The 141,623-nt window shown below is 52.4% G+C and overlaps 1 protein-coding gene across 8 annotated transcripts; it reads left to right on the forward strand.

Moving 5' to 3' along the window:
- Positions 1 to 11,824: 11,824 nt before the first annotated feature.
- TLE3 (TLE family member 3, transcriptional corepressor) lies at positions 11,825 to 60,446 on the forward strand. Of its 8 annotated transcripts, none has more exons than XM_060005689.1 (20): positions 11,825 to 12,889; positions 13,435 to 13,535; positions 14,051 to 14,114; positions 15,106 to 15,150; positions 33,385 to 33,447; positions 35,026 to 35,130; positions 42,747 to 42,951; positions 44,742 to 44,758; positions 48,335 to 48,454; positions 49,382 to 49,432; positions 50,083 to 50,235; positions 50,650 to 50,782; positions 51,351 to 51,550; positions 52,378 to 52,454; positions 53,220 to 53,469; positions 53,855 to 54,102; positions 54,928 to 55,075; positions 55,875 to 56,025; positions 57,138 to 57,214; positions 58,310 to 60,446. In XM_060005689.1, the coding sequence occupies exons 1-20, from the start codon at positions 12,866 to 12,868 to the stop codon at positions 58,415 to 58,417; spliced, it is 2,340 nt and encodes a 779-aa protein (XP_059861672.1). In that variant the 5' UTR covers positions 11,825 to 12,865; the 3' UTR covers positions 58,418 to 60,446. The 8 variants fall into 8 exon arrangements, with proteins under 8 accessions (XP_059861672.1, XP_059861675.1, XP_059861673.1 ...); XM_060005692.1 differs by having other exon boundaries at positions 51,351 to 51,535; XM_060005690.1 differs by having other exon boundaries at positions 35,026 to 35,100.
- The last annotated feature ends 81,177 nt before the right edge of the window (positions 60,447 to 141,623 follow it).

Raw genomic sequence — 141,623 nt, forward strand, 5'->3', positions numbered from 1 at the left:
GGCCTCTGAGTCTTCCCCTCTTTTCATGTCTCCCACTAATGTGAGACATATTTAAGTTCCGGGAGCAGAGGATCTAGCTCTAGTAGAAAAGCATCTAAGTTTGGATTCAGATAAAGAGGCTAAGGGGTCTGAACACATTGAGACAAAACAGTTGACGTGCCCTCATTCATTCAGAATCACTAACAGTCATTGAAAGCTTGATGCCAGCCCACGTTATCCCACTTAATGCTCACAACCACCCTGTCAGGAAGGCACCATTAATAGCCCCATTCTACAGATGAGGAAACTGTGGCTTAGCAAAAACAAGTGTTTTGCCCAAGGTTCCACAGCAAAAAAAAAAAAAAAAAGAAAAGCAGAAGAATCAGAATATCAACCCACATCTGTCTTCCAAGAGCACTTGGGCTCTGAATAGAAGAATGCACCTTCCACTAGGTTGCATAAATTCATCTGTTTATGCTCAGGCTTGATGGCCCTGAGTCATTGTTATTTTCAATATCATTATTCTTGTGAAACAGTTAAACAGCAAGGAGAGACAAAACACCCCAAAAGCCCAAGTCAGGCTGAGGTTGGCACAGTCAGGAGGTTGGCCGGAAGAAGTAGGAGGGTACCAGCCAGGAGTCGGGTGCGGGAAACAGAAGCCACTTTAGCGATGTGACACAGACAGCATTCAGTGGAAGGAATTGGTATCTGAGATACCACTGGAAGGGCTAGAGCAGAGGGCTGGGGCTGGGCCTCTGGGAATCATACCTAGAACTCCACAGAACTTGTCTGCCAGAGGGGCTGCCTCTTTTTTTTTTTTTTTTCAATTATGGTAAAAAGCACATGACATAAAATTTACCATCTTAACCATTTTTACGTGTACAGTTCAACAGTGTTAACTAAATGCTCATTGTTGTGCAATCCATCTCTAGAATTTTTTTCATCTTGCAAAACTGAAACTCAGTACCCATTTCCCCTCCCCCCAGCTCCTGGCAACCACCATTTTACTTTCTGTTTCTATGAATTTGACTACTTTACATACATTAAGTAAGTGGGATCATACAGTGTTTGTCTTTTCCTGACTGGATTGTTTCGTTCAGCATAATGTCCTCAAGTTTTACCCATACTGTAGCACACGACAGAATTTCTTTCTTTCTTTCTTTCTTAAAATTGAGTAATAGTCCATTGCATGCATATGTCACATTCTGTTTATCCGTTCATCCATAGATAGACACTTGGGTTGCTTCACCTCTTGGCTATCGTGAATAATGCTGCAATGAATACAGGTGTGCAAACACCTCTTCAAGATCCTGCTTTCAGTGGTTTTTAGGTGTATACCGAGAAGTGGAACTGCTGGATCCTATGGTAATTCTGTTTTTAACTTTTTGAAGAGCCTCCATACTATTTCCAATAGCGGCTACACCATCTAACACTCCCAACAGTGCGCAAGGGTTCAAATCTTACCACATCATAACTAACACTTGTTATTTTCTTTTTTTAATATAATGGTCATCCTAATGAGGTTGAGGTGCTATCTCATTGTGGTTTTGGTTTGTATTTCTCTAATGACTAGTGATGTTGAGCATCTTTTCCTGTGCTTGTTGGCCATCTGTGTATCTTCTTTGGAGAAATGCCTATTCAAGTCCTTCGCCCATTTTTTTTTTTTTGCGGTACGCGGGCCTCTCATTGTTGTGGCCTCTCCCGTTGCAGAGCACAGGCTCCAGACGCGCAGGCTCAGCGGCCATGGCTCACGGGCCCAGCCGCTCCGCGGCATGTGGGATCCTCCCAGACCGGGGCACAAACCCGTGTCCCCTGCATCGGCAGGAGGACTCTCAACCACTGCGCCACCAGGGAAGCCCCCTTTGCCCATTTTTAAATCCAGTTATCTATTTTTTTTGTTTGTTTACCTGTGGGAGTTCTTTATATAATCTGCATATTATCCCCTCATCAGATATATGATTTGCAAATATTTTCTGCCGCTCTGTAGGCTGCCTTTCACCCTGTTGATTGCTTCCTTTGACACACAGAAGTTTTAAGTTTGATATAGTCCCATTTGCCTACTTTTGTGTTTATTGCCTGTGCTTTTGGTGTCACATCCACTAAATCACTGCCAAATCCAATGTCATGAAGGATTTTTCCCCCATGCTTTCCTCTAGGAGCCTTGGTGGGAGGGCTGCCTGGCACAGTCAGGAGGATGGGGAAATAGATGGCCACCTCTAGCATCTCTGACTTGACGAATACCTGCTGTTACCAAGAGTCAGAGCTTAGAAAGCTGCCCTACCCATCACAACTTACCCTTGACACTTATGAAGCTAGCAATTAGATACTGGAACAGGGGTGCAGAAAAAACCACCCTCTTTACAAACACACCACCATTCGGAAACGATTGGGGTAGCCAGAGATGGTCTCTGCCGTACTGCTGCTTTCCTATCTTGCTTGAGAGCATCTAATTGTTGAACTGTCTTTTTGTTCAGGGCCCTTGCAAGGAAGGAGTGTAGAAGCGTGATGTTTAGCTGTCAGCCTCTGCAGTATAGGAAGGTGCCTAGTAAGGAAGTTGGAACGCATGATGAGTGTTGGGGGGCCAAGGTAACACATGAGATGATGTATCAGAAAGTGCTAGGGCCTTGCTTAGCAGACAGTGGAGCATTCGTTCACTGTGACTTTCCAAGCACAGAGGAATGGTGGGTCGATGAGGCAGGGTGGTACTGGGTAGAGCAGTTCAATGCTCATGAGCACTGACTCTGCAGCTGGACAGGGCTGGGGTGGAACCCCAGGTCTCCCACCCCTGAGCTGAGTGACTTGAGCAGATCCCTGGGTCTCCCTGGGTTTCCCTTCTGTCCTCTATAAAAGGGCAGGTGTGGGTGGTGGGGAGGGAGGTGGCCCAGACTTATCTACAGCTCTCCCCTTTGAGCCATCCAACCTACTCTGAGGGTTTAAGAGTGGCCCTCAGCCTCCCGGAGTCTCCCTTTCCTCTTAGGCCATTTCAGAAGCGCAAATGGGAAGCCAGATTAGCACTAAGGACTCCCTAGGTGTGAAGACAATGCAAGGCCTTGGGCTATGAGGCATCTGCAGTGCCCCTCCCGGAGCAGGGGGCTTCTAGAGCCCTTCTCACTAAGCGGGAGAAAATTCTGTAGTCACAGCCGAGAATGTCTGGACAGATATCAAGCAGTTTAGTGATTCTAAAACTTCTTATTTAGCTCCAGAACCTCTTCTTTATTTCCCCAAAGTATTTTGTAGAACCCAATGTATTAAACAGATAAAAAATTGGAGCGCTTCCAACGGAAGTGGGGGAGGGGATCCCTGTCTCCACCCTCTCCACTTCCCCATCTTCTTCCCACCCCATCAACTCCTGCAGATACAAGGACCGCCTTAGAGCACAGTTTAAAAACCTGACTGGGGCTTCCCTGGTGGCGCAGTGGTTGAGAGTCCGCCTGCCGAGTCAGGGGACACGGGTTCGTGTCCCGGTCCGGGAAGATCCCACATGCCACGGAGCGGCTGCGCCCGTGAGCCATGGCCGCTGAGCCTGCGCGTCCGGAGCCTGTGCTCCGCAACGGGAGAGGCCGCAACAGTGAGAGGCCCGCGTACCGCAAAAAAAAATAAAAATAAAAAAAATAACCTGACTGGGTTATTCCAACTCCAGAAGGCCTAATTCTGGTCAAACTCACCATTATCAACTTGTGCGGTGGTGTACAAACCACTTTCTCTCCTTGATCGTCAGTGTTTTCATCTATCAAATGGAGCTATTTCCCTGCTCTACACGCTGTGTGTTGCTTACGAGTCCATAGATATGACAGTGCTGTAAACTGAACACACGGCTTTCGTTTTGTTTGTACCTTGCCTCCTTCTTGCAGATGTTCTGCAGTGGGTTCGTGGTCAAACAGCAAGTTGGTCCTCCAGACTTTCAAAATGAGTCTTTTTTGCAATTCTCCTTCAGCATGAACATCTGAAATGGTATATCAGCCGTATTTCCTTCTTTTTTACATCAGAAGCCCCTCCCTCTTCTACTGCCCCCCCGTCTCTCCATGCTGCCAGAATTCCAGGTCCACCTGCAGCCTGGACCTTCACAGTCTCCGTCACTCTCTCCCCTCTGTACCCCCAGCCTTGCCCCAGCCCACCCTTCTCAAGTTGCCCCAGGCTCCCTCCTGCAGGACCTTCCTTCCAGCAAAGGCACCTCCAAAGAAGGCAAAGTGTACATATGCCATTCCTGGGCCACACCTCCCCCATCGAACTCTACACAACCTCACCCTATCTAGCCTTCCACCTGGATGTCTTTCAGAGCTGGGCCAACAGCTACTTTCCTGACTATTTCCCAGTGTAATACAGATGCCCAGAGGGGCCAGGTTTAATGTCCTCACTTGGAGGAGCTACCAGGAAATCCCAGCCAGCCCTTCATAGAGAGAATTTATTTGAACAACTACATAATTGCTAATTTGTAGGGCAACCTTTAAAATGCCTTAAAGTCTACACAAGGGAGGATGCCAGAGCTAGTTGGTTCTAATGACCTTCCGGTAGAGCTCTATTCTCTGAGAATAGAGAAAAGAGAAGAAAAGGGGTCTAAAGACCCTGATCCCGTGTTTGAAGATAGAGGGTCTGAGTTCAACAACCACTTCTTCACATCCTAGACGAGTGATACCTTTTTGTATCTCAGTTTGCTCATCTGCAAAATAGGAACGGAGAGAGATCCCCTGCTTGTTAAGGTTAGGTGAGACAGGTTTGTCAGGGCTCCTGGACCTCAGGGCTATGCACACCTGGGACTGGGTCATTCTTTGCTGTGGGGCTGTTCTGTGCACCGTAGGACGTCTAGAGGCATCTTTGGCCTGTACTCACTAGACGCCCGTAGCACCACAACCCACAATCGTGACAACCAAAAATGTCCCCAGATAGTGCCAACATCCCCTTAGGAACCAGATCCCTCCTGGTTGAGAACCACTAGTATAGGTGAGCACACTGGATGAACAAACTCTTCACTGTTATTGCCTGCATGCGACAAACAGACTTTTATTAATTCATTTACTAAAAGGATATAAAGCTGAGAGCAGATTTGGAAGTGAAAATCAAAGCTGTGAGGCAAATACAGATCCTTTCCTCTCTCCTCGCCCAACCCGCACCCACCATCAAAGACCAAGTGTGCTGGGTGACAGTCCCCCCTTAATCACCCAGCCTGACCCGGAGCACTCCCCTCTGCTTGCTGGCCTGGATAATTCTTGCGGCATGGGCCTCACCCTTGTGAAGTTGGATGCATTAATACCAGCAAAATATTTCTTAATCTCCTAAGCCTCCTTTTTGAATCCTTAAAAAGGAAAGAAAGAAATGGCACAAATCTCTTAATTAGGACGCCCAATCACTTCGATAAATATTTACCCGGTTCCGGCATGAGGCATAGAAACCCCGCGCCCTTAGTCAGTGGAGGTCAGCAAAGTGCGCCTTGGGAACGGCAGGATGCGGTGGGGCTCGGCTTCGGATGGAATGCTGGGAGAATGTTTCCAGACTTAAGCTTCTGCTAAAGACAGGTGAACAAACACATTCCATGCCTACTCGGCACAAAGTCCCAGGTAGACGTGAGGGGCTCATTAAATTACTGCCCGGCTTCCTTAGCTTTCCGGAGAGAGGTGGTGGCCTCCTCCGCCAGTTGGGCCACGAGGCAAGCAAACCATCCCCAGCATGCTCTAGAACGTCCCGGCTGGGCACCTTTGCCCCTGTCTGGAACTCTCCCCTTCCTCTCCACTTAGCCACACCGAGGGCCACCCTCTCTAGGCAGCTTCCCTGACTGTCAACCTCCACCCTTCTACCCAATACTGCTTCCCTGCATAGACTCTATTTGGTTCTTAGGGCCTACATACAGCCTGGAATTAGGGGTTGTCCTGCCTTGTGTATGTTCCAAAGGCAAAGGCTTCCCTTAGATTGTGGTACCTCCAAAGAGGTCTTACACAGAGCAGGCTTTCTGTACATTCTTGCCAGGTAAGCAATCATTCCCATTCTACAGATCTGGAAACCGAGACTCGGAGAGTTTCAGGGTCTTGCCCAGGATCTTGCAGATCCTCAGGCCTCCTGATGCCCAGGCTGGGGCTGCCACGCAGTACTAATGAGTGGATTCCTCTCTCCTGACCTTAGGAGACTTTAGAGCCAGATTTCACTGGAGTCTGAAACAGAAGTTGGGATGAGGGCAGGGGTCTTAAGGAAGGGAGCCAAAGCACGTTGTCGGGTGGCAAAACACAAAAAGGATCCAAGGAAGCCGAAAGCACCCTGGCGCAGGCTGAGGGGGAAAGGTTTCCGTTACAAGTCTTTGTTCAGCCTGGTCCCCTTTACCCACTGGCGCTTCTGTCCATCCTTCTTGACCGAGCTCAAGCTCCGCCCTTCCAGGGAGCCCTCAGAGAACGCCCCCTTCACAATTCCCGTTCTCCCTCAGAGCCAGACCACTTTATACTCATATACTTCATTGTTGTGGCTTGTCTTCTCTGAAATGCTATGGACGCCACTGCTGTTTAGTCGGACTTCTGTGCCTCCAGAACCCCTCACCCCTCCAAGGCTTAGCCTTGAACTGCCCCCTCTCTTCTGCCCTTCCCCTCCCACACACACCTCAAGGGTCCTTGGGCAGTATGGATGTCCAGGGTCATCTGAGGACCACGATAAAGAATGGGAATTCCAGAGAGGGAGGGGAAGGCCCCTGATGACCTCAGGAGGGGCTCCAGCGAGCTGGGTGTTCCCACCGGGGCTTGGCTACTGCCTGGATTATTCCCTGCAAGGGCTGGGACATTAGACCTTCCTCATCTCTGCAGGCACCCACAAAACGTGCATGGAGTTGAATCATCTGATGGTTCTGCATCATCATCATGACCAACATGGCTAACTGTTACTGATCACTTCATGTGCCAGGTTCTGTACTAAGTACATTGCATGCATTAACTCCATCAGTCCTCAAAACCATCCTCTGAGGTGGACAGGACTGTTATCTCCACTTTACAGATGAGGAAATGGAGGCTTAGCAAGATTAAATAAGTCCCCCAAGGTCACATAGCTGGGACCAGCCAGAGAATTGGAAGAGGGGTAAGGAGACCCTGGGAAGTTCCCCAGCCTCTCAGAACTCAGTTCCCTTCCCTGAAAAGAGGTGGTTGCAGGATGAGCTCCCTCTGGGTCTTCCCGGGGCCCCTCCAGTTTCCTGTGGTCTGTCCTGCAGCCCTGATCTCCATTCCCAGGAAAGCCAAGCTTGCACAGTGGAGTGTGGAGGCTGAAGACTCTGGAGCCAGATTGCCTGGGTTCAAGTCCATCAGCCACTGAAGTGACTCTGGGCAAGTCATTGTACCACTGCATGTCAATTGCCCCCTCTGTAAAATAGGGGTGATACTGATAGTACCCACTTCATTCACTGTGAGAGGATTAAGTGTGTTAATATTTGTCAAGTGCTTAGAACAGTGTCTGGGACAGAGTTAAGCACTATGTAAGAGTATGTTAAATAAATAAAAATTCCCTTTCCTTTCACTCTGTGGTGAGGTGCTCACTTGTGGAAGAAGGCTGGGGATGACTGAGTGGGGGGTGGGGGTGGGGTAGGGGTGTTGAAAGTTGGGGGACAGAACTGCCCCAGCAATGGAGTCAAGGGCCAACCATCAGAGGAGCCTTACAGAATCAACCAAAGGGGAGAGGGGAGAGAAAGATTTCTCTTCCCTTTGGGCAGTCCCAACAACAGACCTTTAGAAAATCAAAGCCAGTGGAGGCTGGGGGGCTGGGGGGGAGCGGGGGAGGGATGATAGAGAGCGATCTGAAACCCACACAAGGTACTGAGCTCTTCCTCAAATAGGAGGCCACAGCCCAGTGGCTGACCTCAGTCAGACCCTTTGATTGCTGGGAAAGGGAGAAAACATATATTAACACTTTATCTAAAGTGTTTGACAATTATTTTTTTAAAACCAGAAAAGCAGCTCTTGGAGCTGGCAAACTGCTACCCACCAACCACTCTGCACCTCAAATGAGGGGCTGGGGAACCTCCGCTCTGCAAATCCAGGCCGGACTTTCTGTCTCACCGGGTGACTTTTTTTTTTTTTTTTTTTTTAATGCCAGGAATTCCTCTCCCACGTGGGGTGGACTCCGAGGTACTCAATTAAGCAGCCAATGAAAAGTCAGCTCTCCGGTAGCAAATGACCCTGACACTTCTTGTAACATAAACAGTTGAAACGTTTCCAATTAGAACTGGAGACAGAGACGTTTGAACTCTCTCTCTCCACTCCCCTCCTTCTTTAAAAATAATTGTCAAGCGCTTTGGACGGGGTGTTGTATACATGTTTTTTCTTTTCTCTCTCGAGCATAAAAAAATTATTTTTCTCCTTGTTTTTCCTAATTTGTGGGGTGGCAAGGTGGGGGGTAGAGCGGTGGCGAGCTGAAAGGGGTGCTGGCCTGGTTGCCTACCTCTCCGTTCCTCTTGAGGCAGGAGGCCCAGACAGCCCTGCAGAGCTGGGAGTGATGCTGGGTGCAGAGCGAGTAGAAGCCAGGGGCTGGGGAGCTGGGCCTCTGACCTCATCGCCAGAACCTCAGAATGAATAAGTGAGTATGAATGAATGAATGCCTTTCCTTTTGCAAAAGCTCGCCCCCGTCCAGCTCGCGCTAGCAAAGGGGGCGCTGAAGTTGGCTGTTGAGCCCGCAGCCCTGGACTCTAATCCTGACACCTCTGCCCAGCTTGGGGCAAGTTACCGAACTTTCTCGGCTTCTCTTTTTTACTCTATAAAACGGACTACCAGCCAGGCCGCTTCCTTCAGGAGTGAGGTGAGGATGAAGAGAGTTCTCGCCTGGGTAGCAGTGTCCTGCCCTGTACACAGAAAGTGCTTGGGCGCCGTTATCATTTCGGTCTGGGTGGCGGAGTAATCCACTCGGGCCCTGCAGAGGAGGCGGCTCCCTGCAAAACAAGGTCGATCACACGCCCCGCGGGCTCCTCCAAGGTCTCAGGCCTTGGCGCTGGCCGTAGAGCTGTGGCTCACAGGTGAATTCGACGTGAGTCTGCTCTGCTCATGGGGTCCCTAGGAGAGTGGACGTCGGGGCAGGAGCGACGCCAAACCCGAGACGTCTCTTCTGGCCACGGTCTGCGTAGACCTGACCTAGGGCCCGGGCTCGTCGGCCGACTGCGGGCGGGCGCCGTCGGAGCCGGTCTCGAGTGAGAGCGGAGAGGGGGAAGGCCGGTACAGGGGCCGCGTCCCGGGCATCTTGAAGGCATTGTGTTTAATAAATCCGGGCGAGACGCACACTCGCTCTCCCCCTCTCTTCTCTCAGCTCCCAAATCGAGACCTGCTGCGGGAGCCCCAGTTTATGGGGTCTTAAACCCCCCCCTCCACTTTGATTAGCAGCTTCAAAGAGCTCCCTTTAAAGTTTGCCCCCTTCCCCGTCCCCACCTCCTTTTACATTGCCACCCCTCCCCCATCACTCTTTCTAGACTTCTGGACGACAACAGAACACTTAATGCAAGTTTAAAAGTGGGGGGAGTGTGGGGGGAAGCTTCAGGCTTCCTCCTGAACGTGGGCCGTAGAAATTACCTGTTTCAGGCTTGCACAGGAGTCGGAGAACCGTGGAGCTTGGCTTTTTTCCTTTTTCTTTCTTTTTTTCTTTTCTTTTTTTCTTTTCTTTGGTGTGTGTGTGTGTTTTTACCTTTTATTATTTAAATTGATACGTTTCATTACTAGGGAGAAAAATAAAATATTCCTTTGATACACAAAATCAAATTGATATTTAGCCTCTGCTTACTTTTTTATGCATGGCTCCTTTATACCACATGGTAGTGACAGATTGTTTGAGCTGGAAGGAAAAGCCATTCAAAGCTAATTAAGCAGCCATTCCAAGCACTATTTGCAAGCGGGAGGCTCAGAAGCCTCGGCATTTGTCAGCGCTCCCCCACCCCGCGTGGTTTTGACTGACAGCCTTGGTCTCGGACTGACAGCGCTCGGCAGCTTCACCAATCGGTAACAGAGACTCCCATCAGCCGTCTCTGATTGGCCTTTCGGGCCTTGATCGGGGGAGGGGTCGGCGACCCCCACGTGGGGACAGGGGCGAGAAAGGGGCGGGGCGGGTGGGAAGCGGGTGCGCCCACCCGTGACGTAGAGGGGAGGGCAGAGAAGGGGGAGGGGGAAGGAAGCTCCAAAGCGGAGCCATTTTGTGTCTAATGAATGCTGCGGCCAGATGCTCGCATCTGTTGAGCCGGGCTTCTCCTCCCCCGCCCTTCGGTGCGTGCCGCACACGATTTATGTTTTTATTTAGGAAAATAAATAAATGAAGAGAGGAGCACGGTTCGGGGCTGGCGGCCGGAACGGACGCGGGGAGGTTCAACTCCGAGGCGGGTGTTCACGTGTAACTCCCATCGCACCGGCCTCCGAGCGCCCGCTCGCTCTCAGCTCCTCATTAAGATGCAAAAGCGAACTCCAGCTCCTAATGAGGAGAAAATATAGATCCGGGGACCGCCGACGGCCCCGGGGTGCATGCGGGTTCGCGGAGATGCTGGAGGGGAGGGTCCGGGGGCCCACCTGGGCCCGCCCACCCGGCGGTGCCCGTGGGCTTTGGGACGCTGCCCTTCCAGCTTCCCAGCCTCTCGAGGGCCGCGTCCCCCAGGCCCGTCTGCCCTGACGTAACCCCGAGCACCAGAGGTGGAGGCTATCGCTGTGCGGGCAAACTGGCCCCCGTTGTCGAGCGGCCTGTTTGACCGCGCGGGGAGTCCCGGAGGCGCGGCGGCGGGGTAGGAGAGGAGTGCGCGGGGGCGGATGAGCGTCTTCGCCTCGCGGGGCGTCGAGGCTGGCGGCCGAGACGCCCACAGGCTCGCACACGCGCCGCTCCGCAGGTTTGCGCCGACGCGGTGACACTGCCGAGGGCAGGCTGAGGAAACCGGGTCGGAACTCGGAGCTCCCGGGCCGTGGTGAGGCCAGGCCGCCACCGCATTCCCGACTTCGCTTCCCTGGCCCCGGCTCTCAGTGAGCAGCTGCGGCGAGGGCGTAGCCGTCTCCACCGGGAAGGAGCCCCGTGTGGGGACAGCGTGGACTGAGCAGGGTGTCTGCGGGAGTCGGGCTCTTCCGTCTGCGGTGCCCGCCAAGCTAGAGTTCCTCCGACTTCTCGGGGGCAACCGCCGCACATCAAAGAGGCTGTTTATTTGGCTTTCTGAAAAGAAGGACATGAACAAAGAAGAAAAGCTGGGGGCCGTGGGGTCGGGGGTGGGCCGGAGAAGGCGTAAAGAAAGGGACACCCTCAGTTCCGAGCAAATTTTTTAAGGTGGGGGGCAACTTTGGGACCACCACTTTATCAGTCCGAAATCTTGTGAAAACATTAAAGTGACAAAGTGATTTTGTTTGTTTTATAGTATCTAATTGGGCTGCTTTGCAGACCTAATGGGATTAGAGGGAGGTATCGTTTGCCGCCACTGCAGAATAAACTGATACGTTACTACCAGCCACAGGTTTTGAGGACTGTACAGCTTTTTTTTTCTTTTATTATTCCTCTGTCTTCCCTCTTTCCCCCTCCCGCCAAATAATTATTTGCTAGTAGATCGTGGGAAAAAAAAAAAGAGAGGAGGGGAAAAAAACCCTAGCAGCCCAGGACTATAATATATATCTATTTATTATATGTCTTTCGGTTAATTCCTGATCTGAGGAGCGCTGTTTTTCACTCCCATGCGAAAGTCACCAGCGGGTAGGGCCTGATTGCTACTTTTCATGCATAGTTTTAGACACAAGAGGGCATTGTGACGTCGCGCCCGGCGGCGCCCAGTCGCAGGCCGAGTCTGGCAGCCCCACGTGGGGGCCCCGCGCTCCCATTGGCCAGCGCTGGGCGAAGCTGCCACATTATTTTGTTACTTTTCAGTCCCTATTTGGAACTGCTCTCGCGGCAGTTCAGACCTCGTGTTCGTCTCCCTCGCCTGTCTGTGTGTGGTATCCGCAGGTCCGGGGCACTTTTTTTGGTGCGAGTGTGTGTGTGTGTGTGTGCGTGTTTGGGGGGATTGTCGGGGCGCGAGAGGAGAGCCGAGCCGAGGGGAAGGAAGGAAGCCACAGAGCTCCCCGGTCTCGGGCTGCTTCTCCCTTCCAGCGCTCTCCTGCCTGCGCGCTCCGAGGCGGCGGTGGCGGCACCGAGCGCTCCTCGCTGGGGACTCGGCGCCCAAGCAGGGAGCAGCGAGGACCCCTTTGATGCGGCTTCCTGTGCCTGCTGGAGTTAGGATGCCAGGGTGGTTGATTCCCACCTGCTGAGCCCGGAGTTTCCTCCTCGGCCCTGGGAAGGGCTTGCAGCGGCGGCGGCAGTAACAGACAGAACAGCAGGCTCTCTTCTCCGGGGGGGGGGGGGGTCGAAGCGCCCGCGCCGGGCTCCCGCCCTCACCCTCCGGCACTCCTGCGGCCCCAAGCCGCCACCCCGGTGCCTGCCTCCTTCCTCTTCTCGCCGAGAGCCGCCCCTGGGATCGGACCCGCGCGCCCCGGATGCTGGGGCTGCCCCGGCGCACCTCCCTCCTGGCGCGACGCGCTGAGTGAACCGGAGGGCGCCCGCGCTTGCCCCAGGAGGGGCCCCCTAACCTCGGGACCCCGCGCCGGACCCGCCGGGTAGACGACGATGTCCGCTCAGCCCCCGGCTTTGACGCGCTCCACGCAGCGGGGGGAAGGCGGCCGGCCACAGCCCGCCGAGCCCTAGGTGCACAAAGCCCGCGCCCGCCGCCCGGCCTCGGCGCCCGCCGACGACTTTGCCGCCTGCTTCGCGGCTCTTTGTCTCCGCTTGGGGCGGGCGCCCGACTCTGGGATTTCGGTGTGAGAGCGGGCTGGGGGGGCCGGGGACGAGCTCTCGGTTTCCCGGCCGCCCCCCGCTCGGGCTTGGCTCCCCCCTCCCCCGCATCTCCCCTGCCCGGGCTCTCGGCGCTTCCACGCTCTCGGAATCACGACCCCTCCCTGCCATGTATCCGCAAGGCAGACATCCGGTGAGTAATTGCAATTCGGTTTATTTAAGCATCTATCATGGGAGGGTAAACGAGGCAGTTTATCTGGCACCTCCATTTTGCTTGTTGCTACCTTTATAGTGTGTGCGTGTGTGCGCGCGCGCGCTCACACAAAGGGGATGGGATGGGGGGGCGCCGTTACGAGAGGAGGTTAATTCCGCCCTAATGGCGTGGGGGGCTGCCAGTCGTCCTGGGGAACTGTTTTCACGCTGTCCTCCGCCCCCTCGCCTAAGTATCCCAACTCACTCGTTGTGTCTCCCCCGCCCCAGAAGGGAATGGGAGCCCCTTCGTGAAAGGGATGGGAGCCCCGCGGCCAATAGGGAGAGGTTAGCCCCCCGTCCCCCCCCCGCCCCGCCTGGGAGCTGAGAAACTTGCTGGAAAGGTGCTGGGCTGTGAGGGCGGCCCCTATGGTGGGTGGGTGGGGGAGGTGCGGGGGGAGAACGGGGAAAGCCAGTGAGGGGTCTGGGCAGCTTGGAGCCGGGTCTGACGCCCCCGCCCCTCCGCTGTCTTGTCCTCGCCGGCTTCAGGCTCCCCATCAACCCGGGCAGCCGGGATTTAAATTCACGGTGGCTGAGTCTTGTGACAGGATCAAAGACGAATTCCAGTTCCTGCAAGCTCAATATCACAGGTAAGGCCAGTGGGGGCCGCCCCGGGGCTGGCGGGGCGGGGGCGTCTCCGCCGCAGCTCCTGCCACCACCCCTAGGGGACCGAGCGGGCCCCCGACCCCGGGGCGGCGGGGCAGTCCGGGCCTCTTCCTTTTGTTTCCCCTTTCCGAGCGCGGCGCCTTAACCCTTTGCTGCCGGCAGAGCCTCCCGGCTCCCTGCGCCGCCCCCAGGGTGAGGGTTCGGGTCGCGAGCCGGCTCGCTCCGGGTTCTGGGGGTCGCGAGCGAGCGTCGGGGTCCCGCCCCCCCGCGGCTCGGATAAGTCCACTCTCTCGGCCGCGGGAAGTTTCAAGTTGTTTCACTCCATCTCCGCGTGTCGGGGACCCAAGTCCCCCTCCCCCAGAGGCTGCGGGATAAGGGGTTCCCCCCGGGGGTAGGGTGTCAGGAAAGTGACAGAGTGGCTCCCAGAGGCCCTTGGGTTGGGGCCTCGGAGGAGGCTGTGCAGGCGCCAAGTCTGAGCCGGCTCCTTCTGCCCTCGCAGCCTCAAAGTGGAATACGACAAGCTGGCGAACGAGAAGACGGAGATGCAGCGCCATTATGTGATGGTGAGAGGCCGGGGCGGCGTGGGCCTGGGGAGCCTGGAGCCGGGTCCCCTGACCGACCTCCGCCGGGCAGCCCCGGAGCGGGTGTAATCCGAGTGTGCCCTCTGACCCTTCACCAGCCTCCCATAGCCCGGCCACTTGGAGGAGGGTGGGTGAGAGGAGGAGCAGAAAGAGAAACCCAAACCCCAGGCCAAGCACTTGTGCACTTCCTTTGTGCCCCATTAATTTGTGTTTTGAAGGTTTCCCAGAGGGCTGGTTGTCTTATCTTGGCTAGTAAGATAGGATTGGATCAGCCTATGTCAGGGTTGGATAAAAATCTCTCTTAGAGATCTCCTGGGAGTGTTTGAAAACTTCACTGCTCTGCAGCCCTGGGATCTAGCCAGAGTGGGGCGTAAGGCCCCTCCGCCTACCCCCTTTCTCCGGGGGTTTCTGACAGTGGAGGAGCCTTTTACAGGCGTTTGCCTCCACTGTACACTCAGGGATCCCCCAACTGAGAACCTTAAAGGCCCTGGGACAGTGTGTAGACGTCCGCCCTTTTCCCAGTGTCTATTCCAGCAAGTTTAAATCTTCTGTTGGTGAGGAAGGCACCGGAGGTCCTTAAGTGAGGCTCCCTGCGCTGCTTTGCACATAAGAGGCCTTCGACACATTGCTAAATAACTCTCAGAGGACAAGAGGGTCCCAGTGTACACACGATTCCTTGTTGAACGAGAACCTTGTATAAACAGGATATATGGCACAGGCAGGGCTGGTGGGAGGGAGGGCCCCGCTCTTCATAATACTTTGCGTATAGGATGTTCTGTTGCAGTGAGAACAGCACTCATGAGCCGGTCTTCAGCTCTGCAGCCCCTTTATAGCCGGCTTTGGGCTTTGACTTAAACTTCTTTAGCAGATGTATCATAAAAGTATCATTTGGCCGAAAGCTTCCCCAAAGCTCACTGTGGAACACAAACAGACTTCGGTGTTGTGCATTAACGGCCGTTACTTTTACTTTTAGTACTACGAGATGTCCTATGGATTGAACATTGAAATGCACAAGCAGGTAAGTGCTTTACCGTTCATGTCTAGTTTTAAAATTTTTACCTAATCCACAGATGTTTAAAAATGGCTCCTCCTGTTTGAAAATGAGCCTCGTTCTTCTGTTCCTTCTCCTCCTCCTTGAAGAGTGAATGGATCCAGCCCTTGACAGGCAGGGTTTGAGGCTTGGCTGATTTCTTGGACACGTTGAGCTTCTAGTGTCCGAGCTTGTGAAGTTTGTCCTGGTGTTGGATCTTGGTGGAGGAGGAAGGAGCCAAAGGAAACTTGTTCCTTACAAACTCCTGAAACCCAGAGGTAGCTGGCTGCTACCTGTTTTAATGTAAAATTTTCAAGAGGAAAGGCAGGAGAGTTTGTGTGTATGTGTGTGTGTGTGTGTGTGTGTGTGTGTGTGTATGTGTGTACAAAAATATGTTCTGCCTTGATGAGATTAAACTTCAAGAGTCTTAAAAGCCAGGCTGAGCTGTCAAAATTTAAGGGAACAAGCCACCAACTGCTTAAAAATATAAAGCCAGAATGAAATACAGCCCAATGCCTTACATATATGAGGCAATTCTTTTATCTCCATCTTAATGTGAAGGCGGCCACAGCCTTTCCCATTTTTCGGGGAAGGAAGATGAAGCCGAGAGGTGAAGTAACGAGCCTGGGGCAGCCTGGCCAGGACTTCTGAGATGGCTGGGGGTTGAGCTCAGCTTTGAAATCCTGGTTTGAAGTCAAACCAGTTTAGCTAGTGTGCGATGGATATGTAAACTACCCCGTATTGTCACTCTTCTAATAACAGTATACCTCAGACCGGGCGAATACAAACACCTTTATCTTGCTGCATATCAGTAACTCATCCTGGGTGCCGGGCTGGGCTGTGGGAGAGGCCCGTTTGTGTATTTGTTTTCCGAGGAGAGGCCGCCTATAATTTGGCCTGGCCAGTGATTAGCATTGACTTGGCAAGGAGAAATGGCGCAGGCCGGTGGTGGTTCTCTGTAACAATTGGTGTTCTTGAAATCCCAGGAGACTGTTGACTTATTCTAGTCTTCGTTGACCGTGCTTTGAATGGACTTTCTGCTCTAAGTGAACAGTGGTTTACAAGGTTTAAACTTCGCTCTTTAAGGGGGCAGGACCCAGGGCAGGTGACCTCTGGAATGCTTGTGGATTCCTGTCTGCCCACTCCAGTGGCTTCGCACAGAGTCTTTGGAATCTAGTTTCCTTTCCCCTCCTGGAGGGAACCCCAGTGTTGGGTGAAGGGCAGCCAGAAAGGGACCTGAGTTTGTTGAGGAATCTGGGGAGGCACATGAAGGCTACCAGGTTTTTACTTCTTGACCCACAGGAACTGTAAACAGACACCACTTTGTAAGTAAAGCTGTCTCTCCTCGGGAGTCGGGGCTAGAGACTGCCCAACTTCAGGTGGGACTGACTGGGTCTGACTGGTCCAGTAAGAACGTGTGCAGTGCAACCGGGGTCCCAGGTGTTCAAGGGCCTTGGGCTCTTATGCAGGATGCAACCTCATCCCTTTCTCCACCCCCTCTTTTTTTGTTCTCAGCGCTTGGTATCTTGGGTGTGTTTAAATTGAACAGGGTAATTGCACCCAGGTTTAAAAGTTACAGCAGCCGTTCTTCTAAGAGCTTCGTGGTTAAGGTGTAATATGTCGTTGCACGTCGAGGTCTGCATGGGTGTTGTTCCCCGCGTCTGTGAGTGGCTGGTTCTTTGGCACAAAGAATCCACCTCGGCTGGTGGAGTGAAGCTGTCCCTGGAGTCCTGGGGACACTCTGAACCCAGGAAGAGTTATTCGCCTTCCTAGCACATTGAGTGGTGGGGTTTGCATAAGGAGCAGCTGTGTGCATCTGGGACTTCTGGCCAGTCCCCAAACCAGGTTCTTAGGGGGAGAATGCCTGAGGTTTGGCGACATGGTCTCATTTAATCCTGTCAGCTGCCAGAGGCAGATAGATGTATTCTTTGCCCTCTTTTTGTAGGCGAGGAAACTGAGGCTTCGGGGAGGCGAGGAGGGCAGACCTAGGACTCAAATCTGGGCCTCTGGCTTCTAAACAGGGCTTTACCCTGTTTGCCACTCACCTTTGCCTTCCAGCCTCAGCTCCCACTTGCTTCCCAGCGGGAGTGTTCCGTGCTCTGAGTTCAGTGCCTTTGCCGGTTTTATGGCAATCTCTGAGTTGGGTGCAATCGCCCGGTGGCTGTGTAGGAACAAAGAGGCAAGGAGGTGAAGAAACCCTGCACTGAGAAATGCAGCCCTGACCTCCTGGGGCTGGCCACTCCCTAGGCATGCAAGGGTTCTGCAGAAGAAAACCGGCCACTAATTGTAGTGTGGGTCTTGGGTGCATTTGGCGGATGGTGGTTAGGCCTGAGCAAACAAGTTTATCAGCTGACCTGTTTAGCGGTTGACTGGTGTTTTATCTGCACACACAATCAAGTGACTGGAGTGCTTGAATTATTCATGCAGTGTCCTGCCCTCTAGACTTGACTGTTCGTGTGATTACATCTGCCTGGAACAAACAGGCTGGATTCTTCATCTTGAAGCTGGGGGGGGGGGGGCGGGGGGGCGGGGACTGTCTGTACTTTTATATAATGGCTGCTCTCCAGAGCTAGCACCTTGGGGAGTGTGGCAGTCCTCAGCCTGCGTGCTCCCGCTCTTCCTCCCTCCCTCTCTCTCTCTCTCTCTCTCACACACACACACACACACACACACACACCTCTTACCAGCACCCCCACATATTTTCTTCAAAAGCCGTTTGCTGGCTCTGTGGGAAACGCCTATTAGTTGGGAACCTCAGGTTCTACCAGATGGGCCTGAGTATTGACAGAGGGCAGCTGATGAGGTGCGTCCAGCCCGTTTTTATTCTACCGAGAGGTTAAACTCACGGTGGCTGGCTCCTTTCCTAGCTGTTTCTCTGTCTCCCTCTCCGTTCTTTTTCCAAGCTGTCAGATCCCAGAGAAGCAGTAAATGGTTTCTCCTCCCCTCCCTCCCTCATTGTGGCAAAGCAGAGGTTACAGCATCATGGGCCTGGCCCGAGATTTCGAGAGGTCACCCACCTCCTCCAAGCCTCTACTTCCAGGCAGGATGTCAAGGGTGATTCAGCAAGGCCGGGGAGGTGATGATGGCTGGCCAGCTCGTCAGTTCCCATCTTGTTCCCGCAGAGGCTGAAGCTCTCGGGTGTCAGCCACAAATCGCCAGCGTAGAAACAAGCCCTCCAGAGCGATCGTAGTGCATTGGGTTTGAGGCACTGGTGCCCTGAGAAGCTGGGGCAGGCCTTCTTTTCACCCCTTGCTGGTGAGCGCTAAGGTTTTAGAAGAGCACCAGAGGCCTTTTGACTTGGGGACAGTGTCATGCCCCCACTTTTCTGTCACTGAGCAACACTTCTTCTAACTTTCTGTTCTAACTGGGAGAGCCCTTTGGCATCTCCTGCAGACCTTTCAAGTCACAGATGAGGAGACTGAGGCCCAGGCAGGGGAGCCGAGGTATCCAGCCCCATGTTAGCAGAGGAACTGCCGCTGCCACTTTTCCTCCTGACCCCAGGTCTCTTAGCAAAACTCAAGAAACGAGAGCACTTATTTACTAACTAATAGCACTCTGTGTCTTTAATTATTGTTGCTTCTTTCTGCGTTATCTCAGGAGGCTAAGGCCACAAACCTGGCAACGCCAAAGTCCCGCATTTCTGGTTCTATAACCATATCAGATGAATCATCTCTGCCCGCCCAGGGTGCTCTTCTGAACCGCTAGCTATTTGCACAACCAGTGATTCAGTGCGCCTAGTAATAAACGCAATGCATAACTAGCAATCCCAGAGGTAAGGGTCACAGGTAAGGTAAAGTGATAAAACCTGTGACTTTCATCTAAGGATGGGGGTGGCCATGAACGTGGCTGAAGATGGAGATGGGACATCTTCATTTGTCATTGCCCTTCTCTGGGTCCTCACACCTACATAAAAAGGGGCTTGGGCTGGAAGACCTCTAGGGATAACAGCTTGAAGTTTTGTGGCTGCTGTGAAGGTGTGGGTGGCCAGAGGGGGCCAGCAGGTGGTGAGGTTACCAGAACCCTGCCCAGGAATCAGGTCCGTCTTGGTGAGGAGAAGGTGGAGCACTGAAATTGAAGGGGACGTGGGTCTTCCTACTAGGGCGGTGCCTATTTGTGTGGCATCTGAGTCGAGCTAAGAAAAAAACCTTTGAGTATCATTTATTTTGGTCAGAATGCTCGCATCCGGGAACCGCTCTACGCCCTGATTTCCTTCTGACTTTCTTGCCTTGTCGCTTTTGTCCGGAACAGTCTCTCCTCTAGTCATGCTGGCCTGGGGTGCCTGCCTTGCTCCAGTTTGGGGTCCACCAAGCTCCAAGCTCCCTTCACCCTGTCCTGTCCACCTAGGAGGAGCCTGCCTCCCAGGCCCCCAAGACTGCATCTCACACCAGCCTTCTCGGGACCCCCTCTTCCTTCTTGCTGATGGAGTTGTCAGAGCGAGGGTCTGTGTGCTTTCCTTGCGCTTTTCCTTCTCGTCCATTTGATCACTGAAATGACCTGGGAGATGGGCACATGGTCCCTGTGTTTACCCTCCGATCAAGGAAACTGGTCCTAGATGGGGACCTGGCTCCTTACTGAAGACTCTCCGTGAATCCTGCTGGACCAGGAGCTCCTGGAGGGCACGGAGCTCTTCTTTCTGTCTGTGGCTTCCTCCTTCCCCAGCTCGGACAGGAAGGGTCTAGCCTAGGTCAGAGGCCCTTTGTTTCCTTTTTTGGTGTAGGAGTGAGTCAGCCAAGGGATGAATTCCCTTTTCCTTCCTGCGTGGGGGGAAAATGTTTTTCCATCCCGTTTGTACAAAATCCTGGGATGCCAGGGGCAAAAAGGTGATCAGGCTGGACCTCAGTGTGGTGCCCTGCTGCGATCTGCATGCCGGAGGTCCTCCTACACCCCCATAGCTGGGGGGCAAGCCCCTCTGCTCAGGACTCCTACGTGCACTTAGCACATATTGGGTGCTCAGTGAACACGTTGCTTCTCCTTTGCTCAGAATTACTGGGCAGTCAGAGGGTGTGAGTCGAGATGGGGGTTGTTCGTTGCGGGCTGGCCGCCGGCTCTGCAGGCTTCCTCCTACTGCTTCCTACCGCTCACCATCCAGTTTCTCCATCAGTCAGATGAGGGGGTTGGACTGATCCCCAAAATGATTATTAGGGGCCTGGGGTGTCCCGGGTGTGGTCTGGGGCTTGTTCCACAGACACCCTTCCCTCCACGGGGGAGTCGGGCATCTAAATAAGTCATTGCAATGCAGTGAAGTAAGTACTAACGGAGGAGCCCCCGGGACGGAAGGGCTCATCCTTCCTGGGAAAGGGGAGTCGGGTCAGAGAAGACTACACCGAAGGGCTGTTACTTGAACCTCGTCTTAAAGGGAGGGCCGCATTCGTTAGGCAGGAGCCGCCAGTGGAGGCTCCTCCGGGGGTGGCAGCAGCAGTGCTTGGAAAGGCAGCCAGGTGTGTCCCGGAAGCTACAAGTCCACAAGTCTTGGGAACGGGGCGGGGAGGGGCGACTCCACTTGGGACAGGAGGTGAGGTGGTGACATGTTGCAGCAAAGCGATCTCCAAGGCCTCTCTGCTCTCACACTCGCCGCTCCGTGGCTCTTCGGTCCCCAGATGGCTCTCCAGGGCTGGCCCAGGTCCATCTGCCGGGCCGGGCCGGGGGGCCACTTGCTGCAGTCTGTGGCCTGCTTCCCCACCGTCATCTGCTGGTTTGAACTTTACTCCCCAAAGTGGCATTGTCTTCCTGCTCATATTGGTAATTCTGTAATGACTGGTTATGACCCGCCCCCTCCCCCATATTTAATTCTCATCAGCCCAGCTCTCCACTTTGCTATTAATGATAGCAGCCGGCAAAATAGCTTTCAACATGCCATTGACAGTCTGGTTTAAGAGAGCACTTGAAGTAGTGCTAGACAGCTGAAAGCACCCATAATTGTGTACCAGAGTGAGAACTGCGCACTCAAGGGCCTTGTTTTTATATGCTTAAAGGGACAATATCTTGTTTTCAAGATCACAGCCAAGATGCTTTCTCTCCCCTTCTCTCTTTGCTTTTCTCCCTTGGCTTTTGCTTTTCTCTTGCCTTTCAAAAGAAATGTTCCTTCTCAGGTTGAGGCTAAGGGGAAACTTAGGGAAGGGGAGGAATTTCCTGCTGCCACAGAAGTAAGGTTTGGTGCCGCCCCCGAGGGTCTTCTGGAGGAGATAATGGGGGCGTTGCAGTTCTCCCCAGCAGTGATGTTGAGTTCTTTTGTTTGCTAGGGCTGTTGCACTGGTGAGCATGTGGGTGGAGCGAGCAGGCTTCCAAACTGTCACCTTGTCACCGTGGATGTGCAGGCAGAGGCCATCTGACGGGGGAGGGGTCAGCCTTTGGGGAGTCAGATCAGGGGCCTCGAAGTCCCTCAAATCAGATTCCAGGAGGCCGTTCTTCTGCAGAGGCCCCTCCGGAAATCGTGAGGATGGGGAGGTCAGGGACTTGCCTTCTTCAGGGGAGGTTCATCCCAGCTTGGGATGAGCCAGGGGACCCATGTACTCAGCCCTGAAGATTCTGCTTGAGAACAAAGACCTCCCTCCCCTTCACCCCAGTGATGTCATGACTTTGAAGGTTCAACAACCTTTTAGGAAGAGGCTCCCTTCGCTTGCTGTCACCAGAACTTCCCCTGACCAATTGCGTGCTTTGAAGGGTGAAGGAAGAACCAAGTTCCCAGGAGTGGGGCTGAGATTCCAGGGGAGCCCCTTTGGGGTTGGGTCTGGCTGTGCCCGTTGCCCTGTCCTCTCAGAGGCGCCCCGTTTCATTCACCTGCCACGTGAGTGACACAGGCGGGGTGCTGGGGCAGCTGCCGCCATCTCCAGATAATCCCAGGGGAAAGCCTTCATCAAGGATACAGTGAAAATTTGATCTACCAGATACTGTAGATTATAATAATGTAGCCTTTCGTATTTCTGTAGCACTTGATTGTTTGCAGAGCAGATTAGACATTTTCACCTTAGAAACCTAAACTCGCAGGCATTTGACTCCAGGACACACACACACCAGGAGGAAAGCATCAGAGCCTGGCACGAAAGGCCTGGCGTGTGAAGATGACCTGTATACTTAAGGGTGCCACAGGGCTGTGTTCTTTTCTTTATTTTTATTTCTTTATTGTTTTCGGTACGCGGGCCTCTCACTGCTGTGGCCTCTCCCGTTGCGGAGCACAGGCTCAGCGGCCATGGCTCACGGGCCCAGCCGCTCCGCGGCATGTGGGATCCTCCCAGACCGGGACACGAACCCGATCGGACTCTCAACCGCTGCGCCACCAGGGAAGCCCGCAGGGCTGTGTTCTTAAACTGGGGCTGGGTTTAAGAGGAGAGGAGAGCGGTGTGGAGGCTCTGGGCGCCCTGAGGGACGAGACCATTCTGCATTCACGGAGGCCCCTGAGCCCGTACCGGGTGCACGGTGTGCATTTTGTTGGGGACTCCGGGACTGTATGTTCCAGTTTGGGGGTCTTCCTGACCCTGGATAGCGTCACGGACCTTCTGGGAAGGATACCAGGCGTTCTCAGGTTTCTGAGAGAGGCCTGTGGTTGCGAAAGTCGTGCTGGTAGGAAGAAATATGTGTCATAAACCTGTATTATAACGTGTCTTTGATAGGCTTAACCATTTTTTTTCCCCGTCTCACATGACAGGACAGTTGAAGTGTGAGAGGAGAAGAAAGGGAGGGGTTGAGGAACGAGATAGTTGGGGAAAGATGATAAAGCAGAGATATGGGGGGGCGGGATAAGGAATGGGGAAGAACCAGGGAAACCATGCTGAATTTGGATTACGGGAGCACCCGAGTAGCAGGAGGGGAGCACCCAAGTAGCAGGAGGCAAGGGTTAATGGCTTGGAGGTAAATTAGTAAACGCTGCCTGTCATTCCTCAGCTATCTATTTGGGCCTGGAGTTCCAAGTGTTGGGGCCTTATCTCATTGCCCTTTTAAATCCTTGATAACCATTGTTCACAGCTCTTCGACTTTTTTTCTTCCCCCTTAATTCCGAATGAGAACTTTTTCTTTCGTTTGTACTGGGAGGGTACATCTTCCCTCAGAGGCGGAAAGAGTTCTTTCCACCAGTCCTGCAACCTGGGGGCAGGGCAGGGGACTCTTCCTGCCTGGCTGGCTGGGGAGGTTTCTGTTTTAGACTCCTACACCACCCAGCCAGGAGGTGAGGACTTTGTGACAAAGGGCCTCTACCCAGTCCCCAAACACTTCTCAGGGGAGAGCCCTCCACAGGTCCGTCCTGCTCCTGGTCTGAAACTGAGCATCCCGGCAGGCACGTGCTTTGTGAACCAGTGGTGAGATCTGCTAGGGCGGAGCGGGGCAGTTTAGTGTGTCTGGGGGGCAAGGGATGGGAGGCAATCCTCCAGCTGAGGTGCAAGCGGGGCACACGGACTATCAGACTTCCTGCCCGGGAAGAGGTTGGGCAGACTCGTGGGCCTGGGAGAAGCTGCCGGTGATACCAAATGGTCTGGAATGAGGGGCTCAATAGCCTGGTGGGAAGAGAGTACCCATGAGATCGGGCAGATGGAGGTAGGGGGCGGGCCAGGGCTGATCAGTCAGTGGGTGCTTTAGCCTTTCCTTAAACCCTTACTCTGAGAAGAGCAGGGGCCCCTTCCTCAGAGATGCCTTACCCGTGGAGAGTGCTGCAGTCCAGTGCCCATCTTGCTTTGCCTAAGAGCAGAAGTCCTCGGGCAAGACTCCGGAGGAGTTGAGGTTGATGGCCCCATCTCCTAGGACCTCACGCTTTATCCCAGAGAATCGGTATCCCCATGAAGCCAGCCTGAAACGAGGAGAAGCATTAGGGCCCCCGAGCTGCCCTCCCCCTGCCACAGTTCTCCCACTGTTGGCTTGACGCTGGTCTCCGTGTCACCTGGCGCTCTGTGTGTGGCACCGGGGAGCCTAGCCTGCAGGAACTCCTGAAGGTGGCGGTGGTGGGGTGTGTGTGTGGATGGTCTTCTCTCTTAGCCTTTTCCGGTTTCTCTCTAATCTCTTACCTGGTTCTCACCCCACTTCTCAAGGGATCTCCACCTGGCTCTCCCTCGCTATCCCCCTGACTAGGTCCCTGTCTTAATCCCCCTCTGGTGCTGTAGGAACATTGGGCATTTCCCAGGCCTCCAGGTGGTGGGTCTTTGATAAACCCTTTTTCATGAAGGTGCCAGTGGAATCAGAGTTGGTCTCTCAGAAGTCAGTTGGTTCTCGAAGGGGCATCCTGGGAAGTTAGGTTCAGAGCACCAGGAGCTGGGAGATGGCCTGTCCTGGTGGCTAGGAGACAGGCTTGGAAGTCATACAAACTTAGTTTTGAGTCCTAGATTAGGATCTACTGGCTGTGTGACTTGGGACAGGCCATTTCTCTCTGCGAACTTGAATTTGTAATGGGAATGGTGAGAATGCCTACCTGTTAGAGTGGTACTGCCTGATAGAACTTTCTGCAGTCGTGGAAGTGGCCGTCTCATTGTCCAGTACGGTAGCCACCAGCCACGTGCGGCTGTTGAGCCTTGGAATGTGGCTACTGTGACCGAGGAACTGAGTTTCAAATTGAACTTTAATTAACGTTAGCTAGCCACGCATGGCCGCTGGCTTCATGTATTGGACTGTGCAGTTACAGAGCGTGTTTTGAGGATGATGTGGAATGACGCATGCTAACTGCTTAGCACAGTACCTCCCTTGTGTGTGGGGAGACCTCAACAGGGGATCCTCACAGCGGGACAGTCCCCGAAGTTGCCAAGGCCTGAGAGAGCGAGGACCAGCTCCTTGGTGTTGCACATGTCGTGACACTTCCCAGAGCCCTTTCTCCTTTGTGACTTGTTGACTCCACATGCCAGCCCTACAAGGTGGACACCAGGAGCCCCGCCTAACGGTAGGAACACTGACGTTTCAAGAGGTTCAGTGACCCGATTGCGCTCTCCCTGTGGATCAGGGGCGGGTTCAGAACTGGTAACTCGGCTTGTTTCATTTGGACCAGTGACCTTTATCCAGAGGCCACATCAAGGCGTGGTCTTCTGTGGTCTCCACGCTGGCCCACCCTCAGACCCACCTGTACATCAAGGCTTTGATTCCAGTGTTGGGAAGTCCTCAGACAAAGCTTTTTAAGAATTCGGTGAAACATGAGTGTCAACGACGTGTAGACTGGGGTTTCTCAACCTGGGCACCGTTGGCGTTTGGGGGCCAGATAATTCTCTGTGGTGGGGCTGTCCTGGGCTTCCCGGGATATTAAACAGCATCCCTCGCCTTTACCTCCTAATTTCCAGTAGCACCACTTCAGTTGTGACACCGAAAAATGTCTCCAGACACTGCCAGTGTTCCTGGGGGAGTAAAATCTGCCCTGGTTTAGAACCCTTGATGAGGGGGAGGAATTCTGGCTCCAGAGCCATTGTCTTGCTGTGTGACCTGGGGCAGCTGGGCCCTCTCTGGGCCTCCTTTTCTCCATCTGTGAAATGAGATGTTGAATGTGCTGATGGTTTGGGAGGGGGCCAGTCTGAGAGGGAGCCGATCGTTTAAGCAAGTTTCTAAATAACTGATCTTGATTTTTATGGCCTGTGAAATGCCACCATTCCTGCCATCCTTGTCTGGGGAAGAGAGGCCCCTCTGACCCTTTTAATCTAAGGAAGGGCCACGCGCTTGGGTTGTGGACTCAGTGATGGGGTGGGTAAAAGGGGACTGTTTTCTGCTCCTTCCCCGACACCTCATTTTCCCCTTCCCACCACCCAGGTTTCCCAGAGAGCCCCTGTCCCTAAAAAGTCACAGCGCTGACCTTACAGGGAGACTCCCAAAATTTAACGAGCCGCCTCTGCAAGGGTAATGTGACTTTTACAGCCTGTTGAGGGGCAAAGGGAGATTTGCATAATGTTCCAAGGGGGATTAGGTGGCTGGGGGTTGCCATAGCAACGCCACAGGGATGAATTGAGAATTTTCCCTCCTGGCGGGAGTTGGCCTGTGGAGTCTGGGAAGGTGGGGGAGGGGACCAGGGGGTTATCTGAGGGGAGGGAGGGAGGGATTGGGGGGGGTTGGTGGGGTCTTCCGCGCCTGGGATGAATGGGCAGTGTTGGGAGAAGCTGTAATCTGAAAAGGCTTTCCCTGTTCCATCTACACAAGCAGGTTCTTTGAGGGCCATTCCCTGGAGTGGGGGTGGGAGGCAAGCAGAGTTTAATGTGTTTGGGAGCCAAGAAATTAAAGTGAACAAATATTTAAAGATTATTGGATCTTGTTAACAGGAAGCCCGGTGGATGGAAACTGAGAGTCTGAGAAATGAAAGTCTCGAGTCTTAGAGCCAGGGAGGGACTTGGCTGTCACCTTTCCAAGTCCCTCCCATGGAGTGGTATCCACGCCCGTGTCCCTGTAGGGTTGCCATTGAATGCTCCCCGGGACGGGGTACTCACTTGCACACAGCACCTAATTTGTTTTTGAGAGCTCTGATTATTAACTTGGACCCAAGTCTGCCTCCTTCATGCAATGGAAGCTGAGGTCCTAGCGCAAGACACACCTGGGGCGGAAATGCAGGTCTCCAGACTTTGCGTTGCCAACTCTTTCCAGGGTCAGTGGCCTAGATGCGTCCTCTGTTCTCCCACCCACGCCACTCCCCCGCTTCCTCGCTCAGCGTCACCATTCCCAATTCCCTTACTCCCTAGACTCTTGGCAGAAAATGTCCAAGACTTCTGGTGGGCACAGAAAAGGAAGGCGGGATTCCTTTCAGGGGAGCACCTGGGAAGGTCATGTCACAACTCAGGGCCCCCAGACTCCCTTGCTTTTCATCTGTCCTCGCTGGGTAAGGGCAAGTGTGTTAAATCCTCTCTGCCATCTTTACTCTGTGTGAAGGGCACGGGGACCAGTGTCACAGGCTGGCCCCAACCAGCGTCCCCTTCCTTCCCCCGGGAGACAGATCCTCAGGGTCACACCAGGGCTGGGCCTTTTTTTGTTCCGAGCCCTCCCTGCATAAAGAATTCAGCAGGCTTCCTCGGAAGCATAAATATTTAATGGCGTTGTAGTCATATATAATTTGATCAATATGTCAATGCTAAAAGGGCCTTTAAGGAGGCTCACCTATCATTGAGTGATCTGTGATGTAAACCTCCCCAGCCCCTGCAGGAGCAGGGGTCATTATCTCCCGGGCTGCCAAGTAGGTCATTTACTCCCCCCTCCTTAAAGACACCGTGGAGCTGCTCTCCCCTAGAGCCAGTGCCTGGCGGGGATGGAGCAGGGCCTGGGAACCCGGCACTGGCTTTTGCTGGAGGTCTCGCACCTCCCTGTCCCTGGACTTCCTTCTCTCTGGTGATAACACGTCCACTTGCTTTGTTTCCGAGCTCTCTGAGCTTGGTCTGAGGAGAAACTGCTTGGCAAGGAATTTCATCTCGTAGTCCAATAATTGAGGGCCTGTCAGTTTAGAAATGCCTAGGAGATGCAGTGGGATACTTGAAGGTAAGATTGCTCGGATGCATTGTTCTGGAATCTCCCAGTATTTGATTGCGGGGTGACTGTGGCACCTGGCTGCCACAGCTTCCTGCTTCTGCATGGCCCCCAGCCTCTCCCTGTGCCCCTGTGATGTTAATTCAAGACAGGCAGCCTCCCTTTGAACACCCCAGGACTCGAGTCAGAGAGCCAGGTAAAACCCCATCCAAATTCAAGAACCCCAGAGCAGACCAGGTGTCCACCCCAGACACACATGCTTCGAGAGGAGTCACCCAAGGCCCAGCCAGCGGTCCAGAGGTCACATGGCCTGTCGGACGCAGAGCTGGGGGGGGGAGCACCATTTCCACGGGACTTGGGGTGTAACTCACGTCTCACGTAGGTATCTTTCCGTCAGCTCGTTTTTCTCGCACACGTCTACACACGGGGCTTCAGAATCACAGCACTCTGTTCTTCCCAAGACGCTGGTTGTCCCGTGAAGAAATGCTTGTTTTAGAAGTGAAACCGGGAACCTAGGAGCGGCCCTTTGGCTGCCTAATTGCTGTTACTTCCCACTAAGTGAGACACCTTGAAGAGCCCTTGCCTGGCTGTCTTCAGCTCCTTGTGAATCACGGCAAGAACCCGGACAGGAGGTGCTCGGCACCTACAGATAGGACATCACTGCTCTTGTCTGCTCTGTGACCGTTGGGCGCAGTATGGCTGATGGACACGTTCGAACAGTCTGTGCCGTGAAGACTGGTCCTGGGGGCCAAGCCCAGCCAGCCCCAGCCTAGCCCACCGCCCGGCATCCATCCGTGTCTCAAGTCGGCTTGCCTCTTCTCTGCTCATCCTTTGAACTCACGTTCTGCTCTGTTTTACTGAGCTTTCTGGAGGAATCGATGTGTCACAGAGCAACTCAGGAATGTTTAGCGTTCTCAGACTCTGAAAGATGGCTCCTGGATCTTATCATTTATTCAGTCCATCCCTCTGTTTTGCAGACGACAGAATTGAAGCCCAGAGGAGGGAAGGGATTTGCCCAAAGCCATGCGGCTAGATTGGAGGCCGAGCTGGGAGGCGACGCCAGGTCATTTCTGTGTGGCTCCGGGGTCAGAACGTGCTCTTTAAAGCGGCCAGGTTCCTCCCTCTCCTCGTTTTTATTGGGCTGAGGTTAGAATGAAGTGTGCATTTTCAAGAGCTGATCGGTCCAGACGACCTGGCAGTTCAAATACTGGAGAGACGGTCTTCTGGAAGTGGCTGTCAGCTGTGACTTGAGCAGGCAGTTAAATTAAAAAAAAAAAAAAAAAACCGAGGCCTGGCTGGGTGCTGCCGGTCGGGAGCGAGAGGTTGCTCGGGGTGTGGACCAAGGGCAGATTCCATCTCCCTTCAGTGTCGTGGGTCAAGGCCCAACGGATGGGAACAGCAGCAAATGTGAATGCAAGGGTGTGGCTGGAGCGGCGTACTTTGAGAACGTTCTGGCGCCCTCCGTCTACCCCAGGATGGTTAGAGGTTCTGCTCTGATGAGATGATCGCGTGAATGGGAGTCACTAAGGCGCGTGGAGCAGACTGCTCTCTGGGAAACTACACTCGCCCCCGCCCCCCTCATCTTGTGTTCCGTCACTTATTGCCTAACAGTCTGGACGGGGACACAGGGCAGGTGTACCTCCTGCGCCTAGTTGAGAGGGCAGATTCCGGATGTCGCGGGATCTCTGTGCACGCTTCTCTCTCTGAGCGGCTGCTCTGTCTGCGTCGAGGAGCTTAGTTCCTTCTGAGGAACGATGTTTTTCCACCAGCAAAGCTGCCTTCTTTGAACCACACTTGAAAAGAAACTTTCAAAGGCGGCACCAGGCTCCCCAAACACCTTTTTCCAAAGGAAGCCGTCCTCCCGCAGCCTGGCACCTGCCACCTCCCAGGTTCTCCTCCGAGGCTCTGACTCAAAGGCAGTGGCCTTTTGGGACCAGGATGGAGGAAGGATGAAGGTCCACCCCATGAGCCCCAGCTGCCTTATTGATAACAGGGTGCCCCGAAGGCCAAAAGGAGCTTTCCAACGTAGGATCTAGTTCCGATTTGTGATTTGTGACCTGTCCCGATTGTTAAAAGTCACACGTCTTGATTCTTTTTTTCTTTCCTTTCTTGGAAGTGATGTTTAGAGCTTGTTTGAGTTGGATCAGATGCTGTTTTAACAGCTGCCCTAATCGGAAATGCTGTCAATTATTAACCCTGACAGTAGTTTTTCTTTGAAAAATACTTCTCTGAGCTCCCTCAAAATGTCAAAATTTGGCTTCTTGGTAGGAAGTCGGTTAGTGACGTTGCTTAATTGCCAGGCGTCAGTTTCCCCATCTGAAAACTGGAGCTTTATAAGGAGTGCCTTCCCTGTAGGGCTCTTGTGAGCTCACACATGCAAAATGCTTGGAGCAGCTGGGTCGGCGGATGTTAGCCATTATTATTATCGTTGTTGTTAAGAGTGGTTCTGTCCGGTCGACTTTCTATTTGCGGGAGCTTCCACTCCTGCCGTCACCACCCTCAAAAAAATAAACATGAAAAGAAAAATCGTTTAGGGAACAGTTTTCCTGTTCATTCTTTGACGCACCAGCGTGCGCTGAGCCCGTTCTCAGGGTTGGATGGTCTATGTAGAGGAAACCGAGGCTCGATTCCTGCTCGCACATGGTGGGGAGACCAGGAGGGGAGAGCTGCTCCCCGGCAGGGGACGGTCCCAGCTGGGAAGGATGGGATCGCATGCTTTCTCCACCCCCGCTTCCTCCCAGAAAAAAAAAACCCAAACACGAGGACAGGGACCAAGTGTGACACTACCCCCTTTCCTCTGCCCTCCCCCAACACTGTACAGTCCTAACTCGTGGCAGGCCAGAGTCCTTCCTGTCACTCGGGGAGGCCGCTTTTCATTAAGTCTGGGCCCCAGGACAGAGCCTGAAGGCTGATAGCCCAGGCCTCCGGAATATTGCATATCTGTTCTGCTGGTCGTGATGTGTGGGGTTGGGAGGCAAGAACTGCTCCCTGTGGGTGGAAAGGTGAGATGAGAGGGGACTTGGTCTGAGCCCCCCACAGGGCTTCTGAGCGACCCAGCCGTGGTCACCTAGTAGCCTGGATGCCAGGCTTGAACCGGTCTTGAACCAGGAAGAGCTATGTGAAATCCCGGCAGATTTTTCCTCATAACCAGAGGATGCTGGGCTCTGGACCAGGCCGCGCAGGGGAAAGATCCCACCTGGGGGCAGCCTGTGGCCGCACATTTGCTACAAGATGCGGGGAGAGGGAAGGTCAGCTACTTTTCATTTTGTTCCTTTACCTCCCAAGATCTTGACACTTGACCTGTTTGCTAGAGGAAGTAAGCAACAGCTGGGACTCCTTTATAACTACCCACCCCAAAAACGGTGAGAGCTGTAGTTGCTGAGCAGGCCAGAGTGATGGGGAAGGTTCCGAGCCTGCGCCTGCCTCCCTGGCTGTAGCGGAGGCAGCAGGCAGAGCCCAGCGGGCGGTTTGTGGCTGGTCTGGCTTGACCACTGCCTCACCCTGTCGATGAAGGACTTGTGCTCCTGGTTGTAGGTCAGCGCTCCGTCCGCCACTGCCCCTCCCCCAGATACCTCCCACAGTGGGGCAGGCCCAGATCCCTGGCCAGGGGCCACTGCAATCTGAAGTCTCAAAAAATAAATGCGGGGAGGCCAGCGAGATTCTTTTGGTTCAACATTTACTGAGCACCTACTACGTACCAGGCTCTGCTATGCCAGTCATTTGAGGTAAGAAGCCTTGGACCGATGAGCTCCCTAGCAGTGAGGATGGTTTATTTTGTTTATTTCTCTTTGCTTTTTGTTTTAAATAAAACTTTCTGTTCTTATTTGGCACATAAACCTGTGACAGTTGAGTGATTATGTTGCTCTTACGGGTTTGGACTGATTTGATTGTTTCTAGAACTCCCGACGTGTACAACCCTGACTCTTATATTTTATCCCTCTTGCCCACTGTCAGTCAATTTGGGGGAAGAAAAATGAACATAAGTGAGAAAGGACCTTGTTTTGGAGTAGAACTCTTCCCACTTACCTAGATTAATAAATACAATAATTAGTAATCGTCCCAGGTTCCTTACAGTATGAATGACGGGCGTCCAGTGGGCGGAGGCCAGGGATGCTACTAAAAACACTACAATGCCCAGAACAGCCCCACGCAACAAAGAATTATCTGGCCCCAAATGTCAATAGCATTGTTGCTGACAAACCCAGTTTGTACGACAGACTGTTATACAGTGCCCTTGCTGGAATATACCCTGAATGTGCAGATGTGGCTGTGAGTCCCATGGGGCTTAGCGAGGATGATACACCCTCTCCACCCTGGAAGTTTAGAAATGTGGGGACCGTTATTGGCACTCAGTTGGTCTAGGATATGGGGGACAGTCTTTCACACCAAAGACTTGTTTTACCCCAGATGCCCACAGTGGGCAAGACTGGCCCTATTCCTGAGAATCTAGAGTGTTCCAGGAGAGAGCGGTGATCTCTGATCCCCACCCAGGAGTCCCTGATGCCCCTGACCGGCACGCAGCCAGCAGCCCCAGGACGTGGGACCACAAAAGCCCATCAGATTCCTGGTCCCTGGCCTGTCTCTTCACAAGCCAGGGGCATCCTCATCACTCATGAGTGGCTGGGGGCTGGGGGGAGGAGGGGGTGCTGGCCCCAGGAATTCTCCTGAGGGCCAGGGTCTGTTCGTAAGCCTTCAGACAACATTGCTTTTATTTTAAGTGCACGAGGATTTCTCATCCAGAGTCATTTGACATGCAGATGATCACAGATTTTTAAAGGCTGTTGTCATGGTTTTGTCTCTGAAAGATGGCTATGTGCTGATGAGAGCCTTGAAGCCAGCTCTGGGACCTCAGTCCTGGTGGCCTTGGGATTCAGAAGGAGATAAGAGAAGCAATTCTGAAACTTGTCTGTCTGGTCCTCGGCCTTCCTGTCTGGATTCAGTTAGCCATTTAGCCCCACTGTTTTTTTCTTTTTTCTTTTTTTTCTAAACCATTCTTCATCTGAGATGGTTTCACATGGAACACGGGTGGCAAAATCAGTTGATGTTTTTCTGAATGTGATCTTTTCTGGAGGGTTAGCAGTGGGGCAGAGAATTGTTTCTGTGGTCAACTTAGATGAAGGGCTAGGGATCCAATCGGTTACATCCCGAGCATCATGTTAGAGAAGGCAGTGCTTTATGCCCCCCAAAAGGAAGCGTCAACGGTGGGATTTCAGTCTGGGCAGCACATATAAGGGTGAGGGATCGGTCTGGTGGGAGACAGGCAGCAGTGGAAAGTGGAGGGCGAGGGAGACCCTTTAAGACACATACCGCCGGGTGTGAGGCTGGCCCCAGGGAACACTTTGGCACATGCAGCCGGGCGTCTTCCATCACCTCCTGATTTGTCTGGGAGCCGGAGAGCCTGGCTTGCTGTTGCCCTTGGGGCCACACGGCATAGCAATTCCTTCTCACCACACTGCATTTCACTCTTGTTTGTGATGGGTTTCACCACAGTGGGCGGTGTGGAGGTGGTTCTTGTTTAGTTTTGCGTTGTTTTGATTAGGGCTTCCATCCAGAGGAGGCGAACTGGATACTCTGAACCAAACACAGAGACCACCTCTGATAGGAAATTGGAGCTCCCTGAAATGTAGGCAGCCCGGTTGGAGGGAGTTGGAAGAGATTGCTTCACGCTGCGGATTTAGCGAGGCCTCCTGGCAGGAGGCCCACCGAGGGTGGAAGGATGGAGCCCGTCGGGGGTCTGCGGTTTGGGGGGGAGCTTGTCCTTCCACCGTCTGACATTTTGGCGACTTGATTTATTGGCCTGAGCCTCACGCAGTCTCTTTTCCTTTGCAGACAGAGATTGCGAAGAGACTGAACACGATTCTAGCACAGATCATGCCTTTCCTGTCACAAGAGGTAAGCCCTTCTTTTACTGTGCCCTCCGTTTCTTGCAGAGCAGCCCAGTGGCTGCCTGGGTCTCACCGGAGCCCCAGCCCCTGTCCGTTCACGTGGACTGAAGTTGACAGCCTGGGGCTTTACAGAAGCTCCTCTGGCACATCAGAGGGGCCACTTGCTCCTTCAGTGGAACCTGTTCTCTGCCCTTGCCTGAGCCCGAGAGGAGGGTCCTGGCCTGTGGAGGGGCTAACAGTGGGCAGTGGGTACCGCTGTGCCTCCCCCCACCGCCGGCCCTACCCCATCCCAACCAGCATTCCCAGCCTCTGCTTCCCCGTGCCCCAGCTTCCACACCTGGAGACATCTAAGAGCAAGGAAGCCTGGCCGGTTAGCACCGAGGGCCAGACCCTGCAAGGAGAACTACCACCCAAAGGGGACCCCGGCCCCCAGGACAGAGTGTCCTCATCAGCGGCATGACCAAGTCAGTCACATCATCTTCTAAGCGCACTTTTGCAAGAGACTCCCGCCTGAGGCAGGGCTGGACCAGTGGGCAGTAGGAGAAAAGCATCTGCAAGGAGGCCCCGTGGTGCAGGGCAGATGGGTGGGCTGCCCGAGAGGGGCCCCTTTCCATCCAGCAGAGCTCACTCCAGCCTGGGGCAGGCCTGCCTTCCAGGCCCCCGTCAGTGGCTTAGACCACCCTCGCTCCCTCCGGGATTCCTGGGTCTCTTGAGTCGCAGTAGTGACCCGTACTTGATTGAATTCATGTAAAAACAGGGTATGGTGATGTCCTAGGAGCTTGCAACCCGTTAGGGGAGAAGCAGGTTTCACCTCAAGGCTGAAGGGAATGAATGCACTAAAAAAAAAAATGTTTTTTTAAAATAGACACTATTTTTTATAGTTTGAGGTTCACAGCAAAACTGAGTGCAAGGTACAGAGACGTCCCCTAGCCTTCCCCACCATCAACATCCCACACCAGAGTAACTGATGAACCTACATCGACACATTATCACCCAATTCCCAGCTTATAACGTTGTGCCGTTTTTTTGTTGTTGTTCGTTTTCTATTTAGATAGATCCAGGGTGAGTATCTGTAGCTACACGTACTTTTCCTCTGAACCCTTTGGGTGTGAGTTGCAAACACCCTGACAGCTCACAGCACTCACTGCTCCAGCTGCCTCTCCTAATAGGACACCCTCCTACGGGACTGCACTGTTGTCGCCACATTTAGGAAATGAATAATCATTCAGTAGCGTCTTCTAATATCCAGCCTGGGTGTTAGTTTGGGGACTTATGCCTGGAAGGAAGTTTTTTATGTCTCAAATGCCTGGAAGGAAGTTTTTTTGTCTGCGTGGCGGAGGGAGACGGTCGACAAATAGCCCTCTTTGGGCTCTTTTATATTTTAACTTAAAAGTCCGGGAAGTGTGGATTACAGAAGTAATAGGCACGTGTTGAGAAGGGTTTAAAGGGTCCCCCGTCCTCCCTGTGTCCTGCTTTGGTCAGTGGACCTCCTCTGCCTCCTGTGTCACCACCTGTCCCCTACCCCCGTGCCTCCGTGGTGGGTCGGGGAAGGCGGCCGCCTCTAACCCACACCCGCTCCCTCCAGCACCAGCAGCAGGTGGCGCAGGCGGTGGAGCGAGCCAAGCAGGTCACCATGACGGAGCTGAACGCCATCATCGGGGTACGTGGACTCCCCAATCTGCCTCTCACCGTGTGTATAGCCCTTTTATTCCTCTCACTTACCATAACCAGAGATGGACCCTGACCTTAGCTGGCCTCAAAGAATGGCAGCCCCAGGGCTCCGGGCTCTCCCAGCATCTCATGGGCTTGGACCCGCCTAGAGATCTCCCCCTGTGGCTCCCCGGTTGCCTCTCACTCCCCAAGTTAAAGCGGTGCCCGACACGACCCGATCCGCCTCGAAATTCATCAGCCCCATCCTTTCCCAGCTTTCGGTATCTCCAGCATTGAGCCGGGGGTGGACTCTGGGATCACCTTGGAGGCCAACCTGGTTTCTCCCACCTCCCCAGGGGCCTGTCCCCTCACTGGCAAAGGTCTACCCTTCTTTGGCCACCTGGGATCAGAACTGTCTCTGCTGTACTGTGATGTGAAACGTGCTGTGGCATTTGGGGCTGGGCCTTGCTGTCCCATGCGCTGAGCTGCCTGGCGGAGTCTTCATCCTGGGCCCATGTCAGGTCCAGCCAGGGTCCCTGGCTAGGTCTCCCTGATGTTCTAGAAGTCCTGTCTCACCCGGGAACAGGAAAAGATAATGCAGAGTGCTTCGTGAGGCCCACTTCTGGTCTGGCCCCTCAGTGAAAGGAGGAAGCCCGGTCTCTCGCCTTTAGTGCTCCTACCTGGCTTACATCTTCAGTGCATTTGTGGGGTTCACACAGCATCTTCCTCCTGCTTGCTGCTCTGGTATGAGGCTGCTGAAGGATATTTAAGACGAGCATCTGAGGAGAAACAGGTTTTTTAAGGGGACTTTGGGCAAGACTCTTAGCCTCAGGGTGCACCTGTCCACCTTTGGTCCCTAAAATGAACAGGGTGGGTGAGATCACTGCTTCCCATCCACAGATGGCTGAGTCCAGGTCCCCAACGGAGCTTCTGAGCAATACATTCTAGGGCACTCACCCCAGAGTTCTTTTCCATAGGTTTGGGGTGGACCCGGAAATCTGTGTTTCTGAAGTTTTCTAGATCATTCGGAAGGGTAGTCAGGCTTGGGAAGCAGTGGACTGGTTGGCTGAGGTCCCTCTAGCCCTCTGATTGGTCCTCATTCCTCCGCTTGTTCTTAAGTACGGTCATTATTTCAAGGTGGAACTGAAGGCCTAGGATGTTCTGCTTGGTGGGTTGAATGATGACTCTGGGCTCTTCATTCTGGGGCAGAAACCTGGAGACCTGTGTTCTAGTTAAGCCTCTTCCCCAGGTGACCTCAGGCAGTCCCATCTCTTCCTCGGGCCTTAGTTTCTGCGTCTGTTACAGGAGGGGGCGGACCAGCTCATCTCTTTGGGCCAGGAACGCCGGGAGGGTGGGCTTTTGGAGTGACAGAGTGATGCTGGCGGGTACTGATCCTCCTACACAGTATTGGGACCCCGTGATGGTTACTGGGCTCTGTCCTTCCGGTCTGAGTCCCGTGGCAGCTGCTGAGAGCTGCTGGAGGACGGCCAGGGCGGGAGCAGTAGCCTCGTCTGAATCCTGACAGTGTTGATGGGGGAGGAGCCGAGAGGAGGCCAGAAAGGGGAACGGGAGCGACTGGTCACTGCTTTTAGCCAGTGAGCTTGGGAGGCAGAGACCCCAGCAGGGAAATCGTAATATGGTAAAATTCGAAGTCTCCTTGGAAACCATCTTATTAGCCCAGGGTTCTTCAGCCTCAAGACTCGTGAACTTTGAGGCCACATACTTTGTGAGGATGTGCAGTAGGGTGTTCAGCAGCAGCTCTGGCCTCCACCCACTGGATGCCAGTGGCACCCTCCCACACACAGTTGTGACACCCCAGAATGTCTCCAGACATTGCCAGATGTCCCGGCAGGGGGCAGGGGCAGTGCACGAAACGGCCCGTGGTAGAGAACCACTGATCCAGCCGAGGCCCTTGCTTTACAGAGACAGGGAGTGACTCACAGATGGTCACACACCGTCCAGGAGCAACGCCAGGCCAGAGGCCCCGGGCTGGCTTTCGGCTTAGGGCTCTTCCCCCCGCCACCTCCCGTCCAGTCCGGCCCCGGTGTGGCGCCCGTGTCCTCCTCAGTGGCCAGTTCACAGCGTGGGGGCTTTGCTGAGAGTGGCAGATGAGGGCTCGGGGTGGGAAGTGCGTTCTCTGATACTTCTCCTCTCTCAGAGCCTCTTCCCTATCCGCTTTCCAGGCCCAGCCTTCCCATCCCTCCGTGGCCGCAGTGGAGTCCCTTCTCCCCCACTGTCTCCCCCCACCCCCAACTTTGGAATTAAAATCCTCTTATGAAATTTTTTTTTTTTTTTTAAGTTCTAAGAGAAGAGTGGAATTGGGGGAAGAAGCGCTGCTTGGATTAGCTCCACTTCCTTCAAGGAGTATTTAGGAAGCTACACGTTAGGCCAAGGCAGCTAGAGGCAGATATTGGAATTCAATTAAAGCCAACGAGTGGGGCCTGTGACCCCCATTTTCGAGGTAATTGCTTCTCCGGCTCTGAGTGAATGCAGCCGTCTCCCTGTCATTAAGAAGGCAGCCGTCTAATCAGTGCGCCTGACAGAGCCTCACAAGGCAGGAATTACGGACGGCTGAGGACGGCTGAGGATGGCTCGCCCAGCCGGGGCATCCTGTGAAGGAGGAAGAAGAGGGACAGCGGGCTTGCGGCCGGGCTGACTCGGGAGAGCGATGGGAGGAGGGTGGCAGGGGGCCGGGAGGGCTGATGGCCAGAGGGCAGGAGTCCTGCCCCAGCAGGAAAGGGCAGTGAAGGGGAGGACCCAGAAGCCTTGTGGCTACCCACATGGTACTGTCCGATTTGCCCCTCTTGGGGGAGAAGTAGCCCAGCCCCCTGGTCTGGGAGTTAGCGGGGGCTTTGGGCAAGTCACTTCATTCCTCTGGCCTGTTTTCCCCATTTGTGAAAAGATGGAAAAGGGCTGGGCAAGTTTCCTTTGACGTGCCCTTTTCAGTCAGTCATCTGGGGCTCTCCTGGGCATGGGGCGGAAGGATTCTGGGTTCACATCTTGGCTCATTTCGGAGAGAGATGAGAGGTCAGGTAGACACGTCTGGCATGGTGGGCATACCTGCAGCTAGTGGTGTGTGTTTATCACATGAATTAAAGTATTTCCAGGGCCTCCCTTCCAGGTGAGAGAGGCCAGAATCCAGCGTCAGCTTGGTGTGAGGGGAGAGGGGACAGAGGACAGAGGGGCTGACGGAAGCCCAGGCTTGCTGGCCCAGTCCGCCCACCACACACAGGGCCACTGGGAACTCAAGTGACCGTCTGGGGAAGGCAGGCCTGAAGGTGTGTGTCTGTTCGCCAGGGCCTGCCGGGACCCAGTTACTGCAGACATGTTATACACCCCTTTTTCTTGGGTCCAAGTTATTGGGGGATCGTTGGAGGGTCAAAAGATTCCTGAGCGTGAGGGGTGAAATATTGTCCTTTGGCCAGCAGCTTGCACAAGGTCCCTCCAAGCAGATTAGAGACCCTGTGAGCCGAAGTTACCCACCATCTTCAGAACTCGTGTTTTAGTTTGCTCCGTGCTAGTCCAAGGATACTGAACCTGGCAGGTGGCGGGGCATGTACCTCACTGGCCCCACTGACGATCTGGTCTGCATTCCCTTGGAAATTATTCGTGGAAGATACAAGTGTTGGCTTGATTGGTTTTTTTTTTTCATTTTTTTATATTGGAGTATAGTTGATTAACAACGTGTTAATTTCAGGCATACAGCAGAGTGATTCAGTTGTACGTATACATGTATCCACTCTCTTTCAGCTTCTTTTCCCATTAGGTTATTACAGAATAGTGAGCAGAGTTCCCTGTGCTGTACAGTAGGTCCCTGTTGGTGCTTACTTATTTTTTTTTTAAATTGGGTGAGCGGGGTGAGGAAGGGGGAGGTTTTCGCTTGTTACAAACTACACTGGGTAGTTTGAAGCCAGTCCTGAGGTTCTCGCATTCCCTCCAGGATGCCGACGAGCTGGACTCAGTTGACTGGGAGAAGGATGGTGCGGTGAGCGGGCCTTAGAATGAACGCATCTGTTTCTCTCAGCCAGGGGGCCGTGGTAGAGAGAAGTCGTGCTGGGTTTGCGTCCTGGCTCTGGTTACTTTGGCTTAGCGGAGTTCCTTCACCTCCCCCTGAGCCTGTTCCCGTCTCTGAAATGGGGATAACGGGGTTGTTGTGAGCTCTCCAAGCTATAACAGAGCATGAAGGCACAATTCAGCCTGGAGCTGGGGGGCCACCTCCGTGGGCAGGAAGTAGAGGCCGGGGCTGCCCTCCCTCTCCTGGGAGGGCAGGGCGTCTGCATCTTATGCAGTTAGGACTCTGTCTGGAGGTCCTTGGTGGGTCTCAGCCCTGGAAATGCTTAGACAACTTCACTAGGTTTAACCCAAATCATGAACCTGAGAAGCGAAGCGTTAAATCAGGTTGCAGAGGCATGAAGCGTGGTGTGCACAGTCCAGTTACACAGACTCGGCCAGCGCGGGCCTCCCTGACAGCCTCCCGTGTAAGTGGCCGTACTTTCGGAGCCCGGGAACTGGGCATGTGGCACACGTGAGGACACGCGTCTGCCCCATGGGACGTGTTTTTTGACAGGTTGCTGTCCCAGTGTGAAATGTTAAAGGTGGGAGGAGGGCGTGCTCACGAGGGGGCTTGCCTCCAGACGCCCCACCCCTCTTTTGGGGTTGGGGGGTGGGTGGTTGATTTCCTTTCCTATGGTGGACGGAGAAATCCTGGTCTTGGAGGGAATGGTGGAAGCCAGGGACAGGCTGCTGCAGAGTGGTGAAGCCCAGTTCCCTCCTCGGACGGTGGACTTGATCCCATTTGTCCCCAGTTGAAAACGCTGTCACCCTCCCACTCGGATGTCACTGTGTTTCTGCACATCGCCCTCTGAAGTCACAGATATGTCACAGGGATAGAAATGCAGCCTGAGGATGGCTGTACCCTGCCTGCGACACGGGGACGGAGAGACAGGTGGATCACTGCCAGCCGGCTCCCCCTGCCCCGCTGCGGCAAAGACTTTATCTCACCCTTTATCACAACCAGGACTGTTGTTAGCAGACCCTTGGCCCAACAAGCCCTGGCGTCTGTCCTCGCCCCAGGAGAGGAGCCTGGGAGGAGGTCGGCTCTCTGTCCCTGCTTCCTGGAGCCTGCTGGGCCGTTCCCGACGATGCCTTCCAGCCACGCAGAGCAGACCTCAGGGGAGTTTCTGGCTGTGCAGGGGGTGCTCTTGTATTTGAAGATGAGAAGTACATGGAAGCTGCCTTTCCTCTGTTGCAAAGAAGAGACACTCCTGCTTGACGGGCCACAGCTGAAAACCAACCTGTCCGTCTGGGAAGCTCAGCAGCTTTGAAAGCCACTGTCTTCCAAACAGCCACTGCAACTACAGCCTTTGTTCCAAGTTTCTGATGCTGGTTCACTGGTTCGTGTTTTGGGAAGCAGGATGCGCCACTGATGCCCCTCTTCCCAACCAAGAGGAGGCTTGGATCTGGGCAGGTGGATGGCTTTTGGACAGAGCCACTCTGCTGACTTACTTCCCAGCCTCTCTGTGTAAACCCTTTTCCAACATTTTCATTTATTCACCCAGCAGATGTGTATTGGGCAAACATGCCAGGCCCCACCCGAGGTGCTGGGATGAATAAAACAAGGTCCTTTCTTCCTGGAGCCCACGAGTTGCCAAGATCAGAGAAAGATGCAGTTCTATTTGTGGTCCACTCATAGTTTTTGCTAATGTTTGTTGAACACCTACTTTGCCTTCACATGTAGTTACGCACGTGATCCTTGTACAACCTGAAGAGATGGGCTGCATTCTGATCCCCACTTTGCAGATGTGGAAACTGAGGCTGAGAGAGGTCCACTGTTGTCTAAGTTCTTAGAACTGATAAGAGATCGAGCGGGACATCTTCCTTAGTCTGTCTGGCTCCAGAGTCTGAGCTGTCATAACTCTCAGAAAGGAGGAACCCGTTCTGACCCGGATGATGGGGAGGGCTTCCAGGGGGCCCTTCGGCTTCGCTTCTGCTCTGGCGTCTCGAGGCAGATCTGGGGTCAGGCTGCAACCTGGACCAGTGCCCACCGGCGGCTTCCGTAAACTGCCCACCAAGAGATGTCCTAGGTCTGGAGCGATGGCCGTGGGTCCCAGCCTTTCTCCCCAAACTGAGAAATGAGCTCTCTGGGGCCAGGAGTGTGGTGTGACTGGGGGTGCCATTAATTTGGGGGTGCACCAGGTTGGCGGTTGGCGGCTTAGTTGGGGAAGAGTGGGGCTCTTAATCCCTGACCTCAAACACACTCATTGCCTCTCGGAGCCTCACGTCTGTCCAGAGCCGTGGGCCTGCATTGTGTGTTGTTGTCTGTTCATCAGGGGCCTGAGAGCCACGGTTCACACTGACAGGTGAGCTCGTCACGTCTTAGCTCTTTGTCACCCCCACCAACTCTTCTTGCTTTGGGGAGGAGGGTCTTTTAGGAACATTCTTTGGCTGACGTCGGTGGTTGACAGATTTGAGTCCAGATACCCCACTAGGGGTGAGACTTGGCTAGTTACTGGCTGCCCCCTCCAGCCCCTAAGTGCCAGTTTGCCATCTGTAAAATGGGCAGAACCCTTCTGCCAGGTAGTTGGAAGGGTGAGAGAAAATATTTGGAAAGGGCCCAGGCATGGATTCAGGCATTCAGTAAATTTCTGTTCCCTCCTGTTGTGCTCGTTGAGAAGAAAGATGTATGTGTACCCAAGGGCCCAGCCATTCCTAAGACATATTTCAGTCCCTATGAAGTATGCAGCCGTGGCGTAGCGTGCCCCACAGTGCCCGTGGTTCTTGACGCAATCTTGGGAATGATAAAGGGCGCTTTGTCTTGGCTGCTGGGGGAGCGCAAGGGGAAGGGGGAAAAGAAGACCCTGAGGCTAGTGCCAAGCGGAATCCTTAATTAGGGATTGTTACCCTTGCTATTGATAATAAGTGACTTAATGCACGACTAGATTTTGGAAGGGGAGGGAGCCTTGGAAGGGCCTCTGGGAAACGTTTAGCTATTGTTATGAGATCACTTAGTGAGTAACCTGCCTGAGGTCACCCAGCTAGTGAGTGCCAGGATTTGAATCCTGGTCTGTCTTGATTCCAAAGCCCCCACTCCTCCTGTTACCCTGTTCTCCACTCTGATGTCCGGTGACGTCGGCTCTCATTCCACTGGCCCCAAACTCCTCTCGATCTCGGGACTCCTCTGCCGTGTCCTGCCTCCGCTTTGTAAGACAGGCTTGGAGTTCCTCAGGATTAGGGAGTCTTCCCCAGGGTACGGGCTCAGGGTGGGAAGCGCCGGCTGCTGACGTTTGCAGGCATGCAAGCATGAGCAAAACTGTGGCCGTCGGGAGCGTAAAAGTGGATCGCCCTCAACGGAGAGGGAGCCCCGACGACTGGCTTTTAAACGCATGCTGTATTTATCTTGGGCTTGGAGACATGCGTTGAGAAGTTCTGTCCTGAGACTGGGGTTGGAGAGGAGGTGGAGCGTTTGCCATCATAGATCTTGTGTCTCAATTGCGGTCCATTACCAGACTTCCTCCAGCATGACAGCATGTGTGGCCTGAGCTGGGGGCAGAGGTACGGGGGGCACGTGCCCCCGGCACTTCCTGGAGGAGCGAGAGGGCTGGCCCAGCCTCCCTGGCCCTCCCCGCTCAGCCGCGCTCACCACCAACTTCATTACAGCAACAGCAGCTCCAGGCGCAGCACCTCTCCCACGCCACGCACGGCCCCCCGGTGCAGCTGCCGCCCCACCCGTCAGGCCTCCAGCCTCCAGGGATCCCCCCGGTGACGGGGAGCAGCTCAGGGCTGCTGGCGCTTGGTGCCCTGGGCAGCCAGGCCCACCTGTCGGTGAAGGACGAGAAGAACCACCATGAACTGGATCACAGAGGTGCGGCCCGGGGCAGGGGCGGAGGGCAGCGTGCAGGGCTGGGGGCAGAGGTTTCGGAGGCCCCTCTGTGAACAGACACAGCAAATGCTGTCACCCTAGGACCAGGAGTTAGCAAAAGGCTTGGGGCCATCTATTAAGATCCTGGTACATGGAAACTGGAGCCCCATCCCCCAGGCCACCCCCCAATCCCTGATGTGTACCTTCTCTTCTTTGCCCTGGAAGACATCTTGTCCTTTCTTCCTGGAATACCTTCCCATCTTCCTAGCCACACCCTGTCCACCCTCCAAGGGCCAGCCCCAGTCCCACCCCTGCAGGATGCCCTCCTGGCCAAGCTGAGGGTCTCTTTTCAAATTCCCATAAGAGTTCAAGAGTTGGGGGTCCCAAGACGGAGCCCTTTGTTACCGTTCTTCTGTTTCCTACCCTGGAAAGTGTTTTATCCTCACCAGGATCCTTAGTCCTCTGAGGACAGAGACCACGTCCTTTGAAAAAGATACCCAGTTGGCGCTCAAGTAAAGCCTCATTAGGGGACTGTCTTTAAGTAGAGGTGGTGGTGACACTGCTGCAGGGAGATGATTGGGAAGACTGGGAATGAGAACGTTCTCTACCCTTAACCCAGCCTGTCCCGCGAAGACCCCTGAAGCTGCGCTGCGAAGGGCCTTGGGAGGGGGCCTAGTTTGATCGGGAAAGGAGAGGGCCTGGCTTCCTAGCAGACCCTTTGCAAAGATTGCCACCTTGTGTGGTCTGCCCTTAGATATTAGTCTTATAGCTTTATTGAGATACAGTCGACACATGCTATCCTGTTTAAGGTGCACCATGTGATGGTTTGATTTGCCCTTAGATACTTACTGGGGCACATGGCCAACGTGTTATGAGCCGGCCCTGGGCACGGGGGGCTTGGAGTGTTACCATCCTGCCTGGGCCGGGGCCATGGGGCGGTAGGAGCAGGTCGTGGGAACCAGAGACTAAGTTTTTTTGCCCCTGCAGTAGGATGGTCCTCCTGGCAGAGGAAGAGGGCCTCCCCACAACAGACAGGAGGATCAGGGAGCTAGTGCTTGGCTGGGCAAATAATCAGAGGCCTCAGCCTCCTGGGGCGTCTTGGTAAAGAAACAGAGAAGAGTATTAATTAAAAAACAACACCCAACACCGGGCTTCCCTGGTGGCGCAGTGGTTGAGGGTCCGCCTGCCGATGCAGGGGACACGGGTTCGTGCCCCGGTCCGGGAGGATCCCACATGCCGCGGAGCGGCTGGGCCCGTGAGCCTTGGCCGCTGAGCCTGCGCGTCCAGAGCCTGTGCTCTGCGACGGGAGAGGCCACAACAGTGAGAGGCCCGCATACAGCAAAACACCACCACCAAAATACCACTCCGATAATTCCTTTAAAAAACAAAAAAATAACAATAATGTTCTCAACTCCCAGATCCCACGGCTATTTTGCGTAGCACGATCCTTCCCAAGTTTACGGCTTTAAAAACTGCTGACCAGTAATCTTGGTGCCCTTCTCCGCATGTCAGGGAGAGCTAGGCCACAGATCCCCCCCTGCTGCCCCGCCGGGGCCTGGTGGCCGAGTGAAGCATTGGGATTGGGGCGGTTAATTTCCAAACTGAGAGACGTCACCTAATGGCCCTACCTTGGCTGACCCGCGGTGACTCAGAGCCAGGCCGCTGCTCGTTTTAAAACCCGTGAACTAGCAAAGCATAAAAGGCAACCGGACGATACTGACCTTGCTTTCTTTTTTGTTTCTTTGTCTTGGGGGACCTGATCCTCCTCCTGTCCTGGCCTTCTGTCCCCAAAGAGAGAGAATCCAGCACGGTAAGTCCAGCACTCTGGAACCTGTTGGGGGGGGGGGGGGGTTGGGTGCTGGGGGAGGGTCAGCCCTAACCCTGTGTGGGCTCCTGGGAGGAGGGTGTTGTCCCCTGCTGAGTGACCTGCACTTGGGGAAGCCTTCGTCTCTCCAGGCTTCAGGGCCATCATTTGTGAAATGAAGAGCTGGGCTAAGTGAGCTCTAACCAAACGCCTTTTGTAGGAGAGGTGATTACTGGAGAGGTCAGCCAGCCAGCCCTGGGCCCTCCAAGGGGGGGTTGTGGAGTCACAGGCTGAGCCCAGAGCTCGGGACCCTGGTGTCCCCCCCTCGTTTGGGGCCGGAGTGCCTCCCTGCCCCCCAGATTGGCTGACCCCTGTATGATCCTATATCCTCCTCATTTCCTCCCAACACCTGAGGCTTCTCCCTGTTCTAGGCTTTAACTCGGTTTGAGAAAGTGCTAGCAAGCGAGCATTAAGGGCAGGCTGCCTGCGTGTCTGTCAGCTCTGAGATTTGCTGTAAATCTTTCTGAGCACACGGAGGCTCAGAGGTTCTGTTTCAAGTGAACAAGCACAGTGGAGTCTGGATAAAAAAAAATCCTCCAGCGATTAACACAGCTATTTTATTCCTCATCGCCGTCCTCGTATCTGGGGCCATCTAATCTGTTAGGATGGCTTTGGTTATTACCTCGTGTTAAGTGGGACTTGGAAGGTCAGGCAGTTAACTAACCATCTAGACAGCAGCTTCCTTGGGCAGCTCCTCCATCCCGACCCACCTCCCCTTCCCAGCCCTCTACCCGGGCTGACTTTAAATCTCCCATTAGCAGCGGTGCTCACGTCCCCTCTCGACTTGCCTGTGTGCTCAGAAATCCAGGTCATGTGGGCCCAGGAATGGCTAGGTGCGTAAGAAAGGAACAGCTGAAACTGTACATCCATTTTGATTGCTTTAGTGTTGATCCCAGTGGGTGGCCTTGTTGGAGGGCTGGGCTGGACACCTCAAGGCTCAGTCTGGTCCCAGATTCATGGGACGTTGGGGAGTCCTCTTGGCCTCTCTGAGCCTCAGTTTCTCTATCTGTAACATGGCAATATTCCTGCCCAGCCAGCCTCTCCGCTTAGCTAGGAAGACCCCCTGCTCAGAACGGGACCCAGGATCCGGAGCTTAACCTGCTTAACAGGGACCTGCCGCACAGAGAAGTGCTCGGCCCCTTCCCTGCCTTCACACATGCTCATGCTCGTCCTCGTCGCTCTTGACTCTGGCTTTGTGCCCCCATCTGTGAACGATTTCTGCTAGAAGGAACCCATGGGGAACCCCTAAGAGCTGGGCTCTTCGCTCCTCAGTGCTCGCCGACATCCAGACTCAGGGCAGAGGGGCCATCCTTGGGCCACTGGAGAATGCCGTGGAAATGAATCGGGACGCCGTCCTGGGCCGGGAGGGGGTGTGGGGCGTCCCGGGGACAGGCAGTAGGGGCTCACATGTGTGCACGCGGCCATGGTGTTGGAGGGGGTGTAGACACACGTAATCAGCCCTTTGGAAACCAGGTTGTCAACAGATGAGGCCCCGGCAGGAAAGACAGGGCCGTGTCGGAGTGGGAGGGGGACCGGCTGGAGGGGCTGGAAGCTGTCCCAGAGGGGTTAGTCTGGAGTCCAATTAGAGGTAGCTTCATTCATATTTCCTTGCCTAGCCGAAGCAATAAAAAATACTTAGTTTTTTGGCCGCCTGCCAGCCAGAGGCGGGCTGGATCGATGCCGCTAAACGCCTGACAGGACTCTGCTCCGGTAGCAGCGAGGGTTTTCAGCCTGACTGCAGGAGAAGAAAGAGCCCGCTGTTCTCTGAGCCGTGGCCCTGGTCGCGGGGAGAAACACGAGCAGCCGCGCGCCCCCGTTTCCTCCCCGCCTGCCCACCTGAGAGCAGAGGGGCTGGGAGCGCTTCTGCTTAGCGCGGGGTGGCCACCGTCAGAGGAACTGAAATGAAATGACGGCGATCTTTCTGCCGGCGCTCGCCCCGGCTAATTGAATCACGGCTGTGCGTGGATCGCCGCCGCGCCTGCCCGGCTGCGGGGAGGGTTGAGCTGCACTTCCGTTATAACCTCCATATTTTCTTCAAGGTTTGATAACTCTGCCATTTTAATTTGCTTCAGGCAGAAGCTTGGCAGGGAAGGGCTGCCCAGAAACCGGCTTAGGGGAGGAAATAAAGTCCTGTGGCTGGCTCCCGCACCGCTCCCCCCCACCCCACTCCGGCACACTGTCCCCGGCCGCTGGGGACGTGGGAAGACTTTCCAGCTGCCTCTTGATGCCCTTCTCCTCGGAGCAGACGTCTCTCTGGGTCCCCGTGTGGCCTCGTCACACACCCCTGGGGATGGGGATGAAGCGGACTTGGCCTTCCCTCCAGCTGGGTTGTGAGCTCCTGGAGGGCAGGGACTGTGTCTTGTTTTTCCCTGCACGCCTGGCATCCAGCCCCAGGCCTGATCCAGGGCAGGTGCCCTAGAGGGTGCCGAGCGAAGCGGGGCCGGGGTCGCGTGGCCTCTCAGGAAGGGGCAAGCCTCGGCAGCCCCCTGGAGGGGGTTGTGGTATTTTTCTCTCGGCACAGAGGTTTGCTGGCAGGCACCCCTGCCCGTAGCTCCTCCCTCCCTGCTCCCAGCCCGCTCCTGGTTACCCATCACACCACCAGCCAGGGTCCTCCTCTGCGGGCAGCTCTCCCCTTCCAGCATCGCTCCGTCCCCGGACCCGCTGGCCGGTACTTCTCCTGCCTCGCCTGTTGGCCCACCTTCCCTCTTCCCAGGCCTGAAATTCCAAACTCTCCTTGTCCTCACTTGCTTTGTAGTTGAAGGGAGAACTTGCTAAGTCTCTTCCAGGCCTGCAGAACTTGGGTTTCCTTCGTGTTGCCTGCTGCTGGGGGACCTTGAGCACGTTGCCCATTGTCTTGGGGCCCCTCCTTTCCCGTCATTACAAAGCGGGGGAGTCTGCCTGTCCTCTCTACCTTTTCCTGTCTTAAGAGGGGAAAGGCTTCATGACATTGCATTTTCTGTTTCTTTATAACTCTGGAGTTTCTCTAAAGTTGTAGAAGGCCATGCTGTAGTTGTAGGGTGTTCGCACAAAATGCCCCATCGCCCACCTACACTTAGGAGGCCTGTTGGCACCCCGGCGATCCCCGTCCCGGTCAGTCTCCCCGCTCCTGTCGGGTTCCGCAGGTGAAGTATTGCACTTGGCCCCAGTTTGTCGGCTCAGATCCATCTTTCGAGACGCAGTGCAGATTGAGCTTATCCATTCTTTGAGCAAATGTATGTGGCAGGCACAGATGGGCGGTGGGGGACACAGGCGTGACCCCCGCCCGCCCTCATGAGGCATACAGTCTCATAGGCCAGAGGCAGACGGCCCGTGCTGGGTTAATTATCTAATAGCAGCTATAAAAGAGAATTGTCGTGCTCCCAGAGGAACCGAGTCTGGGGAGTTGGGAAGGCGTCCCTGGGGAACCTCCGATGGAGCTGAGACCTGCAGGACACACACGACACCGCAGCTGACCTTCTGAGTCACTTAGCTATGTCGATATGTGCATGAAATGTTCATACTCACTCTCCTCCTTGCTTCCAGAATAACTCAGTGTCGCCCTCGGAAAGCCTGCGGGCCAGTGAGAAGCACCGGGGCTCCGCCGACTACAGCATGGAAGCCAAGAAGCGGAAAGCAGAGGAGAAGGACAGTCTGAGCCGATACGTACGTCTGAGAGCGCGGCGGGTTCCACCGGGGTTTGGATTGGGTGGGCTGGGCTGGGGGAGACCCCACGGGGCCTGAGTCGTGGGAGAGTCAGGAAGAGGTGGGGGCAGGAGACACTGCCGCACTGAGGAGGGCAGGTGGCCCGGGCAGGGGAAGCGTCCACAGACCGATGTCCTGTGAGCCTGCGGACCATGGCCAGGAGGCAGTGGACAGGGAAGTCATCCCAGCCTCCGTAGGGCCTGGGGAGAGCTAGGGGCACCTCCCCCGATGGGCCAAAAACCCCCTGCTGCCATCACGGCCCCCTCAGAACCTCCGGTCTGCTCTGGGGACCGTTCCTGGCATCCCCACACTTCGACCCTACAGGTGGTCGTGGTGTCTGCTCTGTGCCAGGCCGAGCAGGGCTGAGAGCTGGGGCAGAGGGCAGGGGGCGATGCACTGTGGGACCTGGTGCCCTTGGGCCCGGCCCTCCGTGTTCAGCTCCTTGGCTGTTCTGGGGCTCCGGACACGTAGCACAGCCAAAGCCTCAGCTGCGTTTCTGGGAGACAAGGCTAATCCCCTCCCCACACACACGGTGATGGGAATGATGGAACGAGACCAGCGCACTCACTTGCAAATGGTGGTGGATATCAGGCCAGCTGGAGAGAGGTGTCTGGCTCCAGAGCGACATGTTAAAGCAGCCTTAGAAATATTATAACTGGGCAGGTGTTGGTGAGGCCGCCTGTGGGCGTGGGAGCAGAGTGACCGTGGGGCTGGGGGCTGGGCTAGCAAACAGCAGGGAGAAGAGGTCAGCTTTGGTGGGGCTGAGTGGGGAGAGCATGGACTTTGGGGTTTGGCCGGGGTTCAGATCCTGGCTGGTGGAAGCAGGGGCGTGGTCTGGGCTCAGTCTGGGGTGGGCATGGCCTCTCACTGGCTTCCCCCTCCGTGCAGGACAGTGACGGGGACAAGAGTGACGATCTGGTGGTGGACGTTTCCAATGAGGTAAGGGCCGGCCCAGGTCGCAGGGCGACTGTCCCTGTGCAGGGTGGTCGGCGATTGCTCCTGTCCTGGGTGGGAGCTGTCGTGTCTCAGCTGTTGCACCGTTACCAGCAGCCCCAGCTGGGTGACGAGGCCTTTGGGGTTGGGGCATCCAGCTGGTCAGGAGGAGGAGGGCAGGGCTTGGCTGCCTGGTGGCTGGGCATTCGTGCACACTGCTGGGGTTCCTAGGCTGGGTCTCCAGAGAGAGGCCCCTGAAGACCCCAGGGGAGGGCTGGCTCCCAGTCACCATGGTCCTCCAGGTCAGCTCTGTTCTCCCCACCACCCCTGGGATCTTGGGCTTGTGAGCCTCCTGGGTCAGCCTTAGCGAGGGAGGGGGAGCTGGAAAGGACCTACCCAGGGCCAAGGCCCAGCTGCCCAGCTTGGAGTCCTGAACCTGTATTTGATCTTGGGCAGGTCACCTCCACCCACCCAGGCCTCAGTCTCCCCCCATCTGTGGGATGAAGGGGTCAGACTAGGTCATTAAAAACTCATTGTCCCCACTTGGGACCAGGCTCTTTTCCCATGCCCTGTGCCCACTCCATTCCCGTCCCCAGAGCAGAGAGACTCCAGACTCGTCACTGCTCGGCACATCCCCGTATCACTTGTGTTTTTAGGACCCAGCGACGCCCCGGGTCAGCCCGGCACACTCCCCTCCTGAAAACGGGCTGGACAAGGCCCGTGGCCTGAAGAAGGACGCTCCCACCAGCCCCGCCTCGGTAGCCTCCTCCAGCAGCACGCCCTCCTCCAAGACCAAAGACCTTGGTCATGTATGTGGGGTCTGCCCCTGGCGCCGCAGAGGCTGGGAGAGGGTGGGGAACGTGGGGGCAGAGGGAAAACGTTCTGGAAAAGGGTCTGGATCTGGAGTGGTGCTAAGTGGAAGGCAGAGGGCTGGAGTAGAAAGTACACGGATTGGGGCTTGGCCTGGGTTCAAATCCTGTCTTTACCGCTTACAGGCTGAGCCCTGTGCTTATTATTAGTTAACGTTTCTAAGCCTTAGCTGCTGCATCTATTAAATGGGAACAATTACCACAGTCCCTGCCAAATAAGATTGGGCAAGAATTGAGGAGCTGTGGGGCAGAAGATTCAGAGCTGGGTCCAGCACTGGGCTTCATGTGGTGCCCAGCTCTTGGGAGAAAGGAATCTTCATGGCTTCCCTTGGTCTCTGCATCTACCCTCTTCAGAATGACAAATCCTCCACCCCTGGGCTCAAGTCCAACACACCAACCCCAAGGAACGATGCCCCAACTCCGGGCACCAGCACGACCCCAGGACTCCGGTCGATGCCGGGCAAGCCTCCAGGCATGGACCCGATAGGTATAATGGGTAGGCACGATGGGGCTGGGCTGACCATGTTTGAGGGGAGGGGCTCTGCCCCAGGCCAGGGCTGGAGCCTCACAGGTGGGGGCCAGGGAAGGGGGGTCAGAGTCAGGGCTGTCCCAGGGCCCATCTCTGGGGGACCTGGTCAGGTTTGAGGAGAAGGTGAGTGCCTGGTGCTTCAACACCGATGTCAGGGCTTCCTGGAGCCGCTGTGCACTAGGTGTGTGGAAGGAGCTTCAGACAGGTCGGGACACCAGTGATCTGTCTGCCTCTGCTGTTGGTTCTGTGAGGCTCTGAACAGCCCCCTCCTCTGGGCCTCCGAGTCCTGCTCTATAAAAAGCGGTGGTCACATCTCTCAGCTCGAACCTTCTTAGGCTGTGAAGATGGGGTTCTCTGGTAGGTGGGTTCAGTCCAGGAGGACTGCTTGGAGTAGGCAGCTTTAGAACACAGGAGGGATTGCTGCTGGGCAGGGAGGCAGCCTGGTGGCCTGAGCTTTGCCCTTGATGGAGGCGTGGGGCCCACTCCGCTTGGTGGCCTCTCCCGGCTGACGGCCGCCTCCTTGCAGCCTCGGCCCTGCGCACGCCCATCTCCATCACCAGCTCCTACGCTGCACCCTTTGCCATGATGAGCCACCATGAGATGAACGGCTCCCTCACCAGCCCCAGCGCCTACGCCGGCCTCCACAACATCCCACCCCAGATGAGCGCGGCTGCCGCCGCTGCTGCCGCCGCCTATGGCCGATCGCCAATGGTGAGCTTTGGAGCTGTACGTAGACCTTTTGGCTCCTTTTTTGGGGGGACTGGGTAAGGAGCGGGGGAGTTGGAGGGGGTGAAGGTGGCCCTTCGTGCACACCAAAGGGGACCTGGGCCCAGCGACCAGGCAGCTAGCTGCCTTTGGGGTAGAGTGTTTATTAGGAATAAGAGTGGAACACACTTGGGGGTCAGCAGACCTGGGTCCCACCCCGTCTGCCCATCAGTTGCCACGTGACCTCACACAACACAGCCTCCCTGGGCTGCCCCTTTCCGTCTGGGAAGCGGGGCTGACACCTCTCTTTCTGGGCTCTGTGGGGGTGGGAATCCCACGGTGAGTCGGGTGATTTCCACGAGGCAGGGACTTGGCAAACGGGGCAGCCCGTTATACCAAGATTTGTCTGCCGTTTATTGAGAGCAGTTCAGACTGGAGAGGTGGGTCCTCTTCCAGGAGACGGTTTTTCTCTTGATCTCCTGAACCCAGGTTGGCCTCCTCTCCACATGACAAGCCCCCTGGGACACCAGGGGAGGGAACACAGTGAGGAGGGGCCCGCTCGGCCTTGCAGAGCAGGGAGAATGAGCTGGGGGTGGGAGTGGAAGATAACCGGCTCAGAGTTCGGGGTCTGGACCATCATCCTGTTCCTGCCATTGTCCTGGACGAGGCACTTGGCCCTCCTGGGCCCGTGCTCTCTCTGGAACAAGGGGCCGTGCTCTGCCCAGCTGTCTCGGGTTCTGAAGAGGCAGCGCCGTGCGGGTGGGACAGGAGGTGGTGGAGGGGGATGTGTAGTGGGGGGACGTATGGCGGCATCCCGCACTAAGGGCTGGCCTGGCCTTGCCTTACAGGTTGGGTTTGACCCTCACCCCCCGATGCGGGCCACGGGCCTGCCCTCCAGCCTCGCCTCCATTCCTGGTGGAAAACCGTAAGCTTTGGCTATTTTCTGCTTCTTGGGGAGGGCAGGGGAGAGCACACCACCCACCCACCCATCCATCCCCTGCCCTGGTGGACCTCCCCTGAGGGAAGGTGTCTGCCCCTCTCGGGGTACCCAGAGGCCAGGTTGCAACCCCAGCAAAGCTGCCTGGCCGCGCTCCTGAACGGCCCCCAGGCTCCCTCTGAAAGGGGAACGAGACAGGGCTGGGGTGGAGGATGTGGTCCCTGGGCTCTGAGAGGGAAGGAACACTTCGGACACTGCGGTCTCTCAACCAAACGCCGTGGAGCTGCCCTGGCCTCGGGGGCTCCTGTGGGTTCTGCCCACAGCTGGCACTTAAGACAGCAGGCCGACCACGCTGGCTCGCCCCTGGCCCTGATGTGCACCCTGGGACTCATTTGGAGGGTCGCAGACAGGTTTTCCTCCCTAACGTCACTGGCTCCTAGAGGAGGGGTGGCGTTCAAGCTGGGTGGGGGAAGGGTGCTCCCTTCGCATGGCCAGTTTGGGGTCAGCAGCCTGGTTTGCAGCAGGGATCTGTGAGCGGGGGCAGAAGCCAAGGTTGGACTCTGCAGCGGTTTCCGGCCCGGTGGAGCCAGGCCAAGGAGGTTGGGGTTACCAGGTGCCCTCAGATCTGGGGAGAGGGGACACCTGGAGGCAAGGAGGCCAGGCAGGGGCGGGTGCCGGTCAAACTAGGCAGGAGCTGTGCACACTGTCATTAAAGGATTGGAGATGGCAGAAGTGTGGTTCTCCCCCTCCCAGAGCCTACTCCTTCCACGTGAGTGCTGACGGGCAGATGCAGCCCGTGCCCTTCCCCCACGATGCCCTGGCAGGCCCTGGCATCCCCAGGCACGCCCGGCAGATCAACACGCTGAGCCACGGGGAGGTGGTGTGCGCAGTGACCATCAGCAACCCCACGCGGCACGTCTACACAGGTGGCAAGGGCTGCGTGAAGATCTGGGACATCAGCCAGCCGGGCAGCAAGAGCCCCATCTCCCAGCTGGACTGCCTGGTGAGGATCCCGGGGCTGGGGGCATCCCTTCCACCTGGTCTAGGAGAGCGAGACAGCCTGGGTCGGGGGAGAGCCCCATCCCCCCCGGCCAGGTGCAGCCCTGTATTGGCTGGGCGACTTTGGGCAAGTTGGCAAACCTCCCTGAGCCCCACTTTCGTCGTCCGTAAGGGGAGGCGTTGCCGACCTCCAGGGGTCTGTGAAGAAGTGAGTGAAAGTTTGAAAGGGGGGTGAACGAGGAGTGAATGGGGAGCCGAGTCGGACTGGCAGCTGCCTTCGGCAAGGGCAGGAAGTGGGCAGAAGCGGCCAGGGTGCTCAGTGTGGTGGACCCCCCTGGTCCCCAGGAGGGGAGGAGGGTGGTGCTGAACACTGCCCCTTCCCCCTCCAGAACAGGGACAACTACATCCGCTCCTGCAAGCTGCTCCCCGACGGGCGCACGCTCATCGTGGGCGGCGAGGCCAGCACGCTCACCATCTGGGACCTGGCGTCACCCACGCCCCGCATCAAGGCCGAGCTGACTTCCTCGGCTCCGGCCTGCTACGCCCTGGCCATCAGCCCCGACGCCAAAGTCTGCTTCTCCTGCTGTAGCGACGGGAACATTGCCGTGTGGGACCTGCACAACCAGACCCTAGTCAGGTTAGGCACGGGAGGGAGCGGGGGTCCTTGTCCTCGGGAAGGCCTCGCTGGCCGTGCCTGGTATCTTTGTTGCGACTGGCCTGTCCGAGGTGCCGTGGGCCGGCCGGAACAGCGCGGGCGAGGGCACCCAGGTGAGAAGACAGCTTGTGCCAGATGCCTGACATGGGTAGACGATGGAGGGCTCCTTGGCCCAGGAACTTGCACAAGGCTCTGGGGAGAAGGGGAGCTGGGGACACACAGAGAGGGCAGGAGGAGAGGCGTTGAGACCAGAGTGGAGGAGCAGTACCTCTTGGTGGTTAAGTGTGGGGCCTCAGGAGCAAAGCTGCAGGGTTTCAATCTTGCCTCCGTGTGACCTTGTGCAGGTCACTTAACCTCCGTGCCTCGGTTTCCCTTGCATGCAACGGGCGGAGTGAAGCCCCTTCCTTAGAGTCGGACCCCAGCGCCGGGCCCAGCATCGGCCCTCAGTGCAGTGTGGCCGTCTGCGTTAGTCATAGCGCCATGCAGCTGGTTTATGGCCTCAGCCGCGTGGTTTATGCAGAGTGACAAGGATGGATCAAGAATGCAAATTGAGGAGGCATGGGGTGTCGGGCTAAGGGGGGGGTTCCCCTGTTACGTACCTGCTCTCCCAGAACTGCCCCTGCCGAAGACCCTTGAGCAGAGTAGGAGAGGGGCCCAGGCCTGGCTCTGCTGCAGGCTCCTCGGGGGGACGATGGACCCCAGTTTCCTGTTCTGCTCAGGCGGAGCTGGCCTGCCCCCTGGGATGGCTGTCCGCTTGGCATCGGTTCTTCCCCGGAGCTCACCCCCATCCCTGCCTGGCCTTCCTAGGCAGTTCCAGGGCCACACGGATGGGGCCAGCTGCATAGACATCTCCCACGACGGCACCAAGCTATGGACCGGAGGCCTGGACAACACCGTGCGCTCCTGGGACCTGCGGGAGGGCCGGCAGCTGCAGCAGCACGACTTCACCTCCCAGGTGTGCCCCCGAGAGCCCCCCCCTTCCTTCCATTGGAGCAGCGTGGGGCCTTCCCTCCCCAGGTCCCAGTGGCTGAGTCAGGGGACAAAGGGGCCCTCACACCTGGTCGTTGCAAATGGACCTGAGACCAACCTGAGCCATCTGGGAAGGCTTCCTGGAGGAAGTGGCAATGAAACAGAATCGACAAGGCTTTGGATTTGGACACACTTGCCCCAACGGCTTGGATTTGATTCCCAGCTCCTCTGCCGTTGAGCACTTTGGCCTTGGTTTTCGTACGTGGGATGGGAATAGTCATAGCTGCCTCATGGGTCTGGTGGGAGCACCTGAAATGGTCCCTCTAAAAGCCTTGGCTGTAAGCATGGCTCATAGCATTCTATAAGCGCCAGGTGTTACTGGGTTCTGTTGTTGTTTTATTGCTTGTTTTAATATTTTAATCTTGCTATTCAAGACGTTAGTGTTTTATTTACTCACATTTTTCTTAAGGAAAGGCGGAAGTCACTGAGGCAGAGAGAATAACTGTGAGAGGGAAATATCTGTGCCACCTCTGAGTTTGCTCTGCCACTTTCTAGAGTCAGCAACCTCTCTGGGCCTCAACTTCGTCACCTGTCAAATGGGGATGAAACACGAGATCCCATTCCCCTGGGTTATCGGGCTTGGCTTTGCAAATGGCAGGTGGGGAGGTGCTGGGGGAAGGAGTGGTGGGACGCTGAGCCTTCAGGGTCCCAGAGCAGGGCCCTCGAGGAACCCTCACCCCTGTGGCTCTGGAGGATGCTAATCTCCTTATGCCCCTCCCCCGCAGATCTTCTCGCTGGGTTACTGCCCCACCGGGGAGTGGCTGGCCGTGGGCATGGAGAGCAGCAACGTGGAGGTGCTGCACCACACCAAGCCCGACAAGTACCAGCTGCACCTGCACGAGAGCTGCGTGCTATCCCTCAAATTCGCCTACTGCGGTGAGCCTGGGGGAGCGGGAGCCCCGGGAGGCCTGGCCTGCCCTCTGTGCATAGATGCGGCCCAAAGCTTAGAGAAGGGCCAGAGCCCCAAAGTGAGCACGGTCCCAGAGCCAGGCCCCCTGACCCTGACCGGTACCCCCCATCTGGCATCCCCCCCCGCATCCTCGGATGCAGATGCTGCCACAGGGTACCAAGCACTTGTGAGACCAGGCTAGAGCCAGACCTTGCTGGCTTGGGGCAAAGGAACAGTACTCACAGCCCTGCCGGCAGTGCTTCCAGGTTGTGGTTCAGACCCCAGGCTTTGCTGGCCATAGCTCTGGATTGGAATATCTGCCGACCCACTTTTTTTTTTTAATATATAAATTTATTTTACTTTTTTAAAAATTTAGTTATTCCTTTTTGGCTGCGTTGGGTCTTCGTTGCTGCGCGCAGGCTTTCTCTAGTTGTAGCGAGCGGGGGCTCCTTTTCGTTGCGGTGGGCGGGCTTCTCATGGCGGTGGCTTCTCTCGTTGGAGAGCACGGGCTGTAGGCGCGTGGGCTTCAGTAGTTGTGGCACGTGGACTCAGTAGTTGTGGCTGTGCAGCTCTGATGCGTCCCGTCCTCTCTAAACCCCGACCGGTCTTTCTGTGGACCAGGAATTGCAGGCACCCCACGTGGCTCTGGGAGCCCTGGGGCAATAACGCAGGCAGAGCCCTGGCAGCGCACCTGCAGCGATCCCCGCCTTCCGCTGGGTCTCCAGACACTCAGAGCTTTGTCATTCCTAGCACTTCCTGCCGTCTTCCAGCAGTAGAATCGAGATGGATCAGTCAACCTTAGTGGCTTTAAAAAGCATCTTTCGGGCAGTGTAATCCCTGTGATTAACTGCAGATCCTCCCTTTCTCCATCCCAGCCTGCCCACCCCTCCCCTTGATCGCAGAGGAAGGCATTCTCTGGGTGTCGATGTTTGTGTTACCGTGTCTCGGTTACAAAATGCCTCTCACGAGTGAAGAGTTGGCCCAGCACTGGTTAGCGGTTCACACTGTGTTTCCATGGCAGCCAGCCATGTATGGGGCGGGTCTCACTTTAGAGGGCAGCAGCCCACAACCTGACGTTTCCTTTGCCTCCCGCCCGCAGGCAAGTGGTTTGTGAGCACCGGGAAGGATAACCTTCTCAACGCCTGGAGGACACCGTATGGAGCTAGCATATTCCAGGTACCACCCACCACCCGAGCGCCCCTCCTGATCCTGCCCAGAGTCAGGGCCCGTCCGCGGCCATGGGGGCGGGGCTGGGGGAGGTGACGCAGAACTTGCCTTGGCCTCTTCCAGCCCCTGCCTGCCGGGGGTCCAGGATGGGTTCTCCAGAGGCAAGGGCTTGGACTTGGGCGCATCCGTGGGCCATACACTCTGCTGCTAATGGCATCTGACCCCTCGGGGTGAGGGCTTTTAAGCAGGGGCTCTTGTAGGATTTCTAGAGCAAGGAGAAGTGAAAGCATGCTCTTGGCTTTGGCCTGCATGCTGAGCCCTCGCAGGAGGGGTGCTGGGCATTTGAGCAAACTGGGCAGCTTTTTTTTCTGAGCAGTGTTGTCTGATATTCAAGTAAGTTCGTATTTCATCTCAACACTTCCAAGTAGGGAGAGAGGTGGGGCAGGAGAAAGATCCAGAAGGAGATGGGAGAGAAGGAGGAGGCTTTGTGTGAGTTTTCAAGACCTGGGGCCTGATGCTGTACCCTCTCACTTGGTCACACAGACGCGCACACATACAGAGACATGTCACACACACACACACACACACACACACACACACACACTCACACTCACAGTCACACCCGCTCCTCTCAGAGCCAACAAGCCACTTTCTGGATTCAGGCTAGAAGTCTGGCGTCTAGCGTGTCACGCACGTAACTTTCAAGTCTCCAGTTACACTGGATGCTTCAAAACTCAGGTGCAAATCCTTTCTCTTAGCTCACCAGGCTGAGGGTCTGGCCTGTTGACGCCTGCTCCCAGCTCAGAAAAGCTTCTTCCTGTTTGTAAACTCAGGATCAAAGCTCACGAGGCTCAAGTGTTCTGTTTTGCTCCTCAGAGACTGTACAGATCAAGTTGGGCCCTGTTAACGAGCTTTTCCTTGTGGGGAAGCAGGTGGAAGGGGCCCCTCTAACGGGAAGGGCTGTGTTTGAAGGCCCTGCAGTGTGGGCTCCAGGGCGGGCAGAGGGCGGTTGAATTCAGAGAGCACTGAAAGGGAGGGCGTCCAGTACCCACAAAGTGAATTTGTCCTTTCTCTCGCCGCCCTCTCTTGCCTCTCCTCCTCCAGTCTAAGGAATCCTCATCTGTCTTGAGTTGTGACATTTCGGCGGATGACAAATATATTGTAACAGGCTCTGGTGACAAGAAGGCCACGGTTTATGAGGTCATCTACTAAACAAGGACTGTAACAGGGCTGTCAAACTCCGGGAGAAACAGACTCAGCTGTGCCGGGGAGACCCCGGCGAGGGGCTCCGTGGACGTGGAGGATGGGCGGCAAGCGGGCCAGCGCTGTGCTCCGGCGGCTGAGAAGGTGCCCCCGTCACAGTCGGGACTCCCAGGCGTGGATTGATGGGACTCACGGACTCTGATGGATTTCTCCTCTCCTCCCCTTAACGATCCTGGCAGATGCTACACATAGATTTATTCGGGGGCTCGTGGCTCCAGCTCCCCACAGATGCCCTCATGAATCTTTCCTTCCCCTCTTGTTTTTGATGTGTTCCCCTGCCCTGGCTCGGGGACACTGGAGCGTGGACCACACGTTTGTGCCAGGGGAGGGGGGGGTTTCACGTCCCTGACTGTGCAGCGCACGAGGTTTGTGAAAAGTGTAAATAACAGACTCCTATCTCGGACTGGTCAGCGGGGGGAGGAGGCCCCTTCCCACCGGCAACGCCAGCCGTGTATTTCGCCTGCTGTATTTGTAATCCACTCGTGGTGGTGGCTTTTTCTTTTTTTTTTTTTAAAAAAAAAAAAAAACAAAAGTTCCCATCTGGGAAGGGGAGGCAGGGAGCGGGGTGCAGAATGGAGAGGGAGTAGAACGGGGAGAAAACTCCTGGGGTGGAGGAGAGGCACTACGGCTGGCAGCCAGGTTGGCTACCAGGTACCCCCCGGACAAGTATATCTCCGTGTGGACCTGGGAATCGATTGAGGCGTGTCAGGACCAAGCTCCAGACAGACTGACGGACTGACAGAGCTTGAGATGGGTGTCAGCCCGGGTGACGGCAGCAGAAGTGGTGGGTTTTTCTGTAGTCCCCTGAGCTCCATGCTCCCCTTTCAGGTGTCTGACCCCCTGTCTGTCTGTCTGTCTCTCTCTCTCTCCCTCCCTCCCTCCCACCCACCCTGACCTCCATCTCTCTTTGGTGCACATTTGTTTATCGTGGTGAGAAATGGAAGTTCAAAGCCACTCTGTCTCCGGCCCTTCTTAATCTTCGGACACAACCTAAAAAGGACACGAAGTTAGAGGAAAGCATAGCGACTCAGCTCAGGGAGCTACCAGAGAAAAAATAGCAACTGATGTGGGTGCTTTTTTTTTTTTTTTTTTTTAATTTGAATAAAAGGAATTAGAAGTGATGTCCTTTCATAAAATGCCTTCTCTCCCCTTTCCTGCCTCTGACCTCCTCCTCTCTCCTTAGAGGGAAAGTGTGGATTTAACCTGCAGAGCTGTGAGTCAGGTTTATCTCCCCCCTGCCTGGGGAGAGGGGACTTGGGGTTGGGCTGGGGGCACACTGGGCTGACTTCTCGTAGCTTCCCGTCTCTCTTAGGAGCCCAGACAGCTTACAGCTAGAATATCGTCTCCTGCAGGTGCCACTTTTTGGTACCAAAATGTTCTGAGGTGTTAGGATTTGGGTGGGTTTTTGGTCTTTGGGGTTTTTTTTTTTTTTCCTTTTTTCCTTTTGGTCTTATTTTTTCTTCTTCAAGGAAAAGCTAAAGGGCGTCGTGAGTCCTGGTGGTGGGCTCTCCATGGATGTAGCATATGGAAGATAATTTTTATACTGCATTTTTATGGATTATTTTATAATGTGTGATTCTGTCTGGTGAGAAGGAAGGAGGGGCTCTGGTGAACCACGCCCCTCACCCCCCCACCCCCACCCCACCCCCCACCCCCACCCCCGCTCTTGTTCCTGGGTGAGCCCCTCCCCCAACCTGGCATGGGAGGCTGCAGAGACGCAAGGTGCGTTCCCTTTCTAAGGCTGGGGAGACGTATCCAGAGTCTGTCTGTGTCTCTCTCTCTCTCTCTCTCTCTCTCTGTCTCTCTCCCTCCCTCTCTCCCTCCTCTCTCTGGGTCTCAGATGCTCAGCTGCCACCTCTTGTTAAGGCTCTCCCCACAAGGGAGGGCGAGGGTGGAAGACAAGTTGATTCCTGAAGAAAAGAGAAAATGAAAAGTCATTGTAATGAGCTGTTTTTATATTTTTAAAAGTTACTATTTAAAGGTTGGTTTGATTGTTGCGTTTTAATTGCATCCCCCGCCCCCAAGAAGAGAGCGGGGCGCTGTCACCCCCATGTCCTGGATCCTGGGCAGCTTCCTTTGTCATCCATAAACGTGAGCTCTTCTCTCTTCAAAGCACTGCCATGCTGCCCCTGCCCCTAAAAAGTGATCGCACAGGACAGTTAAGGGGAGTGCTTAACTTCCCCTGAGGGGAAGCCCACAGGTAACACCAAAGTCCTCTACGGCTGTCACTGCAAAACTTTTTGGGAAGAAAATGAAGTGTGATGAACTTCCAGTGAAGTTGCAAAGTGTCTGTGATGTCACATCAGGACCCTGAAAACCTCCACCGTCGTTTTTAAGCTTAAATTCAGATGTTGTGGGCTGACCCCGCTCTCTAATTCACTACGGGTGCATTTCTGAAGGAAGAGGGATTTATTTACGGAAGGGGCAGGATAGGAAATGCAGTGCCCTCAGGGAGGCAGGGCTGGCCCGGGATGGTTCCCAGGCTCTTGGCTGTCACGCAGCCCTGGGCAAAATCTCTCTAGAACTAGGGACTAACGTGGTTTCCAACTCCGTATTTTGTCAGTCATCGTAAATCGGCACAAACGATTGCCTCCTGTTATTTCATACAAGAAAGGGAGTTGAACATTTGAAAAAAGGAGTGACGCTCAGGATAAAGCAGTCTATTCTAAGCCTAAGAAAGGACAGCTGGACTGCACACACAGGGGTCATTTGTCTGGAGCCGGTTGTCCTCTCAGGCTTACAGCGGAGAAGCTTCCAGCAGGTAGCAAGAGTGCCCATCTGGGGCTACAGTTTGGCTGACAGCTCTGTCTTGTCCTGGTTGCACAAACTTGAGTGAAAGCATCACCCCTTTGAACCACACTCCTTGTTTGTCCAGGTCTTATCGTCACAGCAGAGGGCCAGAGGGGCCAGATGGCAGGCCCTGGCCAGAAAATTCTGTGTTTGCCAGTGGGTTGCCCATCGGTGCCGAGATAGGGTTGGAGTTGAGGCTTGCATGCCCCAGCAGGTAGAAGAGGAAACACCTCTCATAACGCTTACCTCCAGTCTTGTGCTGCTGGGAGTGAAGGCCGATGTCAGGTCCGTTTCTGAGAAGGGGAGGCGACCTACCTCAGAAAGGCTGTCCTCCCAAGACTTCCTGGGCACCGTCGAGGATGGAGAGATGACCAAGTTTCAGGCCGAGCGCTAGAAGCTCACAGTCGAGGGTGGGGAGAGACATTTGACCTGTGAAAGTGTGGTTGGGGACACACCCTTGGGCCCTGGCTGCTGGTGCCTTGACCCCTTCCTGTCATCACGGCCACTGTCCTGAAAGGAGCTCACCAAGCCTGTCCACGCTGAGCCTCACACTCCGCCTGCTTCCTCTCCTCCTCTCTCCCGCGCCCACCGCTGCCCTCTGATTCCCACGCTTCCCACCTCGCAGAACCTCAGCTCCCCCTCTTACTGCTCTGCAGGTGATTCCTCTGCACTCAGGTTTGTGAGGCCTCTTGGAGTCTTTGGGGAGAGACCCAAGTATGGTAAACAATCTGACTTCATCCTTAATCCCCGGAGCTTGCCCATACCTCCTCCTCCACAGGATGGTAGAAAGCCTTGATATCATTTTCTTAGCCCTTTTCAAAGTCACCCCCTAACTATTGCTGCAAAAATCCGGGCTCATACTAATTGCAGCATTTCACACACCTGTTTGCACAGCTAGACTAGTTTCCCTGGAGTGCAGCGCCCAGGACTTCCTAGGCTCCGGGTTGTAACTAGTGAATAAAGAATGAGCTTTCACTGGCTTGAGATTAGCCCGTTTCTCAGGGCAAGTGGGCTGTCACAGTGCTCACCGCTGAAGCCCAGAGAAGGGACTGGTTTCTGCAGTTCTTCAGTTCTGTTGTGCTGCCTTTGCTCAAAGCAAGGAGATCTGTTTGAAACACATGAAGAGGGCGTGGTCGTCAGAAGCCAGCTTTCACAGTTTTAGGTCACATCAGATTATGTACAAGGGTCCAGGCCAGACCAAGCAGGGGCAGTGACAGGATTATCCTAAGACCAGGTCACCCTCAGGCCTCTCTCTGAGTCACTGCCATCCCTGTTCCCCACCCCTAGGTAGCCCAGGCCCCAGCAGGGGCAGTGACTGTCCTAACTTACAGGGTCTACGGGAAAGAACAGATACAGAGGTCTGGATGCTGGAGCTGGAAGTGTTATTGGCAAGACTCTTAAATGTTATGAAGTGCCCACGGAGTCTCCCGTGATGCTGGAGTGTCAATGTTTTTTCAAGAACACTGTTTGAGAATGAGCTATTTTTAACATAAAGTATAGCAAACAAACCTGATGAACCTTTTTTTATTTACACGGTTAAGCATCATTTGATTTTTTTATGACAACAATAGAAAATGTGCTCTCTAAAATGTACCGTACTCATGAGGTATTTTTAAACGTTACACCAAAATTGGGCCTTTTGTATTTGAAGAGACATCTATCCTGAGACCTTGGTTTGATAGATGGGACAGTTAAGGCCCAGAAAGGGTAAGTAACCCGCCATGAGACACAGCCTGAGCTGAGATTGCAACTCATACCTCCCCCTCCCCTAAGCTCAGTAGCCCACCCTTAGTGAAGGAGCTGCCCGGTGGGCAGGACTGAATGATACTGTTTGGAGGATTAGTATCCAGGGGATGACGCCTCCTGCCTCTTCTTCAAGAGGACTGGTGAGGAAATTCCTCATGGAAGGGAGATGGCCCACAGTAGTCATGGAAGTCAAGTCATCCTGCCTTGAGAACACTCTAGAACTCACCCACCCATCTTGCCCATGCTTCCATCCATCCATCACCCAACCCACTCACTCATCTACTCATTTCTTCAGCCATCCTTCTGTCCACCCATCCATCCAACCAACATTTCTATAGTGAGAACCTAACGTGTGCCAGGCACGGTTCTGGGTGCTAGGATGCCTGCCCTCTCCACAGAGCTCTCAGCCAGCTGGCAGAAACGGTCACATAAACTGACAACTGCCGCTCCATGAGATATGTGAAGGCGCAAACCAAAAGATGTCACTTCACATAGCTGAGACATCACCCAGGACGTGGAGTCAGAGCAAGGGGTTCTTGGAAGGAGTGAGCTGAACTGAGGCTTGAAGAATGCAGAGGTACCATGCCCAAGGGATGTGGGGAGGAGAGTGTTCCAGGCAGAAGGAACAGCATGTGCTAAGGCCTGGGGTAAGGGCATATCCTTCCCCGTGCCCCTCCCCCGCCCCACCTAGTTCTCCCCTCTGCCTTGCTCTAGCTCAGGAGGAGGGAGCTGCAGAGGCCACAGTTCCGGCCTGAGCCAGGAGGGGCAGGGGGACGAGGAGGAAATGAAGGGCGTGAGCTGCAGTTCAAGACTGCCCGTGATGGGTCCCAGGCTCTAGGTCCCCACCTCAATTAACATCCAAAGACTTGGGGTTCTGTGCACTGGATCACTGGACGTGATCTGGGTCCCTTACCCGGCTGATATACTCAAGCGGGACGTTTGTAAACTGCACACCTGTCCTCACCACTCCCCTGTTCGGAGCCCCTCAGTGGCCCTGGGCAAGCACAGTGTCTGAACTTTTAACTTGTCCTCAGGCCCAGCCATGCGTCTCTAGAGTCATGTCTCACCTTTTCTCCCGTTTGACCTTACACACTAGTCACACATGCCTCCAAGGCCCTGAGAAGCCGCGCTCTGATTTCAGGTTTCGTATGTGTTTCTCTTCCAGCCAGGAATGCCCTACATCCTTCTTCAAACCCCTGCTCATTCTTTAGGACTGAGTTTCAGTTTCACTTCTTCCAGGAAGCCCTTCCCTGAGCCTCAGCTTCTCTAGTCTAAACTGCCTGTGTCTCCTTTGTGCAGTTGGAGCATCTCTGCCAGCTCCCTGTGGCATGTACTATGCATGGTGTATTGTGGCTGTTGGTTTAATAATATCATCCTCTCTCCTGATGTCCACCTGGCCCTCCCACCAGGCAGTGAGCTCCGAGAGCAGGGACTGTGTCTCGTATCTCCGGTACTTAATACGCAGTAAGTGATCAGGAAATGTTAGTTGAATGAATCAGTGAGTGTGTGATGAAGATCCTAGCTATTATTGATAGAGTCCTTAGTATGTGTCTGCCAGTGCTTCATAAGCACTGTCTAATTCTAAACACGTAAGTGTCCTATGAAGTCAATGCTATTATTATATTCATTTTATAGATGATGTAACTGAAGTTCCAAGATCACACAATTTGTAGTGTTTGTACGATATTGCTGCTGGCTGGCTGCATAAATGAATGAGTAGATGGATGAATGAGTGGGTGGGTGGTGGACCAGCTGCATCATTAGGATTGGCTCAGAAGCTTGGAAAGAACTGATCTCACAGATAGAAGAGGAGATCAGCAATCTCAGGATGAAGACCATAGGAAGGTAAAAGTCAAAGGAGGACAGAAGTGTCCACTGCCCAGCTTAGGCCTTCCTCACATCTATTAGGGCACATCTGTCAATGCCCAGAAAACTCCACAGTGTGCTCGCCGTGCCCCTGACTCTGAGCTCCCCTCCCAGGCAGATCAGACAGGGCGGGCCCTTGGGGGCTCCCGCTCTGCTGAGGCCAGAAGCGAGAGTGAGATGGAGCTGTGGTCTTGTCTCTTGTGAATATCACAGATGCAAGTGTTTGCTGACAATAGGTGACCAGACTTGAAAAAAGCACGTCTGGCATGTCCATTTCTGGCAAATCTAACAGCAAGCTAATTAGGGTTTCCTTTAGCCGTGTGGACAGACATGTTGGATAAAATTAAAGTAAAACAGGGAATTCCCTGGCGGTCCAGTGGTTAGCACTCCGTGCTTTCACTGCCAGGGCCTGGGTTCAGTCCCTGGTTGGGGGAGTAAGATCCTGCATGCCACGCAGCACAGCCAAAAATAAATAAATAAATACGACAATTATTTTGATAGGCTACCTTGAAAGAAAGGGGAATCCTTTAATGTCACAGATAAAAAACTTTAAATGTAGAGTGGGAGCTCCCAAGCTAAGAAAACTACATAAAAACTACATAAATCAAAAATGGACAGAATTTTATAAGGAGGAATGGGGGATTTTAACATATCCACTAACAGAAATTGCTAGATCAAGCTGAGAGAAGTTGATAAGGATATAGAAGATTTGAACAACATAATTGGGACACAGAACCAACCCTACAACCAATTATTGAAGAACACAGCTCACTTTTCAGCACAGCTGGAAGTCTTCGTTTTATCAATCAAAAGAAACAGGTAAGGCATTTTGTAAAAGTCAACACCCATTCGTGACTTTCCTTAAAGTACCAAAGTAGGGATAAAAGAAAATATCTTTCATCTGGCAATGGAGAGCTGAATCAGACCGGCAGCAACCCAATAATAGATAAAGGTTAAGTTTTAGAAGCATAATTTCAAAGTCAGCAACAAAACAGAAATGCTCATTATTACTGCTTCTGTTCGACATAGTGCTGAAGGCTCTAGCCAATGCGATAGGACAAAATAAAAGAATAAAAAATAACAAATATGATGATTGAAATGAAAGAACGTCAGGATTATTTGCAAATAATATGACTACATACTTAGAAAATATACAATTAAAACAAGTAAGAGAGTTTAATCAAGTTGCTAGATCTGAAATCAATATTAATCAATAGCATTCCTATCATAAGTAGTAATCAATTACAAAATGTAATTTAAAGAAATAAAACCCATTTACTATAGCAACAAAAATGACCTAGGACTAAATCTAAGTAAAGCTACATAAGACTTTTATGAAGAAATATATTAAATGTTATAGAAGGAAATAATTTTTAAAAAGACTTATGCAGGGGACTTCCCTGATGGTCTAGTGGTAAAAATCCTCCTTCCAATGCAGGGGACACAGGTTTGATCCCTGTTCGGGGAACTAAGATCCCACATGCCGCGCGGCAGCTAAGCCCTCATGCCACAACTACTGAGCCCACGTGCTGCAAACTACAGAGGACACGCGCTCTGGAGCCTGAGAGCCACAACTAGAGAAAGCCCGTGTGGCACAACGAAAGATCCCACATGCCTCAGTGAAGATCCCGCATGCCGCAACTAAGACCCAATGCAGCCCCCCCACACAAAAAAAGACGTATGTGCAGATCATGTTACCGACCAGGATTCTTGGCCTTCCCCAATCAATAGAAATTGACTAGAGGCCAGACAAGAAATTCAGGCAAGGCTTTATTGGGGCCCCTCTTGCTGCAGCAGAGGGCAGCGAGAACAAACAACAGTTTCCCTTGCTTGCTGGCTCCCCAAGGCGGGTGGGCAACCTTGCTTCTTATATGGGGTGAGGGTAGGGGTGTGTCCAGGGGTCGGGTCAGAGGGGCGGCTTAGGTGTTTTGCCCACCCCTTAGGTGGTGGTGTGTGGAGGGGGCATGTGCAGTATCTTGCTTTTGCCCCCTACGCCCTGTTGTTGCTCCAGGCTCTTCAAAAGTGGCAGTTGGGGGCTTCTCTGGTGGCGCAGTGGTTGAGAGTCCGCCTGCCGATGCAGGGGACACGGGTTCGTGTCCCAGTCCGGGAAGATCCCACATGCCGCGGAGCGGCTGGGCCCGTGAGCCATGGCCGCTGAGCCTGCGCGTCCGGAGCCTTTGCTCCTCAACGGGAGAGGCCACAACAGTGAGAGGCCCGCGTACCGCTAAAAAAAAAAAAAAAAAAGTGGCAGTTGGGTTTTTTTGGTCTCTTTGTATCATTTGGGTCCAAAATTTGCCCCAACTGCACCATGCACACAGTTATTTTTAGTCCCGTACAGTTTCTTTGTATTTTGTTGCTTGAGGAGAGGGGTGTCCAGGTGCAAGGACTGCAGCACTTGCAACAAAGGGGCCCAGGTCCCAGCCTGTCTCATCAAGCTACACCACATTCACTGAGGAGAAAATTCGGTTTCATTTTAAAAGCTGTCTTTCCCAGCAATCTATACAGTAATGCAATGTTAAACAGAGCCCAGAAAGGATGCTTTCTATGTAATTTTAAAAGCTAATACTCACATTTATCTGAAGAGTAAAGTACCGATAATAGCAAATATAATTTTGAAGAGGAGTAAGAAAGGAGAACTGGTCCTCCAGATATCAAGACTTATTGTAACACAGTCAGCAGGAAAGTGTGCTCTTGGTGCATGTATAGACAAGTGGACCACAACAGAGTGCATAAATATATCTCCATAGAGATGAACTCTGACTCTGACCTGGGTGCCGTCATGTATCATTGAAGAAAAGCATTATTAGCAATAGTTCTGGAGCAATAGACCATCTTTATGGAGGGGAAAATTGATCTCTACCTCACACAACATACAAAAATAAATTCCAGCAGGATTAAAATCCTTAAACTTTTAGGATCAAATATTAGGGAGCAACCTTAGGACTTTGAGTAGGAAAGGATCATTGAACAAGACCCAGAAAGGGAGAGCTATAATGAAAAAAATAAAAGAGGTCAATTTGACTACATTAAAATTTAAAACACCTGTACGATGAGAGCTGCCATAAAAAAGCATGAAAAAAATAAATGCGGGCTTCCCTGGTGGCGCAGTGGTTGAGAGTCCACCTGCCGATGCAGGGGACACGGGTTCATGCCCCGGTCCGGGAGGATCCCACGTGCCGCGGAGCGGCTGGGCCCGTGAGCCATGGCCGCTGGGCCTGCGCATCCGGAGCCTGTGCTCCGCAACGGGAGAGGCCACAGCAGTGAGAGGCCCGTGTACCGCAAAAAAAAATAAATAAAATAAATAAATAAATAAATGCATCCCCTATAACGGACACAGAAGTGGTATCTGGAATATGTAATGAATTCTTCCAAGTCAGTACGTGGAAGTAAACAACACAGAAAAATGGGCAGAATGCAGAAACAGGTGGTTCACAGGAGAGGAAGCACAAATGGTCAGGAAACAGGTGACAAAGCCCCATTCTCACTAGTCATCAGGAAAATGCAAATTCAAAAAACAAAAGCAAAACAGAACAACTCATTCCTGTTGGATTGGCAACTTTTTGAGTTTAATAACATGCAGCTTCCAGGAGGATGGGGAATGACATCAAACCCTGCTTGTGGGAGCATGACTGGGTCACCCACCCACTTTGTTGAGCATTTGGCAATAGCTAAGTAGAAGCAACACAACCCTATGACCTGGTAGTTCTACTTCCAAGTATATACACTAGAGAAACTCTTCCACAAACACACGAAGAGATACATACAGACATTTTTCATTGCCCCATTGTTTGAAGCAGCAAAAAATAACTGTCAATAACCAATAATGCATTATTGGAGGAAACATAAAGAAAAATCTATACGTTTTTGTATAATGAAATTGTATACAGGCTTTAAAATGCATGAGCTAGATCTTCATGTATCAACTTGGATAAACCTCAGAAACACAATGTTGTGTGAAAAGAGCAAGTTGCAAAGGGAACTATACGATACGATACTATTTATGTCAAATGTAAATCCACACAAAACAATTATAAATTTGAGTGTACACGTCAAACTATAAAAACACAAGTGGAAAGAACACAGCATGCCACCAGGATAACTGTATCTGTGAGGAGGGAAGGGAGAAGAATGTTGGAGTTCAGTTCGTTCTACCTATCACGTTTTGTTAGCTTTAAAAAAACTGAAGAAAATCTTAAAATGTTCACATTTTTTAAATCTGTGTGGTAGCTTTAGTAATATCATATTATCTTCTGTATGGTTGAAATATTTCATAATTGAAGGTTAAATAAAGAAAAGCTAGAAAAATCAGGACTTGATAAGGAATCATCATAATTTCTGGTGACTAAGAGGGGAGCTTTGGGCATGGCGGGGGGAAGTGGGGGACAGGTGCACATGCCCAGTGGCAGAGGAGCAAAGCTCACCATGTCGTCTTATCTATGTCACCAGACGTCTCCAGGTCCTGGTCTTCTTATCTATGGAGTCATGTTTGAAGGCTGGGTGAGCAATCCCTGGGTCCTCTCTAGCCTAGATATTTTGTGATTCTAATGATTCTGTAGATTTCATGGGCAACAATCTCATGCATAGACATCATGGATTAAATTTGTTTAGCTTTTTATTAGGAAACAAACAAAAGTAGAGAGAACGGTATCATGAATCTCCGTGTACTCACCGTCCAGTTTCAACAGTTGTCAACTCAGGGTTAACCTTGTTTTATCTACACCCCTCCTATTTCCACCTGGCTACCACCCCTGGAGTATTATGCAGCAAACCCCAGACATCTCATCATTTAATTAGTAAATATTTCAATATCTCCAAAAAGTGAAATCTATTTTAAAAATATAAGCATAATACTAGTAACCCACCCCCAAAATTAACAGCAATGTTAAAAGTCATAAAATACCCACTTCATATTTGAATTTCCTCAATTGTCTGGTGATTTTTTAAAAAAATGTGTATATTTGAATTAGGATCCCAAATAAAGTACAAAGCGACTATAATTGATAAATGTCTTTTAGGTTCCTTCTTCATATCTCAGTCTCCCTCTCTCTCTCTGACACACACACACACACACACATTTATTTATTGAAGAAACAAAATTACTTGTCCTCACAGCTTCTCACAGTCTGAATTTTGCTGATTGCTAAATTAGTTAGATCTTGGAACTTGATGAGATCCCGGCTTGATTTGGGGCCGGGGTGGGGGTGTGCGCAGGCAAGACTATTTCATTGATCCCTTCGGAAGCACATAACTATGTATGTGTTTCTCCTTTTGAACGTTAGCAGTCATGGTTGATCCCTGTCTAGATGCATGAATTCATTAGGAGGCTGCAAAATGGTGATACTTAAATTCTATCCCTCCTTTTTCATCTATTTGCTTGGGTACTTCTATAAAAAGAAACTACCCCTCATGAACCATTTGGTTATCTTGAGGTAGAGTTTCAATGCACGATAAATACTTACTTATTTGCTTTATTTTTCAGTTTTCAAAGTAATAAGTTAGTTCCTTAGCAACCTCAAAGATTTTCTTCTTTTAAAGTATCACTCTAACCATGTGGATTTATATATATTTGATATGTTTCAGTCAAGTGGAGTTATTCTTATTGCTTCTCAAATCATCCTATTTTAGGAAACTTCTTGAAGATGCCTTCTGAGTCTTTTTGATATGACTCTGGTAGTCTGATAGCTTCATTGCTTTCTGGTACAAGACAATGTTCTCATCTTGTACATTTTCTGTCCTAAATCTGGAGTCAGCCATTTCCCCAAGGACCCCTAGTTCCTTTTAGCGGGAAGTAGTATTTAAGGGGCCATAATCTGGGGGCTAGGGGTGCTTGATGCTAATGGATTGGTCATTGCTTTTAGATCCTTTCAGTAGCAGAGCTAGGAGGTACGTGTTTTTATATAGTTGTTAAAGATAAAATACATCATGAAGTCTATTGATGCCTCTTTTTTTATTGAAGTTGTGCCAGTTTCACGTGTACAGCAAAGTGATTCAGCTATATATATACAATATGTATATTCTTTTTCAGATGCTTTTCCATTATAGGTTATTACAGGATATTGAGTATAGTTCCCTGTGCTATACATCTGCTGATACTTCTAATCCAAATTCAGGGTTGCAGGTTTTTACTTAACCTCATTGATCTTCTATCTGAATTTCCTTTCAAATTTGATTCAGTTCTGAGTGGTTTTACATATAAGTGATGATGACGTTGAAATCCTTCCCTTGTTACCCATTTGCTGCTTGCCTCACTCTCCAACCTGTGAACTTCCTGAGAGCACAGATCAGATTTGGTTCACTCTGTACTCCTGGCCCCTAACAAAGTACCTGTCACATGATATGTGCTTAGTAATATGAATGCCTGAAAGAACAATGCCTTCGACACACATTTTCCTCTCCTTAAATAGAGAAGTAGAGTGAGTGCAAAACTAGCTCATAACTTTAAGCCAAGCCGATGCACCCTTCCACCCACCCACTGATTCGATAGATATAGACAGATGCTCTATATCTATGCCAACCGTACCCAGTGTCAGAAGCTAGGGACATGGGGTATAGAAATGAATGGTCCATGCTTCAAGCAGTGTACTCATTAGTGGGGAAAACAAACTTGAACAATTAGAACAATTATAAAACAGTGTTACTAATAAATAGTGGTATGGACAGCATATTATGGGGGTCAGAAAGTTCATGCAACTCTTAGGAGGGTCAGAAGGGGAGGAATACATGAAGGCTTTTCCACGGAGATCACATTTGTCCTAGGTATTTAAGGATGAATAGGAGTCATGGGTTGAGAGACGGAAAGGCCTTTTAGACACACTGGTCCCTGATTTGCCTGCCCCTCTGTAGTGCTGAGCTACTTTGCTCCTGGGTGGCTAAAGGCTTTACAAATCCCTTGTGCTGGGGCTGGAGGCTACTCCTAGGAGGACCCCTCCCCTTGGGGGGGTTGCTGTAGGAGGGCAGGCACAAAGAGTGAGGGAGGAAGGGAGAAGGGAGAGAGCCCGCAGGCCTGAGTCACTTTGTAAAGCAGTGCACAGAGACGCTGCCCCTCTCTGCAGAGCACCATTTGGAAACTCATGTCAAGTGCTGTGCGTGCACTGTAGGTCAGCTTGTCTGTCATTGAAAGTAATTTGCTTTCAAGCTTGTTTAGGGACGTACTCCCTAGTCCCTGGGAAGCCCCAAGGACCGATGTTACCAAGTGGCTCACCATCGCCTTTTTATCAGGGTGTGGTACCCTCCTCTGACCCTGCTGGCCCAGTTCTAGGAGTTACAGCTGTCAGGCCTCTGAGCCCTGCCCCCAACAGGAGCAGAGCTACCCTGGTGACGCAGCAGCCCCTGGACCCAAGGATCAAGGAATTGCGGTCATTTGTAAATTATCATCTGGTGCTATGTGCCCTGGTCTACTAAAACCCACCAGCCTCTGAGGTACTTCATAGTTTTTCTTGAAATAATTTCACTTTTTAAGCTTAAATATAAGCATTTAAAAGGGAAACTGTATATCATTATCCTCAGGGGGTTATCACTCATCTTTTAAAAAATTCTTCACACTAGTAAATGCAATGTCAACAGATCTAACTAGGCCTCAAGTCCTCCTGACTGAGAGGCATTGAGGACCCCTCAGCATCTGACCTAATCAGAATCACTGAGAATTGGAAAGGGAGAAACTTTCCTGCTCTGTGGGCGGTGATTTTCTTTTTCTTTCTTCTTCTTCTTTTTTTTTTTTAATTGAAGTATAGTTGATGTACAAAGTTGTGCTAATTTCTGCTGCACAGCAAAGTGAGCCAGTTATATACATAGATGCATTCTTTTTAATATTCTTTTCCATTATGGTTTATCCCAGGAGATTGGATATAGATGGCCATGATTTTCAATGAGTCTTCATCTTACTTAAAAAAAGCCTCCCCCATACCAACTTCGGGAGACCAGTTCAAGGCCATTACCCTCGTGACAGATGGGAAAACTGAGGCCCAGAGAGCGCAAGTGACTTGGAATGGAAGCTCCATGGAGGCAGGACCACCGTTAGCACTGGACTGTGTCCGTAGCTCGGCTCGCAGAATGAACGAATGCATAACCTCAGGCAGCCCTGAGTCAAGACTGAAACAAAAACCCAGGTTTCCTGACTCTTGAGTGCCTTTTGCATTGCAGACTCTCCCACCTTGTCCCCGGCCTTCAACACCTCTCCTCTGCTTCCTCTTTCGGTTCTACTTGGGGAATTCCAGGCACTGTGCTTCTCGGGCTAGGTGGTGTGGTCCTGCCTGGACCTCACTCTTGTACCATGTCTCCAAGTGTCCCCCGTTGCTGACAGTCCAGTGTCTAGGTGGCCTGACGTGGGATGTGCAGGAGAGAGAAGGCCTCAGCAGTCCGCAGCTCCGAGCCCCACTCTAGGCCATCAGCCCTGCCTGGTCTGACCTGCCTGGGAGCCAAAAGTGTAGCACAGTGTGGGCTGGTCAGGCATGGAATGAGGGGCCCTGGTGGATGTGGGAGAGGCTGGGGAAGGGGGGTGGTTCCTATCCCTTCACTTTCCCGCCCTCGCTCTTCACTCTAACACTGATCTCTGCCCTGACCTGTGGGCTGGGTTCCATGCTCTCCTGAGCCAGTCTGTGTGAGGTAGCCATTTTGTTGGCTTCTGTCTGGTCCACCCACCCACATTCACACACCTGTCCAGTCAGCGCTGAGACTTCAGTGATGCACAGGCCCTAGCCATTGCCCCCAAGTTGCTACCATGGTTGAAGGTGGGAAACAGACCTGTCCCCAGATGACCCCTGTATTCTTTGGTCGGTGCTCCAAGGGGACTAGCATGCAGGTATGAGAGCCCAGAGGAGGGGCACCCAGCTGGCCTTGAGGTCGGGATGGCTTCCTAGAGGAGGAAATGCCTAAGCTGGGCTCTGAAGGACAAGCGGGTTGAGGAGGGCCAAAGGAGGAGGGGCAGAGCTTCAGTCTGTGGATCGGCATGTGCAAAGGCCCTGGGGCAAAGGGGAAAGATGGGGCTCAAAGGAGAACACCTGGGGGGTCAGATGTATCCTGGGGGAAGCAAGGGGCCGCTGACAGTTTAGCAAATGCGACTTGTGGTGGGATTTGGGCACTAGGAAACGAGCTCTAGCTGTAGCATTATGCTACCATGGTGACCGTGGTCTCAGAGGCGGGCACCGCTGGAAAAACGCTCTGGGTAAACGAGTAAGAGAATAACCAGGAGAAGGGAGCCCGAAGCACCTCCTTTCCCCCACCCCACCCCAAGTCAACAGGGTCTCAGAATGGAGACTTTTCCAGATAGGGGACCAACTCATCTGCTGGTCCAATAGACAGGTTCCTATTTCCCTGTGGCTGACAAAGCTGGAGGCCTGGTGTTCTGGGGTGACGTTGCTGCCCCTTGAAAGGCAGCTGCGTCCTCCCCGTCCCTCTGCCTCACGGTGTCACAGACCCAGGCCATGGTCTTCTGCCTGTCTCATCCCCCTAGTCCCTCTGAGTCACCCTGCCCAGAGCCCACGGGTGTCTGATCCGCTGCCTGCTGACTGATGGCCACCTCACGCCCCACCACACTCCCCCAGCAGCCCTGCCCTGTGGCTAGTGTCCCCCACATTGCCCCCATAGGCCCTCCTGTCCCCACCGTTGACTCATTCTGACTCATTCTGGGTCTCAGGCCTCCGCCTGGCCCCTCCAACTCCCCGCAGTCCAGAGTGGCCCCCAACCTCCCAGCCTCCCTCTCTGCATCGTCCCTAGGAGAGCTAGAGCAGGTGTGAGTTTAGGCTTACTGTGCGCCGTCTCTCATGGGTCTGTGCCTCAGTTTCCTCATCTGGAGCATGGGGGCAAAACCCAGATCTTCCCGTCCCACCCTCCGCCACGGTGGGCACAAACCCAGAAGAGCGGGCGCCATTGCCTCCCCAAACCCCCGTTCCAGACATCGTGCTTCTGGGCCGCCCTGTCCGCAGGGAGGGGCAGCTTCCCCAGCGATCGTTGCCCCGTCCCGGCCCCAACTCGGCCGGGGGCAGCCCGAATCAGCAGCTCTCCGCCGCTGCGCGGTCCTCCGGCAGCACCTCGCCCCTCGGGCGGCCCCCGCGCCGAGCAGATGGCAGGGGGAGGCGAGCGGCCGCGTCAGCTGCTGTTATCTCTCGCTGATGACACGGAGTGTAAATTTTGTTGGCAACACTCCCTCCTGCCTCTGCATGCCACCAGCTTTAATCACTGTAATTGAGTTATAATGAATGACTGTGTGTTCGCATTGTCTGAGCCAGGCGCCACCCCAGCGAGCAGGCCCGCTGGGCCCGCCCGCCGGGGGAGGGCACCTAGCCCTGCCCCCACGGGGCTCCCTCCCCACCCCCATCCCCGCCCCCACCCCCAGTACGGAAGCGGCCACGCATCGCAGCGGGCGGCCGGGTTGATTTTTCACTCTGTTATCGTTTTCAAATGACGAATTCAGGAGCATTGTGGAATATTTGGAAAACTCAGGTCAAAAGAAAAGGAAAAGAAGAAAAGGAATTGGAATAGCTGAGATCCTGCCCCTCAGTGATACCCACCCCCACTCCCACCCCTGCTTAGATTTTGGTGAAGATTCTTTCAGACTCTTACGGGCAAATAGTTACATCTTCGGACCCGCTCCCCCATCACAGTGCGTTGGCGTCTGTGGTGTTTTGTTACAAGCCTGGCCTCACTCGCCTTTACCAGCAACTGCAGGAGGTAGCGCCTTATTACCCCATTGCGCAGAGGAGGCAACTGAGCCTCCGAGAACTTGAAGAACCTCCCGAGCTCAGGCAGCTAGTAAGTGGGTCGCCTTCTTTCAAACCCAGGTGTGTCTGCGTCTGTTGGCCCCCCTGCTAAGTATGCAAATAAAATGGATAGATTCTGAACATCCCTCTACACTTTCCCTAGTCCCTGGTGCCCAAGAGAAAAGCAAAACTGGCTCCATAACTTCAAAGACTTTTCTCATCCCAGCATGGTAGTGTTCAGCCAGGGAAAGTGAGTGCTGGGACCAGGCCTCTTCCGCGAAGGCGGCCCCCAAGACCCTGGTGGGGTCTGTTGGGACCTGTGACCTCCCAGACGCACATGGCCCTGTGGCTACTGCCCCTTCTGAGTTGGAGGCCGAGGCCGTAGGTGAGTCGAGACCCCCCATGTGTAAGTGAGAGTGAGGGGTGAAGGGAGACTTCCCAGGGTGTTCTGCTAATTCTGCTGGGTGGCCTCAGGGTCCCTCGCAGCAGGGTGGGTGGCCCTGGGGTCTCTTGGCTCCCAGCGCTGAGCTGATACGAGTAGACCTCCCTGAGCCAGGGCGACACTGCCAGGAGTCACCAGCTCAGAGACCGAGTAGGTCAGGGTAGGGGGGTACTGGTCCCCCTGCTGGGCCACAGAGGGCTCTGACCCGCAGTGGGGAGGGGAGCAGGGCTAGAGTGTGACAGGCCCCTGGAAGTCAGGAGGTAGGGAGCTTATCCCAGCCCCATCCCTGACTTTCTGCATAACTTTGGCAGGTCTGGTCTTGCCAAATTTCCCCTCTGAGCCCCTGTTCTCTTGTCCAAAGTGATGAATTTGGGGGTCATCTGATTGCTTCTTCCACTCTTCCGGTAGCATCATTCATTTTTTGCCTGCATGATAATATATATTAATAATAATATTAAAATAAACATTATTTATATCTAAGTATTTATACACAAATAATATTCATAGTACATGAATAATAATAAAAATGACTCCAGCTGCCATTTGTGGAGACTTGGTATGTGCTCAGCACTGTGCTTCTGTGCTCAGTTGTTTTTTCTTTTGAGACCGAGTATGGCGCATTGCTACACCAAGAAAATACAATTCATTCACAAAGAGCTGCTTAGGTGCCGTAAACACTGTGCTGTAAAGCTGAGCTCTACAGAAGGCGCCAGCCCAGTCCTCGGCCTTGCATCCACCTTCACCTTTGGATCTGCATGGACGAGGTTTGTGCGTCTCCATGTCGGAGGCATCCCTCAAAGCAAGTCACAGGGATTGTTCTTCTTGGAGGATTTCTCAGTAAGGTATTTCAAGGGCCCTTTAGAGAACTGCTTCTCAGAGAAAACAATGATTACTTTCGTGAAGTGTGCTCCGTAAACAACATTCCCCAGGGGTCACGTTTTCCAGCTCCTTTCATGTCTTTTGATGATCGTTCCGGTTTCTAGGATCAAAAGTTCCTTCTCCCAATGGCCGGTGAGCCAGGAGGACCTCAGGTGCCAGCCTTCATGTTTTCGGATGCTCTGGGGGCACAAGGGACGCCAAGCACAGAGAGCGTACCAGGTCCTTTCGCTGTCACGTCAAATCCTTCCCGCAAGCCCAGTGCCAGCTGCATTTTACAGAAGAGGAATCTGAAGCACAGAGAGGTTAAGTACCTTGCCTGGGGCCACACAGCTGGGTGATGGTGCACTGTGATAGGCACGGGGCACGTGGTGGGTGGGGTGAACAAGACGCACACACAGTCTCTATCTTTCAGAAACAGCCACGGGCCCGGACCCTTGACACACCTCAGGGCTCCCACTGACAGCTGCACTCGCTCCACTCATCACCCCTGCAGACACACCCCCTCACACGTGCACACACGAGTGAGTACACCCCCGACCCTGCAGCGTGGCGGCCCCCTCTCCATGCCCACTCTCTGGTGCTGGGCTTGCTCACCTGGACCTCGCTGGCGATCCCTCCGAGATGAAGGGAAGGGATTCTCCTGTCTCATCAGGAAGACCGTGTAGATCCCTGAGCTGTGGGGCTCCTGGAGACTAAGACACCTCCATAATGCAGGCGACTCGTAGGAGCCACTGCTGCTCAGCCAGCAGCTGCTCTGAAGCTGCTTCTAAGCGGGGCCTGCACAGACCTCCCTCTGCAGTCAAAGCGCGTGACGGGCCACCTGCCATCCCAGCCTGGGACCTCCCCTCTGGAGGCTCTGCTGCTTGCTCCAGTGCTGTGGGTGGGCTCTGCTCTGTGACGGCCCAGCCTGTCCTCCCTTAGTCCACACCCCCGGGGACTTATCTCCTTCCCTTTTGGCACCAAAGACTTCCCCCAGGGATGAGGGCTTTTAGCGGGACCTGTCAGAATCCTAAGTACCGTGACTTAGCCAAATGCTTGCTGGCCTCGAGTCTTTGAACCCCCTTAAGCTCTCCGCACGGGGGATGCAGGGGCGCTAGGGTTGGGCTGCTGACCACGGCGTCTTGCTGGTGCTTCAGGTGGCAGTGCAGTTGGCAGAGTGCTGGGCTTGGAGCCAGAGCTGGGTCTACCCTGGATCTGCCCCTGATACGCTGGTGATATTGGAGGAGTCCATATCTCCAATCCTTGGTTTCCTCATCTGTGACATGGGTCTAAACAGACCTACCTCTGCAGGTTGTGAAGTTTCAGAAGAGCGTACGTAAAAATGTGCTCTGTGAACAGCCCAGCATTGCCCCTGTGAGGATGACAGACCCTTACTAGGTGCCGAGGTGTATGGCCATGCCAAGCTGGCCCCAGCCACCCATGGGAGTTGGTGAGGTTCGTCTTCCAGGCCTGAGCTCGGCCACTCTTTTGTGCCTCATCCTGGCTTCCAGGCCTGTGCCTCCCGCCCATCCAGGGGCCGTGATGCTGTGGGGCTGCCTTTTGTAAGAGAAGACACTCAGCTCGAAACCTTTTCTTTTAAAAAGAGATGCCTGGAGAGAGCAGTGTGTAAGTCCCAGGGGTGCCTGCAGTGGTGGCGTTTCAGCACCCTGGCTCCTGCCTGAAGGAAGGGGTTTGGGGCTGGAGATAGAGAGTCCTCTTTGGGTGTCTCACATGACACATGCTGAGTGACCAGCAGAAGTCTGTTGCTTTTTGAGGAGACGTGATGCTGGCATTTTACAGCCTGACCTGCCTGACATGCGGCCTGACTACCTGCCTGGTTTTCACGGAATCATTACCTGCTGGAGCTAAAAGGGACCTCCGAGAGTCCCTTCACTTCTGCCAAGTGGCAGGCTTTCGTCCTCACGGCTACCCTCAAGGTGTTAGCTGTGCCCCTGTTTTATAGTCAGTGGAGTTGGGACACAGATTAATTGGTAGGCGGCCAAGGTCATAGAGCAGGGTCTGAGTGAGATTCCAAGTGCGCGGCTTGTCTGGCCCCTCCTCTGTGCTGCTTCTGGAGGATTCTGGGAAGCTCATCTCTCCTGGCCCTTGGCCGGCAGGGCTCCGAGCGGCCGCTGTGCTGTTGTGGGTCCACCCGACCTGGGCTCAGCTGTGCAGTTGTGACAGCTGCCATCCCACGCAGCCTGTCCTGGCCGGCTGGGTGCCACCGGCAGCCTCACTCAGGGGGTGGGGAGGCCAGGGCGCCACGATGGTGCCCCTTTAGGAGAAACTGGTGGGTGAAGGGAAGTAGACGTGAGTCTGGGGAAAGCTGGCCCAGAAGCGAAGGCAAATCAGGCCCAGGAGACAAGGGCCCTTGATTTCAGGAAGGCGGAGTGCACGACCAGCCCAAGGAAGAGCACTGACGACAGTGTGAGCACCCAGGAAAAGGGGCCAGAGGCTCCCACAATGAAATGTAGATGACTCCTTAGCCAGGGGTGCGGCTCCTCAGGGGTCTAGTAGGGGGTCAGTCTGGTCGGAAGGCTTGGAGGGCAGGTGAACTCCAGCGCAGGCCAAGCCCAGGTGAGCGAGGCAGCTGGAGAGTCCTGGAGGACAGGAGAGCTTCCTTCTAGCCTGTTTGGAGGAAGGAGGGCCCAGAAGCAAAGGACCCCTGCTTTGGCAGGCAGTGAACCAGAGGCCTGGGACCCTGCTTAGGGTCTTAACCTGGAAAGGGCATCACAGTCCGGGCAGAGCAGGTGGGAGCGGCCGACGCTCGGGACAGATGGCTTACAGACCTGGCTGTGAGCCTGGGCTCTTCTAGTTACTAACTTTGCACACCCTGGGCAGCGTAGTAGAGTGGTCAAGAACGTGGACTCCACAGCCAGACCTCCCGAGTTCAGGCTGTGGCTTTGCCAGTGATCAGCTGGGGGACCCTGGGTAAGGCGCTTAGCCTCTCCACGCCTCAGTTTCCTCCTTTTTGTAAAATCGGGGTCATGACAGTATGAGACCAAGTCAGTGAAAACATGCAAAGTACGTAGAACAGTTCCTGGCTCCTACTAATTAATCAGTGAAAATGAATGATCACTTCAGTGGCCTAACTTCTCAAACGTAAAGTAGGGCAATAAGCTTTCAGGAGGATCCCGAACACTAACATTTGCTTCATGATGACCTGTGCTATATACGTTATGCCTGTCAGAGGAGTTGTTACTACGGTGGGTGTGATTGCAGCCTCTGGACCTGACGCCTGTGTCCAGTCTGGCTGCATCACCGATCAGCGGTGTGACCTCGGACAGGTCGCTTAACCTCTCTGTGCTTCAACTGCCTCCCCTGTAGAATAAACAATAACACTCATCCCATAGAGCTATTGGGAGGATGAAATGAGTTAATACGTATACAGCATTTGGCATACCATCTTGCACATATTACATGCTCAATAAATGATGACAAAGAGGAGAAGATACGGAGGCAGCTGCCCTCCTGGTCTCCAGGCCTCCGAGCGGCCTCCACAGGGCCCTAGAGGACCTCCTGGCTATGAGTAAAGAGCCCTGAGTTCTTCAGGGGTCAGGGACACCAGCCTCTCTCTGTCACGGTTCCCTCCCTGATGACGTGGTCCAATTCTTGCTCCAGCCACCAGAACCCAGATGGTCAGTTTTCAGAGGGGGACGGTGACCTTCATGGAGGTAGGGACCATGTGTCACTCATCTCGCATCCCTAGTGCCCGGTGTGCGGTCCAGGGATGCAGGCTGGGCGGAGATGGGAAGGTGCGGACTCGTCCCTGGCTGGGGATTTTGCATATCAGCCTCCTGACTTCTCTCAGCAGCCCTGCGAGGGCAGCGTTTCTGCTCACCCGACAGGCGCCGAAGGTTGGCTGACTGTGCTGTCCTGCCCTTCACCTGAACCTTGCTGCCTCTTAGGGGGAGGCAGCTTCTGGGACAGGCTGGTGGAGCCCTGTTGAAGCGAGAAGGCACCAGCTGACGGTCAGGAGGGGCTGGTGGAGGCAGAAGGTTGAAGGGTATCAGGTGGGGGCCCTCAGGGGGCACCAGAGCCTCGTGGGCCCCTGCCCCCCACCCAGCTGAGCTGCTGAAGCAGAGGCCTTCTCTGTGGGCCCAGCCCTGTGTCCCCAGCTGCGATGGTCCCCACACCCTGCCTCTTTTTGTCTTATGGGAGGTTAATAAATTTCAGGTCCTTAGAATTCCTTGATGATCCAAATTAGGTGTTCCATCAGCCAGTTCCTTCGTGTTTTCTCATTTACCCATAGATACACACCCTTAGGATCGAAAAGTGAGAAGAATTAGCAACATCAATTTAAAAAATCATTTGACTTTTAAAAAAGTAATTAATGAATGCAGAGAGAGAGATGGACCAAAGCTGAAATCGGGGTGTGGGGTGGAGGCGGGCTTTGGGGGGAACCCTGGTGAGTCCTGTCAGCAGATCCTCCAGTCTCTGAATCCCGGCCACGGGCGGAGCCTGCTCCTGGGGTCTCTTCCAGGTGCCACTTGGAGAACGCCGTGGGTTTGTTGATTAGGCTGTGGCTTCCCTGCCGGAGAGAGCAAGAAGCACACGCCTGAGCAGAAATCCGGGGTGAGGGACTTCCCTGGCGATCCAGTGGTTAAGAATCTGTGCTTCCACTGCAGGGGGCACGGGTTCGATCCCTGATGGGGGGCTGGGATCCCACATGCCTCACGGCCCCCCAAAAAAAACCCAAAACGTAGAACAAAGGCAATATTGCAGCAAATTCAATAAAGACTTAAAAAAAAAAAGGTCCACATCAAAAACATCTTTAAAAAAGAATAATTAATTAATTTAATTAAATAAAAGAAATCCTGGGTGAGAAATCAGTGCCGGTGGGCTGGGCCTCAGGGTCTAGGTGGAGCCTCTTAGTTTTTCAGGATCAGAGACTCCAGAGGAGGCCCAACCAGACAGCGGGGAGAATGGGGAGGAGGGGGCAGGGAGGGGGGCCCAAGTCCCTCCCAGAGAAGCCTTCTCCTTCCCTTCCTTGGCTGTCAGCGTCCCGTCCCCCTACAGGCAAGAAACAATTTTAAGTAAAAACTTCCAGATGTGCAGAATTCTTCTATTTTACGATGCCCTTTGACTTCCTTTGCTTACTTGATCTGCAGGGCTTTGTGGCGGGACATCTCTCTGTTTGACAATGGGGGAACCTGGGGCTCAGAGAGAGCGAATGATTGACTCAAGGCCACACAGCTGGCCAGGGGAAGCCAGAGGACTCCATCCCAGGTCTTGCTCTTGTCTCCCTACCCAGCTAGGTCCTGGGACCAGGCCCCTGTCCAGGTCTTCAGCCCTGACTGGCACCCAACAGTGTAGCAAGAGTTTTCCAGCAGCTTCTGCAAGCCCCTTCCCTAACGGGGACTGCGAAGGAGGACTTGATCTCTAAGCCAGGGAGCCAAAAGTTCTGGCTAGAGAAACTCTAGAATGAAGGGCTCCGGCGGCTGCCGAGAAGGCCAGATTCCTTGCACGATGCTGTCAGCCGCTTGCCCCGTGGCCCCTGGTGCTTACAGATGCAGGCTATACTCAAGAGCCCTGACCACGTCCCACAAAGCCCTACGAGACCTGGCCTCGGGCTGCTTCTCCAGCCTCATTTTACCCATTCTTCTCTTTGCTGGCCCAGTTCTGCCACGCTGACTTCCTAGTGCCGCCGAGCCTGCTCCGGCCTCGGGGCTTCTATCCGCTCTGATTGCTCTTCCCAGACAGTGGCTCAGCTCAGCCCTCCGATCTCTGCTCCCTTGGTCCCGCCCTCCCCTCACCACCCGTCACCCCAGCGGCTCTTGCTTCTTCCCCATCATCTTCCTTATCGCCGGACGTTGCTGTTTTGTCCACGGTTGTCTGTCTCCCCTGCAAGCGCCGGAGGGCAGAAGCTCTGTTTTGTTCTCTGCTGTAGCCCCAGTGCCTGGACCAGGGCCTGGAACAGGATAAAAATTTAAAGAATGAATACATGGCCCGAAGGCCAATTTCCCCTTAAGATGTCAGCTGTGCCATTTCTCCAAGGAGTGAATTAGGCAGGGGTGGTGGGGGCGGCGCAGGCAGGCAGGGGAGAATGACAGAGCTACATTATCAGGGACTGTGTTTGCAGTGGCAGCTGCTCCTGTCTGGGCACCCTTTGTGTCTCAGCCATGCGGGACACAGCTCAGCTCAACTTACCAACTACATGCCGCCCCCGCCACCCCTCCTATCCCCCCTGCTGCCGTGGTGTCCCTAGGTCAGGCTCTTAGCCCAGGTCACGCCACAGCCGAATGGATCTCCCCTCCAATCTGCCACCCACACTGCAGCCAGACCTTGCCATCTGGGGCCCTGATCCTGCCATCCTGTGTCCAGGGCAGCGGGTCCTAAATGCCTGTCCCCAAACTGGCTTTGGAGTCAGTTCTGAGCTCAAATCCTGCTCCCTCAGTACCAGCTGGGTGGCCTTGGGAAAGTCCCTGAACCTCTCTGAGCCTCATCGTCTATCCACCCGATGCAGGAGAGAGAGCACAACTGTCCTTGGGCCCACACTGAGCGCCATCATCATTACCTCGACTGTCTGCAAAATGGGGATAAAGATGCCAGCCTCGCAGGATTGTTGAAAGAGTAAATGAGTTCAGGTGTTTGAACTGGGCCTGCCACATAGGGGTGTCCAGATAATAGCAACTTCGCCTTTCTCCCAGAACCGTTTGACGGTAAACCCACTCAGTGTAGAGAGAAGAGGGGGAGGAAGGGGCTGCTGGAAGGCCGGTAGGAGGCGCTGAGTGTCATTTACTAACCCACATGGTTTGAGGCCAGCTCTGAGGATCCATCCCAAGGACAGCCAAGGCAAAACGGTCCATTTGCAGAGAGTTCTCCAGAACCCCCTTCCCGTCCACCCTACTCCTGGCCCGCGCTCTAGCTCAGGTTGCGCGTGCGCCCCTCCCGTTGCCTCTCACAGGTTTGTTTTCCTGACTATTTGAGCAGACTCCCACCTAACAACGGGCAGCTGACCGCACAGACCTCCACCTCCTTGACTAGCGGATCTCAGTGGGAGAAGGGGAGAGGCAGGTGGGAGAGCCGCCAGAGGGAGTCGGCTCGGCCTGCGTTCTCGGCTCAAGAGAGCTGGCTTTTTCTGGCTTAGGGGTTCGTCTCCTCCAGTGCAAGGAGGGCCTTGAGCCCCGGCCCCAGGGTAACCGATGCTGTGTGGTGGTGGCATCTACTAGCTCCCTCACTGATACAGGTAGGTCTCTGGGCCCAGCCTGCCTGCTAACCCCTGCAGGCGTGAGGGGAGGGCGGCTCAGGAGTTCCCCATCCGGACCCGCTGGGTGGGGTCTGCGTGTCCCTTTGCATCTCTATCTTCCCGTGTGCCCCGGGTCAGCCTGCTTGTGTGCAGTGTCGTGCCTGGTGTGTCTGTACGTTTGTGAGTGTGTGTTGATGTGTGTCCGGCAGTGTAATATCTCCAGGTGTAGGTTCGGGCCTGGCATATCTGAGTGTGTGTGTGTGTGTGTGTGTGTGTGTGTGTGCGCGTGTGTATGCCTTCATGCCTGGATTGCACTCATGAGAGTCCATCTCTGGGTGGGCGGGCTTTCTTTCATGTCTGTCACGTTAAAATCAACGTCACCCAGCCCTGCTGAGCACGTAAACTCGGTAGCACGTTCGCAGGAGCCGTTGGAAAGCAAAGGCAAGCAAAGGTCTTTCCTCTTTAAAGGTAAATTCCAGGGGGAAGAACACTACAGAGGAATGGTCCCGGAGATAGCTGGCTGGTGGCCAATTCGTCTTGTAAAAAAGATCCCTGCTGCCTGTGGAGCCAAGATGAAACAATTCTTTGGAATTAACCAAGCTAATTTTGACGAGCAAACATTTTGCTACAATGAAAGTTTTTATTGTAGCACATAAAAGTCAAAACAACAACCAGTCCCCTTGTGGGAAACAGGCGGGCCCGGAAGAAGAAAACCAGCGCACACACAAGCTCTAACTAATCATTGTGAAATCAGAAGTGCTCAGCGGTGCCAAATTAAAAGTGACTAAAAATACCCGTGGAGAGGGGCGGTTCAGGGCAGCCCCCAGAAGCTGTTGATTCCTTGGCTGCCTGAAGGAATCCGAAACCCCCAAGCTCTTCAAGCACAGGCCATTATGTTCCAGGGACGAGTAAGGCCAGAGGGAAAAGGCATCGCCAGCTTTTAGAACGTTCCTCAGGCCTGGGTCAAGGTGGTAGCACCTGGCGGGAGTGCGGAAGAAAGCTGCCATTTCTCTGGTGCCTGGTGGCTCTCTGGAGCCAACCCCGACTGTCCCTTTTACCCTCCGGCATGGGGCCACCTCTGTGCCTTCGTTCATGCCGGGCTCCCTTCAACGCTCTTCCCCGCCCTCCCAGGCAAGGTCAAGTCCCAGTTCTTCCAGGCAGTCTTTTTCAAACTGTTTGATGTTGTGGGTTCCCCCTGAGGGTCACATGACCACTGCACTTCTTGGCGTGCCCCATAATGGATACCCCAAATTTTAGTGGAAGAAGCTCCCTTTGGTGGATAAAGGCTTATGCTGAGCTTGGGGTGGGTTTGCGGCAATGAGGGGGTGAAACTGACCTGGGGTAGCCGTCCTTACAGAGCGTGTGGTTGGCACTGAATGATGTCATGTCAAACCAGGAAGCATTTCCTTAACTCCTCCTGGGCACTCAGGACTGTGTTGGGCATGGGATGGGCACCTGTTTGTAAGACACAGTCTTGCCCACCAGTTGCTCACACTCAGTTGGCAGGAAGGGTACATGTGCACATAATTAGCTTTAAAAACTTTGCTCATGATAAGAATTGGGTAAACATAGCCTGTGAGAGGGCCAGGTGTGCTTGGAACAGTCAGAGCAGGCTGCCTGGAGGAAGATACACTTGAACTGGCCTTGAAGGACCCAGACTGGAAGAAGCAGAAGATGTGTTCTTTCTGGGGTCATTCACTGCTTCTGGGGTGACCATCCCAGATCGTTAAAGACAACACAAGCCTTTGAAGGGCAGGACTGGTTTCATTCTTCACAGGCCCAATCCCATCATCTCTATTCTTTTCAACTCCAAAACACATCATTGGTCCTACAGGACACATTCTAACATGGATGCTAACTGAATATTTGGAAATGGGGTAATTTAGAGATAGCTCTAGGAGAGGAGTAGAAATCACCTTTTTCTCTGATGTCCTTTCAGTGGAACCCAACTCTCTCTGAGGCAGGACTGTGAGGTGTTTTGGTGCCCAGGTGTGGGAATCAGATGGATCCTGTTTCTTCTACTTGCTAGTGGTGGATATATAAAGTGGGAAAATTCAGTATTTTCTCTAAACCTCAGCTTCCTTACGTATAAAACAGATCTCAGAGTGTCTGCTTCATAAAGAAGATCCTATTATCATCATCATCATCATTATTATTACTGTTATCCCTTTTATCAGTTAGGATGATCCTGGCTGCAAGTAACAAGACATCAGGTAATGGTATCATCAATACGTACATGTATAATCTTATTCAACAAGATGGGTGGTTCCAAGGATAGTGTAGCAACTCAACAGAGTCAGCGAGGATCCAGGTTCTCTCTATCTTCCTGCTCCACCGTCTTCAGCAGATGTCGCCTCATGGTCACAAAAGAGTTGCCACGGTTCCAGGCATCATATATTCACCCAAGAACGTTGTCAGCAGAAAGGAAGGTGGAGGTGTGAGAGGAGAGCAAAAGGGCTCCTTTCTCGTGTGCCTCTTTATTCGGGGAGGGAACTTTTCCTCAGAGGTTCCCTCCCCTTGTGTTGGTTGGAACTGGGTCGTTTGGCCACTCAGCAGCCAATCACTGGCAGAAGAAAAGGATTACCATGACCGATATGTCACTTGGGGCTGGGCATGCCAATATCTGAACACAAATCTGAGAGAATATTGAGCAGGCAATCAGCAGTGTGTGCCATGCCCTGCGCCATCCAGGCTGTGCCTGGCACTGGGATGGGCACATCAGGAATGCTGCCATACTGTGCAGAGCCCCACATAGGGCCAGGTCTTGAAAGAGGAGGGGGAAGTACTGCCAACGTCTCATCAGAACCTAGACCACGAAGTGTCAAGGGTCATACCTGGATGCTTTTAGGAAGGCAGAGAAGTCTCAGGAACACTAATCACCCCTCACCCAGCATCAAAAGTCCCCAACCCCACCGAGAACACATGGCATAAGACATTGCAGCCAAGAGCCTGCAGAAGTGGCTGGAGCCCCAGCTTGGCCTCAGGCATGCCATGTGACCCTAGGCGGGTCACTTGGTTTCTCTGGGTTTCAGTGCCCTCCTCTGAAGAGCACATTAACTTGCTTTGTGGATGCCGTAAGGCTGGTGAAGACCTGCCAGATACAGGGACTCAACAGGGAAGCTATGACGCAGGTCAAGGTGAAGGGGCGATTCCTTAGCAGTAAACAGGTGGTTGGGCCATGTGTGCTTTAAGGCTTCTTCCAGCTTGGATGTGCTTAGATCCCGTGCCCTGTAAAGTAATGAGGTAGCGGCTGCCTGGGTTCAAATTCAAGCTCCCTCATTTGCAAGCTGTGTGACCTTTAGCCATATTGCTTAACCTCTCTGAGCCTCAGTTTTCTCATCTATAGCAATAGAGGTAATGATAAGATTGTAGTGAGGGGCCATCAAAATAATGCTTGTGAAGTACTTAACGAGGCCTGGCACAACGGTAAGTGCTGGACAGACAGGAACTATTGTTAATATATGGTTTTATGTGATTCTCACAGCAACTTAATGAGTGAGTGATTATTATCCCATTCATTACCCTCATTTTACAGGTGAGGCTCTGAACGGCCAGAGGACTCGTTCAAGGTCCTTCAGCCAGTCAGTGCAAGGGCAGAATTAGAATCTAGGTCTTCTGACCACCAACCCCATGTCCCGTTTGCTGCACTGCATTCCAGCCTGGAGGAGAAAACGCAGCAAAGAGGGAGTGAATACCCAGATATGGGGGAAAATATACAGTCTGCCTGTGCGAAGGCCCCAACAAAATTGTAAGTAATGAAAAATGACTGGTCTGCTTTACATATATTATTTTAATCCTTAAATGATTCCAAAATAGAATTGTTCCTTATCTCCCTTTTACTAATGACAACATGATATTCAAAGAGGTTAAGGAATGTGTCCCAGTCTGTCAGGCTCCAGATCCTGGATCCTTTCCACTGAGAGGGCTGCAGTAGGTCAGGCCAGCCCTGGACTCACTGGGTCCCTGCTGCCACCCCCCCTCCACACACCGGAGATTTCCTTCCTCACCGGTCACTCCCAGGTCCCGAGGGCACTCAAGCCCGCATCCCACCCCTGTTGCCCTGAAAGCCTCAGGGAGACCAGCCGCCCCCTCCCTTGGCCATTGGTCCAGAGGCCACCAGGTCCCTGTCCCAGCAGCAACCACTTCCCTCTATGTGCCACCTCCTGCCGCAGAGCGAGCTGCTGGTCACACCAGTGTGGAGGACGGCCCGTGGGGTGTGTCACTTCCCCAACCTCTCCTCGCAGCAGAAACCTTCTGAATACCCTCAACACAGAAGTTAGGGATCTCATGCTGGCAACAGCAGGGACCGGTGGCGAGTGGGGAAGACATCTGGGGACAGGAGTGGTTGAACCCTCCTTAGGCTGTGCGCGGGAATCATCTGGCCTGGGCGCCGATGCTATCTTTTTGTTGTTGTTGTTGTTGTTGTTGTTGTTGTACACGGGCCTCTCACTGCCGCGGCCTCTCCCGTTGCGGAGCACAGGCTCCGGACGCGCAGGCTCAGTGGCCATGGCTCACGGGCCCAGCCGCTCCGCGGCATGTGGGATCTTCCCGGACCGGGGCACGAACCCGTGTCCCCTGCATCGGCAGGCGGACTCTCAACCACTGCGCCACCAGGGAAGCCCCCGATGCTATTTTTTGCTGAGTACTTTCACCTGCATTCCCGTCTATCCTTCCAACCACCCTGCACCCCAAGGCTTGGCGGGTCCTGCAGGCCCGCTTGCCAGATGAGGAAAGCAGGGCTCACCTGTGCCCGAATGGCACAGCTGGGAAGAGGCAGTGCGCCCAGGCTCCGGCCTGGAGCACTTTCAGCAACCAGGGTCTCTCTCCAGGTAACCATGGGGTGAGCTCTGGACCTCAGCCCCAAGGTGTTGGGAGGTCACCTGGATCTCAGGGGGCTATGCTTGTTCCTCCACATGCTCGAATTCTGTGCGTGATGAAATTCCCAGAGGGCAGAAGGCCCTGGCTGGCCTGGGAGTCCTGCCCAGCGTGGGCAGTGGGGAACAGGGGTCACTGGCTGGGGAGCAGCCTCAGGGAGCCTAGAGTTCTCAGAAAAGCTGGCCCGGCCTCTCAAGCCAGCAGAACAGGCTAAATTGCGTTGGGCCTAGCATTTTGTAGCAGGTGAAGAAGGAAAGCAGAAGTCTGCTTCAGCCGACAAGACCTGGAGCCACAAACCAGCTCAGAAGTTCCTCCTCTTTTCAGCCTTGGGGTGCGGGTGTGGCATTGTGGAGGCCTGGGCCTTGTGACCTGGAGTAGCCATCTACCCACCCTGGGTCCTGTCTGTAAAGGGAGGAAACTTGTATCCCCGGGGTCCCTGCCTCACTTCTACAGCCCTTTCTGTCCCCCCACCCCAGGAGCTGCCCACTTGGTCTCTCTCTCTGGACACACACGGATGTAAACACACACACGAGGCACACATCGACACGGACATGCACACAGACACACAGACACAGACACACCCAGACACGTGGATTTACGTACACGCAAACATAGACACACACCGGCACACACACAGCCTCACATTCACAAACACAGACTCACACCCACACGCAGACAATACTTCTTGTGTCACAACTGCTCTCTACACTCAGACATCGTAGAGCTGACCCTCGCGGCCTGCTTCAGTGATTCTCAAACTTGGCGCACATTAGAATCCTCTGGGGAGCTTTTAACAAATCCCATACGCTCAGGCGACACCCTAGAAGAATCACCTTGCCATCTCTATGGGCCAGCTCCAAGGCATCATATTTTTAAGAGCCCCCAGGTGACTCCAGTGTGCACCCAGGGTTGACAACTAGTGGCTCTCAATTTATTTCATCACCTGGCAAGGAACCCCAGAGAGTGAATTCAGGGGGCACCCCGGGATCAGATACAGCATCCACGTTTCCAGGCCCAGCTCGTCTCCCTCCAGCTTGTCTAATAAGGCCTTGATCCTAAACTGCCCCCAGTAAGGGACAGGGTGAGTAACCATGAACCAAGCTTCTGCCACTTTGAGGAGATAGCTGAGCTAGACTCACTGCCTTCCATGCAAATGTTGAGGAGGGGTGTTTCTCAGACTGGGGGAGCCCACCTGTATCACAGTTCCCCAGAGCCTATGGATATGCAGATTCCCAGGCCCCAGCCCTACCAGCTGAGTCCCAGTCTCTGAGGGCTGTGCTTGGGGCTTCCTGGTATGTGCACCATGGCTGGTCTGCGCATCAGCAGACCAGGGTTCAGACCCGGCTCTGGCCCTGACCTGCTGGGTCACTCGAGTGGGTCTGGCCCCTCATCTGGGACCTTCTCATCTCGAGGGTCTCATGGGAATCGAGCACAGGGATGTCAGGGGAGAGGCTCTAGGACACTACATGAGTTGATTGCGTTATTATTCTGGTCGTTGCTTTTGTGCTTGTCATTTACTTCTGCCGGGCCTGCCGTGGCCCTGATGCCTCTGGTGAATAACTCTGGAGGTTTGAGAGCCCTGGAGATGCTGCAAGAAGAGTCCAGAGGTCGTCATGCACAGGGCAGGGGCATAGGGACGAGCCTGTGTCTTAGTAAATATCCTTGTGCCCAGCTGGCTCACCTCTTTGGCGGGGCAGTGAGCAAGGCCCTGTCTTTGTGGCGGGGATGTCCTGTGGTTCCCGTGAGCCTGGCCCTTAATGAAATCACAGTGCAGGGAGAGGAAGGTAGAAGAAACTGAATATAGCACTTGCTATGTACCAGGTAATCCACTGGGTATTTTACACGTATCGCTGCATAGAATTCTCATATCCAGTGTAATCCCCAAGAGAGGAGAGCTATGAAAACTCTAGAAGAGAGAATAGAAACTCAGAGTTGTGATCTGTCCAAAGGCACTCAGCAATGGCAGAGCTCAGGGAGGTCTATCTTCTGATCCCACGGTGTTCCCCTGTACCACTCTGTCCCTCCTGTGCCACCCTGTCCCCCTGAATCATGCAGTCCCACGCTGTCCCCCTATATTACCTATGTGCCCACTGTACCACTCTGTCCCCTGTGCTACTTTGTCCCCACGGTACCACCCTGTCCCCCTCTATCATCCTGTCCCCCTCTACCACACGGCCTTCCAGTACGCCAGGATTGCAGGATTCCTGGGATACCTCTCATTTAATCTGGTGGAGGCATCCAGCTGTAGCCCAAGCCCTTGCAAGATCTTTGCCTTGTGATTTCTGGGGAATAACCCAGCCAGATCCCCTGGCCCAGTGTCGTCTTGGCTGCTACACGGGAAGGACGAGGACATCTGAATAGGTTTCTAACAACACAGGGTTTCAAAGAAAGATAAAGATCAAAGGTGAAGGAGGTAAAAGAAGCCAAAGTCAGATCACCCCTTGATTAAAGCAAGAGGAGCCAGTTCTCTGCAGGCTGAAGTCTGCAGGAGGCCTGCCCAGCCTCAAGAAACCTCTGTAGCCTGGAATCCCAGTGTCTTTCAGGTAGAGCTGTGGGACAGAGAGCGGACCAGAGACAGACAGATGGACAGAGACATGCAGAGCAGGGCAGGGGGGCCTGAAAGAGAGGGAGAGAGGAGGGGTAGCAATGAAGAGAGGGACAGAAGGGAGAGAGAGCAAGACACAGAGAGACAGCCAGGACAGAGCTGCACAGATAGAGAGGAAGGAGAGAGAAACAGAGACACACACATGCACACACACACAGAGAAACAGAGAGAGAGACAGAGAGAAACAGAAACAGAGATGAAAACAATAGAAAGCAAAACAAAGACACAGCCATAGCACCAAGTGAGGCAGTGAGGCAGTGAGGCGTGCAGAGAGAGTGTCAGCGGCCAACAGAGACCGGAACAGAGAGCGAGGGAGGCCGAGGGAGAGCCTGGGAGTAGCGGGACCACCACTAAGTGTCTTGTACTGGGGGCAGGACTCCCCTGTGGGGCTGGCGCAGCTTGGGCCAGTGGCTTGGCCCCTTGGCCTGCCCTCCTTTCCTCCACGTGGAGGCTGGCCCGCTTTCTAGATGAAGGGCCCAGCCCGCCAGGCCTTCTGCTCCCTTTTCCTCAGATGTGGTCTTTGGAGAAAAAGGACTCCTCCTGCAGAGGCTGGGAAGCAACCCCCTCACGGAGGCTGGAGGGGGCTCCCCAGGCTGGGAGGCCTGCAGGGTCCTGGTTCCTCAGTCCCTGCAGTGGCCATGACCCCCACGTGCCCAGGCCCCTCCTGCACCCCGCCCCCTGCTTTCCTTTCTCCCCTCCTCCTGTACGCGCCATGCCTTCAAAGCCCAACCCAGGCTCCTCTTCCTCCAAGAAGCCCACGGGGATCACCAGCCCCAGGGATTCCTCTGGATTTCTTTTGCCTGCCATGCACGTAGATTCTCTATTCCCATCCCTCCTTCTGGATGTAAAATCCTCTTCTCCGTCATCTCCTCCTTCCTCCCCACCCAGGCCTCAGGGCATGTACACAGAGAGGCATCCCCGAGTTCTGAAATGTGCTACTTTGATTCATCCTGTCCTTGCTACTTTTTCCAAATTCGCTCCTGTGAACGCTGGCACCTGGCCCTCAGTTTGGAGAGCCTGTCACGGAGGACACAGTGTGACCGTGGGCAGAGGGGAGTGGACGCTCAGGCCGGCAGCATGCCAGGCTCCCGGAGCTGGTCTGCGGCACACTCAGCCAGCGCCTGGTCCTGAACCTCACTCTAGACAAGGGCGGAGTGCCCGCACTGGGGGAGATGGGGAAGGGGTACCGGGGCCTGGCACCTCCTGGCCTGGCTCAGACCCGAAAACCCATCCCGAAGGGCCTAGCCTGCAACTTGGCCCTCACCTGCTCTCACTTCCCTTTCTCAGTGGGTCAGCACCTGCTGCACACCCCACACCCTCGCTCCCACACTTGCCAGCCACACCCTCTTCCTTTCCCCAGAGGCCTTCTTCTGAGCTGGTCCTGCTTGGCCAAGGCAAGACACATGATCACTTAACTTCAGCGGGTGGGGCAACGCAAGTCTGCCACCCGCCCCAAAGGAGCAAGGGCTGGGACATGTCTGAGCAGCCCCGGTGACCTCCGTGTTCAGAGCTGTGGTCGCCCCCGCCAGGCTGAAGCATCTTCAGGGCTGGGGCTGTACGCCCCAATCCTGGCACAGTGGGTGCAGGGGTACTTGTTGAGCAGGTGATATGGGCCCAAGCAAAAGGCAGAAGCCCTGACAGCTTTGAACTGCACTGCCCTCCTGCCATCATGAGGATGACGATGACAGGAAGATGATAAATACCAACGTCACTGAGTAAAGCACTTACGTTCTCCCAGTTGATCCCGATAACAACCCAGGCAGGTACCTGGGACACCAGAGTCCAGTGACTTGTTCAAGGTCACACAGCTAGCGAGGGGAGAGGGGCCACAGTTGGACTCAGGTAGCCTATAACCGGAGGCTGAGCTCTTCAGGTGGCTGCTGGGTCCCTGAGCTAGAAGCCAGAGACATGAGTTCTGGTGGCTCCTCCGTGTGACCTTGGGTGAGTCCCATCTCCCCTCTGAGCCTCAGGCTCCTGGTCTGTATAATGAGGGTTTGAACTCTTTGGGTTCTATGTTCCCTTTCTCAGCTGACATGTCCTAATTCTAAGGGAATTAGGTCACACTCCTGTCTCCCCCAACCACCCCGGCCATGAGGACATTATGATGATTCAGAATCAAGCAACACTTAGAGGCAGGTCTCCTGCCTTCAAAGACCTTACAGTCCAGTGGGGGTGAGAAACAGCCATGTAACCTTCCATGCAGATTTGGGTTCCAGTTACTGTTCAGACAGTGGGGCTGAGGAAGCCCTGGTGGGGGCTGGAAGTCCTGGGGGAGGGGGAGGGAGGGGGCGGGCCTGAGGGAGGGAGCATTTGGCCATTCGGATGGGTTAGGAGAGGGATGGAATAGAGGTGGGGATGATGAGACTGCAGGGTGTGTGACAGCCTGTGAGGACCCGGCCAGCTGGCACGGAGAAAGCGATGACCTTCTAGCAGTTTCCCTCTCCAAGCCCCCCTCTTGTGAGCGAACGTCTTCAATTTATTAAGGGACCGATTTTTTTTTTTTTTTTTTTTTTTTTGCAGTACGCGGGCCTCTCACTGTTGTGGCCTCTCCCGCTGCGGAGCACAGGCTCCAGAAGCGCAGGCTCAGCGGCCACGGCTCACGGGAAGGGACCGATTTTAAATCATCCTCCCTGTCTCCCTGCCCACCCTCCCTCCTCCACTGCCTGTATTTCCCCTGACAATAAATTTTGTTTTAATGACAGTTTAGAAAATGAGCAAATCTTTGGTGACACTTTTATCACCTCCAGAGTACTTTTAATAAGAGGTTTCAGTAGATGGTGTATTCTGGGAGTCAGGCAAGACAGTGGCTCCATCTCCCCAGGTGGAACCGCTTCCCCGTGTCCCAGCCCTGCAGCCCGAATGCCACCTCTCTCTGCCCTATTCCCTCTTCTGGAGGCAAGACTCCTGCCTAGGACCCCAGCTTCCCGGGTTCCAGCCCCATCCTGACAACCCACTCATGCTGCGGCCTCAGGCACAGCCCTTCACGCCTCCTTCTCTGTCAGTCTCATCCGTAAAATTTTGCCTAGGTGCAAAGGGTAATTAGCACAGACCTATTAATAATGTTTAAAAGGTACCACACCTAGTTACTCAGACTGGCAAATCAGGTCCAAGAATATGTCTCAAACTAAAAACAGAGCCAGCTGAACTGAATTTGCAAGCCTGGACTCCATTGATCACCCGGAAGTGTGCTCGCCCTGTGTTAGTGTCAGAAGCCGGAAGGTCCACATGGCACCTAAAACACGCTGCCGCCTCCAGGGGTTTTCAGCTGGGTTGCAGAAGCAAGAAAAACAGCCCAGAATGAGGTTGTGGCCGAAAGCAGGCCTTAGAGGGCTAAGGATGGGGTTCGGGTGGGGCAGGCTGAGGAGCCGCCCATGGTTTCTGTGGAGGGAACTGATCCCCAGAAAGGAGAGACTGATCATGTGGGATCCGTCGGGAAGGCGGAGCCCTGGAGGGGCTTGTCACAGTTCAAGATGAGGGGAAGCCTGGACATGAGCCAAGAGCAAGACCTGGGAAGGAGGAACATTTAAAGGGAAATCAACAGGATTTGCGAGTTGGCTGGATACTGGACTTATGAGCGGCAGGGTTTAGGAGAATGGGAGTCCCCAAAGAAAGGCAACCCTGAGAGATCGTTGAGTCAATCATGGGGTGACTTGTAAAATGATTCTGTCCACTTAAAAATATAGGAAAGAAAAAAGTTTTGTTTTCTTTAAGAAACACATTGTTGAAGGCAATCAAGATGTAATTTGCTACTTTTACCAAAAATTTGTTTTATTGAAGTATGGTTGATTTATAGTGTTGTGTTAGTTTCTGGTGTACAGCAAAGTGACTCAGTAATTTATACATATATATATATAAGAGTTTGCATCTGCTAATCCTAAACTCCCACTCCATCCCTCTGCCACCCTCCCCCTTAGCAACCACAAGTCATTCTCTATGTCTCTGAGTCTGTTTCTGTTTCGTAGACGAGTTCATTTGTGTCATATTTTAGATTCCACATGTAAGTGATATCATACGGTATTTGTCTTTCTCTTTTTGACTTCCTTCATTTAGTATGATAATCTCTAGGTGCATCCAAGTTGCCGCAAATGGCATTCTTTCCTTCTTTTTTATGGCTGAGTAGTATTCCATTGTATTTATACACCACATCTTTTTATCCATTCACCTGTCAGTGGCTATTTGGGTTGTTTCCATAGTGCTGCTATGAACATAGGGGTGCACGTATCTTTTTGAATTATAGTTTTGTCTCGATATATATCCAGGAGTGGGATTGCTGGATCATACAGTAGTTCAATTTTTAGTTTTTTGAGGAATCTCCATACTGTTTTCCATAGTGACTGCACCAACTTACATTCCCACCAACAGTGTAGGAGGGTTCCTTTTTCTCCACACCCTCTCCAGCATTTGTTATTTGTAGACTTTTAAAAAAATATATTTATTTGGTTGCACCAGGTCTTAGTTGTGGCATGCGGGCTCCATAGTCATGGCAGGCGGGCTCCCTAGTTGCGGCTCACAGGCTCTCCAGTTGTGGCATGCGAACTCTTAGTTGCTGCATGCACATGGGATCTGATTCCCTGACCAGGGATCAAACCCAGGCCCCCTGCATTGGGAGCACGGAGTCTTAACCACTGTGCCACCAGGGAAGTCCCTGTAGAGTTTTTAATGATGACCATTCTGATGGGTGTGAGGTGGTACCTCATTGTAGTTTTGATTTACATTTCTCTAATAATTCGCGATGTTGAGTCTCTTTTCATGTGCCTACTGGCCATCTCTATGTCTTCTTTGGAGAAACGTCTATTTAGGTCTGCTGCCCATTTTTTATTGGGTTGTTTGTTTTTTTGTTATTGAGCTGTTTATGCATTTTGGAAATTAATCCCTTGTCGGTCGCATCATTTGCAAATACTTTCTCCCAGTCTGTAAGTTGTCTTTTCATTTTGTCTATGGTTTCCTTTGCTGTGCAAAAGCGTGTAAGTTTGATGAGGTCCCATTTGTTTATTTTTGCTTTTATTTCTATTGCCTTTGGAGACTGACCTAAGAAAACATAGGTATGATTTATGTCAGAGAATGTTTTGCCTATGTTCTCTTCTAGGATGTAATTTGTTTCTAATAATTATGGTTTATAAAAAATGGAAAGGGCTCTAAGTTAACTGAGTGAGAAAGTAACTTGGGTTTCAGAGATCCTGACATTTACTGAGAACCTATGATGGGCCATTCACTGTGCTTGGCACATTTAGAAGCTGATGCATTTAAAGAGTTTAGGACTGTGCCTGGCTTTGTAAAAGGGAGCTCTCCTGCCTCTCATCTTCGGTATTGGGAAGAAATCATTATGGCCATGGGTGACATACGAACACTTAGGGGGTGGGGAATAATTAAGTGCTTCTGGGCACTTCCCAGGTGCCAGGCACTGTTCTAAGTGCTTTGCATTTGTTTAAGCTCACAAAAATCCTAGAAGGTAGGTGCTATTATTATCAACCTCATATTATAGATGAGGAAGCAGAAGCACAGAGAGATTGAGTAACTCTCCCGTGGCCACACAGTAAGTACCAAGTCAGAGACTGAATCTCTAGCCTGGCTCCAGCGTCTGTGAATGTAGCCGGTCCCCAGGCTGCAGAATCTTGTCTATTTTTGACCTCAGAGGAGTCATGAGGACAAGAGGAGACTGGAGAAGACTCCAAAGGGTTCCCTGAGAACAGATCTCTCTGAGATCAGGGAAGGTCTTGAGGGGAATAGATGCAAAGTTGGGTTATTGATTTCCAACTACACAAAGATGCAGGAGAGAAACTTGAGGGTCTTTTTTTTTTTAAATACGTTTATTTATTTATTTATTTATTTTTGGCTGCATTGGGTCTTCGTTGCTGCGTGTGGGCTTTCTCTAGTTGTAGCGAGCGGGGGCTACTCTTCGTTGTGGCACACGGGCTTCTCATTGCGGTGGCTTCTCTTGTTGAGGAGCACGGGCTCTAGGCACATGGGCTTCAGTAGCTGTGGCTCGCGGGCTCTAGAGCACAGGCTCAGTAGTTGTGGCGCACGGGCTTAGTTGCTCCCTGGCATGTGGGATCTTCCTGGACCAGGGCTCGAACCTGTGTCCTCTGCACTGGCAGGGGGACTCCTAACCACGGCACCACCAGGGAAGCCCCTGACTTGAGGGTCTTTAACTGACATTCTCCAGGGGCTACAGGGAGAGGCCTGAGGCTACGTTTGTCTCATAAGGCTTTCATGGCACTGAAGTAGAACTGGTGTGAGGATACAGGTCTGGAGAGGGAAGACTCAATTCCATTTAAACTGGGACTGGAGACAGTTAAACTCTATGAGAGACAGTCCTTGTTCTCAGTTTGCTCTTTGGTTTTTTGCTGTAAGTGTGTTTGAAGATGCCTGGTCATTGGAGAGAGAAGGACACAGGAGTGAGAAGGAGTGAGAAGCTGAAGCTTTGCCACATGGTGTCTGTGGGATGGTGGGCAAACCACTGACCTCGCTGAACCCTGCTCTCCCTGTCTGCAAAATGCATGAGTCCCTATGTCAGAAGGTGGGGACCTGGGTACCATGTGTATTTAGCTCCTGGCCCAGATTTGGCCTTCCATATTCCATAATTGGTAGCTATTATTATTATTATGGCTATAACCATAGATCATTAATTTACAGTTTTAAAATGCTTCACCTATGTCATTTTGTACTCTTTTATTGAAGAATTAAATTTCTATGGGACATCCTCCTAATTGGCTGGATTCAGTAGCACCCACATTTCTCCAAAGTGTGCGTAACAGATAGGCCAGGACGGCTACTGCTTCTCTCTGGCGGCACCCACCCACCAAGGCACTTTATCTCCTACCAACCTACCGAGTGTTGACGGTGGCAGGCACCGTCCTGTGTGCTTGGGGGACGTCACCTTCAATCCTGACAAGAACCCTGCAGGCCGGACCTTTCCCCCACCTGGCAGAAGAGGAAGCCCGAGGCTCAGAGAGGTTAGGTGACTTGCCTCAGGTCACACAGCTGGGAAATGCTGAGCGGGGATTCAGAGCCAGGTGTGTCTCTCACGAAAGCTTATACCTCCTCCCAGATGGTGGATCTAGGGTTTAGGGAATTCTCTGGGATTGGAACTGGCCTTGCAATGATGGAGAGAGTGACCAGCTAAAGGCTGTTCTGTGGACAGTGTGAATTCTCTGGGGATGGCTCTTCTGGGGCTGAGCAGCTTCAAGAAACCCTAAAGAAGCTCCAACTGGGAGGATGCCATCTCTACATGTCAGGTGTCCCCCACTGGCAAGGGAAGCTAATCCCTCTTCCGGAATCCCCACGTGGCTCACCTCCCTGGCTCCCACCCTGGGTTCATCTGCCTGGTGTTCAAGGGATCAGATGTGATGCAGGGAATGAAGCTATAACAACCCCTTACATTTGTCCAGGGCTCTGTAATTTGCAGAGAACCCATCATCATGATGGCCATCCATCATGGCCTCTGAGCTAAGAGGAGGTAGTATCCCTACAGATAAGAACAGGAGTTTTGAGGCACACTGACTTGGGCTGGAGTCTCCGGTCCACCCTTTACATGCTGTGTGACCTTGGGCAAGTCTCTCAACCTCTCTAAACCTTAGTTCCCTTACCTGAGAAATGGAGGAAATGCCTACTGCATAAGATTTTTATGCGGGCTCATTGAGATTATGCATATACAATATATATGGTTATATTACGTATTTATATATAAAATCTCATTTAACTCTCATAATAGCCCACAAACAAATAATAAATATTGATACATAACAATGCTTTAATTAATTAAGGGACTTCCCTGGTGGCACAGTGGTTAAGAATCCGCCTGTCGGTGCAGGGGACAGGGGTTCGAGCCCTGGTCTGGGAGGATCCCACATGCCACGGAGCAGCTAAGCCCGTGCGCCACAACTACTGAGCCTGCACACCACAACTACTAAAGCCCGCACGCCTAGAGCCCATGCTCTGCAACAAGAGAAGCCACCGCAGTGAGAAGACCTAGTACTGCAATGAAGAGTAGCCCCCGCTCGCCGCAGCTAGAGAAAGCCTGCACACAGCAACGAAGACCCCATGCAGCCAAAAATAAATGAATAAAAATTTAAATAAATTAATTAATTAATGTTAGCTAAGCACAGCCACACCCCCCAAAGGTAGATAATAAGAACTCTTACTTATGAAGCCAAGTTCTTTTCATCATATTTTGTTATACTGCACCCTGTCTGCTCACCCACCAGACTACAAGCTCCAGGGGAGGCCAGAGCCGTGTCTGTTTGCTGAACCCTCCACCCAAAGTGTTCAGCAGCATGTCTGACACGTAGCAGGGGCTCAATACATCTTTGCTGTTGGATCAGCGATCTTGTTTAATCCCCATAGCAGCCCTTTGAAGTAAGAGAAATATCGTCCCCATTTTACAGATGAAGAAACAGAGGTCGAGAGAGATGAACAAGGTTACGCAGCTAGGAAGTGGTGGAACTGGAGTTCACATTCATGTTCCTGACTCACAAATCTGGACTGTGCACCATCAACCATCCTGCCAGAGAGAACGATTTCCTCTCGGCAGACAGAAGGCTGGGAACACGGCTCCCGGGCTGGCAGCCCTGAGCCCTCCCCATCGCATTTGAGAGGGTGATGGGTGGTCCCCAGGCCCAGCCTCACAGCTTTCTGAAGAGCACCATTGGGCCATTGCCCAAGAGGCCCTGGGATAAGAGCTCGTGGACTGGGGGAACTAGTCCTGAGCCCACCGCGTACGTGTCCCAGTGGTAGGACTTAAACCAGATTGGGGACAGCACACATTGAACGACCCCCTTCATTCCCCAAAGAAAACCCCGTGGGGCTGTTTCCTCCCCAGGAGGGAGCCCTGCCTTGCTGGGGTACCATTCTCTTTGGGAGGAGGGACAGCTGTGGGCGGCAGTGAGCTGGGGGGCACTTGGGCCGTGGCCATTCTCCCCCCCTCCCCTGCAGCCTGGGGGACAGCGGTGACCGAAGGCTTTGAGAGGGGAGCCCTGAGAAGCAGCTTGCAGAGGCCTGTGCTGGGTGCGGGGGGGTTGCTTACAGATGGCTGGAGGAGCCCGTTTCCGAGGGCTCTGAGAGGCTGGCAGGGAGTCTCCTGGGGAGGGAAGCTGGTCCCTCAGGCTCCATCCAGCTCACCTTGTTAACTCACAAATGCGCCCCATCCCTCGCGGGGTACCTGTTCCTCTTTCGAGGCCTCAGGAGACTGACTTCATTCACCAGCCTAGTGACAGAAGGAGCTAGAATTTAAACTCAGGCCTGTGTGAGTCCAGGCCTGGTCTCTGGGCTTCCCGTACCTCACTCTGCGTATGTGCGGTCAGGCGGAAGGAGGCTGTGTGGGTCAGGAGCCAGGGAGGCCTCTGCTGCCCGGGGACATCCCCTCACGGCTACCACCCGCTTTAGATCCCTGGGGAAAAGCAGGTGGGTGCCCCAGGGGATGGTGGTGGGAGGGGCATCACACAGGAGGAGAGAAGAGGCAGAAAGGAGGCCGGGTGCCACGGATGTCCTGCTCTCTGACCTGACACCTCAGTCTGGGCAAGCACGTTTTGGGTGGGTGCTGGGGAAGTGGAGGCTGGAAGGATGGGATCAAAGAGAGAGAGAGTGTGTGTGTGTGTGTGTGCGCGCGTGTGTGTGTAGCACACTGGATAAGTAGTCTGGAAACATGGCTCTATTCCCAGCCCTGATAGAAAGAGGGCAGGAGACCTTGGAATTCACTGTTCCCCTCTGTGCCTGTCTGTCACATCAGGAAGATGGCTTAGGTGCTGTCTGAGGCCCTCCCGCAGCCCCACCACCTTTCTCAATTTCAAACCTGAGCAACGGCACAGATGCAGAAGCCTGACTGCCTGGGTCCAATTTGGCTCTCCCCTTTAGCACCTGTGTGCTTATAAGCAAGTGAATCAACCTCTCTGGTCTCTCAGCCCTGACTACAGAACAGGGATAATCATGGCTCCTGATCTCATGGACTTGCTGTGAGGATTCAGTGAGTTAATCCATGCCAATCAGCAAATGCTCAGTAAATAGTAACTACTGCTATCATTACTATCCAGATCCTTTATCCACAATCCTGAGCTCCCAAACACTCTGAACACCAAAAGCTTTTTAAAAATTCATTTGGAAACTATTTTTAGTCTTTATTTACCCATGGACTGTGAATATTCATTAGTTTTCCTGCAGAAATGTTAATGCATTTGATTACAGGGCCCTGTCCCAGATCATTGGAGTGACATGAAATAGGTGGTATTTCCACCATCTTCCCTTCCTAAATTCCAAAAAAAAAAAATGTTCTGGATCCTGAAATACATCTGGCCCTAAGGAATTTGGATAAGGGATTGTGGACCTGAGCTCTTTTTCAATTCTTCCAATAATCTTGGAAAGTAGATGAACTTTATTTCCGTTGTACAGATAGAGAGGCTTTGAGGAGTTAAAGCATTTGTCCTGGACGCCAGGGCTCATCAGCGGCAGAGCCAAGACTCAAGTCCCCGCCTCTGATTGCAGATCCCACACTGGTCCCCTCTGCAGCCCTCCTAGGCTGTCAGACCCCCGAGGCCCCTGAGGGCCTGCGTCTGGTTCAAATTTAAGTGCACACACCAGGCACTTAGGACTTGGCCAGTTCAAGTCTATTGAATGAACAAATGCATGCAAGAGCAGAAGACACGAGATTCTTCTCCTGGACGGACCAGCATCTCCCAAAGGGAAAAGGAGGAAAAAGATGAACTCAACAAGAACCATCCCCCAGGAGCCTGCTAAGCTGCCCTGAGTCATGGGCCTATGTTTGCCTCTGCCCGAACTCACTTGCCAAGGGACTCTGAGCAAGTGCCTTGACCTTTCTGAGCCTTGGTTTCCTCACCTGTGTAGTGAGGATAATAATTCTCAGACAGCCATGGTACGTGGCAGGGGATTGGGGCGTATTCAGTGAGGTGGCACAGGCCCTGATTGGTGCTTAAGAACAGCTGGAACTGACCAGCTTCCCTCCCCAGGGGACTTGCTGCCAGCTTCTCTGAGCCCTTGGGAAACAGGCTCCTCCAGCCATCTGTGAGCAAACCCCCAGCGCCCAGTACAGGCCTCAGCAAGATGCAGCTGAGGGCTCCCCTCCCAGAGCCTTCGTTCACCACCGTCCTCCAGGCTGCAGGGGGGCGGAGTCTGGCTGGGCCACTCCCCCAGCTCACCGAAGCCCACAGCTGTCCCTCCTCCTGAAGAGAAGGGCACCCTATCAAGGCAGGGCTCTCTCCTAGGAGGAAATAGCCCCGCGGGGGTTTCCTTGGGGAACAAGGGGCGTTGTTCAGCGTGTGCTATCCCTGATCTGGTTTCAGTCTTACCTCCCTGGACAGGTATATGCTGGGCACAAAGTATCATTTGAAGGTTTCCTATTCAATACAGGAAACCCGTTACTGCTGTGAGTCGGGCTTAGAATTCCTGCTGCTTACCCCTCCCTGACTCTGCTCTTCCCACGTGCTGGGGTCCACAGTGCCCCCTCCCCTTGCCCAGACACCAGAACCTGGCCCCTCCTGACTAGATTTATCCAGCTGTTGCGGCAAGACCCTCCCAGCCTCCCTTCTTCTCCCAATTCCACTGTTGAAATAAAACATCCATCATGCTTCATTTGCCTAATAAGCCGCAGTCTCCATTCTGCTGGGTGATTAACCAGCTAGAGTACCACGTGCTCCCCATCACAGGCTCTTGGAGATCGCCACGGGCGGGGTGACTAGAGCAGCCCTGTGCTGGCCGAGGGCCTGCTTTCCTTCCTTTTGCTTTACACCCACCCCCCATCTTTTTTTTTATTAAATGAAAAATGACCCTGAGATTCCATTAAGTTCCCTGTGCAATAGCAATTATTCTGGAGAAATTGATGGTGACTCTGTTAATGACTGCTCGGGCGGATGTTAATGTACCAGGGGACAGTATACACTGTCCTGCTTGCTGCGGCCAAAGCAGGGAAGGATTCCCGGGGAGGGCAGCAGGGACCTGGACGCAAGGTGGGCGGGGCATGGATCTATGGTGAGCGGGGTATCGATGCAAGGAAGGTAGGCCGAGTTTCATTAAGACAGTAATAATTTCTAGTACTTCTCAGAAAGGATTTCTCACCGGTTTGGGGTGTCTGGGAGGAGAGTGTTCGTTTCGGGGGTAACTCCCCGCTTTGGGAGTCCTGCCACCCTCCCACCTCCCCGCGGGAGGCAGCGCCAGGGCCGTACTTCCTGCCCCTGCGCTTTATATCCCCGGAAGTGCCGTGCGCAGTCGGGAAAGAGCAGGAGATCCAATCACAGGCCAAGAGCCGACTCTGGCCTGCCTGTGGGTGTGGTCTGGGGCGTCCCTCAGCAACTTTTGGCGCCGGGGAAATGAGCACGGTTGCACGCTCTCCCACACGCGCAGCACGGAGGCCAGGGGCAGACCCGCCAGTGGCCTAGCCAGTACCCATCCCTTCTGCTCCTTCCTTGCTGGCAGAGCCAAGTGGGAGCATCTGCTCTAAGGGGCGGTGTGGGTCCCTCTCTGGCCCAAAGAGTCAAGAGAGCTTTGTTCAAGTCCACCGCCAGTGGTGGGCAAGCAGGGGCCCCGTGATACAGTTCTGGCCAGAAAGCAGAGGCTCTGTGGGCGCTTCTGGGAATGGATCCCTTGCTCGTAAAAAGCTGTGCGGAGAAGGGACGTCTTGCTTCCTGCGTCTGGACACGGCCCAGAGTGTTCTGAGACCCCAAGAACTGTACAGGACACCTCTCGCCGCTTGGAGCTGTGGTAGCCATCTTGCAAGCATGGAGGGACCTGCCTGAGGACCAGGTGAGAGCAAGAGCTAGTGAGTCAGGCTTTTATTATCCTTCTAAATCAGCGGTCTCCAACCTTTTTGGCACCAGGGACCGGCTTCATGGAAGACAGTTTTTCCACGGATGGGGGTGGGAATGGGGATGCTTCAGGTGATAATGATAATGGGGAGCGATGGGAAGCAGCAGATGAAGCTTCGCTGGGGCTCGCCTTCCACTCACCTCCTGCTGTGCGGCCCGGTTCCTAACAGGGGGTTGGAGACCCCTGTTCTAAATGATCAGTAGAAGTGGGCCTGGGGTGCTCCAGAGGGAAACCTGCAGCTTCCCAGGCTCTGTCTCTGAGTACAGTGGAAGACAGAGCAGTTCTGAAGCCCAGGGAAGGATGTGACCACTCAGAACCTTTCAAGTGGAGTGATTTTTTTTTAATGGCAGGGATTAGAAACTGCTGTAACGTTTTTCTTAATTGATTCTTCTAATTGCAAATCAATAGAACTGATTTGCACCCTGACTGGGTTTGTTTTGTTGTGAAGTGACTGGGGGCCCTGAAGGACTCCCTGTGAGAAGAAGACTTCAGGTGAGGGGAAACCAGAGATTTCTAATCATCACTTGTGGGTGGCAGGAGGGGCAGGGACCGGGGACGGAGAGGGAACTGGTTCCTCTCCTCTCTTCTTACCCTTCAGCTCTCACAAGGAGGCTGACGCTTGGTGAGTAAGGGGCAAATCCAGCAGGTAGAAAGGGCTGGCTGTCAAGCTGTCCCCTCCTGCCCCTGAGGGCTGTCTCTGGCTGGAAAGTTGGACCCCCAGTAGACACAGCCCTTTTCTCTGGACTTCTCTGAGCAGCCGTAAGATAGCCTGGAAACGTATTCATCTAGTCAGTACAGCATGAATATTTCCTGAGCACCTACTATGTTCCAGGCTCCAGATAGAGATTGGGGATTCAATGGTGGATAAGACAGCTATGGCATTGAATGACAGAATCAATCAGGATTCAGCCGCCAAGAACGGAATCCTCTCTGACTATTTATGCAGAAAAGGACTTATTGCAGAGTATTAAATTACCTTTATTCTTTTTTAATTAAAATTTTTTTAATTTATTATTTATAAATTAAAAAATTTTATTTATGTATTTTTATTATTTATTAAAAATTTTTTTTAATGACCTTTAGAACTGCTGAAAGGTCTGGAGAAATAGGCATTAGGCTGAGCTCCCAGGAGTGACTCTTAAGAACCAGGCCTCTGAGAATGTCCCATTCAGGCCGTATCGGGGCAGTTGCTGCTACAGTCACATGTTCTAGGACCCCAGTGCCTCTGCAACAAAATGGGAGCCTCATGTTTGCCTCTCTCCCCTCTTGGCTCAGTTCTGAATTTGAGTTTCAGATGAGTCCATCGATTGGTAGAACCCAAATCAGTGTGGAACTCTAGCTGCAAGGGAGTCTGTGCATGTAGGTGTTTGTTCTCTAGGAAGGACCCCTTGGAGCAGGAGGTAGGAATAGATGGTGAGCAAACCTGCACTTTCAACACAGCAACTGATTACACAGTTTGTTAATAACTTTGTGGTTAGTGCCTTGCAGAAAAAGCAGGGGGAATTGTTAAAAGGAACTTGTCTAAATTCTTGGCAAGAATCAAAAGGAAACCATGACTGTAAAAGTGGATGGTGGTGGGGCTTCCCTGGTGGCGCAGTGGTTAGGAACCCGCCTGCCAATGCAGGGGACATGGGTTCGAGCCCTGGTCTGGGAGGATCCCACATGCCGTGGAGCAGCTGGGCCCGTGTGCCACAACTACTGAGCCTGTGCTCTGAAGGCCACGAGCCACGGCTACTGAGCCCACGTGCCACAACTGCTGAGGCCTGTGTGCTTGGAGCCTGTGCTCCGCAACAAGAGAAGCCACCACAATGAGAACCCTGAGCACCACAACAAAGGGTAGCCCCCGCTTACCACAAATAGAGAAAGTCCACGCGCAGCAGCGAAGACCCAATGCAACTAAAAATAAAAAATAAATTAATTAATTAATTAAAAAAAAAAAGTGGATGGTGGGACCATAAAGGACTCTCTGATGGTAGCAGCTTCCAGTCCCAAAGGCATGGCCCTCGTGTCTCCTGGAACTTAGCTGTGCTCCCTCACCTTCCTTGTCCCCAGGCCCACATGGTGGTCATCACTGTGTTCCTGATACACCCCAGCAAGATCCTGGCTATCTCTATCCCTCCTCAAACCACAAGGCCACCACTCTTGTTCAAGTGGTCCAGGTATCCTAGGGCCCACCCATTTCTCCCAAGCTCCCTGGACAGGAGGTGTGGTGGGCACAATGAATGACCCATCATCTTGGCTCAGCCACCAGCCCTGCCTGCCTTGGGAGGCCTCCATACTGACTCTTTCTGGTGTGAGGCCACCCTCCATGGTCAGGAGAATGACTCAGCCCACTGTAGAGACACATTGTCCACACAACTTATCTCAGTATTTCTTGAAGGTTGGTCTAGGTCCCAAACAACATTGGATTCTTTTCCCCCAGCTTTATTGAGGTATGGTTGACAAAATGTATATGTTTAACTTTTATTAATTTTGAAGGTGTACCACGTGGTGTTTTGATATATGTATACATTGTGAAATGATTACCACAATCAAGTTAATTAACATACCCACCACCTTACTTAGTGACCATTTGTGTGTGTGTGGGGAGAACATTTGGGATCTAGTCTCTTAGCACATTTCAAATATAAAGTATATTATTATTAACTATAGTCAACATGCTGTACATTAGGTCTTCAGAATGTATTCATCTTATAACTGAAAGTTTTTACCTTTTGATTACCATCTCCCCTTTTTCCCCATCCTGAGAGGTTGCTCTGGTAATCATCATTCTACTCTCTGTTAACATGAGGTCAACTTTTTTTTTTTAGATTCCACATATAAGTGCCTTATTTTACTTAATATAATGTCCTTTAGGTCCAGTCATGTTGTCTCAAATGGCAAGGTTTCCCGTTTTTTTGGCTGCGTCGTGAGGCATGCAGGATCTTAGCTCCCGTACCAGGGATCGAACCTTCACCCCTGCAGTGGAAGTGCGGAGTCTTAACCGCTGGACTTCCAGGTAAGTCCCTTCCTTCTTTTTTTAAGGCTGAATAGTATTCTGTTGTCTGCATATACACCACATTTTCTTTATCCATCCATCTTTTTTTTTAAATTTATTTATTTGGTTGCACCGGGTCTTAGTTGCGGCAGGCGGGCTCCCCAGTTGTGTCACATGGGCTCCTTAGTACGGCATGGGAACTCCTAGTTGCAGCATGCATGTGGGATCTAGTTCCCCGACCAGGGATAGAACCCGGGCCCCCTGCATTGGGAGCGCAGAGTGTTATCCACTTCGCCAGCAGGGAAGTCCCTGTCCATCCACCTTTTGATGAACACTTAGGTTGTTTCCATGTCTTGGCAACTTTAAATAATGCTTCAGTGAACGTGGGAGTGCAGATATCTCTTCAGGATCTTGTTTTCATTTCTTTTTGATAAATACCCGGAAGTGGAATTGTGGGATCGTATGGCAGTTCTATTTTCAATGTTTTGAGAAATCGCCATACTGTTTTTCATAATGGCTGTACCAGTGTACATTCCCAGTGACAGTGCACAAGGGTTCCCTTTTCTTCACATCCTCACTGGCACTTGTTACCTTTTGTCTTTTTGCTAATAGCCATTCTCGTAAGTGTGAGGTGATATCTCTTTGTGGTTTTGATTTGCATTTCCCTGATGATTAGTGATGTTGAGCATCTTTTCATGTACTTGTTGGCCATTTGTATGTGTTTGGAAAAATATCTATTCAGGTCCTTTGCCCATTTAAAAAATTTAATTATTTGGGTTTTTTTGTTTTTGAACTGTGTGAGTTCCTTATATATTTTTGGATATTAACACCTTATCAGACATCTGGTTTGCAAATAGTTTTTCCCATTCAGCAGATTGCCTTTTCCTTTTGTTGTTTCCTATGCGGTTCAGAAGCCTTTTAGTTTGATTGTAGTCACACTTGTTTACTTTGCTTTTATTGCCTATGCTTTCGGTGTCAAATCCAAGAAAATCATTGTCAAGACCAATGTCAAGGAGTTTTCCCCTCTATTTTATTCTAGGAGTTTTATGGTTTCCGTCCTTACATTTAAGTCTTTAATCCATTTTTGAGTTAACTTTTGTGTATGGTGTAAGATAGGGACCCGGTTCCATTCTTTTGCATGTGGATATCCAGTTTTCCCTATACCTTTTACATTTTGAAGAGACTATACTTTCCCCATGTGTATTCTTGGTAACTTTGTCAAAAATCTATTGACTGTGTGTGTGGGTTTATGTCTGGGCTCTCTAGTGTTCCACTGGTCTGTGTGTTTGTTTTTACGTCAGTACCATACTGTTACTATAGCTTTTTAATATCATTTGGAATCAGGAAGTGTGATGTCTCCAGCTTTGTTCTTCTTGTTCAAGATCGTTGTAGCCCAACATTAGATTTTTCTCCTGATAAAAATTCTGTTTCCCAGGCCCTGCCCCAGACCTATTGACTTCGAATCTCTTGGGGGTGAGACCGTAACACATGCATTTTCTGCAGACTCTCCCGGTGACTCTGGTGCACCCAGGACCGAGGACCGCTGCTCTGAGCATACTGGTTAGAGGGAGGCAATGCACATCGTGGGAGGCACAGGGGACTTGCTGTCACAGCCTCGTTTTACTTCTTACTCTCATTCAATCTTCAGATTCTGGTTGTCCTGCTCTGAGGCCCAGTTCCTAACCCGAAAATGGGGGTGATGATGTCATTTGTTTCCCGGGTTGGTTGTGGCTGTGAAATAGCACATGCAAAGCCTCTACCAACTGGAAGGCACTGTTTAAACACCTGTGTGATCCTTAGGCGCCTTGGTGAGCCTGACGTTTAGGAGGCAGAGTTCAACAATCCCTGATAATTTTTAAAAATTTTTTATTCTTTTTTTATTCGTTTTTTAAAATTTTATTGAAGTGTAGTTGATTTACAATGTTATGTTTAATTTCTGCCGTACAGCAAAGTGACTCAGTTATATATATATATTCTTTTCCATTATGGTTTGTCAAGGATATTGAATATAGTTCCCTGTGCTACAGAGCAGGGCCTTGTCGTTTATCCATCCTATATATGAGAGTTTGTATCTGCTAATCCCAAACTCCCACTCCCCTTCCCCCTTGGCAGCCACAGGTCTGTTGTCCATGTCTGTGAGTCTGTTTCTGTTTTGTAGATATGTTCATTTGTGTCGTATTATAGATTCCAAAAAATTCATTATTCAAGTTTTTAAGGACATAAAAGGGTTTCAAATACATAGTCCACAGCAGTGCTTATCAAGCTCCCTTTTCCTTCCTACTTCCTTTTCACTTATAAACGCTCTTCCCTGGCTCTACCGGAATCCAACTCCTTATTCTCCTGAAGTCCCTAAGCCCCCTCTACCCCCACTCCAGGGGCCTGCTTTTCTCCTCTTGCCCTGTCCCTCCCCCTCAACATGTTGTATTACTTATAGGTCAAGTTAGCCCTCTTCCTCCCCAAAAGAAGCTGCCCTGTCCAGGAGGAAGGAGAAGGGGGTAACTGAGTAGGGAATGAGGGGTTTGTCTTTGGCGGACTGGATGGGGTTGAGGAAGATTGGCGAGCATGCTCACCTCAACACATTGTTTTTGGTCTGTCACATCAGAGAGTAGAAATATTTGCAGTGTTCACATGTGATCGGTGCTAAGGGTGTCCATTCTCTCATAGGGGAATGGAAGCCCTTCCCTCCTTCCGTCTCTCCCTCCCCCTGCCCCCTTTCCTCCCTCCCTCCTTTCCTTCCTTCCTTCCTTCCTTCCTTCCTTCGTCTCTTCTCTCTGTCTCTCATTTTCTTCCACCTATAAAACTGGGTTATTCTTTTATCCCACCACCATTTATTTTATCTGTAATATTTAACAAGTGTTCTCTTTAATTATAAAAGTGAATACATGCTTTTGTGAACATTCTCAAACAGGGCAGCTGAGCATAAGGTCAAAAAGCAAAGGAGTCCTTCTGAGTGTCAGTTTCCTTGCCTATAAAATGAATCCCATTCCAGAAAGAGCTGCGAGGATGAGGCGCCCCTGCGGTGGCTCTTTCCGCCCTGCTCAGGGTCACCTGGCTGGCACCCCGAGCAGCTTCTCATTTTACTAAAGGAGTAGGAGACACTGCAGGGGGAAGGAAGGGCTGATGCTGGGTGGGGTGTAGATGCGTGAATTTGCATGTGTAAAAATGCGGCTGGGGCCAAGGGGTGGTGTGTCCTTCTGCCCCTACCTTTGCAATCTCACTCCCTCACCCGGCCTGGTTGCTCCTGTCTCCTCCCTTCCCAGTACCAGGTGGCTCAGAGCCTCAGATAGAACCCCACTTTGGCCCTCTGCTTCAGGGCAGGCAGAACTGAACCGGCATCACAGCCAGGCCTGCTGGGCCCTTAGCTGAGGGCATGAAAAAGGCTGAGGGAGGGTGAGAGGAGACAGAGAAGGAAGCTGGATTCTGGAAGGCCTGGCTGGGGCTGGGGCAAGGTACCTGAGGCTGGAAAGGGGTCGTCCAAGTCACCCTGCATGGGGGGCCTTGAAGAACTCAGCCTGGTTCCAGATCCTGTAGACTCCCTGTCATGCATATTTATTTGTCCATTGAATCATTCAGTCAATTACTTATTCAACAAAATTGTATTGAACCTCTTCTATGTGCCCAGCACTGTTCTAGGCACTGGGGATACAGCAGTAAGTGAAGAAGCAAAATCCCTGCTCTGGCGGAGATCTGTCCCAGTGTGGGAAACAGACAATAAGATAAAGTAAAATGGGTCACAGGCTAGAATGTGATGAGTGCTATGGGGAGAATAAAGCAGAGAAAGGGAATGGGAGTGATGGGGTTGACGTTTTTGAAAGAATGACCAGAGGAAGCCCCCTTGAAATGATCACTTAGAGAAAAGGCCTGAAACATATGAAGAGGAAGCCTGTGAATGCGTGGAGGAAGAGCACACTAGACAAAGGGGCAAGTGCAAAGGCCCTGAGGCAGGAGCATGTCCCAGGAACAGTAAGGAACAATGTGGCTAGAGCAGGATGAACAAGACAGAGAGCAGTGGGAGAAGAGGTTGAGGAGCTTCAGGGGCCAGATCCCATAGGGTCTTGTAGGCTCTACCCAGTGAAGACTTGGGCCTTGCCTCTGAGAACACGAGAGCCATGGGAGATACGAGCACAGCTGCGCCATGATTGTACTTGTGTTTTAATAGAATCACACAGCTGCTGGGTGGAGCCTAGACTCTTGGGGCAAGGGTCGAATAGGAGATCAGGGGGAGGACCACGTAGGTGAGAAGTACCACGTAGGTGAGAAGTACCACGTAGGTGAGAAGTACCAGGGTGGTAGCAGCGGGCGGAGTGCGAGGTGGTCAGATTCTGGGTACAGTTTGAAGCTATGCACAGTTGGCTGCATCTGCTGGAAGATCAGCTGTGGGAACTCAGGCGGTGATGCTGCTCAGGCCAGCTTGGCTGCCGGTCTGTGGTTCCAGTGGTCCGTCCTTTTCACACGGGTCTCCTCTTGGGGAGAGAGCTGGCCGGAGCCAGGCCATTGTGAGGACCAGTCCACCTGGCCGGACTTGCTCTGGCCCTGCTCCGTGAGCCAGCGGGGAGGCCTGAGGAAAGACCACAGCTCCGTGAGCACACAGGGGCCAACAACACAGCCTGGAGTCAGACCCACTGTGGCAGGGCTCCTGCCCCTGCCGTGGGCTGGCAGGACTGACTGACCCTGGCCTGACCGGGAGTGCCGAGCTGGCAAAGGTGGGGCTGGGTTCCCAAGTCCTACCTCTTGCTTCCCACTCTCAAAGTCCCCTCTCTTTCGGCTGGTCACACTGAGGAGAGCTTGTCACAGGACTCAAGGGGACCCACTGAGAGGCGCTTAAGGAATAGCTCCTCTGGGGCCCTCAGTTTAGAGCAGCAGTCCTCAAACAGGGACAGTGTCCCCAAGGAGACATTAGGCAACGTCTGCAGACATTTTGGTTGTCACAGCTGGGTGGGGGGCGGAGGTGGTGCTCTTGGCATCTGGTGGGCAGAGATGCTGCTAAACGTCCTACGATGCACAGGACAGCCCCATAGAAAAGAAGCATCTGAATTATCCGTCCCAATCCATCAGTGGTACCAAGGTGGAGAAAACCTGGCTTAGTTAATTCACTAACCTTACCAAGTGTGGCTGACGCAAACAAATGGCCACAGATTTCTCCCATCTCTGTGTGTATGTCCCTTTACCCTATCAAGAGGGGGAATCTGTTTCTTCACCCCTGTGACTTGCTTTGACCAACCGAATACAATGGAAGTGATATCATGCGATTTCTGAGCTTAGGCCTCAAGGGGTCCTGCAGCTTCCACCGTCACCTGGTTAGAGCTCCAGGCAGCAGTCAGGGCCAGCCACCACTTCAAGGTCATCTTAAATCGTCCAGCCCCAGACAGCTGCCAGATGAGTGCAGCTGTGTGAGTGATGCCAGATGAAACCAGCAGAAGACCCGCCCAGAAAAGCCCAGCCCAAATTGCTGGCCCACAGAATAGTGAGCAAACAGACGGGTGGTTGTTTGAAGCCACTAAGTTTTGGGCCTGTTCGTTTGGCAGCAATAGATAACTGATACACTGGGAGGATGCATGTTTTATAGGGGGATGTCTAGGGACCACATGCCTTAACCCAGCGGATTAATGGGCACATTTCAGTCCATGGAAGGCAACTGAACCTCAGACTGGGGCAGAAGCAGAATACTTCTTCCTGTTGATCAAACCCCTCTAGGTGAATGGCCACCAGTGTGGTCCGCATAGAAGGCTGGGTCCAATGTGCATACAGAACAGCTGTGATCTGGCCCTACTAGCCATAGGTCAGGTGGGGAGCGGTTGGATACTGGAGACCAGATTGATGGTAAATGGCTGGAAAGTGGGTGTGGCTTTCAAATGGGACAGTCATGGGCAGGAATGCTGGTTCCACTGACTACCAGCTGCGCAACCTCGTGCAGGTCATTCTGCTTCCTGCTCCAGACCTCATGCTTGCTCCTCTGGGAAAAGGGTGACCGTACCTCTCTCAGGCTTGTTAGGAAGATTAGATCAGATTAAATGAGACAGTGTATGTGAAGGGTTTAGCACTGAGTCCGGCACAGAGAGGGTACAATAGTGGCTTGTTGACTGATAAAAACAGACCCCCTGTTTGAGCAGGGTTGGCTGAGTAGAGGGTACAAAGGCACCATCCAGTCTGTGTGTTCTCTTCAGCTGAGGAGGGAAAAAAAAGGACTGGGAGCTGTAGGACCTTGGCTATTGCTGGGTGTTTCCAGAATGGAGGTCCCCAGATGAGAAGGAAGAGCAGGTGTAAATCACACTGGCACTGAGAGCAGAAGGCAGGCAGACAGTCGGTCTTCATGTTATTCCTGTGTGAGCCAGCATGTGGTGTGGGTTTTAATTTAAAGCAAGCGTTTAGTGAGTTGATAAACAGGAGTGCACACCTCCTGCCCTCCCAGGCCCTGAGCCCCAGAAGAACAATTATCCTGGAGAGAAGATGAAAGGAACATATGGAAATGAATCCTAATAATGAGCAGAGGGCAGGCGGTACCTGCCTTCCCGGGGCGGCTTTGGTGGGGCTCGGTGGAGATTGTTCACACACCAGCAAGTACCAAAGGTCAGCGGAGGTCTCGCCTCCTGCTTCCCTCTGCTGGTTCAATCCATACGGTGGGATGGAGACAGGCCGGGTGCCCTTTGATCTTCTTTTAACCCTGCGGTCCGGGGCGCACCCTCCACTGGTGGGGTCTCCATGGCGTTGTACGCGGATGGTCCAGGTGGGTGGGCTGGTTGGGTGTTTCCTTGCCTTTCCTCAAAGGCTGACACAGAGTGGACACATAAGAGGCCCATTGGCCTTTGTCTAAGGTCCCCAGACCCAACTGGAAAGGTGGTTGTTTGGATTCCAAGTTAGAGTTCGTGGCAATCCATTTCACACTATCCAGGCAAAAGAGGGGCTTCACTGACTTGGAGGATTGACCTAAGGAAGGAGCAGGACAGTGGGATCCCAGGCACCAGACCACCATCACTAATAGGACCCTCCTTATGTCTCATGTCAGTGTTAGTCCCTCTGCTGGTTTTCTCTGCAACACTGAGCACCCTGACTGCCCATAACCCCCATCCACAGCTTTCCAGCCTTGTTCCAGTTGAAAGAGCCCCAGGAAGGGCTCTCTTGGCCCAGCTTGAGTCCCATGTCCGCTCCTGCACTGTGGCCAGGTGGGTCCTTTGGTAGGTAGTCTCTTCCACAACCTCACTGGTGGGTGGGTGAGGAGGAGGGAGACCTCCCCAAAGAAGTGAGGGTGCTGTTGCCAAAAAGAGGGGAGTGCCAGGCAGGTAACATAGTAGTGATGCTATGGGGGGGGGGGTCAACAGAGTGGCAATGGGGCTTTCTTGAATTACTCCTATTGTTTCCTTAAAGCCCACCAGGAACCATATATTCACTCATGAGTAGGTTATCCACACCCATGGAAGTGTTGCCAACCACTCTGGACCACAGTCATAGCCTGGTGTCTTATTTCTGCCCCAAGACCATCTTGGTCATTCTAGGTCTTTGATGATTGAACTTGGAGGAAAAAAACATAATCATTGCATAATGAGTGCAGGTGGTTTCTATTTATTTTTTTATTTTTTATTTTTATTTTTTGCGGTACGCGGGCCTCTCACTGTCGTGGCCTCTCCCGTTGCGGAGCACAGGCTCCGGACGCGCAGGCTCAGCGGCCATGGCTCACGGGTGCAGCCGCTCCGCGGCATGTGGGATCTTCCTGGACCGGGGAACGAACCCGTGTCCCTTTCATCGGCAGGCGGACTCTCAACCACTGCGCCACCAGGGAAGCCCTGCAGTTGGTTTTTAAATCAGACTTGTTAAATATTCTAGTTCTGAGGACGAAGCTTGGGGCGGGGTCTTTTCCTCTAAGCGCCCCCTTGCACAGAGAACACACACTTAGGAGGTAAAAGGAACACAGGATAAGATTTCTTACGGTGTCACTTAGGATCTGGTTCAGCTGCATGTAACAGCTGAATAATGGTGCTTAAACACACAGGGTTCTCTCTTACCCAAAAGAAACTTGGAGGTATAAGCTGGGAGACAGTGTTCCGTAGGCCTCCTGTGTATTCAGGTATCTTATAAACAGAGCCACGGGCAGCTTTTCTTGTCAGAGCATGTTTTCAAGGATGTTTTATGGTGCTTGGGTTTGGAAGATAGATACAGTGCCTTCTCTGCGTCAAAGGGTAGATTTCTTTGCTGTCCAGGATAGTGAAGATACTGTCTCACTCAGGGCAAAGGTGGGGCAGGATTGCCAGTGGCCCCGTTGTAAAGGATTGGCGTTCCCAAGCTTGGGGTTCCTCAGCTGTGACCCAAACCCACTGCGTTTATAGTATCTATCTGGACTGCTCAACACTGCCCCATGGGAACCAAAGCAAACTGACAGGGATGGGAAGCTCATGCTGCCTGCTGTCCTTTTTCTCTGACCTGGGAGTCTCATGTCTCCTGCCAACACCCATGAAACCGTGACAGTCTAACTGGTTAGCTTGCAAGGAGGGTAAAATTTCAGACCCTTCACAGTTCTTGACAGTATATAGTAAAGGGCTGGAATGGTGACTCCACAAAGTCATCTAGGCAAGGTTCCTTTTATCCTTCTGCTCCAGCAATCTTCAAGGTCACTGTGTGCTCCAAGATGGCTGTTGGAGCTCCAGTCAGCACATCTTCATTCCAGGTAGCAGAAAAGAGGAAAGGAGATTGGGATTGAGATATATACACTAATATGTATAAAATAGATAGTTAATAAGAACCTGCTGTATAAAAAATAAACAACATAAAATTCAAAAGTTCAAAAAAAAAAAGAGGAAAGGAAAAGTCAACACCTCCCATCTCTCCTGGAATTCACAACACTTATTGGCCATCACTTAATCTAGGGCTTTACCTAGCTGCAAGGGAGGCTGGGAAATGTCTTAAAGCTGGGTGCAGTGCTGCCCCAGGCAGGGATTTGTTACTAAGGAAGAGGGAGAATGGATGTGTTGCGTGGTCAGTAGCCTCTCTGTCCTAGGCCCCACCTCCTGCCTGCCATCCCTTGTCTGTTGGTGGGGACAGGAGGGAGTTCCTCATCTGAGTACAGCCCTCACTGAGGATGGAGGAGATAGTGAAGGGCAGGTTTGGAGAAGGGTGTACTAGATGAAATCCCCTCCCTACCACCCCAGGGGACTCGAAAGATAGTGGGAGGGATGGGCATGTGCATTACTAATTACAAAACATTGTGAAAAGTGTGATCAGAGCCGGGTAGAGGTCATCCAGCCCAGGGAGCTATGAGAGCACTAATGGGGGCAGCTGCATTAATCCGGGATCAGGGAGGGCTTCCTGGAGGAAGCGATGCTTGATTTGTGTCTGGAAGGATGAGTAGAAGTTCACCAGACATGGTTTGGGGGTAGGGCTGCCAGATAAAATACAGGATGCCCAGTGAAATTTTAATTTTAGATAAACAACTAATAATTTTAGGATAAGTATAACCCATATGATATTTGGAAGGTATTTGCACTAAAAGATCATGTGTTGTTTATCTGAAATTCAAATTTATCTAGCATCCTGTACTTTTATTTGCTAAATCTGGTAACCCTATGTGGGGATGAAGACAGTCCGTGTGCAGTGAGCTGACGCAGAAAAGCCCAAGGGCTGGGGAGCTGGAAGCAGCTTGGCAGGCAGGAGTGAGTGAGGAGGTGTGTGAGGGGGTGTGGGGGACTGGGAGGAGGGGGGCGAGGCTGGAAAAGGACGCAGGGCAGGTCATTATCTAGTGAACAGGAGTCAGGAGTATCTATTAATGAACATTTATTGGAGAAATTACCCTGTGCCAGAACTCTCGTACTGACTCCTGTCGTCCTCAGCCATCGCTAGGAGAGAGGCGCTTGTATTATACCCATTTTACAGCGGAGGCAAAGTAATAGCTAGGCAGTGGTGGAGTGGGGATTCCAGCTCTGGTGTGAATCCAGCTGTGCCTCCTTGGGGTATTCCATGGCCCTGCTGCGTGTTATCTCGTTCACCCAGCTCCCTGTCATCCTGCAGGGCTGGCAATCACACAGCTGCCCGAGCAGAGGAGAAAATGAGGGGAGGCCCAGGCTGTTTAAAAGCTCCTTGAAAACGCAGCCCTTGGACTCTCAGAAAACGGCTAGTCCAGAGGCTTCCACCCTTGGCACTTAGCAGCCCTTAAGGGTCCTGAGAGGGGTGGGGCCTCTGGAGAGGTGAGGGGGAGAGGGGGGAGGAGGAGGGATGGGGAGAGCCTTGTGAAGGAGAGGTTGACAACGGGGTGGGACTCCGGCTAGAGCACCGCGTGTGCACGGGCGTCTGTGAGAGGCTGCCCATGAATACAAAGTGGCTCAGTGGCTTTGGAAACAAACGTCCTGCTGGTAGCCCGACGCCCTCCATTTGCAGGGAGGAAACTGATTCCCCGGAGGGGTGGCGGTGGGGCGTGATCTTGCTGGGTGCAGCAGGGTCTCCAGAGCGTCGCTGGGCAGTCTTGGCCCCACCCTCCCAGCCCACCCGCTTCTGCACCCCTGGACTCCAGCGCCAGCACGGCTGAGGCTGCCTAGGAGCCGGCCCGGCATCTCCAGCAGACACAGGCTCCTGCTCAGCCCGGCTTGCCCCGACCCTTCCAGGCCATGGGCTTCGGGGCCTTGATTTTGGGCCCGGTGTGTGGATGGCGGGACCCGAGGGTTTACAGAGCTCGGCCGGGGTGGCCCGGGGGGGCCTTGCCAGGGCCCCGGAGGCCCAGGAGAGCCCCTATCCGTACCTGCTCCTCCGCCCCCTCTGCAGCGGCTGGGCCGGGGCGGCCCATTGTTGTCCACGAAATGTTTCCGAATCAGCCATTTAATGAGAACAAAAGGAATTAATTGGTGGTTTAGGCCTAATGAGACCGCTGTGCAAATTAACAGTCCTCATCAGCAGAAACAAACAGAGCCCTTAAATGAATTGCCGAAGAGCATTAAACTGAATAAGCTTTTGCCGGGATGATAAATAGCAGGTCAGAGGAGACCATCTGGCCCCTTCCCCGCAGCTTCCTTCCCGGGAGGAGGAGGGAGCGAGCGAGCAAGGGCGGGGCCCAGGTGGGCGGAGCCAGGCGCGCACTCAGACTCGCAGTCTTGTGCACACACGGTCACGCGTGTCCGTCCACACACAGCCGCATGCACACGTATTTGCACGCTCACGATCACATCTGTGCACCTCCACACAGTCACACTCAGACACGTTCACACATCCACGGACACACATTTGCACTTACACGTATATAATTGCACACACACGCACACGCACGCTGGAGGTGCAGAAGGCTAAGGTGGCATCTGTCTCCAGGAGATGGGACAAGGCCCTCTGCCTGATCTGCCTGTGCCCCGAGGTAGGGGTTGCTGTGGGCGAAGGTGCTGAAGCTCCGGCCACCCGACACACATCCCCGCGGAATACTGGGCTGGGTGGGAGGGTAGAGAGCAGCCCTGGCCCCCAAGGCAGTAACCCCTGCTCAGAGAGCAGTCCTCCCTCAAGCGGGCCATGTGGGCGTGTCCGACATGCCCTCCGCCCCTGCCCGGCTCCTCTCTCCTACACACCTGCCGGCTGGTCTGGTGATCTTGGGGTGGAAAGTACTGGGCTAGGCAGTAACCCAGAGGAGGATGACAGGCCTTCCAGCTGGTTCTGATGCATACTAGTTGCATGTCTAAGATTCCTTCTAGAGCTGATATTCTGGGCGGCTTGCCCCACTTTAATTTTTATTAAAAAATATTTTTTAGATTACCTGTCTTCTCTATTTTTCACTCCACAAACACACAGGGGCTGCTTTTGTTCATCATTGAACGTTCGCGTAATCACATTGTCGGCGCTTCATATGTATTTGTTGGTTGAATGAGTGAAACCAAATTCTTTCAAACAAGCATGTGTGTGTATATACGTATATATGTAAGTATATACGTATATATACACACACACACACACACACACACACACACATACATACTTACGTATATATGTATAATCAGCCCAGGCTAAGGCTTTGGGGAAGTTTGGTGGAAATCCTAGTGTTGCGTTCTGTGCACGGAGGGCCCACATTAGACTCTAAAGATGTCTCGTGTCCCCTACTTGGGGAGCTCCTGAGGTGAGGTGTCCGGGTCTGGATCACTTAGTGTCATTAGAGTCTCCCACAGGGATGCTCTGCCCTTTCCCACACACCTGGCCATTCCAGGCTGTGGGAGTCACCTTGCTAAGGCACAGAAGCCTCTGATGGCCCCTCAGTGCCTGCCCAGTAGGGAGTGAGCGCTCGATACTTCTTAATAAGACAATTAATCTACCCATCCACTCGTTTATTCATTTGACAAACATTTTTCAGAGTCTAGCCTTGTGCTAGGTATTGTGTAACACAGGAATGATTTAAATTGGCCAAGTCTTCACCGTCAAGCAATTTACATGTGTTGAGAGAGAGAGGAGACAAGAACCTTGTATTAAGTATCAATACGTGGAGAGGTTGGTCTGGCTCAGAGCTAAAAGAAATAATGGAAGGATCCATTTTAGGGAGGTGGTCACGGAAGGCCTCCCTGTGGAGGTGATGTCTAAATGACACCTGAAGAATGAGGAATCTGACATGCAGACTGTGGGCAAAAGGGCATTTCTGGAGGAGCAGACAGCATGTGCAAGGGTCCTGAGGTTTACATGCGGCCAGAGCCAGGAGGAGAGAGTGTTGCAAGGCATGCTTAGCAAGTTGGGCAGGCCAGAGTGTGCAGCCATGAGGATGAGTTTGAATGAGCCAATGAACATCAATTGTTAGAGTTTAAAGCGTAAGTAATGGGAGAGAACTACAAGGATCCTCAACACAAAATTTTAGGGATCCTCAACCAACTGGTGGTCACAGAACACCTCCTGGGTACAGCTCTGTGCCTAATGCTGTGGAGAACAGATTGATGTGAAAGATGTGGTCCCTGCCCTCAAGCCAGTGACAGCTGCTTTGACCTGGACAGCCTCTTCACACTTAGCACCTTCTGAGTGTGGCCCAGCTGAGAACTACAGAGAGAAGCTGAGGCTCTTGGGGCCTCTTTGCAGCCAACAGCCCTGGCTGTGCAGGAGGAGGCAACATGGAAGCTTGGCATGGTTGGGAAGACTTCCCAGGGAAGACGGAATGTAAACTGAGCTTGGGCAAATGAGCAGTAATTGTAGAAACCAGTGCCTCTCTGCTAGACACACATCTCCTGCCCTCTCAATCTGTCTGCTAGGTTCAGATCATTAGCCCATTTCATAGATGAGGAAACTGAGGTACAGAGCAGGAATTAGAGCCACTGAGTAATGTAGGCGGGATTTGCCCCTGGCTCTGCCTGGCTTTATCCATTCCCACTTCAAAGAAATGGAAACACAGGGCCTAGGTCTGGGTGGCAGGGCCATGGTATGACTTTCATGGACTCTGGGCCTTTTGCCTTCATGGGCCCCATTTCTCCCTTAAAAAATTATATTTTCTGACTGTGGTGGTATAAAGATGAATATATTCATTTCTCCTTCTGATTTTGAAAAGATTTACAAGATTCTTGTGGACCCCCAAATGAACCGTGGGCTTGAGCCACGGTGCCCCACTAGTGCCTAGTGGAGAAGCAGCTCTGCTGACCCCCCACGGGTGCTCCACAGCTCCTCCAGATCTCACAGCCACCTCCCCAAACTCCAGGAGCTCGCACCCCACTGCCAAAATGCCCACACCGTGCCCTGAGCAGGGGCAGATGCCACCAGGAAGCCTTAGCTTGAGTGTCTCTGCAGTTGAGCGGGTGAGGGCAGCTGGACAAATAAATCACTGCCTGGGAACGTGTGTCTGTGCTGATGCAGGGACAAGAGATTGCTTGTCTTTTTTCCTGCAACCAGGGCTTAAATTCACCAGGGTGATAAATGGTTTAGCCTCCACGATTAAGGCCACCTCGATAACTCACAGCGCCAAAGAGGGCCCAGAAGCATCAGTCTCATGTTCGTTTTTCTCAAGGCAGAGGAGGGCCCTGCTCAAAAGATCGAGAAAAAAATGGCCTAGCCATCCTGCTGTGCCCTGGGGAGTGAGGCCCAGGGATGCTGGATTCCATGTTAGAGCAACTCACTGGCTCTACCCTCCACCCTTGCAGTTTAAGGCCCCCACTTCCCTCTGATTTCCGTGCTTCCTGCTACTCCTAGAGACTTCCTAAAAGCATAGCTTGACTGGGGTGCCTGCCTCTCTCAAAAGACCTTCGATGGCTCCCCTTTGTCCACAGAAGGAAAGCCAGATGCCTCAGTTTGGTCTCCAGAGCTTTCCAGGACCAGGCCTCAGTTTACCTTTCTATGATACTTTCCCTTGAACCTTTTCTTCTAGCCCTGAAACCTGTTCTGTACCTCCAGTTCTTGTCGACCCTGGCTGTTTTCCCCTCCTGGAATGCCCTTCCTCCTCCAGGGAGCCCTCCAAGAAGTTCCACTTATTGGAATTACTTTTTCTTTTCCCTGTCTTCCCACAGACTGTGTTTGGATCTCTGTTGCAACCCTGGGTGCAATCTTCTTGTAGTTACCTGTGTGTGCCTCTGTTTCCTCCTAGTGTGGGAACCTCTGAAGGATGGGGACCTGATTTATTCATCCTTCTCTCTCATATATGCTTAACGTGGTGCTTTGCACACACAGGAAATGCCCACTGTTTGTGAAGTGAATTGAATTTCCAGTGGGGAACTGCCTTGGTCTAATTAGATGGTCCAGGGACACACAGCTCTGTTCTAATTTGAGACCTTTGCTTAGAGGCAGACCCAGTTCCCTCATTTCTAATTAGACAAAGTCTTGACCTTGACTCATGGCCTGGGAGAAACTCAGGACACCAGGTTTGGCAAATACATTGGTCCAAGAATCCATAAATATTGATTCGTTGTTTGCAGAGTAATTTAAATGTCAGTTATAAGCCCAAGGCAGATAAAGATCTGTAACAACAATAAAACTGGATACAAGCCACCAAGCCCTCGGGAAGCAGCTTTGGGTTAAGACGGAAATGGAATGCACAGGCCTTGGGGAGGGAGGGCATTAGAGGGGGAGACAGATCAATGGCTCTGTGAGACTTGGCTGCCAGCGATGCTCAGGTTGGGATGTGCGCGCTCATTACCATGTCTGCTGTTGGTGGATGGATGTGATCCCTACTGTGTCCACAGTAGTCCCTCTACTGTGGAATTTTGTTTCTCAGCTATTCAGAGGGAGATAAAGACGGACAGATACCCATACATACTCAAGAGACAGGAACACGCAGAACAAAGATAGGCACTGACACTTACACAGAGAAACAGTGAGGCAGAGACATAGGGAGAGACAGAGAAGGAGACACAGACACGGATGGGGAAGGAAATACATAGAGAGACAGAGGTGAAGGGAGAGACAGATAAACAAGCAGAGTTTGGGCACGATTGTGCCTTGGGGAGCAGCAGGCTGGGCCCTAGTTTGCAACAGGGGACCTTGATTCTAACTCCAAGAGGTAGTATGTCCAGTGGTGAAGATCTACAGCTTAGGAATTAGATCGCAATGATCAGACGGAGTTCAAGTTCCAGCTTCCCCACATACTAGAGGTTTGTGATATTGTACTACTTAATTAAACCTCTGAGCCTCAGTTTCATCATCTGTAAAATGGAGATCCTCATACAATATACAAGGATGCTTACCTCACAGGTTTTGGGGGGTATATGTACATTAAAGGGTAACACACCTCAAGCACTCTGTAAATGCTGAGTTTTATCACCCTAATTCAGAGTCTTCCCCTAAACAACTCTATGTCCTTGAGCAAATCGATTGCCCTCTCTGTGCTTTGGTTTCCCTATCTGTGAAGCGAGGAGGGGTATCTTTGAGGATTTCCAGGTCCCTACCCTCCGCACCACTTTCTCTCCCCATTGTCCTCTGTCTGAGGTTCTTCATAGCTGCCCCGAGTGAATGGTTTTCTTGGTAGAAGTTGCCCCCTCCGTCTCTGATTTCATTTAACCAGAGTCAGACCCAGCAAATGAATTGCTTCCCTTCTCTGGGCTGATACCAGGAAGCAGCCGGCCCGACAGCTCCCCAGGAGGGATCGATTGGAGGATGTCTGATTTTGAAATGAACTGGAGGACGGCTTTGGGATGTTGAACCTGACCTGCCATTGTTCCCGGTCAGGGCTGGTGGTCAGGAGCTCCCAGCTCACCCCTGGTGAGGTCAGGCCTGGTGCTCTTGCTGCGGCTGTCAGGGGTGGCAGAGGGCAGGCTGCTCTGGGTGCTGTGTGCTGTCCCTACCGTCCACAAGGACCCGTGGGCTCTATGGGTCCAGCCTCACACCAGGCAGTGTTCCCCACTCACCTGTTCCTAGGCTTTTTGAGAAATATCCACTCACGTTTGGGGCTCAGCCTGGATACCTCTGTGCCTGGGAGCTCACTACCTCTCCACTTCCGCACAGCTCTTAGAGACGGAGAGGGGTTTCACTTGTTGATGCTGATACACTACAATGATTATGACCATCAGCCCTTGTTTTGTACAAACTGTATTAAGGAGGTGATACAGCTACAAAGCAGATTTTAAATTCTCTGTTAAGAAGCAGGTCAGTAGAAGGAAAAAACCCAGATTGTCATCACTTCATCTGCAAACCTTTCCCAGTCGTTGACACTGTGACATTGTGTCCTTACATGGCACTATAGGGTCGTGGACGTTTGGAAGGCCTGTTTTCCCTACAAGACAGTTAGCGGGGAAGGTGAGGGATATGCCTTCCTTTGATGCTTTTGTAGGTCACTATCAAATGTTTGCTTAATGAATATATATTACAGTCTGTAATTTTAATACATCTAGTCTTCAATTGGTTTTCTAAAATTTAATTTAAAATTTTATCACAGTAATACCTGTGTACGTTGTTCAAAAAATGAACTGGTGTTACAAGATTTCTAGCTGAAGAAAGCAATCCCCATTCCTACTCTTTCCCAACCACAGTCCTGCTTCCTTGAGGCAATCATTTCAACTCTTTTCTCTGTATTCTTATCTCCATATTTTAAAAGCGTATGATTATATCTGTATTTTCTGATTTTCTCAATTTTAGATATTATCTACTGGCTTTGCATGATAGAATTTAGCTTTCTGAGACACACACATGCACACACACACATGCACATGTACACATTTCTTCTCCCACCCTCCCAATATAGTTCTATCACAAGTTTTGATAATATATCAGTCAGTATTCAGTGTTTATGCTCTTATGACAACTTGAATATTGTTTACAGCTGAATATTGTTTACAGCTGAATATTGTTTACAACTTGAATATTGTTTACAGTAGTGTACTATGATTAGGTTTCCTTTCTTTTATAACTTTAATTTTTTCTTGCAGTTAATAATTGCCTCTTTTTTGTTTGCTTAGTTTTCTATACTTCTATCACCAATTTATCTCTAGATTTCCCCCCCAAATTGTAAAACTCCTCTAAATGTGGTTAGACACATCAGATAGTAGTTCAGTTCTATTTTTTTTCCACAGAGACACCCCTTCTGGAACCATTAATCCTCTGCTCCGATCTGGAAGGGGATCTCCAAGTCCACTGTGTAGCTAGCATCCTGGACCTCCCTGCACCATCATCCTGGTGGTTTTTATATGTTTATTTGGGGGCCTCTCTTCTGTGCCGGCTCTCTCTTTGTACCTTTGATTTCCCTTGTTCTCTCCTTTGCTGTGGTTGAGCACAGCTTCCAATTGCATCTGTAATTTTCAGTCCCTTCAGTCCCTTCCAGCACCTTTGCCTTTAGGAGCACTGGTGTGTTTGATTCCTGAGACTTCCTAGGGTTCCAGTGTATAAATCAGCCTGCTGCTTCTAACTTAGCCCTTATAGGTACTTGAAGAGAGAAAAAGCTGAAATCTAAGTCATTTCATCGGTTGTTCATCTGTTTCTTATCTTCCAAAGTTTTCTTGAAACCCATTGTTTGCTATCTTCTCTTTCATCTTCTGGGTTTTTTTTTTTGGTTTCTTATCCTTTTAAAACCTCTCTACTGTAACTTTTTTTTTTTTTTTTTTTTTTTTTGCGGTACGCGGGCCTCTCACTGTTAGTGGCCTCTCCCGTTGCGGAGCGCAGGCTCCGGACGCGCAGGCTCGGCGGCCATGGCTCACGGGCCCAGCCGCTCCGCGGCATGTGGGATCTTCCTGGACCGGGGCACGAACCCGCGTCCCCTGCATCGGCAGGCGGACTCTCAACCACTGCGCCACCAGGGAAGCCCTCTACTGTAATTTTAATAAGGTTTTTGAGAGGAAGAAGACATCAGCTGGAAGTCCAATTGATTTATTTTAAGAATGTTTGATTGAGTATAATAATTGATTCTTTAGGTCATATATTGTCTCTGAATGAAGAGAAAGTGTCTTAGACTTAATTTAAAATTCAGGAGCCAACAAATAGCTTTTTTCTTCTAACTCCTTTTTGGCTTAGTTTTCTTAGAAATCCATACTTGAGATGAGAGAGCATTAGGGACCACAGCTCTTCATGGCCAATTACCAGATGAAAACTAGTGAACTAACTGTATCAGTTGTCTGTTGCCACAATAATGCTGTATTATAAACAACCACAAAAACCTCAGAGGCGTACAATAATTGCTTATTGCTGTCAGGTATGGGGTCAGCTGCCGGGAGGCTTTCTCTGCTGTTCTTGGTTGGCTCTCTCCTATGTCTGGGGTTGGCTGGCTCTTGGCTGATCTAGGATGACCTCATCTGTGGTAATTTGGTAATTGGGGGTAATTGGGTTCCGTTCCTCGTGTCTCTCATCCTCCAGCAGGCTAGCCTGGACATCTGCTCATGCCAGTAACAGAGGTACAAGGCTTCTTGAGGCTTTGACCCCAAAATGACAACCTGTTACTTTCGCCACATTCTACTGGCCAAAGCAAGTCATCAGCCTAGCCCAGACTTAAGGACAGGGACATCATCTCCAGCTCTTTGAGGAGAGGAACTGCAAAGTCACGTGACGGTGGCTGTGGATACAAGGAGTGTGTGTGGGGGTGTGTGTGTACAGTTGGGGCCATTAAAGCCGTCAGTCTGCTATGCCAACTAAAATCAGGAATCCTCCAGGTGAGGTCTGCCATTACAATGTAATAGCGTGCTTGACTTTATAACCTAGTTTCTTCATGAACTTTTGCCTGATGTGGTACCATGGAGGTAGTATAATACATGGTAAAATCCTGCTGGGACAGGCTGAGCTGACAGCTCTGACCTTCACCTCGTCTGCCGATCCTGGTCTCCTACAGGGGATTCCCTGGGAGTTTTAAACATCCAGATTGTTGACCGGGTTAAAAGAAAAGCCACCCAGGTCTTTCCCATAGGGGGGCCTCTCAGGATTTTCTTGTACGGTCTCCATATTCCTGAGCCAGACCCTGCTGTTTTTATCTGGACCTAACCTGGGGCCCCAGACCTCTGCTAGGGAAGGCGTATCTGTCATGCCTGTCCCCGTGAGGAGCTAGGATGGCATGTTCTCCCTCTTCCTCTTCCCTCCTTGAATTCTCATGGGATTACTCAGTGCTTTAACCCAGAAGAGTGACTTTACTGTGAGCATTTTGGGCTGGCCTTGTGCAGACATTCCTGGTCTCCAAGCCCCACTCCCCTGTCCCACCATCAACTGAACGCTCGGCAGGTTTTCTTTCTTTTAATCCAAGTGGGGCTGAGGGATGTTTGAAACGGAACCAGTGTCTGTTGCCTTGATCCTAGCAGTGAAGTGGGGACGATAAGAGAGCTGCCCTCATTTGGGTGCTCATGGAGAGCCCTTGAGAGGTCCTCCCGCCTAGTTTATTCCTATAGCTGTCAATTGACCTGTCCCCTGCCTGCACTCCAGAGGGCTCTCTGAAGAGGCTGGCTCAAATCCATTCCTCTCTCCTCTGTTCCCTGGTGTCTGGCTCGGGCTGCTGCATCCTGCTTCTGCTGCTCAAGCTGAACTCCAGTCTGACACCTGTTCAACATCTCAGCGGCCTCCAGTCCTCCCTCATCTGCAGGGCCGGCCTGACAGCCGAGAGGGGAAGCACTCACTCACTCTTCGAGGGGTCACCATCCCGGGCAGATTTGGACCACCGCCTCCGTGTTCTGTTCGGGCTCAGCCTCAGGGTGGGCCCTGGGAAAGATTCCTTGCCCTGAGCTCTCCTCCCAGTCAGGGAAGAAAGACCTGAAAGTTATGCTTCCCTCGTACGAGTGCATTCGTTAAGGAAGATGTGGACTTGGAAAGGATCATTGTTCCTTGAAAACAGAGAGGGAGAAGTCCAGTAGCATCTCAGTGGCTGCATCTGTGCCAGATCTGGGGGAGGAAATGCTTCTCTGGAAACCACAGAATCCCATGGGTCTGGACTAGTGAGACCTCAGTCACGCACCTCCTCCCCTCTGGCCTGGGTTCCTTCCCCCAAGAAAAGAGAACCGGGGCCAGATCATTGTTTCTTAACCCGAGACTGCAGACGCCTTAAATGGTTTTGGTCTTTACTGAAGACACAGGGTGAAGGAAAAGGGGAGGGTTTGGGGCACGTCTGGGGGCCAGAGCGTGAGGGAGGCACAGCTTGGCAGAGGGGCCTGTGGGAGGTGGACAGGACGTGCCAGGGTCCAGACACCTCCAGGGGCTGGCCAGTTCCAAATTTTATGAATCTATCTTCCAATCCAAATAGTGTTAACTTTTATTATTATCCGTGGCACTAATAACAGCTATAGTAGTCACTAGGAGGTGCCAGGCGGTATTAAGCATGTTGAGGTGTAGTATAATACAGGACTGTTTTCATACCTTCTCTATGAAAAAGCGATTAATGTTCCCAGCTGAGGAAACAGGGTAGGAAACTTGCCCAGCGTCACACTCTAACTAGTATTGCCAGCAGAGTTGGGAATCAAACCCAGGACTTGTTTGGGTCCAGGGTCCTTAATCCTGGTTGGATTTCTGGGAGTCGGGCTCTGGGCTAGGAGGCCTGGAACACAGAGTTAAGGGAAAACCCACCCCCAACCCTGGAAACTTGTTCTAAACACCATAACCAGGTAGCAATAGAGGGCTATGGGAGTTCCAAGCAGGGCTTGGGGACAGTCCAAAGAGGCTTCCTGGAGGAGAGGGCTTTTAAACTGGACCTTGAAGGAGAGGGATTTCAAGAGTGGAGAGAGAGCTCTAGGCAGACAGCAGGGCTTTTGGAGAACGCTAGATGGGGAGTTTGCAGAAGGTGGGTGTGGTTTAGCCAGACGTGGTTCCTGGGATATTTTGGTTGGAAGATGGTGTGAAGAGGGATTGGTGGGAGATAGGCTGGAAAGCTAGGTTGAGGCCATATTGATGGCAGTTCTGAATGCCAGGGCAGGGAGCTCGGAACAGAGCAATGGAAAGAGGACAGGACACTCGACAAGTTTTGCACCTAAATTCTGTGCTGTAGAAAAAGTGGAAAAACGGACAGAAACTGACAATACAGGTAGTTCAAATAGGGCTGAGAAAACCTAAAAATATTGTGAGGTTTTTGGTTTTGATTTTGGGAAGCAGCTGAATGTCCTTATCCTGGAGATCTGAGCAAAACCTCCATGAGCCAGGTTGGGAAGATAATTGACCAACTCCTTTCTACCTCCTCGGATTTCCTCCCTGCAAAACCTCACTGAACTACACTGAGAAGTCATTCGGCTCCGCAGACTGTGCAGACCCCCCTAAAATGTTTACTCATGGGCTTCCCTGGTGGCGCAGTGGTTGGGAGTCCGCCTGCCGATGCAGGGGACACGGGTTCGTGTCCCGGTCCGGGAAGATCCCACATGCCGCGGAGCGGCTGGGCCCGTGAGCCGTGGCCGCTGGGCCTGCGCGTCTGGAGCCTGTGCTCCACGGCGGGAGGGACCACGACAGTGAGAGGCCTGCGTACCGCAAAAAAAAAAAAGGAAAATGTTTATTCATTTGTGAAGAGCTGGGGGCCACTGGGAGGAAGGAGACGGCTCATCTTGAAATCATCCTTGGCCCCCGCGGGCCTTGTGATCCCTTCATTTTCAGTAACAGTGATGTACACTGCTCATTTGCCTCGTGTCACCTGCAAATGTCCCAGTACCTGTTGCCACTGTGGCTGCAGCTCCAGCCTCAGGCTAACGTTTGCAGCTGGGTGATTGGCTGAGCCGCCCAGCCAGGGCACAGGGAGGGCAGGGTGCCGCTGACCTGGACGGGGCCTCGGGCTCCAGTCCTGCCTGTCGTCACATTCTCACGGTGCGACCTTGGCAAGTCCCCGTCTCTCTCTGTGCAGCTGTCTCCTCACCGCAACCCACGTGAGGGCTTGCCCTGGGTCAGCACTTCTGGAAACAGTCACCCTCATCCCCTCTCCAAAGGCAGCATCCTATCTGAGCATCCCCTACTATTAGTCAGTGAGTATTTCCCTTAAGTTGACTCACTTTTTAAAACACACCAATTCATGTCAATCTACCACTTCTGTAAATGATGCATCATTTGCTCTAAATGGACAGTAAAGTGAGCCGTTAAAATAGTAAGCGTTCACTCTCTTACCTCCTAAGATCCGTGTACGTGCCAGCCCGAGATGTGAGTGTACCCCAGGGAGGGAAACCCCCATCCTGGAGCTCGGGCAGCCTCTCCGACATGGTGTGTGCCCAAAACACCTGGGGAACTTACTGAAATGCAGATTCTGATTCAGGAGGTCTGGGGCGGGGCCTGAAACTCTGCCTTCCGGACAAGCTCCCAGGAGGTGCCCAGTTCCAGAGACCCTACTTTAAGTAATGAGAATCCGTGGGGTTTTTCCAGCCCTCACATCCTGGGTTAGGGCAAGAACGTCAACAGAAACAAAGCAGCAAATCTTCTTGAAAACTTTTGTAGTGAAATGTAAAGCCTCATAGCCAAACTTAGAAACAAAGGCTGAATAGGAGAAGAAAACTCAGAGAGTTGTTATTTCTTCTTTTCTCCAGAATATACGTTTACGTTTTCTTTACTTTATGCGCTTAGAACTCTGGTTGTCTCTGCTCATAACCTCAGTGATTAAACAACTGTGACTCCTCACAGGCCCCTACCCCCCGCCTTTATTTAGAGACCCGAACATAGAAAACCATTCCAGTGGGGACCTGGCTCATACATCATGCCGATCGTGCCTGCAGCCCGGGTGGGCCTAGCTCTCGCTGAGAGACAGAACCCTGGGGCTCTGGAGGCCGGACCACTCGGGCTTTTCCCTTCTGTGGCCTCCCGCCTGGCTCACAGTCAGAACCAAACACCCCCCACTGACTCATTGCAGCTTCATGTCATGTTTTCCCGGGACAGGGGAGTTATAAGTTCTAGTAGCACTTGGTGTGTGCGGGGGTGTCGGGGGGTGCTTGGCGTGGGGAGGGGAGCAAGGCTGCTCCTCAGGAACCCACACAGGGCTGAGGCCACGGCGGGCCCTTGGCGAACGTTACCTGAGTCCAGGACAGGAAGAGAAGCTGACTTGGTGAGACGTGTGAAGGGGGCCGATCATGGCGGCTCTGCGGTGGCTGCGACGGATCGCTCTTGTGCTCAGGCTGAAAAACAAGGCTCCAGCTGAATGCCAAGTTGTGCCCCGCCCTGATCAGTCCCAGAGCCCAGATGTCATCCTTCCCTCCTCAGCAGCGGCAGGTCACGCCACCCAGCAATTCCTGGCCTCCCGGTAGAATTCAGCGCAATCCATCCTCTGCATCCGGTGTGCCCGAGATGCTGAGCGAGGTGGGGCAAAGCCAGGGACCCAGGGGCCTCAAGGAGGATGGCTGGGGGAGTGTGAAGGTTATGTGCTGAGCAGAGGCCTGATCAGAGACCCCAGGGTGGTGTTTTCCCTGAGCACTGAGAGGGTGTTGGAAAGACCCCCCTGCTCCCAGCCCCAGGAATGGTGCCTCTTTGGGGTTTCAGTATCCTCCTGCCAGCCTCTGGCCTTCACCTCTCATTTAGCCTGTTCTGGACTGCATAGAGGAGAAATGCGGTATGGATTCCATCCATCTTAAAAGGCACAGGGAAGGGTTGCCTTTCTCTCATTTCTGAGGCTGTGAACAAAGACGAGAATTCATATACAGAGAAATGAACCCGATCTCTCAAATTGGGCCATGGTTCTCTGTTGCTTACAGAATGAAGTCAAAAGCTCCTATAACCTGGGAGGGGCTGATTCAGGATTTGAATCTGTCTCCAGACCCCAAGTGTGTCTCTCTCCCCAGGGGTGAGGCTCCGCGTCTGTGGGGACCGTAGCTGTGTAGCTGCCTTCTGACCTCGGCCAATGGAGCAGCAGCGTCAGAGGAGTAGTTTTCCCATGAGTCTGGGGCCCTGGGGCATCAGAGGATGTGCATCCTGCTTCAAGGAGGTGAGGAAGGATAGGAAGAGGAGGCCAGAAGGAGAAGGCAGCCCAGTGATCCCACGACCCTGTTGTCTAATGGCAAGCCTTGCAAAGCCCCAGTCGGTCTTCACAGAGCTTTCACATCATGGCGATGGCTCCCGTACTGAGTCCCTAGACCATGACAAGTGTTTGACATGCATTTTGTCACTTTAGTTCTCCAACAACCCAGTGAGATGCATTTTGCTAGGTTCCAGCGTTCAGAGAAGAGGACTGAATAATTGAACACAGACCTGTTTAGGGTTCAAGTTCATGTGTTTGCTGCCAGGACCTCCTGCCTGTCTTATCTGAGGCTTAGAATAACCGTGGGAGATAGACATCACCAGTCCCAACTTATGATGCTGAAATAGAACTCAGAGAAGGGAAGTGATTTTGCCTAGTAGGTAAATGGTGGAGCTAAGACCAAATGCCATTCTCTACACTCTGACCAGGATTTTCCCCTTGGGCTACATCAGTGATTCTTCAGGCTTTTATGGCTTATATGCTCTCGGAAGGGCTTGCTCTTATGACTGCAACCAGCCTGGGCTGGGCATCTAGAGGTCAGGGTCTCAGCCTGACTCTACCAGTGGTTGGCTATGTGACAACAAGCAAGCTGCTCTCCATGGGCTGTGGTCATCTGCAGAGTTTCTTCTAGCACTAGAATTCTGGTATCTCTTTACATTACAGATATAACACATGTTTGCTATGAACATGCTCAACAATGTAGAAATATGGAAAGTAGAACCAAATAAACAAAAAAAAGTCATCACCTTCTTACCATTACTAGAGGCAGAAGTTGTTAATAATTTGGTGTGTTTCCTTCCAAATGATTTTCTCTCTCTCTCAACATAAATGACATATGTAAGTTTTATTATCCTAAAATTTATTTTTTGTACTTAAAATATGTTTCAGTGATCTTCCTGTGCCATCATATATAGATCTACTTTATTCTTTTTTTGTTGTTTTTTTTTGCGGTACGCGGGCCTCTCACCGCTGCGGCCTCTCCCGCTGCGGAGCACAGGCTCCGGACGCGCAGGCTCAGCGGCCATGGCTCACGGGTCCAGCCGCTCCGCGGCATGTGGGATCTTCCCGGACCGGGGCACGAACCCGCGTCCCCTGCATCGGCAGGCGGACTTTTAACCACTGCGCCACCGGGGAAGCCCCACTTTATTCTTTTTAAACAATGTATCTTGGACACGTTCTTCATCAGTAGGTCTTTCCCCCCCTTTTAAAATGATAAACAGTATTTTTGCTTCATGGACAAGCATAATTCATTTGGGCATTTACATTATTTCTAGGCTTTTTCTGCTGTGATAAACAATGCTGAAATAAACATCTTTATACATATATCCTAACTCACATGCAGACATATATCTTTAACATGAATTCTTAGAACTGTCAGATCAAGAACACACACATTTAAAAATTTGAAAGAGGCTGCCAAAATCACTCTGCAAAGAGGCCAATGGACCTTTCTCTCCACAAGGCATTTGCCCCATTTGAGCCTGGATTAGCAAGTGCAGGTGTTCTGACGTCCACGTGATGATGGGCCAACAGCTCAAAGAAGACAGTGGGTATTCTAGTGCCACACAGGAGCCAGGGACAGAGCTGAGATCGAAGCCTTTGTGCCCCCGACCCTGAGTCTAAGCGCTCTGCAGCCCTGAGGTGATGGCTTGATGGAATGAGCTCTGACTCTGAGCTCAGAACTCCTGGGTCTGAATTCTTTCCATGCGCCTTGCCACTTCTTGGACTGCAACCAGGATACTTAATCTACCTGACCTCAGTGTCTTATCCTTGAAGTGGGGATGGCAACACTGTCAAGGAAGGACTGTCGTGAGGATTCAGTGAGAATTTCTGTAAGGATCTGGGCCCTAGAAGGTGCCCTCTGAAACTTCCTCCCTTCTGGGGAGTTGGGGGCCAGGGAACTCTGCCGTACTCTAACGCTCTGTTGCATTCATCCAAGAAGGTAACTAAGGATTTATTGCCTCGCCATGCATAACTCAAAAAATTGTTGCTGAATATTGTTGAAAAGGCTTACAATTCAGAAGCGCTTTTTGTTTGTTTGTTCTTTAAAATTTAGAAGTGAAAAAAACAGTTCTCGTCTGATGCAGCGAGAACTGGTAACGTGGCCCTGAATGTTAGAGAGAGGGCTCAAAGAGACTTTTATTTGTTCCTGATACAATTATGAAAGTGGTTTTAGCAGAGGCCAAGTGGACTCTCAGCTTAAAACAGCTGCAGGGGCAAACTCATTTCCCCATGGATTCACCAGAGGGTCATCCCGTTATTTGTGGCCTTCGAGTGCTTTGTGGGTGCAGGATAATGGGAGAAGGGGCAGATTGTTTAAAAAAGACAGCCACAGTCATTCTCTCGCCTGTGTTTGGGCCTTCGGGGACTCCCCTCCCACACTGACTCAGAGCTTGTCTGTGCGACTTGCTGTGGACAATGGAACATTAGCAGATGTGACAGAGACTTGAAAAGAACTTGAGCGTTGGAGCTTGCCTTCTCTTATAGGCTTGGGGCACTGAGTCCACCATACAAATAAGCCTGAGTTAACATACTGGAGAGACTGCAGGGAAGATAGTGAGGTGCTCTGGCCAACAGCTTGTCAATCACCAGATGTATGAGTGAGGCCATCCTAGCTCATCCGGCTTCAGCCAAGCCACCAGTTGACCACAGATCAGCCAGCCAGGATGGCCTAGGCAGCCCATAGAATTATGAGAAAAAAAAGAATGTTTTTGTTTTCATCCACTAAGTTCTGGGATGGTTTATTATACAGCCATAGCTAATGGGTAAAGATATTTATGGAATGAATACCTGGATGAAACGGGAAGAATCCCAGGGTTAGGAGGACTAGCCTTGTCTCAGTGCACAAAAAAATGTTTCAGGACCACGGACAGAGGCACAGGATGGGGGCTGTATTTGAGCTGAGCTGAGCACTTGCCAGGCTCTGGGGTGAGAGTGAGAACAGTGGCTCAGGGTGCAGGGGGAGACAGAGGTATAAAAGGACATGGCCCTGATATGGGTGCTAGTGACTCTTGCCAGACAGCTGTTAGCTCAGGAAACCCCTCATTCCCAGACAAACCAGGACTGTTGGTCCGTCACGCATTTCCCCAAGTTCAGGCAACTGGAGGGCTGGGGGGTTAGAGGGCAGGAGAGGCAGGGGACTCAGTTGATGACTTACGGGGAGGTGACTGGGCTCAGTTTTCTAACTGCCATCTCCACCCTTTGTACACGGTCTGGTTTCCCATTCTTTCCCTGGGGAAAGTCAGACTTTATGCGAAGGGAATCTTGAGTCTGTAATTTCATAGTAACAATAATCTCTTGTTTTCAGCGGTGCTGAGACTGATAAATCCTTTCATAGTCACATACTATGTAATCTGGCTTGATCCTTACAACCCTTTCTGAGAAGAGCAGAGCATCCAGGTGCATGCGCATCACCCAGTTCTTTTCTCCCCTCTTCTCCTCTAAGCGTGTGAGCCAGGGTAAGGGAAGGCAACCAAAAGAGCAGCGGATGGAAGAGAACCCAGGATTCTGGATTCCCTGCATCCTAAGACTTTCTAACTGGACGCGTGCCCTTAGGATTCGACATTCAGGCACATGAAATGGGTTTTCTCATCCCTATGTTCAAGTGGGAGGTCAGGACTCCACTCTTGAAATTCTTTTAAGCTCTGAGTTTCTAGCAGTCCACAGAAGCTGAGCAGCTCAGGTCTTCTGTTCCCTGTGTGGAGTGCTATTTGGGGGGCCCTGGAATGTGAGCCGGTGGGGCCCCTCCAAGTGAGCGGTGTGGGTGGTAGTCCCACCCGCTACACATTCAATACAGGCTGGATCCTAGGGGCTGGCTGGAGGGCCTGCCTAGCTGATTCACGGGCTCACGTGACCCACCCATGGGAAGGGCGGGGGCCTCAGATGCCCCAGGGCTCTCTCCCCATCTCTGCCCTGCTTCCCTCTGCCCACCAGCTTCAATCTCTCAGGTCAGCTTCGCCCATGAGGCTGGGGTCACATCTTCTCAGCTTTACCCCCAGAAAGGGAAGGGGTGTCTTCCTTTATTTCATTTTTTTTTTTACATCCTTATTGGAGTATAATTGGTTTACAATGGTGTGTTAGTTTCTGCTTTATAACAGAGTGAATCAGTTATACATATACATATGTTCCCAAATCTCTTCCCTCTTGCGTCTCCCTCCCTCCCACCCTCCCTATCCTACCCCAAAATACTCTCAGGGGAGGCCTCCAATTGGCCTGGCTGGGGTTGTGTGCCCACTCCCATAGTCAGGCAGGTGGGACGACTGGGATGGGCTGCTCCTTTCAGAGCTACATGGTTAGAGTTGTGGGGAAGAACAGTTTCCCCAAGATGGGGGGGTCCTTATCAGAAGAGGAGAGAGATGGAGAGCAGATGAAGCAGGTGGCCCTCAAGGCAGGGTTTTCTTCCCCATGTTTGCGGTGAAGAGCTGATGTAGAGAGCTCGACCACACTGTCTGAGGTTTGATGACCAGGAAGCTGGAGCTGAGATTTGAACCTGGGTCGTCTGATTCTAAAGCCCATGGTCCTCCCGCCATAGCTTTCTACCTACCTTCCATTCTCATATGGTGGCAGGGGGATGGAGTCTGTGCCCCAGGGCGTTCTCTGTAAGCTGGCCCTGTGCTCGTGGGGGAGCTCTGGGCTGGGGATCAGGGGACATGCGAGTTAATCTTAGCTCTCTACTGCCTTGCTGTGTGACCTTGAGAAAGTCACTTTCCTTCTGTGGACTGCAGCATCTTCTCTGCCAAATGGGGATGACCCTCCCTGAGTCCCTCCTGTAGGCATTGAGGGGAGCTAATGAGATAATGCTGTGAATGAGCTTTCGGAAGCTGAAAAGCCCACACAGATGTGAGGATTATTCTTATGATCCTGGGCCCCAAAGGATTAGCTTAAATTTATGGCAACAGGAGGGGTGAGGGCTAACAGAAACGTCCAGATGTCTAGCAGCCTTGCTCAAATAACCCAATGTGACCTGCTTTGAGGGTGGCCCCCTGATTTATTTATTTATGGTGGGCGACCCATGCTGGGCTTCCTGACTCTTCCTTGAACTCCCTCTCCCCTCTCTCCATGATGCCCTGGGTCAGGGGGCCATGGGGTCCTTTTATGACAGTATGCAAGGCTGGTCGCATGGTTTTGGTTTCCTCTTCTCTCTTTCTGCCTCAGGCCAAGAAATGAGGACACTGAAACACTTCTTCTTCTTGCTGCATGTTTATTTATTGTTTCCTGGGGGAGGGGGCACAGTCTGTTGGAGCCAGGAAAGATCAGAGGCTTCCATCTAATTCCATAGGAGGCCGGGGGGGACTCACTGGAAAAGAGGATTGCTGGCAGAAACTCTTGTAAACCCCTGGGTAAAGTGAAACTAAACAATTTTGTTTTTATCATGTAGAATCTCTCAGGGCCTTTAATACACTAATGAGTCTTGCTCATCATCAAGAAGGGAATATAATAGCCCCATTTCCCGATATAGACATATACGTGTGTGTGTACACACACACACACACACACACACGCACACACACACACACACGCACACACGCACACACACGCACACGCACGCACACACACACACGCACACGCGCGCGCGCACACACACACACACACACACACACACACACACTTTGGGCAGACTTTTTTTTCCCCCCGACAGAGCATTTCTGGGACTGGTGCCCTGCTGAAAACACCTTGGGAAAGAGTGATCCAGCCTCATACCTAACTTCACAGACAGGGACAGGGAGGCCCAGACAGGGCAAGTCAGGTGGAGCAGGAGACCCGTCCCCTGTCCTCTGTCTCCTGCCCCAGGGCTCTTTCCATAGCATCACCCCACTCACATCCACCCCAAGAAGCTCTCTCTGCTTCCATGAGATGCTGGGTTGTTTTCCAATTTGGAAGTGCCATTGGGCCCCTTGGAAAGCATAGAACATGTACTTTCTGTGTCAAATACCCAGGATAAGACAGAGTGTGAGTGGGACTTCCCTGGTGGCGCAGTGGTTAACAATCCTCCTGCCAATGCAGGGGACACAGGTTCGAGCCCTGGTCCTGGAAGATCCCACATGCCGTGGAACAACTAAGCCCGTGCGCCACAACTACTGAGCCTGCGCTCTAGAGCCCGCGAGCCACAACTACTGAAGCTCATGCACTCTAGGGCCCGCATGCTGCAACTACTGAGCCCATGTGCTGCAACTACTGAAGCCTGCACGCTCTAGGGCCCGTGTGCCGCAACTACTGAGCCCTCGTGCTGCAACTACTGAAGCCCGCACGCCTAGAGCCCGTGTTCTGCAACAAGAGAAGCCACCGCAATGAGAAGCTCACGCTCGCCGCAACTAGGGAAAGTCCACACAGCAACAAAGGCCCAAACACGGCCAAACAAAATGAAACAAAACAAACAAACAAACAAAAAATGAAAAAGAGTGTGAGTATGAGTGTGATCGGGAATGCTGGGTATGGGGAGAAACTTTGGTTTTCGTCTTCACTGAGGATCCAACGAGAGGAAGCAGAGTAAAATGACCTCAGGGTAGAAACTGGGAAGCCGCTCACAGGCCATAGGTTGCACACGATGTTTCCTCCAGGAAACATCACCCGGGCAGCCCATGTCAAGTTGCAGAGCAACCCAGGAGCTGTCCAAGGTGTGTGCACTCAGGCCCCAGTGAGCGGCACCTGGTGGGGAGGGCACTGTGGTCTGTGTCAGGAGGGTGATGATAATCACAGCTTCCACTGATCAAGTGTGCCTGCTGGGCCCCAGGTACCGTTCTAACAACTTTGCACATATTTAATCATCTACTTCTCACTTCATCTCTGTGATGCAGGTGCTCTTACTATCATTGCAGTATTACAGGGGAGGAAAACAGAGCCAGGGTTGAGCTTAAGACAGAGAGAGCCAGGCTGGGTTTCTCTCCAGCAGGCTGACTGCAGAACGCACACTTTTAAACCACAATGTTCTCCCCCTGCTACGGAGCATTAGAGAGTTTTGGGAACTGCCGCTCTGATTGGCTATGAGATCCATGGTGATGCTTATAAGATCAGAACGTTAGAGCTGGAATAAGCCTCATGAGTCATTCAGTTCACTCCCTTCATCATAACGGATGAAGGACAGGCCCAGGGAAGACAACAGACTGGCCAAGGTCAACAACTTTTGGCCTCACTAGACGAATGGAATTGAACTTCCTGGCAATGGTGGGAAGAGTGGGAGGCTCCTTGCTCTGGTGTCAAACTCCAGCTGTGTTGCCTTCCTCCCAACAGTACCCATGAGCACAGCCTGCACCCCTCTCCACCCCGTCTGTAACCTAGACCCCGTGTTCATTGACTCTCACGCCAAACCGCTCCAGAGTCAGATGCTGAAGAAGGGAACTGACCCTCTCAGCAACATCTCCCCCACCCATGCCCATCTGTTGATCCAACTTTTTAAAAAGAGAAAGAAAAAAAAATGACAACCACAACTGAAATACTTTCAAATGATTTTCAAATGATTTTTGAGATCCAGTAGCTTCCTCAAAACATCATAACGTATTAAGATCCCTGCATCAGTACCCTTTATCCATTAAGGGTCTTTCTAATTCAGTAAACAGGATTTCAGGCCCTGTGCCCTCCCACTTCCCTTCCCTCACTCTGGGAGGACGTGGGCTGCTTCCAGTACAGCTTGAATTAAGCTGTGCAGGCTGACGGATCTTTAATCTTGCTGAACACGTGCTGCAAAGAATAATACCAATTTTGTTTAGGAAACCAAGGGCCAAACTCAGCTGGAAATTAGCTCTTTGGGTAATCTCACCCCTTATTCTGACCAAGGAGGCCATGTGGGTTTTACTGGGTAACCCTCAAAGGCCCCAAACTCATTGGGTCCAAGGCAGGAGAGGGGGATAGAGTCCTCACTGGGGATCCCTGCCCCAAATCCTTTTGATTCTCCTCTTTCAGCACAGAGAGCAGCTCGAATCCAGGCTTATGGATCAAAGCTAATCTGGTTGTAATTCCCCGTCCAGCTCGCTGCACCCTTAGCAACACATAAATACAGATTAAAGGGTTATATAAATGCAATTTTCTAATTAATCAGTGCAGATGCAGCTATTGCAGGGGACATAGATTTCAGCTTTTATGTGAGGGGTAGTCTTCTTTGAGTTTAGTTAACAAAATGCAAGTCCTGTCCCTGTAATTTCTAATGCTAATGGGCCATGGGGTAGTCCAGAGTTCGGACAGTTCCCAGGAATGTCATCAGAGTGACCCCAAGTCCTCAAGTTCTCAGCAGGAGACTTTGGACCATGGACAATATATGACTTTGTGTGGGTTGGAAAGAGCCTGGCCTTGGGGCTACTCGGCTCAGGTTCGATCCTGGCCTGATCCTTGACAGGCTGTGTGGCCTAGGACATGTTACCTAAACTCTCTGAGCCCCAATTTCCTCATTCTTAAAAAGATGATGCGACTTGCCTCCTGGAGATGCTGGGAACAATAAATGCTGTGCTTGAGAGTATGTGCACAGTGCCTCGTGCATTGGTAGCTGCTGCTGCTGTTTGCAGTTGAGGACAAAGATGCTAGAGGATGCAGTACAGGAGGAGACGACCTCAAATCTCAGGCTTGAGCCTCTACCTTTGTTCTGGCAGGATTCTGGTTTTAGATTTGCCCTGCATAGAGAACAGCGTTCATGAATCCTAGAAGGGTGTGGTCTCCCTTGAGTTTCCAGCCCTCCTTTCCTCATTGGCCCACCGAACTGCCCCAGAGGTCTGAATGAGACAGTGCCAATGTGTGCCCCGCCCTACACAGGGTCAGCAAGAGAGAACGTTTTACAATAGCCTCTATCATAGCAATAATTATGGTGGTGACCATGGGCCGGGCGTGCTTTATACTTTGACTCACTGTATCCTTAATGACAAACCTACACAGTGGATGCCAATTCTTTTCCCATTTTTTGGGATGAAGAAACTAAGACTTTAGAGAGGTTGAATAACTTACCTTATTTTGCAGAGCCTTCCTTAGATAGGCTGCCATTTTCCTTCCTCTCTTCACTGTGCACATGCTTATCCCCAGGGAGTGTGTGTGTGTGTGTGTGTGTGTGTGTGTGTGTGTGTGTGTGTATGCTAGATTTCCATGCCCAGCCCCCAAGAGCTCACGCAGACACACACCCACTGGCCGGTATGCTCCCCCAGGCCCAGCATGCCCACACGTGCACCTGCTCACAGAGACAAAGCTCCCTGAGAATGAGCCACGAGAGGGAGAAGGCCAGCAGGGGAGAGGGAGAAGGATACGTTTGGGAATCTTTTCTGAGTGGAATGATTTTAGTTATTTCAGACCCTACCTTGTTACAGGGAAGTTAACCAGGGTTGCAAGTTGGAGGGCTGCTGCTTTAAAGAGGACCCAGCAAGTTTAGCATTTTGTGCAGATGTGGGCACCCCTACAGGAATTAGAAAACTACTTTTCTCCGAATCATTCTCTAATTTTTCTTAGACCTAGGCTCTGGCCCCTGACCTCATCAATGCCTCTGACCTCATCTCTGACCTTGGGCAACCCCTGGGCATCTCTGGTCCTCAACTTCCTTATCCCCCAAATGGCAAGAAACACCCTCCTTTAAAAAAACCCTAAACTTCACTTATCTATTTCAAAGGGTTATGATGCAACTCAAATGAGAAAATACATTTTGTTAGAACTTGCTTTCAAACAAAACATGGGATGAGTAGAGGTGAGAGGAAAGAGCTCATAGACAGCGAGCTCTTTTGAAAACTTGAGACTGGGCAAATTCAAGTTCTCTGCTGTGTCCACAACCCGCCCCCTGTCACTTTGGAAACATCAGGGCTGGGATTGCCCAAGCAGCCTAGGGAGCCACTGAGTGCTGTCACTTTAAAAGTGGAGTGAAGTGTTCATTAGCTGGGCTATTTTTTCAGGTGTGTTCTAATTGTACTCATTAACTCTAAGGTAGATTTTAGCACTCCAGCCTCCATTGCTGCCTTCAAATGCCAAAACAAATCTTGCCATAATTACCAGCAATCCTTTTCATTACCGGCTGCCTAATTATCCTATTAATAGCACATCCTAAGAGACAGTATTTGCTTGGCAGGCAAATATTTGTTTTTAAATGAGCAAACACAAAGACAAACTGCTTTGTGTTTGCAGAAGGATTCCAAAATGCAA

The sequence above is a fragment of the Delphinus delphis genome, chromosome 2 (genome assembly GCF_949987515.2).
Source record: "Delphinus delphis chromosome 2, mDelDel1.2, whole genome shotgun sequence".
NCBI lineage: Eukaryota > Metazoa > Chordata > Mammalia > Artiodactyla > Delphinidae > Delphinus > Delphinus delphis.

Bases quoted from the DNA above. Each gene is read 5' to 3' on its own strand.
- TLE3 (XM_060005684.1), top strand. From the start codon at position 13,315: ATGGTGGGTGGGTGGGGGAGGTGCGGGGGGAGAACGGGGAAAGCCAGT. The intron at 50,236-50,649 runs GTATGTGGGGTC...TACCCTCTTCAG, and splicing joins AGACCAAAGACCTTGGTCAT to AATGACAAATCCTCCACCCC. The intron at 54,103-54,927 runs GTTAGGCACGGG...TGGCCTTCCTAG, and splicing joins CACAACCAGACCCTAGTCAG to GCAGTTCCAGGGCCACACGG.